This window comes from Tasmannia lanceolata, unplaced genomic scaffold, assembly GCF_043159265.1.
Source record: "Tasmannia lanceolata isolate RefF3 unplaced genomic scaffold, GAP_Taslan_0.1 ptg000020l, whole genome shotgun sequence".
Taxonomy (NCBI): Eukaryota; Viridiplantae; Streptophyta; class Magnoliopsida; order Canellales; family Winteraceae; genus Tasmannia; species Tasmannia lanceolata.
This window is the reverse complement of record NW_027518697.1, coordinates 18,346,881-18,464,248: the sequence shown is the minus strand read 5'-3', so window position 1 is coordinate 18,464,248 and position 117,368 is coordinate 18,346,881. Positions and strand designations below refer to the sequence as shown.

Sequence of the window (117,368 nt, the reverse complement as noted above, 5' to 3'; positions counted from 1 at the left end):
CGCGGTCGACCAGGCTACCCCGGTCGCCGGCCCACACCTTTCTGGAAATGGTCTCTGTTTCCAGAAACCAATCCGCCGTCGCCCGGGAACACCCAGTCGACCGGCCCTGTCTGAAATTTGTTTTTATCTTTAAAATATAACTTGATAAAATCACTTTAATTTTACAATACCATTTTGAAAATCTATAACATTAATAGTGTTAAGAATTAACAACGCGGCAGAATAATGATATACAAAAAATAAACGAAAATTCACATACACGCACGCGCGCGAGCACACACAGAGAACACACAGATTTACGTGGTTCACTCACCCAGTATGGTATGGGCTACGTCCACGGCAGATTGACAAGCCAACGATTCCACTATTCTGAAGAAGAGATTGCAAATCCCTCACAACTCTCTCAAGGGCAGCTCCTGATATCACACCCTACATATGGCGTTCTGAGACGCATTACAATAAAGGGAAAAACCCTAATTCATGAATGTACAAAACTACCCCTAGTATAAAAATACCTTAAAAAATTCAGGTCGGGAGCTACTGCCCCCGAACCCCCCGCCTTCAAGCAGGGGGCTGGAGCCCCCCCCTGCAACCCCCCCGGGCCACTCAGCAGCGAGCGGGACCACCACAGTTAGGGAAAAGTGTACTGTACTTTCCAGATTAGACTGAGATCAGGCTTCACCAATAACAATTAGCATGCCAGTTAATCTTCCATGCAAAAGGAGAGGAAAAGAAATAAATCCCCCAATATAAAAGGAAGGAAATCTTTTTCAATTTCTCTTCTTTGACTGAATCCATTTTGATATGATCTATTTATAACATAAAATCCATTTTTGATAGGATTTATTTATAGCTTGAAACAGGTTAGGAAAGAAATATGGTACAAAAGGAATGTATAGATATTTATAGATAGATAGAGATATCAATGTAGAAAATACCATTGCATCTGATTTTGCATAGACAATGTCAGCTGCCCAAAATAGGAAGCCTGTTCAGCGAGTTTTCCTAAAATATCTAAAAGAAAAAAGTAATTGTGGTAATATTTTTGTAATACTGGAGATTTTGGTTGAGAATTATGATTTCATGATATTTTTCAAAATAATTATTACAGAAAGGGAAATGTTACCAGTACTACTGTATTTTGATGAGGGCACTCCTCACTTTATTAAAAGTACGGTATGACCAGCACCATAGGATGATACAAACCGTCCATTAGATGGGCCACAGCCTAAATAGGTTGTACCCCAAAAATTATTTCTATAGGTTGATTCTAACCCTCCGATCTATTGAATCTTGAAATGGCTAAGGCTGGCAGATCGTTATGCGGTTTTTCACCTGGCCTACCGGACTGAATTTGGAAATGGCTAAGGATGGCAACAGACGACCGCAAATGCCTTTCTGCGAGAGTCCCTAGCAAATCCACTCATGCGCGCACACACTGATATTTGCACTACCACGTTTTAATAATTGCACAATCTTTTTTTTCTTTAATTTGATGGATTTTAGAAGGCAATTTTGATGATTTCATTGGTTGATAGATCAATTTTTTGCTCACCTCGTGTAAAATTTAGCTGAGCTCTCTGGCACCTAATGTCAAGTTGATCAATGGAATCCTGTTCACAAAATTTGATTCTAGTGATGACAATGCGTTTAATCACAGTCATGATGAGTTCATAACCATTTTCTTCTGAAGTGTTTTGAGTCTGTGTGGCATAGACCAAACCCCTATGCAGTTTCAAGCAGCAGTTTCCATGGTGAACATTTCTGTAGCACCAGTAATGTTTGTTGGCCGTGAACTGTCTTACACAGAACTCACAAGTTTAATGTGAAATCCATTCTTAGAACTCATCCTTAAATGAGAATGTGATTGGCTCGGAGGTGAATCAATTCTCCCACCACCACCCCCCAACACACACACCCACCCACCCACCAACCAAGGCACCTCATTACTGGACATCAGAGGTGAATCAATTGATTATGGTTGAAATTATAAAACAGAATATATGCTGTTCTCATTTAGATTGTCTTTGATTTTCTTCATATGGACATTAGCATTTTTATTGACCTTTTAAAAGGGGCTCTTGCTGTGGAAAGTGTTTCTTCCAATATGTCTCATGGGCAACAGGGAAAGGGGAATGGGCCTGGAAGCTTGCCTAGTACATATGATGGCATTATTGACTCATGTAGGCAAGAACTTTTGTTTGCATATTCCTAGAAGCGCCAATGACTAATCCAATCGCCTGACTTAGTCAAGTGCTTCCAGATATTTTTAGTATTCCAGCCTATCCTTGTCCTTTTTGTGTAATTTTAATCTTTTATTGTAATTAATCAGATATCTTTAAAAAATAATAATAATTTCTTAGTCTGAACTCTAGTAGTTACAATGAAGACGGAAGCACTCACCAAAACAAAAGGACATCCACTATATAGCATGTTTAAAGCATATCTATTGTTTGCATCACTGAACATTCTGCTGGTGATTTCCTTACAAAGCCTTCAGGTATTACTCCACTAGCTCCAGGAACAAGCTTGCTCTAGGATGGAGTCCAGCATCTTTGAGAGTCATCCCCATATTCTCTAAGCCATAAACTTTCCTTGGGAAGTTGGATATTAGTTGATAGCTTCCTATTCCAGGTAAGTCAAGCGAGTCGATGAATCTGTATAATGACTGGATCTTGTCGGAGCAAAGGAAGCTCCGTTCTTTCCTTGTCCCGTTCGGAAATCGTATCTGTATCTGCAAATCCATTGGTCATGCGTCAGATCTGTTTGTTGATAATTGCTTTTGAAGTTGATTTCCTCATCTAGACACATACCTGGAACTACAAACAATCTAGTGGATACTTAAGCTAGGGAATGAATTAACATAAAATGCAGTTTTTGCATAGGAGTGTCCTGTCCCTCTTTTATGCCTGAGTGATATTCGTAGTGTGTGTGTGTGTGTTTCTGTAATGTGACTTCGAGGTAGTGTGTGGCTGTTTTTCTATCTTTTGGTTTGGAGTGTTTTTGTAGTGTGTGGGTGTTTCTGTGATCCAACTCTTTCTTGCAGTGTGTGTGGCTGTTTTTGTATCTTTCAGTGTGGGGTCATCTCTACCTGGGTCTTATAGCTTAATGAATCAATTCTCCCAATACCTGTGTAATAGACAGATCCTTCTTGGGATTAGTGGTTTCCTTCTGCTGTGCTTCCTTTGCAGTGCTAATTGTTTTACCGCCTGATTGTTTTATGGTAGCGTGATTTCTCTTTGGCTTTTCGATATCAGCCTTCCATTCTTTGGCTGGCTTCTGAATTTGAACTGCTGTGGCTGTTTCCATCTCCCGGATTCTGTCTTTTTCCTAGAAACCATAAACTTCGTTAACACATTACTGTTATGTGATCTAATTAAGATTCCTTTTCTTGATAGCCATAAAATTTGGCATATCTCAGTGATATCAGATTGAGTTCTATCTGCAGGTATTGGCAGAGGTACCTTATCCATTTGAAGTGCAGCATGATATGCGGCATCTTGTTCCTGCCTTAGCTGATGGTATGTGCCTCTCATCTCACTTTCCGCTGCCGTTGCAGTCCTGAAAGCAAACCCTTGCTCCTCAATTGTCCTCTGTAACATCTCCACCAGTTCAGCAGGTGACACCGGCCCCTCTACCTGATTACAAGCAGGAAAATGAGAGCTTTATGTCATTTGTTGGAGAATGTTAAGAAGAGAAGGGAGTCATGAGGCAATTCACCTGCCGCAGGACTGCTATGCTATCACCGTCAGAAGGAACAATAATTGCGCAGAATGGGAAACTGGCTGCTCGCAGTGCCGCTGTCATCTGCCATCCTTCTCCTATGCTTGCAATAGCGCCCCAAGAAACAAAGTTTGCATCCAGAAACTGTACTACCAGCTCTGAGCAGATAGTCTTTCTACAGAATTGAGCCGTGTAGGGATGTTCTGGTGAGTGAAGATAGATAAACAAAAACTTTGATTCCTCTTTTGCTATATTCAGAGCTTTAACAAATGGGCAGGCATAGAAGAATGGATGGGAGAAACCATACTGCTGCTCAAAGCTTGTGAGGAAAACCCATTCCTCTGGAGCTAGTGGAGCTTCTCTGGACTGTTGGAACTGCACCTTTTGGTTTCTCCTTCCGACGCCAATTAGAGTCATTCCCTGACCCATTGCTCTTGAGACGCCATCTATTATGCTGGTTGGGAGATTTACAATCCTTCGAACGAACCTGTTTCGGGGAGAACCCTCTTCTGCTCTCATATTTTCTTGTGTTGTCATCTTTGGAAAGCTGGCTTGATGCTTGCAAACTTTTATAGCTCTGGTTTTATTTTATAAACCTTTGGAAGTCAGGAAGGTATGAAGATCACTCCATTTCAAGGCTTAGAGTATAGAGCATTGCCTAGACGTGGGCTTCTTTATAATCTTGCCTCCATCAAACGAGGAGTTGATTGCTGGAACATTGCCTTAACCAAGGATTTGTGGTACTGCTTTCTTAGTGGTCATGGGCCAAAACGAAAAGTTGGTGTCATTATGAAGCTTATGCTTTCCTTTTGAGAAAGATTGAACTGATATGGTATCTACCACTTTTGCTTTTGCTTTACCAGCAGTGATTTCTGCATTTCATTAGCAAGTGATGTGCCAGTTTATTCCTTGCATTGTTTTTTTAAGTTTCAAATTTAAGCTCTTTTTCTTCCACCATAGAAAATGAAAATCTATTCCCTTTCAATTTATTCCTTGCATTTCTTTTTTTAACTCAGTGCTTTCCTTAGTTTTTAGTATTCTTTTTTATTTTTGAAATTGCTCTGATATCATTTCTGAATCATTCTCAAATTTCTCCTTTTCCTATGTCGAATTTTATCCCAATCCAAACTTTGTAACTATATGGTGGGTATCAATGCTCATTCCCTAGACAAAAGATGAAAAGGGAGGTTTTATTTTATTTTTTTGTGGGTAGAAAGCAAAATAAGTGCATCCTTGGAGTAACCAAAGCAAAAAGAAGAAACAAAGAAAAAGAATAGATCTCTCTTTCTCTAGAAGTAGAGAAGCATCTCGTTCTGCAATTTGGATTCATTATCCTCTTTTCTTATTGGCACAGTAGAGTGTGGGAAGACAAAAAAATAAAATAAGACGTGCAATAATGCGTCGTGGGAATAAAGAAATTTCAAGCATAGTGTCACGTGGCCATTTCGTCCAGCGCTGTTCGCATGGCCTATGGCCCGTGACTTGGTCTATCAATGTAATATGTAAGGCTCATGCCTATGTACATTTTGTAGTGAGGACGTAGTTGGTATTAAAATCCATCTCGTCTCGTCTCGTTGCGTCTTGGAAATGCGTTGTTTATAGCACCTTTGGTCGCCACTGGTGGTAAAGGGGGTTGGTAGCTAAAGCTCTTTACCCTGAGATCTTGGTTGGCCATTGAGTGGTGCATTGCTAGTGCATATCCTAGCAGGGATTCCATTCTAGTCAACGGGTGATCGGGGACCCTCAGGAGTTGTAGACCTTTTGGCATGATCCTATTATAACTTGTCCTAGAATCATCAATAAAGCTTAACATTTTGCCTACGCGTGTGCCCTATTGCTTTGTGTGTGTTTGGAAACTTAGCACTCCATTTGTGTTTGTTTTGTAGGTTTGATCCTCATAACTTTGTTAGGCTTACTTGCTTGTTGTGAGGCAACGCAAGTGCCGCACGGACCTCAATCCCAAACCAAAGGTCCGTGACAGTTGGTATCAGAGCCGAAGTTCCTACCTACATTCAGAAATGGCGAAGAAGAATGCTACCCAAATACTCCCTCCGGAGTCTAGTCAGGTCCGTGATGATCAAGAACCAATACCGGTGCGAGGTACAAGAGAACGGATTGCTGGTGTTGAGGAAAGGGTGACAGCGGTAGAGCAACAACAGTTTAATCTTGCCGAGTTGACAGAAGGCCTTGGTGTGGAGACCAAGGGCATGATAGAAGAGGTGGAAGAGCGAGTCCATGCTCTTGCTGAGTTATTGAATCAGGCCGCGATGGAGGATCTTCGAAAGCAAGTTGAGACCCTCACTGGCCAAGTGAATTTACTCATGAGGACCATCGGTAATGGCATAGGTGGTCACAGTGATGGACAGGGTAGCAGGGTACGAGTGCCTGAGCCACGATGCTACGCCGGTGCCCGTGATGCTAAGGAGTTACAGAACTTCTTGTTCGATATGGAACAATTTTTTCGTGCAACACATCTTGATGAGGAGGCCAAAGTCACTACGGCCAGCATGTACCTCAGTGATGATGCCAAATTGTGGTGGCGAACCCGTTATGAAGAGATTGAAGCGGGACGATGTATTATTGACAGTTGGGAAGACATGAAGCGAGAACTTAAGGCACAATTCATGCCTGAGAATGTGGAGTTCATTGCTCGAAAGAACCTACGGCGCCTTCAACAAACCGGGTCGATTCGAGAATATGTGAAGAAATTTTCGGCTCTCATGCTTGATATAAAGAGCATGTCAGAGGAGGACAAGCTATTTCAATTCATGGAGGGACTAAAGCCTTGGTCCCAGACAGAGCTCCGAAGAAGAGGAGTTCAGAACCTTGCTACGGCAATGAGCGAAGCAGAAAAGTTGTTTGATCATGTGGGGGATGACGCAACAAACAGGAAGAAAGACTTCAACAACAAGCCATCTAGCAACTTCAACAGGCCTCCCAGCAACATGAATACCTCTAATCGGTCTTTTAGTAGCACAAAAGGAAGAATCCAGGGTTCAGGGGGTGATAGGAGAACCTATCCTAGAGAAGGGTCCAGACAATACAATGAGGCACCAACTCCTGCGTCACAGGGGCCGTGCTTCATATGCACCGGTCCACACTACACTCGGTTTTGCCCAAAGAAGGGGTCTGTCAATGCTTTGCTAGCTTCAACTTCCTCACCCCATGCTCAGAACGAAGAGGAAGAAGATGAGGAGGAACCCAAGATAACAGCTCTAAGCCTGTGCAGTGCTATCAAGGGACAAGGTGCCAAGAAAATTCTTTCTAAGGGAGTCCCATCCAAAGGCTTGATGTATATTGAAGCATGCATCAATGGAAAGATGACACGGGCCATGATCGATACAGGTGCTACACACAACTTTGTCTCGGAACAAGAGGCAAAACGTTTGGCGTTGAAGCTCAAAAAAGATGACTGGAAAATGAAGGCAGTAAACTCAGAGGCCCGCCCCGTCACTGGGAAAGCAAGGAGTGTACCAATCAAGATTGGGGAATGGTCTGGAACAACCAATCTCATGGCAGTACCCTTAGATGATTTTTGTGTCATCTTGGGGATAGAGTTCTTGAACCAGGCCAAAGCAGTTCCAATGCCCTACTTAAACTCCTTATGTATGTTTGGAGAAGAAGCACCTTGTATGATTCCTGCCAGTAGACAAGAGAGGAAGGACGTCGAACACTTGACGGCCCTTCAACTGAAGAAGGGTTTAAAGAAAGGGGAACCCACCTTCGTGGCAACCTTAAAGATGGGAGAGGCACTGGTGGGGGAGATCATCATTCCCCCGAGCATCAAAGATGTTATAGAAGAATTTAAAGACGTCATGCCTGAGAAGCTACCCAAGAAGCTGCCGCCAAGGAGGGCAGTGGACCATAAAATCGAGCTAGAGCCTAGCAGCATACCCCCAGCCCGTGCCCCTTACAGAATGGCCCCTCCAGAGTTAGCAGAGCTTAGGAGGCAACTCAATGAGCTACTAGAAGCAGGATTTCTTAGGCCTTCAAAGGCCCCCTTTGGTGCCCCAGTTCTATTCCAAAAGAAGCATGATGGGAGTCTACGATTGTGTATTGACTACAGGGCCCTCAACAAGCTGACTGTGAAGAATAAGTATCCTATCCCCCTAATTGCTGACTTGTTTGACCAACTGGGAGGAGCCAGATACTTCTCCAAGCTGGATTTGCGATCCGGCTATTACCAAGTGCGAATTGCAGAAGGAGATGAGGCCAAGACAACCTGCGTAACAAGGTATGGTGCATTTGAATTCTTGGTGATGCCATTTGGTCTTACTAATGCCCCTGCAACCTTTTGTACTTTGATGAATGGGTTGTTTCATGAGTTTCTAGATAAGTTTGTAGTGGTCTACCTCGATGACATTGTGGTATATAGCAACACTCTCGAAGAACACGGCGATCATTTAAAGAAGGTCCTTGGGGTACTCAGAAATAACCAACTCTATGTGAAGCTAGAGAAGTGCTCATTTGCTCAGGAGCGTATTATGTTCTTGGGTCACGAAGTGGGTGGAGGAGAAATTCGCATGGACAATGAGAAGGTTCGTGCCATCCAAGAGTGGCAAATTCCAACCAAGGTGGGAGAACTCCGGTCATTCCTCGGGCTTGTTAACTACTATCGGCGGTTCATATCAGGATACTCAAATCGAGCGGCTCCTTTGACAGACTTATTGAAGAAAGATCGCCCGTGGTTATGGTCCGAAAAATGTAATACTGCCTTTCAGAATCTCAAGGATGTTGTCATGGTGGAGCCAGTGCTACAGCTGCCAAACCATTCATTGCCATTTGAAGTTCAGACTGATGCCTCAGACTATGCTATTGGCGGTGTGCTTATGCAAGAAGGGCACCCGATTGCTTATGAGAGCCGCAAACTCAATGACACTGAACGAAGGTACACCGTGCAAGAAAAGGAGATGACCGCAATAGTACACTGCTTGCGAGTTTGGAGACATTACCTTCTTGGCTCCAAGTTTGTTGTCAAGACCGATAATGTAGCCACAAGCTATTTCCAAACCCAGAGAAAGTTGTCACCAAAACAAGCTCGATGGCAAGATTTCCTTGCAGAATTTGACATGGTTCTAGAATACAAGCCGGGCCGATCGAACCAAGTAGCCGACGCACTCAGTCGAAAGGCTGAGTTGGCCACCTTGAAATTGGATGAAAACGCCTCCATGTGTCAAATAAAGAGCAACCTTCAAGACCGTATTCGTGAAGGGCTTGAGAAAGATCCATTCGCCCAAACTATCATGCAGCTTGTGAAGGCAGGGAAATCACGACGGTTTTGGACCCAAAATGGTCTCCTACTGACCAAGCGGTGTCGAATATACATTCCGCAATCAGGTGACCTAAGGAAGGAGCTTTTGAGAGAGTGCCATGATACTCTGTGGGCAGGGCACCCTGGGATTCATCGCACTCTCGCCCTGGTTGAACGTAATTACTACTGGCCCCGAATGAGCGATGATGTGGAAGAGTATGTTCGGACGTGCCTCACTTGCCAGCAAGATAAGGTGGAAAGGGACAAGCCCCTGGGACTCTTAGACCCGTTACCAGTGCCGAAGGGACCTTGGGAGAGTATCTCCCTAGACTTTATTGTGAGCTTACCCAAAGTTGGGGAGTTTGGCTCTATCATAGTGGTTGTGGACAGGTTCTCAAAGTATGCAACCTTCATACCAGCGCCATTATATTGCAGTGCAGAAGAGGCAGCTAGACTATTCTTCCGCCATGTTGTGAAGTATTGGGGCCTTCCTCAGAATATTGTCAGTGACAGGGACCCAAGATTCACTGGCCGCTTGTGGACCGAATTGTTTAAGTTGTTGGGCACAAAGTTGAACTTCTCCTCGAGCCTACACCCCCAAGCTGACGGACAGACAGAAAGGATCAATGCCCTACTTGAAGAATACTTGAGGCACTTTGTTAGCGCCAACCAACGAAATTGGGTTCACCTGCTCGATGTAGCGCAGTTTTGCTACAACTTACAAAAGAGCTCTGCATCTAATCAAAGCCCCTTCGAGCTAGCGACTGGCCGGCAACCTTCCACCCCCCATTCCATCGCTGCTGGTTATATCGGCAATAGCCCCCCTGCTTACCATATGACAAAAGAGTGGCACACAAATGTAGACATCGCCAGAGCGTATCTGGAGAAAGCTTCAAGGAGGATGAAGAAGTGGGCAGATCAGGATAGAAGACCAGATGACTTCAAAGTTGGTGACTTGGTGTTAGTCAAATTGAACTCTAGCCAGCTCAAGTTTACCCGCAAAGTGCATAAAGGCTTGGTTCGAAAATACGAAGGACCCCTTCCCATCATTGAGCGTGTTGGTAACGTCTCCTTCCGGGTCCAACTCCCTTCATGGCTCAGAATCCATCCTGTCTTTCATGCCAGTTGCTTGAAGCCCTATCGAGCCGATAAGGAAGACGACACCAGAAACACATCAATTCGAGAGGAACCACACGCAACTTCCTTCACACCTGAAGTTGAGGGTATCATGGCTGAACGCACCAAGCCGCGAGGAACTTCTCGAAGACCGACACTAGAATACCTCATCAAGTGGAAAGGCCTACCAGACTCAGAAGCTAGCTGGGAACCAAGGGAAAAGCTCCACCTCACTGAAGATGAAATACGTACCTACACGGACGCAATGTCGATGAGGGCGTCGACATGATTGGGTGGGGGAGTGTCACGTGGCCATTTCGTCCAGCGCTGTTCGCATGGCCTATGGCCCGTGACTTGGTCTATCAATGTAATATGTAAGGCTCATGCCTATGTACATTTTGTAGTGAGGACGTAGTTGGTATTAAAATCCATCTCGTCTCGTCTCGTTGCGTCTTGGAAATGCGTTGTTTATAGCACCTTTGGTCGCCACTGGTGGTAAAGGGGGTTGGTAGCTAAAGCTCTTTACCCTGAGATCTTGGTTGGCCATTGAGTGGTGCATTGCTAGTGCATATCCTAGCAGGGATTCCATTCTAGTCAACGGGTGATCGGGGACCCTTAGGAGTTGTAGACCTTTTGGCATGATCCTATTGTAACTTGTCCTAGAATCATCAATAAAGCTTAACATTTTGCCTACGCGTGTGCCCTATTGCTTTGTGTGTGTTTGGAAACTTAGCACTCCATTTGTGTTTGTTTTGTAGGTTTGATCCTCATAACTTTGTTAGGCTTACTTGCTTGTTGTGAGGCAACGCAAGTGCCGCACGGACCTCAATCCCAAACCAAAGGTCCGTGACAGTAGGCTTGCAGCCTTGCGCTTGGAATGCTTCAACTGATCCAAGTAAAGCCAACACTGCCGTCAAATCACGTTATAAGGGGAGCGTGGGCAGCGTACTGGGAGTGAAAATATCATCTCCCAAATTTTATTATTAGCCTTTCTTTCATGGGTGATGTTCTCTTGTTCACAGAATTTGGATTGAGCACAACTTGGGTCTTTTTCAATCACAGTTTTTGTGAACTTTTTTGTTTTCATCAACCGTCAATTGGGTTAGACTGCTGATTTTGTAGCAAATCAACGGCATATATCACCCCATCAGCACTGGTGCCATGAACTTCATGCCATGGTGCACCCTACTACCAACCAAAGCAACATGGCTTTTGGTTGTGATGGCCAAAATGGGGAAAGAAAAAACACATTTCACGTTCGGTAATTCAGATACATAACAAAATAAAATGTAATTGCAGGTCAGATAATGCTTTCTAGGCAATGCATTTGCATCATAGGTAGAGAAAATGGTGGAGGAAAACTCTAACTCTGTGTAGATTAAACAGAGAAAGGATCCGCGAATAGGCTGTTATCGAATTGACAAATAAACAAGACTAAAATCAAACAAGAACATATGACAAGTTAAAAACATGAGACATCTTTTTTCACCTCTTAAGCTTTTTTCGTTCGGCAGAATCGTCCCAATTGAACTCTCTCTCCGTTCACTATATATAGGTGTTGGACATAAGAAATTAGGGTTTCTTTAGAAGCTAGGGTTTCGATTCTGAAATTACTCAAACGTCCCTGGTTTTTCTACCCTGAATAATGATACGAACACACGCTTGAATGTCCAAAACTTCCACCTAAATCATCCCACGTCTGCCAAGTAGCGATATAGAGACTCCATCATAATAGAGACTCCAACAGGGACTCACATCCAATTGGTGGAATATGATTGGAAGCCTTCGGCTGGTAAAAACTGCAGACTTTAGGCATGGGACCGATAAATGCAATTACATTTCTGATTCTCAGAACATTTCACATATCCCTCCAAGGCAAGTTTGGAAACCCAAGTCAATAGCCAATGATGTCCCAAGAATTCAGTTAGGAGGAGCTGGATTGTCTAATAATGGCTCTAATGAGGGGGTTGCCTCAGTTGCTCATCAGCCCAAGACCAATCCTCAGATCTTAAAGGATCTTGTTTCTTCCCAGAAGAAAGCCCAAATTGTCAGCAGCGAAATCACTAAGGAAAACGATGCGAAGCCAGCCCCCAAATCCGTTCTCATATCAACAAATTTTTGGCCCTGCAAGATTTGGATCTCTCTCCATCCACCTTTGATGATCTCCCTCAACCCGAGAAGTCTGGGATCCATGGCACGGCTTCTGATCCAGGACCCTGGCATTTTGTCCAAAAAAGGAAAACCAAGAGCCCCTCCTTGCTCCTCTTAGCATCTTCTTCTAGCAGGCTCCCCTTCTCTCCGAAGTGATCTTAGAGTCCTCTCTTTGATCCCCCGGGTTTCCATGGTCGGTCATTAGCTTTCGTTGGGATTGGTCCCTCTTGCTGCGAATTGTTGGTGCCTTTATTTTCTTTGGATGATTAGTTGTCTCTTTGGTTTTTGTTGTTTGGCTCATCTTTGAGTCTCTTCTCTTTTGTTGTTCCCCCTTCATATATGTTAGGGGTTGTTTTCCTTGCTCTTCATGTTGTATCTTTTTCTCTATTTTAATATATCTGGTAGGGGTCTGCCTAACCCCAGCTTACCCATCAAAAAGAAAAAGAAAAAGTAGCGATATATTTTTATGGGTTGGATTTTAGGGGTGCAGCTCGAGTCGACCCAATTTCCTACCCGATGAGGTCGACCCGACCCGAGGAACCCTTTTTCCAACTCAAACCCAACCCAACCCAACTTTTAAAGCCTAAAAAAAAGTTGATAAGAAAAAAGTAGGATTTCACTCGGTCGGGTTGCCCAAAGCCTCAACCCGAACCCAAACCGACTTTTTTTTTTTTTTTTTTTTTTCGGGTTGAACCCAACCCGAGTTGGACCCGCTCCGTTTGGTTGCCAGTAAAATTTTTGTCCTAGGAAGTTTTAGTAAAATTTTCGTCCAATCCCATGTTTAGTTGCTTTTTAGCACTAGAATTTCTTTAATCCCACTCTTGTAATGATTGCTTCTGTGGTGAATTTTTTTAATCCCACTCTTGTAATGATTGGCTTTTCATCCCATCCCAAAATAATCCCAGAAACCAAAAATAAGCTTGGGAAGAATTTGTTTTTCTTCCCAATAGTTCAAGCAACCAAACACAGTTTTTTTTTTTCCCACCTCAGTCTGGTCAACCAAACATGGGATTTTTATTTTACCGGAATACCTCTAGGACTTTTTTTTCCCCACCAATCTCCTTGAATTTTTTTTTCTCCCACATAAATCCCAGGAACCAAAAAAAACCTGGGTGGAGCCCACTTGTACTTCTACGAGCTTTTATTTTTCTTTGACCTTCCATCATTAAGCCTACTAATTTCCATCCAATCTCAAAAAACCAGGAGCGAGTGCACTCACCTCTACCTTTGGGGAATAAGCATTAAAATAGGAGTAAGCATAACTGAGATTTTATATGGTGTAAGCCCTTATAGTCCCTTATTTTTCAAAAAGTACGGTACGGACCACACTATAGGATGATCCAAACCGTCCATGTCATGGGCCATAACGTAAATAGGTTGTGCGCAAAAATCATTTCCATAAGATGATCCTAGCCCTCCGATCTATAGAGGTTTTCATAATATGCAGTTCCTATATAGATCGAGGGTTGGGATCATCCTATATAAATGATTTTTTTGGCACAACCTATTTACATATGGTTTGGATCAGTGGTCCGTACCGTACTTTTTGAAAAATAAAGGACTATAAGGACTTTCACCATATAAAATCTCAGCACAACTAAACACTTTTGTTAGGGGTAAATTCGGTATACCCGGTACCGACCATCACACCAAACCCTAGCACACAACCGGTTCAATGTAAAATATATGATGAATTATCGCTGCCGAGCCAACTGTGTCTCACCCAACCCACACTTCAACAAGCCATTCATACAATTTTCTCCAAGATCGGAACCGACTATCAAAGGGAATTAGACACAATCGCGGAAATCCCACCGTCAAATGGCTAATCCGGGTAACTGTTACGCCCTAGTTACGCCCAAGACACCCTGTACGAATTCAAAAGTTCTCGCCAAGACCACAACGCCCCATCTCCGCCCAGAATTCCAGGGAATCAAGTATCGACGATTATAACCGCCACCCATCACGCACCATTCCAGGGAATCACGTCTCCACGATTATAAAATCAAGGGCACAATTGGCGCCATGGACATCATGGGTCTCCTCCTGCACAGTCAAACAAAGTGATTGAATTCAATTCTCTCTCTCCCCCTCCGGTCTGGTAACTTGTCTTGGCCCTCGTCCCATTCATCGTCCATTGCGTGTGTTGCCCATCTCTGACTTGGGCGTCATAGTGGCCACCCGGAGCCACAACTCCGGGCCCACCGACTCTTTTTCTGTGAGCGCAGAGCACAGACTCAACTAGGCTACTAAGTGAAGTCGGATTTTGGGCACTTGATATGCAAGACTCCATATTATGTGCTGCTTTCGTTTTCATGTGGCGTCCGCACTTAAAATCTCCGTTTTTTGCGACCTTGCATCACTGACAGATTCATCTTTTATTCCTTGATGGTCACGCCAACGAAAGACCCCTTATCTTTTGTTAGGCACACCCCCTTTTACTTGTGGCCTTTTAGGATCTTAAGAACCGATTATGGCTCGAACCAATGACATCACCGCACACGTCTTACGATTTATGCCCGTATCTCTCTGCCTCTCTCTATATAAACTCATTTTCACCACCTCAAATTCATCGAGAGAGAGAAAAGGAGAGAGAGAGAGAGATGTGTCCTTCTGGCAGAGAGTCAATGCCGGAAACGGCCGGAATGTCAGATTTCCGGCAGGCATTCGAAGTCCTGGACACAGACCAAGATGGTAAGATAAGCGAGAAGGATCTCCGGAGTTTCTACTCTACCTTCTCCGGCTCCAACGCCACCCAAGAAGACATCGATGCCATGATCTCCATTGCTGACTCCAACAATGATGGTTTTGTCGAGTTCGATGAGTTTCAGAAAGTCTTGGGCTGTAGGCCCACAAATAGTTTGATCATGGAACAAGTCTTTGGGGTGATGGACAGAGATGGAGATGGCAAGGTTGGTTTTCATGATCTCAGGACTCATATGAATTGGGCTGGTGTTCCTACAACCGAGGAAGAAATTAGGGCTATGATTAGAATGGACGGTGGGGATGAAAAGGAGGGTGTCTGTTACGAGGGCATGATGAAGATCTTGGCTGTTGATTTTCTTGGAGGGACTCATCACCTCTAGATTTTTGTTGGGTAACTGGCACATGTTACCCACATATTTGGAATCCATAGCAGAATGACTTTGTATTTTTGTTTTTGGGTGGCTGAAAAAGATTCAAGATTCCAACAACTCTTTTTTTTATCTTCTTGTCTCGACTGTATTTATTTCTCATATAATGGGTATGGAAAAGGAGATATAACATTTTTCAAACCACACAGAAAAGGAAAATGATATTTCCACCCCTTGTGATTGTCTTTTCATGAAAATGTGTTAGTTTTTAATGAAAAGACAAACAAAAGGAGGTCAATCACATCTCAATTCTAACCAATTGAGTGGACAATTCTAACCATTAAACATTAAATGCTTTGTCATGTATCCATGTTTTAGGCTCTGCGTGGATCGAAAGAAAAACATTTCTCACAGAAATTGGAAAAATTTCTACTTTCCTCAATTTAGAGAGAACTAAGAGTTTTTATATGACGCCCGACGTGAGAATCACAAGGGCTAGGTGGTTGCTTTGACGGTTGGGCATCATATAAATTCTCGGGATATAATATGATTATGATTAATTTAAGGAAATGATTTCAGCAAAACTATGTTTTGATACAAGACGGTCATGTTTCTTGTCTTTTAGTATTTAATTGTCATGTAAGTGCTTTTTGGGAACCGTAAAACTAGGGCTGCAACTTGGGTCGGGTTTTACCCGACCCGAAAATAGCTTGGGTTGGGTTCATGTTTCTCGGGTTTCGGGTCGAGCTAGGTCTACGATCCAAAAGCCCGCATGAATCTCAGGTCGAGCCGGGTTTGAAGGGGCCCGACCCGACCCGAGTTACTTGAGTTATATAGTATGTATATTTTTTTTCTAAAACCTTGTTACTTTAAAAGTGGAAACTTAAAAGTAAAACTCACGCACGCACGCACAGGGACTCTTTCCATCTTATGTTCGTTTCCCCCATTTAGCTCTAGGATTTTAAGTTTCAACTAAATAGTTAACGCACTAAATAGTTTGTTATTTATCTCATATGAATATAATCATTTTCATTTGGTATAATGCATCAATTTATTATCTTTGGACTGGTTATTAGTTAATGCACTAAAGAGTTTGCCATGCTTGAGTTTTTCTACTTATATGAGTTGAGTTGCCTTGCCAAACAAGAGTTTTCCTTAAAAATTTACATCAACATAAAAAAACTTGACTGACCCGACTCGACCCGAGATTTATCATGGGTAGGGTCAAGTTTGGGAATCGTGGGTTTTCCGGAAAAAATCTTGACCCGACCCGAGATATTTGTTGTGTAGGGTTGGGTTCTTCAAAACCCGACCCGAGTCGCAGCCCTACGTAAAACCCGTTTACACCTCTTTAAATACAAAAAAGACAAGAAACATGAGCGTCTTGTATTAAAAATGTCTATGTTGAAATCATTTCCCTTAATTTAGAGGGATATTAACATAAATTGAAGGTCCCATTGCCTCTGAATAAAAATGGAATAGGGTTGGTCCCAGTTATGTTTTTTCTTCTGTTAAAAAAAAGTAGGAAATTTTAGAAATATTTTTCCTCTCCAAAATTTTACAAAAAATTCTTGCAATCCAAACAGGGTCTAAGAAAATTCTCTCTTTGATTCATGTTCAGGAACGAGGTTGGTCAATGTCGATCACCATATATGTATAGAACAGTTGGTGAAGTGGAGGGAGGTCAAATTTGTTGTTTTCTGTACCTCTCCAATTAAGCATATTCAACTTGTTTTCAGAATCTTCGAGGAAAGAACAGCCTTACATTTGAAAGACTTAAAGCACCATACAATCTCATAATTTGAAAAACATAAAGCACCATACAATCTAATGGAGAAAACGGCAATATCTGAGGCTTTCAACACAGATAAGCATGCATTGCACATGAAAGTGTATAATGCTAAGGCAACCAAGGAGGTGTTCGGATATCTTCTTCACCACCAATGAGACTGTGCCATGCTGCAGTGGTGACAAATAATCATGGCTGCAGCAAGTTAAACAAGGTCGATTCGCCCGTTTTCTAGCAGTCCTTTAATCGACTTATAACGGACGACATAGAGATCATCAGCAACTAGGTCCACGATCTCGGCACCGCTGCGAGGTGGCACAAAAATATTGGTATGAGAAAAAAAAAATGAAACTCCTAAAAAAAGAACATAGTGCTATAAAAAATTACACGTCGTCCAGCTGGAATGCTCCAACAGAGCCCTTGCTTTTGCAGAAGACAAAGGTGTCTAAATGAGGCTCTGGAACTGCAAGACCAAAGCAGGGGAAATCAAAGAGTGAAAATGTAAAGGAAAAAGACCATAAAATTTGGAGCACAGTAGACGTATGCACTGACTAAAACCAGGCAAACCTGAGCCACGAGATGCGATTCATGGGTTGAACAAATAGATTATAAATCACAGCTCAGATTATGATCAAAATTACAAAATCATAAGAATCTGGTCCAGAGGGGCAGTTTTATTTTGGCCAACTTTCATTTTGGAGTTCACCAACCCATGCTAGATTATGATCAAAATCTAGTTTCACCAGATTATTAGAAGCAATTTAACCCTCCCGACACGAATAAACAATGGATTCATGGGATATTTAATACCCTTTGATAGGTTGGGCACCAATTCATGCCAGATTATGACAGTTGAGTCTAGTTTTAATAGGTATTAACTGGCTTGTCATGAATAAATAATGGAGTCCTGGAACATTTAATAGCCTCCAAGGTTGTTGCATGAAGTGTGTGCACGCATGTGTCAGAAAAAAGTTGATCAGGATGCATTATAAATTTAAATACTTTGTTTTCCAATGCCGGTCTTACGAAAATTGAGAAACATACTGGTCTAACCAAAGCTTGAAAGATAATGGCACTTAAATCTTTTAAAGCTTTAACCTACGACCACTAATTATGAGTCTTTTACTAGTCTTTCATTTTTTTTCCTATCTTTTCTTTTTTCAAATAATATTGACTGATGGAAAGAGTTAAAAAAAAAAAAAGGTATAGCTCCAAGATGATACATCGGATTAGAAGAGAAGAAATACCAAATGTTAGAATCACCATTTTCATTTGCAACTGTGTACATATTGATAAGAGATGACATGGCAAGGAAGATCACAGGTTGCGTCAGTGTCCGAGTCCCCATAATAATGGTCTACCCAAGAAACCCATCTGATGAGCCGCCTTCGCAATTAAAGGTCGGCACGAAGATACGAAAAGATTTTAAGGCCCCTTGATGTAGGCTAGGAAGACAGAATAGGAAGAAGAAACGAAAATGAAGAAGAGAAGAAACATAAGTAGAAGAAAAGAAAGGAGAACTCAAATCTGTAATAAACTCGATTAATCATCCTAAGTAACAAAAATCTGTAAATTGGCCTATAAATAGACATCCAGCATTCATTAAAAGATTAAAATATCTCTATCCCTACAAACAATAAAAAGATCCCTACAGGGGCCCTGAGTGCGGCCCCACCTAGAATAAATCCGCAACGAACGGTCTACAATCCCCATCAACTCCCCCCGCTGAAAAGAACTCTCCTCCGGAGTCCAGAACGTGAAGAGTGGTATTGCTCCAAGATGACAGTGTCCAAACAGCGAAGCTCCTCCTCTGTAAGCCAAGTAGTGTCAGAATCTAGTCGATGACGCCACTTGACAAGATAATGTTGAAATTCACCCTTGCGTGATGTAACGATTTTATCGGCAACTATAGCATCGATCTGGTAGGCAGGAAGTGGAAGAACCGGTTGAACCATAGGCATTGGGGCTAGAACAAAAGAGCTGGCAGTTTGACTTGTAGAAATATTGTTGGCATAGTAGGAGGCTCGAACACACCTCTATATGGGATAAGATCTTTGATATTAAAGACGTGACTAATATTCATATCAGCAGATAAGTCTATTAAATATGCATTAGGGATGTACTGATAAAAAAGTCCAATGGCTCGAGCATATAACTTTTTGAATGAGTGACGAGGATAACGTTCAAGACGTAAACAAACCATAACATAATCTCCTTCATTAAATTCATGAATCCTACGATGTATAGCAGCAGCTAGTTTGTAGTCAACATTACTCATAGCAATCCTACGACGTATATCAGCATGTAGGTCACGGATGTGCTAGGCAAAGGAATTGGCTGACTCAGATGGACGGGCATCAGGGGATAATTGTATAAGAGGGCTGACGAGGGTTAATGCCATGAACACTCTCGAAGGGGATCTTTCTAGTAGTCCGATAAACAGAACTATTATACGCGAACTTGGCAGTCGATAACAAAAGATCCCACGTACCTGGACGGTCACCTACCAGACATCTCAACAAATCACCCAGGCTACGGTTAACGACCTTAGTCTGACCATTGATCTGTGGATGAACTGCTGAGGAAAACTTCAATTGGGTCCCAAAGAGCTTCCAAAGTGCCTTCCAAAAATAACTGACGAATTTGACATCTTAGATACAATGGAAAAAGGTAGCCTGTGAAGTTTGACGACCTCCTTAAATAACAGCTTAGCAACTTGTGTGGAGTCAGCTATCTTGCTACATGGAATAGAGAGAGCCATCCGTGAGAATCGATCTACCACTACCAAGATGAAGTTATGTCCTCTGGCAGTCCAAGGACAAAGTCCATGCTTACATCTTGCCATGGAGAGTGGGGAATAGGCAATGGCGTGTATAATCCAGTGTTTTGCTTCTTAGCCTTCCCCAATTAGCAAGTGCGACAATGTGACACAATGTCCACTGTCTTTCTTTAAGGATGACCAGTAAAATCAATCCTCGACTAACGCGATTGTCTTATCTCTGCCAAAATGTCTGAGAGAGGTGTGGTGCCTTGTTTGTCATCGTTTTTCATTACAAGTCAATACCTTCAACTTGAGGGGGAGTGTTGCCATATTTTCCTTAGAGTTATTATTTTCTCTTGATGCTCTCTTTTTCTTCGTATTCTCTTCTTGGGGGAGTGTTGTCATGTCGTTGTGTGTTCTTTTCTTGAGGGAGAGTGTTATTGTCTTCTCTTTATGATCTTCGTTTTCTAATTGACCACTCTTTTCCAGGCGATGGTGTTCCCATCATTGGTTCCCACTCTTACTGGCGACAACTTAATTTTCCCGTTGACCTTTCTTTTCCGGGCGATAGTGTCCCTATCGTTGGTCATCTCTCTAACAAGGACGGCTTTGTTTCCCGTCGACCTTCTTTTCTAGGCGATGGTGTCCCCATCATTAGTCGGTTCTCTTACTGGCGACGGCTTTGTTTTCCCGTCGACCTTCTTTCCGGGCGGTGGTTTCCCCACTGTTTGTCGGCTCTGTTCAGGCGACAGTTTCCCCCTTGACCTCTCTTTAGGCGACGATGTTCATGTCGTCGACCTTGTCACCAGACGATGGTTTCCCCATCATTGGTTGGTTATCTTTCTCCTTCTTGTCTTCTTCTCTCCAGGCGAATGTTTCCCCGTCGACCTTATCTCCGATGGTTTCCCCATCGGTGGTTATCTTCTATTGGCGTGGTGCTACTTAGCTGGTGTTCCTACTCATGGTGCTTCGCCATTGCTCATGTGCGCACTTATTTTGCTCGATGGATCGCTACTATTTCCCCGTCGAGGTGTCACCGTTTGATCCTTCGTGGTTTGCACATGTATTTGACGGGCTCTCATTAAGGAGAGAGGCCCTGTTTTTTATTGCTCTCGTCGTCATGCTGATTCAGGGGGAGCTGCTCTGTTTTTATGGCCGTTGATCTCGCTGTTGTACTCTTGGTTGTTGTCTTTTTGTTTGTTTTCATTATGAATTTACCACACCGGCTTGAGGATGAGTGTTATACCGTGAGTGTGTATGAGCTTATTGTACTTTTTGATGTATGGTCTTTTTTGTTGTATTTTTAGTTGTTTATTGTAGTTCTTTGTAGCAAGCTGGAGTTTCATAGTATATACACTCCAGCTTGAGGGGGAGTGTTGAATAACATGTAAGGGTAGTTTAGGTATTACTTATAATGTTAGGGGTATTGTAATAATGTATCTTATGCATGGGATGTTAGATCGGCATGGGACCCATAATACCTCATAACTCTATGTAGTATTGACATAGACTTGGGTCCTTAGAGGGGAAGATTGACCATTGTACTTTCTTATACTTCATTACATTGTCCTTCATTATTTACTTTACTGTTCCAGACATGTGCACATGTGCGGCAATGCAAGTCACTAGGTGTCCGATGTGATTAAGCCATTATGGATGGCTTTCTTGCTTAGGTGAAGATTTTTAAGTCTGCCTTTCACCAAAAAAAAGGTGAAGATTTCTAAGTACGTATTTGTGCTTATTCTAGTATTTCCCAAAGTTTCATCTTAAAATTTCATCATTTGCATATTTTTTTATGTTTTTTTTTTAAGATTAAAAAATTTCATCATTTACGTATGTTTCCATATGTTTCTGTGATTTTACAAGATTTACACCGAAACCGAAATGTTTCCATTTCCGTGCCGACCAAAACCAAGTTTTAAAACAATTTTCATGAAAAAGCAAATAACATCGAGGCGGATTGTAATTTTGTAAGAGGGAAAAAATAGAGGCAAAGAGTAATCTTTTCGCCATATGCTAAAACTCGAGACCAACCTGTTGGCAACCTTGCCAAAAAAATGGGAAGAATTAGACCTAGTGGTATTCATAGCAAGCTAACATGATTGACGTCTATGATCCAGGTTGAAGGGGGGAGTGTTGCAGAAGTGTAAACAAAAATAATGTTCATTTCATATTTTATTTGTAGAGAGAGTGGGTATTATTGTTTTTACATAGGGATATTTATGTCATTTTTGTAAAATTTCACCTAAGAGATCAGTAATAAAATAATGTAAGTGAATAGTAACTTGCTCTCATACGATTTCTTCTCCACCTTTTTTCATCCTATTCTCTTATTCTTCATTAATCTTTATCAGTCGCATGTGAGAGACCTGCTAAGGAGCTTGCAGGTTGAGTTATTATTGCACAGGGACCATGTCTCCTGAGAAATCCTTTCCAATGAAGCATCCTATCTCAATGGAAACTTCCGTAAGAACTCCCATATTAAGGGCCAATCACACAAATCTCCCCAAAAATGGGTTGATGCTGCAAGAATTATTCTCTTTCTAAAAAATCGAGTGACATCTGGATGCCCATCTTCTTATCAAATACTTTGAAGTTCAAAGGTAGAAACTTAGAAGCACGAAGCGGGTGAGAGGACGGGAGAGGGAGAGGGAGCAGGGGCGGGGAAGCGTGGGGTCTAGAAGTGTCTAAGTTTGGGAGCGCCATGAGAGCGTGTATGTAATATTTTCTTTATATATCGTTCAAAATTCAAGTACATAAAAAAATAATAGTTTCTAACCATTTTAATATGTATCTTTCAAATTTTAAGTACATCTAAAAGCTAATCTCTAACCAGCTTCACCATCTTCATTTGCGTGCACTCCTTCCTCGTGCCTTCTGAAGATGCACAAGCTTTCGTGTTTGCTCCAATGAAGTACTTTGAAGAGTTTGAGGAGTTTGATGTAAGGAGGTTGATGATGGTGGGACTTATAGAGTAATAGAAGCAGGTTGGGAGGGCCATGAGAACGGTTCCCGTCTCTTTGGGGTCGCGCTCCTTGGAAGCTCCTTCGTAAAGAGCGTCGAATCGAGGTTCCGAGGTGGGAGCGGCACCCTGAGGAAGATTCCTGCTTCTAAGGGTAGAAATAAGAAGAGCATATGTTATGATTGTGTGGATCAGTGTTTAAAAACGTGAGTGCGGCGCAGAACGTGGCCGAAGAAAATCCTAATCGACTCGGCACGACACGGTCGAGTACTCGGTTGACGCGGCAGACTACTAGATTGACGTGGTAATAATTCGAGAGAGTCGAGGTAGTTTTTATTGACTCCGTTGGGCAAAACACGGAACGCGGCCAAGGTAAAAGGGAATCAACTCAGGGGAATCGACGCGGATGCGGGGGAGTTTTAAAACTATGGTGGGGATAGCAAGCTTTGTTGGTATTTTCTCATGGTAATGTTGGCATCAATGTTTGCCTATGCGGGTCTGATGGGGACTTCAAATGCCACAGAAATATGGAAGCTAAGGTGATGGCTTGTCTGCAAGGGATTTAATTGCTCTTGGAGTTAGCCAATCAATGATTTGGATTGGTGTGAATTTCTTAATGGGAACAGATGGTCTCCTCCGCTGTATCATCTCATCCTAAGTTCCAAGAGATGAAGCATACACCATCAAATTATGATGGTGGCTGTATTCCTCAAACTTAGTCCAACATAACTCACTGGGAAATGAGACTGAAAATTATGGTGTTGATTGTTCTTCAATAAGTACCTAACACGGCATATTTGACTTGTAATTTGTTTACTTCAACCTTGTAGGGGTTTTCTTATTTTTTTTCTTTAAAAACTTTGAATATATAACTACTTTTATCACTTGTCTAAAAATCACAATAAGAGATGACCAATTAAGCATAATATAACCCTAATAGAAAAAACATAAAAGGTAGAAATAAAAAGGTACCCATGTCATCCTCTTCACTTGATATGGATTGCTTCAGAATGGACTGATAACCATAGGGGAGTCGTACTAGCACCGATTGCTCAAGATGCTTTTCCATAATATCAGTACACCTGCCTCAACCAAATCCATCTTTAGAATGTCTTAAGTTAACAAGCCATTTCAACATATACTTCTAAATAAAAAATATCAAGAATCATAGTTGTCACCTTTTAGCAAACTTCTGTTCTTGTTCAGAAAGGCGGTTCCAAAGTTGGGTTTTTGAGATGTGGATAACATACTTCTCAATCTGCACATTTAAGTTATTAAAAGACAATCACATGACCCTAATTTCATAATAAAAAGAAAAAGCAATGAGAACCTCAGCCAATGATCACCTTTTGGAGGCGGATCCGAAGATATGATCTCAATAGGAAGAGTGTTCTGTCCAAGTCCATCTGGTAAAGGGATACAATGAGCTCATCGCTGGCATTCCCTGAGAACTCCTCTACGGTCTCTTCCTATGAGATCACAAGCAACAAGTTCAACAAAACAAAGTTAAATGAAAAAACAGTGAGTACAAAACCCCAGTTCATCCAAAAATAAACAACAACTGTTTGATTACAGGCTGCAAAGGATTGCTGTACAGCTATCACAGTTTATCAGCAATCAGAATTCCACACTGTTTTAAGTTTTTCTCACGTGAATTCAATCAAGGAATGAGAGGAATGGACTGGCGAATGATCTTGTCACCACTCATTCAAACGAACCCATTTACTGAAAAATCTCAATTCGGAAAGGATAAGAAATATGAATTGATCTAGAGACCCAGATTTAACCAATTTGTCGGAAAAAATAAGAATAGAAAAAATTCAGCGGAATAGTTGCAGAATTGTTTGGCCTCAAACAATTACAACACCGAATTTTTACGATATTTCGCATTTTCCAAACGATCCCCAAGTACAACTCTAAACGCCTGTCTTTAGAGAAGGAAGAGAAAGATAAAGTATTATTATAAAACCTCATATCTGATACTAATATTTCTGCGAAATTCCAATCAGCCTACCAAATGCCTCTGAATCTTACAATTGGGACACCAATTTGTGATTTTCAGAAGATTATATATGGATCTCAACAACGTGTAGGTTTAGGGTTTGGAAGTTACCAGCAATTGGATCTGTTCCCTGGATCTCTGGACCAAACTCTGTTGGAAAGGAAGGATTTCAGGGGCGGCCTTCTCGTTCCGCCATGCCCGTTTCAAGAGCTCTACGTCTGTCGTCGCCGCAATCTCTTCTTCTTCGCTCCAAAACACATCTTCAGAACCAGACGCCATTTGATAATAAAGCACGAAGTTCACGAAGAACAGAGTAAAAAAACCCACTCCTGATATACAGAACTCAAGAAACAACAACTAAACTTAAGAACACAAAATCCAAGAAAAGGAAAAAATTGAATAGAGCAAAATCCAGGCAGATCTTATATTCGAGATAGGTAATATTTAAAAGAAATAACAGATTAAAACAAAACCCACTTTTGATGTGCAGGAAAAAAGGGAAAAAACCTAAAATGGAGAACAGAACACGAAATCCAGGAAGATCAGAAATTTTATACCTTGGTTGGGATCGGATCTGGAGAGAAGGTCGGAGATTTTCTACCTTGCTTCGCGAACAGTCTTACGGGTCGTATCTGCAAAGAAGAACAGAGTTACGTTTTCAACTTTCCTTTGGTAGGATCTGAAAGATTAGAGAGAGAGAGAGAGAGAGAGAGAGAGAGGGGGGGGGGGTCGAGAAGACTTCTGAAGCTGGATTGAGGGATCGAGACGAATGTCGAGGGTTCGTTCTGTTCGAGCCACTGTCTTGACAATTGGTGGGTAGAAGAAATTGCACATGTTAGTCAAAAGCCAAAGAAAGGCACGCTCCAACTGGAAGTTAGATGAGGTTATGTCACAGGTTCAGATATTGGACCCACCACATGATTTGGCATGATCTGAACTGTCCATTCGGGTAGGAGACTCTACCTGGATTGAAGTATCATGGACTAAAATCCCTCCAATCAATTAAAAACTTGAGAGGTGGTATATACTTATGTCATTGAACAGATGGTTGGGAACTTACAATCTATGCATAGCCTCTTCCATCGGTCTAATGAAATGACCAGAATACCTTAATTTAGAGGTGAAATTCTAAAGGAACGTGATATATTCACCTTCCTCGGGCCGACCAGCCTATCCGTCAGATAATACATAGCCATGGGACGGAAGTTCGGCTGGCAAAATGCTGGAGTGGTGCTGAAAAAAACTGAGGTCGGAGGTTCAATCCCAACTTACCTGAGGTCGGAGGTTCAATCCCAACTTACCTATAAATAAAATAAAATAAACTGTATCTGGATTTAAACTTTGGGCAAGTTTGGGCACGTTTGGCTACCATGGAATTTTTTGCATGATAAGTCCGCGTCTCCAAGTGTCGACGTGAGTGAAGTGGTTAAAAATCGAGAAACAAAAATTAGGAAACTATTATCTCCGAGTAGTGAGAAGTGGCAAAAAACCACGAAACACTCTAAATGAAACGAATTTAGAAGAGCCCAAGCTTCTTCATTATAAAGCTCATATACAAACTCCTAGAACTAAAATCATGCTCAAATATACACTCTATACCTAACCTCGGGTTTGCACTAATTAAATGATTGTCCTAAGAATTAAAGAACCAAGGATGAACTGAAACCGAGGACTGATCCCATCATTGCACTTCTCGAATGCCTACAAGACTCTCCTATGCTCATGGAGAATCAAAGCTAGTAGTAAAATACTACATAAAGATAGTATACTCTGCCCATGTACATCGTACTCTCCTTGGGATTGAGCTAAACTGGAGTGAGACCAAGACCTTATCACCCACGCTCAAGCAGAATAGGAAATACAAATAGGGTTCATATCAATAGCAAGAAAAAATGAGAATGGCTTTGATGGTTTACATTCTGACAGCCAACACCTTGTCCCTCCCAAAATTGTCAGATATCTCTCATGACTTCCATTGTAAATTACCATCAATTATATGACCTTAAGGTTTACAAGAATCCTAACAGAGATGGTTATACTTAAAAACATGTAATGAAGGCTCTTCTTATTGGAAATATTCACGGGAGAATCTAAATATCAGCAGATGACAAAATTCCAAGTCAAAATAATTGAAGTGCCATTGTTAGCACTTGAGCAGCATAAAGCTATTGAAATTCAGATCAAAGCTGATAAGCTATGAAAATAGTACTTGAGTAGCATGAGGAATTCAAATTTAATTATTCAAAACAAGTTGAAGTTCTTACAGAATAAGCTCAGAAAATCTTTGATAAATTTCTCGATGAATTCCTTTGACTATTCAGCCGTTTCGTCTCACCAAAACTTCACTTACAACTCAAGGTTTGCAACCATGAACCAAAACCTCAAATCATTATCTTTTCCCAAAAGGCTCTCCATGGTCTAAAACAATCTCTTAGAGCTTGGGTTCAACTGTTTAGTTATGCTACGATGAAAGTGAGGAATGTTCAAAATCAGACTGATCACACACTGTTTTTGAATGGCTAACGAAACTTTATTATGAAAAAAGGCCCACGACCAAGATGGTCGAGGCTACAAGGAGAAGGAAAATAACAACAAAAGAAAACACAATAAAGATGACACTACAGCTACTATTCTTGTTGTGTACATTGATGATATAGTCACTTTGTTGAAATACTTTTTTGGGATTTGAAGTGGCAAGATCAAAAGGTGTCTTCATTTCACAACGAAAATACATCTTGGATCTTCTCAAGAAAGCACGAAAGTTAGGTTGTATACCAGCTGATACACCTTTGAACAAAATCACCGATTTGATGATAAGGATGGGGAACACCTTATCGATGTGGAAAGATATCAGAGTTTGGTTAGCAAGTTAATATACTTATCTCTTACACGACCTGATATAGATGCTTTGAGCATTGTGAGGCAGTTTATGGTTGCTCTAATAACAATTCATTTGGAGGCACCACTCAGAATACTCAGGAGTCTCATGGTGTGTCTCAGAAGAGGATTACTATTCAAAGCACATGGTCACATGAGAGTGGAATCTTGGACTGATGCAGATTGTGCATGCTTAGTATCTGATAGATGGTCTACTTAAAGCTACTGTCCTTTGATGGGAGGAAATTTAGTAAATTGGCGAAGCAAGAAACAATCTGTTGTGGCAAGGTCTAGTTTAAAAGCAAAGTTTCAATCCATAGCTCATGGTGTATGTGAGCTACTGTGGTTAAGACAATTGTTACAGTTGTGGTGTCTAGTTCACGTTCCTATGGACTCGTATTGTGACAATGAAGCCACTATTCATGGTAGGGCCAAACATATTAAAGTGGAAAACACTTCATAAGTGAGAAGCTGGCCTCTAGAGTGATTTGTACTCCTTACGCTACACACATCAATAACTGACAGATATCTCAACTAAGTTGAGTATGAGTGGTACCTACTTACCAACTTCATGGCAGTGTTGAGATGATACATCGTAATAAGCTCGTTAGGCATACGGGTATTTTTGTCTATTTGTCTCATATATATAACACATAATAGGGATCATGGGACACACAAGAATCCCCTTTTCCCAGCTCTTTCTTCTCTTCTCCCGTCTCTTCTGTCTTCTTTTCTTTGTTTCTTCTCTTCCCTTCTCTACCCCCTCTCTATTCATTCTTATTATTTTCTACTCAGGAAGCAAGGAAAAGGATACATTAAAGTTTATTCATGAGTTCCATGTCAACATGATTCCATCTTAGTGATTCTGACGTGCCTATCTGGTATCTTAAAAAAAATTAAGCATCTTTGGTGCATCATGTCATTCTGTGATAGTTACTCTATTGTTTATGCGTTCAGGATGATGTATATTTTCTTTTTTTTTTAAATGATTGTATTTGCTTAAATGGTTTCCATAATGTGCTGCTTGCAGATGTATTGCAGTAACAACTACATTATCAGTGACGACTCTTCATCAGGCTGGTCCATCACTTATCAGAAAGGAAATAGGAAATGTTTCACTTACCGACATTCTTTCTGGCGGTAGTTCTGGTCCCCGTGGTATGTAGTTCTGAAAGTGATAGGCTCTGAAACTACAGTTTCTGCAAATATTTAAGGAACTGTCAGTAAGACTTGTTTGTGATTAACTTGTAATGGAATTCATAATTTTTTTTATCATGAAGTATTTCTTTCAGTCAAGATGAACTATTATACATCATTTCTAATGATTGAATCATTCCCATTTTTCTAGCTTAAGAGGGTTGCACCATGCCCATAATGACACTTTAGTTTTCTGCTGACTTTTCTTTGTTTGTAAAAAAGACAAGGGCATTTATTTTTCTCACAATGAGGTCAAATGAAGAGAAACTGTTGCAGATGAGAAGATGCAGGGGACCCACAACATTTCTTCTTTGGTACAAAGCCTTTTGGAGCTTCTCAATGAAAAAACAAATGGTAGATTAAATCAAGACATGCACTCCAACGAAAGGTTCTAACTTGCTGGAGGGTAAGATGGGTTCTACTAGGAAAACTTTGAAAGTATTGTGTCTATGCTATGCTGCTATTGTAAATACTTTATCTTATTATTATCCATAGCCCATGAATGGGAGACTTTTGTACGATTATCCTTCTTCTTAGTTTGGTCTGGATCATATATCTTGGCTGAAGGATAACTCATGCCACTTATTACTATTATCATTTCTCCACGGTCATGCTTTATAGTCTGGACTCTTGAGAGCTATTTTCTTTAAATGGGGAACTTTAAATAAGTACGAACAGTTTAAACAGAAAGTAGAACTTGGAATCAAAGAATTAGATTGTTATTAAGCAAACAGTAATCCTTATATTTTACATATAAACCTTTCTTTTTCTCTTGTACATGAATATATTTGACATATAAATCTTTATTTTTAACCACATGAATCATTGTGGATCAATACCACTTCCTCCCACATTCATGCAGCTTCTCTACTCTTCTCCTCCATTCAGTCATTAATTCATCATGGAATATAGATTTAACAAGAAGTCTGTAATTAAATTTTCTACCCTGTTAAAAATAATTCTGTAGAGAAGAAAAGCTGACGACAAGTATGCATATCAAGTGTTTGAACATGCTGTATGAGTTCTTATCAACTTACATAATTTACAATCTGATATGATTCGACCCCTATTACGATTCCACTCCGATTTTCAAAACATTGGTAAGGTCCATTCTAAACTGAAAATCCATGCAACACACACATATAGGCCATTGATATCCGCATGACCATGTTTCGATAATGGGACAGCTCACTTTGTTTTCCATTTCACTGATTGGCTGCAGACAGTTTTTTCTGGAAATGTAATAGCCTTTAATAGTTGGTTAAAAAATGTAAAACTAGGCGAGTTTGACCATTTATCAAAACATGGTCGTACAGTTTTATATATATATATATATATATATATATATATATATATAGAGAGAGAGAGAGAGAGAGAAAACGGTTCCTACACATGTGTAGATAAGTTATCTACACACTAGCTTAAAATACAGTGGCCCCCACTGTATATATATCATATATATGCATCAAAGAAACACAAAATGTAGCAAAAAAGCCACCACATTCATTAATCTCACAAATAAAATACAATATATGGAGTACAATATAATGATGCAAATTTAAGTGATTTTATAATTAAAAATATTAAATAAGTACTTACCTAGCAAAAATGTAAAGAACCGATTTCTCTATGGCCCTGTTTGGATTGCAAGATAAATTTTTTTTTTATTCCCACTATTTAGAGGAAATGTTATGATCAAAGTTTTAAATTTCGACCGAAATCTGAAATTTCGGGTTTCGGGGGAGAACGAAACCGAAATCGTGTAAACTCGAAACGTTACAAAATTTTGACCAAAATTTCGGTTTTAGGAAAATCCCAAAAAATCTGGAATTTTAATATTTTTTAATATTCTCCCAAAATTTTGGGCGAAATTTCGGGGACAAGATAAAATACTGATTTATTGGTTTCGTCTGATTTCGTCCGAAATTTCGGTTTCGATGAGGACCAAAACGCATTCCGAAACAGAAATTTAAAACCTTGGTTATGATTATGGTTAATTTGAGGTATACCATAGTAAATTGAAGGGTTTCTAAATAAAAATTAAATTGGGTTGGTTCAACTTATATTTTTCCTTTTTAAAATGAACGTAGTAAATTTTAGAAATATTTTTCCTTTCCAAACTTTTCGAGAAAAATTCTGCAATCCAAACAGGGCCTAAAGGCATGATATAATGATACAAATTTAAATTATTTTATAATAAAAATAATTATAATAATTACCTTTTGAATTGATTTTTTGACTCTGTATATAGTTTTCTTATTTTAAAGGATTTTCGAACAAAAATAAATAAAAGAACTAATTTTAAAGTTTAAAAATCAGTTTCCATCAGTTGGTAGATCGGTTTAGAATAACTCACATATAATAAAATCAGAAGCTAACTTGCATATATGATTAGTTTTTATTCGAAAATATACTTTTACCCAATTTGCAAAACCATAAATCCATGAAAAATAAATTCATGCACTAATCCTTGTGCAAATCAATAATTAGTTGATGCATTTGCACCATAATTAAAAAACACGTAAAAAAAATATTAATAAGCATTTTACCAAGTAAAAATGTAAAAACCCAAGTTTCTCTATGTACTTTGGTTGAAATTTCGACACGTAGACCGAATTTCTCTAATTATGTACTAAAGTGGTAGCATTTCGGTCGACATGACCGGAACGTTACTGAGTTCTATACATGTTGACCAAAGGATTTCATTTTGGTGGGGATGAAAACGGAAATGTCGGCTATTTCATGACAGATTTGGTCGACATTTAGAACCATGGTTTTATATTGCTTATGCTGATTCTTGGTTGTTGAATGTGTCATGTGCCCTTCTGTCTTCCAGCAATACTCTGCATTAATTGCTGCTGGTTCTTAGTTCTTCCCAACCGCATTGATATTTGAAGCAGTATCTCAAGAAATTTAGGCAAGTAGGCAATCCGTAGTTGGATTGCAGAAATAATTTATTGACAGGTTGCAGTGTTCTCAAAGAGATATTTTGAGATATGGAAGTTTGGGCGTTGCGATCTCCTGTTTCCTTTTCACAGTCACCAATTGGAAGGTATAACTGATGGAATGGAGGAAAACAAACTTAGAACTATACATTTGATGTATCTCAATTGAATCTTATTTAATCTTGTGATGGATCATATGCCCATTTCAATATAAAATCTTGGAAGCATATTTACTTACTTCGAACCTTTGATAAAACATTTTAATATTAGATTCACTATTTGGGTACTAGTTGAACTTGGAAGCCGATATGGTTCTGCAGGCAATGCAATATGCGTCTCCAAAAGGTTTCCTGCATATGCTACTTGGAGTCACCCAGCCTGTCCTTGAACAAAAGGATGGTATGGTATATTTTTGCAGGAACCTCGCTTTTCTTATTTCTATTTATTATTTTGAAGGGTGGTGGATGGTTGCAATGTTACTTTTCAAGTTCTCCCTCCATACGCTCTCACATAATTCATGTTTTATAGGAAATCCTATTTGACACCGTGCAGTTATGCAATTGAAACGGAAATCCTAACTAAGTTATAGGAAATCTAATTCAAGTTTTATAAATGCTTTGGAAACATCATGACATCACGTCATAGGATTCTGTAGGAAGTAACAATCATTTGTTAAATCATGAAGACAATTTTTGGAAGAGTTTGCCCTGCTAACCGGTTGACCATGAAGCAAACTGACATCTTATTGGAATTTCTATGTCCACAATGTTAACTTGGTGTTGTTTAAGTAATGGCAAAAGCGCTCAAGCTCGGGGTGGAAAGGTAAAATTGTGGTGCTTAATTACATTCTTACTCTTCCTTTGCTGTAGATCAGCATTTATTCACTTTCTTTACATGGTATGTGCTAATTTATGTAAGTATTAGTTGCATCTAAAATCAAAGAGTTGATAGCTGCGAGACTAAGTTTCCTTACATCCATCTTTGGGCAGTTACTCATGTAGTTCACTGAAGTGTTAGTGGTGGAAACCTCAGGGTAAGAAACCTCCATGTTGCTAACATTGGTCTGTTCTTTGTCAAGAGTTAATCCATCAGCGCATTGGTGTCCTTCCCAATGCTGGAGACTGCTGGTAGTGATGCCGCGAGCATAGACGACCAGGTGGTTCACTGAAAGCCCATCTTTCTGCAATTTCATGGAGGGAGGGTCCATGGACATTTTCAATTCGTCCAGTTTTAAATTTTGAGTCGAAATTCAATGGCAATAACCAAATGTTATTAAACCTATGTTATGAGAAGCATCAGGAAGCAGGAGTGGTAAGCGCTCATGAATAGTGTTAAAGTGTAAAAGATAAATAACGTCTTTCTCCAACAGCTTAAGCTTTTGGAGAAGTTGGTTAGTTAACATGGTATCAGAGCCAAAGGTCTCGAGTTCAAGCCTCCCGGATAGCAAAAAATCCACATGCGGTGGTCGGCCCAAAGTGGGACCACCTGTGCCACGTGTTTTCCAAGTGGGCCACACGTGAGGGGGAGTGTTAAAGTATAAAAGATAAATAACGCCTTTCTCCCACAGCCTAAGCTTTTGGAGAAGTTGGTAAGTTAACAAAAAGAATATGCTATTTAATTCATGAACCACCTAGGAATCACAACATTCCAACGTGGCACAATGGCTAAGTAATAACCCCTGCAATTATGAGTTAACTCACTATGGGTCATGTCTTTTTTGTAGTTCCTAAGGTGGATAGAGTCTTATCTCCAAGGGCAAGAGTTATGGGAAATAGTGAACGGTACAGAAACCACTTCTCCCATTGGAGGTTGCCGAAACATCAGACACTTTGAGAAAGTGGAAGATCAAAGCTGGTAAAGCTATGTTCGTGTTGAAGGCTATCATTCAGAGAGATGTTCTCGATTATATTAGAGATACCAAGACTCCAAAGGAAGCATGGGATGTCTTTGCCACTTTGTTCTCAAAGACAAATGACGCTAGACTCCAGATGCTTGAGAATGAGATAGGCTCCGTATCTCAAGGGAATATGACGATTCCCGAGTATTTCATGAAAGTGAAGAAGAGAGAACTAAAAACGTCAATAGAGTGGAGAATAGAGAAGTGGTGTACGGTGCAATTTTTAATAAAATATTCATAGTGAATTTTTTCTTTCTCTCTCCCTCCCTCTCTCTCTCTCCTTTGGTTTGTGTATGTGGGTTTGCTTCTTAATTTGTTATCTTTGTGAACAAGTGTATCAAAGCTAGATGCTTTTGATCTCTTGATTTTCTACAATATGTTTGATGATCTCTTGGAGGAGCTTATGATTGCTTGAAGGAACACTTGAAGGACAAATAAGTAGATTCACACACTGCTCCAGTATACTTTCATGGCCATGGTTTTAAATTTCCATTAAAACTGACACAAAATGACCGAAATGTTTCGGTTTCCATCCCCACCGAAATGGAAAAGACCGAAATGCATAAACCAAAATTGTAAGTATACTAGTGGTATACTATATCAGTATGTATTGCATAATTATATTATATGAATTGCATGAGAAATATGGTATATGTATTATGTATAAACATTTATATAAATTACATGTGAAATTTAGTATGTTCTAAATTATTAGACATGTGCGACAGTGCATGTCACTTGGTGTTGGACGTTTTTAAACCACTACAGATGGTTGTCTTGCTTATTTGATGGTTTCTAAGTAGGTATTTGTGCTTATTCTAGCATTTCTTGATGTTTCATCTTTAAATTCTATCATTTGTACGGTTCAAAAAAGAATTCAATCATTTGCATATGTTTCCATATGTTTCCGTGATTTTATAGGATTTCAACCGAAACCGAAACATTTCCGTTTCCATGGCTACAAAAACCAGAACTGAAATTTAAAACCTTGCTCGTGTCAAGCACAGTTCATGCTCGAAGGACTTCTTCTCCTCTTTGTTTTTCACCCTCATTGGTAACATTGTTGTGGTCATTTGCTTGAATCAATTTTTAGATGTGAATGAACTTTGGCATGTGGGGCTAGAGGATTTTAGCTACCCTATGAAAGATTCAAACTGGCTTTGATTTGTTTCAACATAGCATAGGAACCAAAATTGGGAGGTTGTCCAATGACTCCAGTGATGAGGTTGTCTAATGACCTTAGTAATTTTGAGTAGGGATTTGCTAGCATCCATCGCATAAGGCATTTGGCGGGATGGCCTGTTGCATGTGAGAGCGGCCACCTCGTGAATGAAGATAAAATCGGCTGAAAAGTGAGCCTCTGTGGCCGCTCTCACATGCAACAGGCCATCCGCGAAATGCCTTCTGCGATGGACGCTAGCAAAACCCTTTTGAGAATGTGCTTTAAGAAGTCAGCTTTGAGGCACATCTAAATCAAACCATGGAATGAAAATTGTCGGAGCTTTGAAGCATTCCTTGAAGCGAAAAATGGGATACACACTCAAGTGTAGCATATGAATGTCTGTTGTATTCTATATTTATGCATGATTCAATTTATTGCACATTGCTTGAACAATGCGCCTCTTTCATTCTGATGTGGACGGCATAAAGTTTACAATCTTAATTTTTAAAGTAGAAAAGATTAAATAACGCCTTCTCCAACGGCTTAAGCTTTTGGAGTAATTGGTTGTTTCACATGGTATCAGAGCCAATGGTCCCGAGTTCAAACCAAAAGAGGGGCCACATGTGCCACGTGTAGGCCAACCCTAGAAAGAGGGGCCACATGTGAGGGGGAGTGTTAAAGTACCAAAGATTAAATAACGCCTTCTCTAATGGCTGAAGCTTTTGGAGTAACTAATTGTTTAACATTAATAATTAAAATTTCACAATCTCAATCCAAACATGTGGACCATCAAATATTTTGAAACATGGTTACTGCATGACCAGTCTTCACAACCACTGGATTTTTGGCTTCAACTATTCTTAGAAGAAATGTTGTCTTAGATCTTCTAATACTTGTATGAGCCTAAATAGTTACGTAATAAGTTACCAACATTTTCATTGCCAATGATGATTGAACTGGTTTGTGATTTTACTTGTCTGTGTGGAGCCCGAGTCTTCAAACTTTTTGGGGAAGTGCTATATTATCACTGGATTTCTGGCTTCAACTATTCTTAGAAGAAATGTTGTCTTAGATCTTCTAATACTTGTATGAGTCTAAATAGTTACGTAATAAGTTACCAACATTTTCATTGCCAGTGATGATTGAACTGGTATGTGATTTTACTTGTCTGTGTGGAGCCCGAGTCTTGAAACTTTCTGGGGAAGTGCTATACTTTCAAAATTATTTGGATTTGTACGTGAAAGCCTTATCAAGGTATCCATTCCATCCAAACTCGTGGTCAGTCCTTTTAAGAATTTCTTGCGATATTCTAACTAATTAATTACTTGTTGCTAAGGAAACTGAAGCCCTAAGCAAAGTTGTAAAACTCTTACAAGTCGTACGAGTCAACTCTCGAGTCGAGTCGAGTCGATGGGCTTTCAAGTAGAGTCGCATGGGTGACTCACCTGTGTTAAAGACTCTTATGAGTCGTTTGGTGACTCTTACGAGTTGCTGCGAGTTGAGTAAAAAAAATAAGACTGTTACGAGTCAAAGTTGAGTCGGTAGGAGCTTTCTTTTTTTGATAGTTGAATACTTTGAAGTTGGAACTTAGAACTTAATTTTTATTTTTTTGGAAATGATAAATGCGCCCCTTTTCATTACTGCACTTTATCTATGACTGCAAAAGGCTTATGTACATCACATGCGATGGATTTAAGGGACCTGATTGCCATCGTACACTGCTGCTAGGTGTCCCAAGTATTGAAAAGGGGCACATTTATTATTTTCCATTTTTTTGAATGCTGGGCAATTGCATTAAATGCAAAAAAAACCAAGGAGGTCTATACAAATAAAGAGACAAGAAAAGAAAAAGAAAGACAAGAACAAGCCCTATTGTAAGGGTCAAGGAGGAACAAATTCAAATCGCTCAACTCTCTCCCTATAGACACCATCTCTAGCTAAACTGTCCGCCACACCATTAGTTGACCGCCTAACATTATGGAAATAAATTGACGCATGTACAACCCTGTCTTGGTTCTCATCGAAGAAAGAGGCAAATTTCCAAGGAAAGGAATGCGACACACTAAGCCACCATATCACATTGAGCGAGTCTCATTTTGTCACTACCTTATTCAAATCTTCATTCCCATGATACCTTATTCCTTGGTAGATAGCATGCACTTCAGCTTCATTAGCGTTTGTGACTTCAATGGGACCCACAAAAGCTCATTTCATACCTCCAAATTCATCCCTCAAGACTCCCCCAATTCCTGTAGGATCAGGGTTCCCTATGCTAGACCCGCCAAAGTTTAGCTTCAAAAAACCATGTGCGGGAGGCTCCCAGTCTTGGGCAATCTTGGATTCTTGGTCTAAACCACCACAAACCTCCTTCTAACCATACCATAAATCATGGGTGGTGTTAGAGAAGAAAGAGATGAGAGAAGAGAATGAGTTAGGGTCTTTCCCCTTCACTCATGTATTTATATTAAAGAGGGAAAAAGAGAAAAGACTACAATGTCCTTATGGCATTACATACACTCAAAACATATATCCAACACTCCCCCTCAAACTGGAATATGTGTATTACACATTCCTAGCTTGTTACAAATATCAATAAACTTAGCTTTGCTCAATGGTTTGGTGAAGGTGGGAAGGGTTACAGGGAGGCGGGAGCGGGAGAGGGAGGCGTGAGAGAGAGAGAGAGAGAGAGAGAGAGAGAGAGAGAGGCAAGAGTGGGGTTGGGTTTGGGGGAAGGGTTTTGGTCTAGGGTACATGGGACGTGGAGTGGAGGTGGAGTTAGGTCATGGGGTGGGGGAAGAAGAAGAAGAAGAAGAGGAAGAAGAAGGGAATGGGGAGAAGCTTCAATTTGGTCCTTTGGGCACACTAACCCTAGAGCTCTGATACTAGGTTAGAGAAGAGAATGAGTTAGGGTCTTTCCCCTTCACTCATGTATTTATATAAAATAGGGAAAAAGAGAAAAGACTACAATGCCCTTTATGGCATTACATACACTCAAAACATATATCCAACAGGCGGAAACAAATCTAAAGCAAGGAAGGGTTTTCACCCGTGATTAAGTTCCAACAAAAACTTAATTATTTATATTTTTGGTTTATTGCTTTATTTATGTGCTATTGGGTTATATTTTTTACATGCTTCGTCTTTTGATATATAACTATATTTTTTAACTAAATTTCTATTCTTGTTAAAAACTCTTACGAGTCACAAGTTGAGTCAAGTCACAAGTTGAGTCGAGTCACGGGTTGACATAGGGGCGGACATGGTTCGGTTCGGTTCGGTTTTGGGGCATACCCAAAACCGAACGATATATAATCGGTTCCTAAACTTGGAACCATAACCGAACCAAACCAGAGCCATATATAATTGGTTCGGTTCGGTTCGGTTATGGGTTTACCCAACCGAACTACAAACAACCAAACAGGTATATATGGACTACAAACAGGTCCTATCAAATAGGCCTTATCAAATTATATGTGAACAGGTATATATGGACTACAAAAATGTATATATATACCTGCATATCAAAGTTTTGGGCAATTCCTAATATACATTATCCAATGCATATCAAAGTTGGGATAACATTTATATATGGACTACAAACATGCCCTATCAAATTATATATGAAGTTATGAACTACAAATTTGGGCAATTCCTAATATCCATTATCAATCCATTATCAAATTTGGCATTACATTTTTATATGGACTACAAACTGGCTCTAATATCCATTATCCAATGCAAAAATCAAATTAAACCAATTCCTCAAGTAAGTAGGGTCGGTTCTAGGTTCCGGGATCCCAAACCCAGAACCGAACCGAATATCCACCGGTTCCAAATTTTTTGAACCGGAACCGAACCATATATAGCTGGAACTGAACCAAACCAAATGTGCCGGTTCGGTTCGGTTCCCCGGTTCGAACCTGAACTATGTCCACCCCTTGGTTGACAACTATGACTCTAAGAATAGTGCATGATATGTGCTAACATGGTGGTTCTGGGTCTCGTAAATTCCAAACTATGCCCCCCAGTATTTGCTTGTTGTTTCTTAATCTTTTGCTTACATTGCTTTTCATGTATTGAACTTTCCTAACATGGTTTTTCTGCCACTAAACTAGTTATTCTGAAGTTTATGATAACCCTGTTTCAGGCATTGGATACCTTCAACACGGCAATTGTTTCACCTAAATATTATGTATTGTTTACAACTTTAACTATAGTTGCGAGTGCAATAATGTTCAAGGCAAACATCAATTGATTAGATCTATATTCAAAGCTTTTTTGGGGTTTTCCTATAAGAGGAAGTGTGAGCTTACATCTTGTGGTTTTCTGACTCCCATGCATTATTGTTGAAGGATTGGTCTGGTCAAGATGTGAGCAGTATAGCTTCAGAGTTGTGCGGAATCATTACTGTTCTTTCTGGGACAATCATATTGCATTCCACGAGAGAACAGGAAGTAGCTCCTTCGGCAGGTACCCGCATGGGAATTTTTCATGTGTTTTAGTATCAAAACTAATATCTATCTAATTTTAAAGCTTCTCCATAATTTTGCCAAATTCAAAGATGCCCCTTATTTTATAGAAATATCAACGCCACTTCTATATGCAGTAGACCAAAATCTTCATAAGGCACTTGACCCTGTACTAGATACCCTGAAATGGCACATAAAAGTAGGCATGATTGGTATCATAAACTTTAGGTTGGTCCTTGTTTCCGTACCACAAATATTTGCAAGCAAATGTGCGACCTGTCTTGCATTCAGTTTGCGCTAAATCACATGGCAAATGAAATTAAAATATAAACTTGACATGGGAGCTCATTTCCAAGTTTTTGCGACAGGTCAGAAAGTTGATTAGGCTCTGGTTTGTTTTGGATTTTGAGAACCAATTATGACCCCAAAACTGATTATTAGACTAATTTTGAGTACAATAATCAGTTTTGGGCTCACAATCGGTACTCAAAATCCAAAACAGATAGGGCCTCAGAGATTATTCCAGAGAATCCAGGTGATTGGCCATCAACGCCATTATCATGTTTTGGGTCACTCCAAATTTTGATTGCCAGTTCGCTTAACTGTTCTAAATATATTATTCTCCATTGTTTTTGCAAACTAGTGACCTTGATATATTTAGGCGTCCAAAACCGATTATTGGACTCACTCAGTTGTCAAAATCTAAAACAAACAGGGCCTTACTATTGACTATATCATCTATGTTGATCTTATGTGTTTCTTTGCAACTCAATGCAGCGTCTATATCATGGTACATCTGTAGTGGCACTGGGGATTCAATGAAGAACATTGAAGACGATCATTTCATCAAGTTACACCATTCAGACTATTTCTCATAGTTTCTTAGCTGGATATAACTGTAGAACCAAGATCCCAAACAAAGAACACAGATACCCCAGTTCGGCCGGATGTGTAAGAGAGAGGCACCAATTTTGACATAATTTTACAGCTACGTCTGATTGGCTTGGAGTGTTAGTTTGAAGCAGTTCCATCTCATTCATTTTTCAGGCGTAAGCCGATGGTGCTGGACCAAGTTAGAAATGTGACAGAATACTAAAACAGCCAACTAAAGTTAGAAATGTGAGAGAATACTAAACAGCCAAGTAGGCAACCAATGTTTTTATGGCAATTTCATGATGTGGGACATGTTTTGTACATGTTATTTACACCTTGTGTATGTTCATTTTTTTTAAAAATGCGCACCTTGTGTATGTGAAATTTTATGGCATGCATATTTGAGTTGGTTAACTGATGATTTGGTTGACTTCATTTTGCCGAAGGCTCTGTTTCTTTTGACATAAAATGGGTGTAAAACATATTTTATGCATACTTTTCGGTGGAAAAATGGGCGTAAAATATGTTTTACACCCGTTTTACATTGAAAGAAACGGAGCTGAAATAAAATTTCTTAGCGAACTCGGCCAAATTTTTGTTGGCGTTCTCTCCAATGTAATAAAAAACTATGCTGCATTTGGGATTCCATAGTCTGGTAACATTATTTCCGTAGTGCGATAAGTGCGAGGGTGAGAGCAATGAAAATTTGCATTGATATGGAACTTATTAGATGATATCCATTGCAACTCTTACGCCTTGTTTGGCAACAATGATTCTTTTTTTTTCAGGGAATATTAGCTAGGGGGAGGAGGGGATTGAGAAGACATGAGTGAGGAGATGATAAGAAGTGGCAAAAAAAATTGGGGAAAAATACACTTACACCCCCTGTGGTTTCTGACACATTCAACTTAAAAGTTACCAGTAGACTCCTTGTTGTTTCAATTTGTGTAAGGTAGACCCCCACAGTTGACGGTTCGTCCACAGATTGAAGGGTTAGGATGATCCTATGGAGCTGATTTTTGGGCACACCCTATCTATGTCAGGGCCTATCAAATGAACGATTTGGATCATCCAAACAATGTGAGCCCACTACGTTCAGGGGGCCTACCTTATACAAATTGAAACCACAGGGGGTCTACTTGTAACTTTTTAAACATTAGGGGTTAAGTTGAATGTGTCAGAAACCACAGGGGGGTCTAAGTGTATTTTTTCCAAAAAAATAAAAATAAAAAGGAAAAATATGTCTTTTTTAATAGAGTTTTTCTTTTCCCTATTATTTTCAGCCACTTCTCGTCCTCTCTCTCCACTTATGCCCTCTCAAATCTCTCTGTCTCCACCCTCCTGTCCCTTGAGCTAAAACATTCCTCTAAAAATAACTTTAGATAGAACAAGATCCTCCGAGCCAGTGTCACTTATTCAATCAACAAAACAATACCAACCTACCAGAAAGAATAAAGTAAAAAAGTAACGAATATTGGTAGATCCTCCAAAAGGGATGATGATACAATAAGAAGCCCTTAACAACATGAAAGGTGCATCGTACACTTCATCTCGGCAGTGGGCCCACTAACGTCGTTTTTAAACCGTTGATTTTTACACGCTTCAATCTTACCAATAAGAAATATCTGAAAGTACAGTAAGGCCCACTTCTTTGGACGATCCAAACCGTTCAATTGATTGCCACAACGTAAATAGGCCATACCCATAAATCATCTCTATAAGATGAGATCCTAACCCTCTGATCTGAAAACGGACCATTTGTAGAAACCTCTACAAATCAGAGGGTTAGGATCATCTTATGGTGCCTATTTACGTTGTGGCCCATCAAATGAACGGTTTCGATCATCCTATGTACCTAAGATGATCCTAACCCTCCGATCTGTAGAAGTTTCTAGAAATGGTCATGGAGATGATTCACGGTTTGGATCATCCAAAGAGTTGGGCCCACTGTACTTTTCTAAGTTTCTAAAAATACCGGACATCAAGTGCAAAATTAGTAACATATATCTACGTTCATACACCTAATTAAAGTGTATACACCCAAGCGTTTCCATATATGTACCACCGTGTTTGTTCAGACACACACAGGGAAGAAAAATATGGCAACAGAGGTTTCGGCGTGGGCAAAACCAGGTTCATGGGCTCTCGATTCAGAACAGCAAGAACCCTTAGAAATTCTCCAAAAAGACAACGAACGATTCGACTCGGACTTGACTCAGCAGAAACCCCTTTCTGATTTCCCTTCTCTCTCTGCAGCCACCATCAAACCTACAAAAAAGAAGAAATCTCAACCGGTCTCTCTGGCCGAGTTCACTACAGGAAAAATCGTCACCCATGGCGGATCCAAAGCCCAGGCCCAAACCCGGCCCGTCGGACTCACCCAAGAGGAACTCACCTTCCTCCCAACGGGCCCACGCGAGCGCTCCGCGGAAGAGCTCGAACGCTCCTCCTCCCGTCTCGGCGGCGGATTCCGTAATTACGGCTCCGGGGAGGAGGCGAATTCGGCGCGCTGGGGTTCGTCTAGGGTTTCGGATGAGCCCCGGCGAAATGGAGGGTTAGGGTTTAATAGGGAGTCGGCGCCGTCTCGTGCTGATGAGATTGATGACTGGGGCGCCGGGAAGAAATCGGCCCCACCCGCGTTCGAGAGGAGAGATAGAGGGGAGAGAGGGGGTTTCTTTGATTCACAATCTAGGGCTGATGAATCTGAGAGTTGGGTTTCAAATAAGAGCTTTGTGACTTCTGAAACCCGAAGAGGCGGGTTAGGGTTTGATGGTTACAAGGAGAAGAGAGGTGGTGGGTTTGAGATGTTTCAGAAGGAGGGATTGAATGGTGGGGATTCGGATTCGTGGGGCAGGAAGAAGGAAGAAGGGAGTGGGAGGCCGCGGATTGTGTTGCAGCCTCGGACGGTGCCGGTGAGTAATGGGGAGGGGCTGGCGAGAGCGAAGGGTTCGAACCCGTTTGGGGAAGCTCGGCCGAGGGAGGAGGTTTTGGCGGAGAAAGGGCAGGATTGGAAGATGATCGATGAGAAGATTGAGTCGATGAAGATTAAGGAGCTGGGTTCTGGTGGATTGGATGGGCCGTCCTTTGGGAAGAAGAGTTTTGGGAGTGGGAATGGGCGGGGTGGTCTGTCTGAGGATCGGACGGAGATGAATTGGAGGAAGACTGATTCCGCTGATGTTAGTCCAAGGTCTGTTATTGTATTCTCTTCCCTCAGTTGACTGCTTTGATTGATCAAAACTGATTATTCGACTCAAAATTGGGTTTAATTTTAGTATGTTTTGAGTTTCTAAGTATGTTTGATTGAACTGTGTATAGTTTGAGTTTCTTAGTATGTTTAATTTTAGTATGTTTGAGTTTCTTAGTGTGTTTGATTGAATTGTGTATATAGTTTGATATGTTTGATTTAATTGTGTATAGTTTGAGTTTCTTAGTGTGTGTAATTTTAGAATGATTGAATTGTGATCACCTAAGGCCCTGTTCGTTTTGGATCATATCGTTTGTTTGAGTTTTTTATTCTATGCTGTGAAAACACTACTTTTATCTGCCAGACTTGTTTATGTCAGTGATTTCTCTTTTTCTTATTTGGACTGTAGAGATTATTGAACAATAATTCTACCATGTGATTGATTGAATTGTTTATAGTTAGGTTAATCAGCTAATGGGTTTTAGGAGAAATTTGTATGAATACTAGTAGGGCTGCAATAGGGTTGGGTTGGGTCGGGTTTTTCAAAACCCTAGCCCAACCCTGGATCCCATTATCTCAGCCCTGACCCGCCCTGACCCGCCCTGACCTATAGTTAGGTTAATCAGCTAATGGGTTTTAGGAGAAATTTGTATGAATACTAGTAGGGCTGCAATAGGGTCGGGTTGGGTCGGGTTTTTCAAAACCCTAGCCCAACCCTGGATCCCATTATCTCAGCCCTGACCCGCCCTGACCTTGAGTCAGGGCCGAAAAACCTCAACCCATTGCCCGCCCTACAGGGCTCAATGCTGGCCTTGGCCTAATTGACCCTAGTGCAAATACCTATTAAGAGTGCGAAAAATAAAGCAACCACTTATCATATAGAACAAAATGATCAATAAACAGAGAAAGGGAACAAAATAAGACAATATGAATTCAACAACATGACGGGCAACCGAGACAATTAATAATAATAATCTAAAGAAACATCAATCCAAGATAATAGAAAACATTAGCAAAAGAAACATGCACAGATGATTCAATTCTATAATAGAAAACTTAGGGTCGGGCCGGGTCAGGGTACCTGAGGCATTAACCTAGAACCCGACCCAACCTGAGTCAGGGTCTAAAAAAATGAACCCTGACCCGCCCTTAGGGTTGGAAAATCCAGCCCTGACCCTGTTCAGGCTCAGGGCGGGTCAGGGCTGCAGGGCCAAACTTGCACCCCTAAATACTAGTTCCCATGTATTATACTTTGTTCCAAAATATTGTTGTGTGGTACCTTTGATCCCAAAATGGTTAGTACGAGATGGTCTGTTTGTTAATGCTTATGATCAGTTAGTCTTACATGAAAATAATGAATTCTTTTTGTTACGAGATAATTATACATGGTTTTTTTTGTACAGGTGAACTGTTGCCTTGGGCTATTAATTTTATCTATAATCTTATATTGTTCAATCTATATGGCCTTCTGACTTCTACTTAAGTTTAGTTTATGAATTCACGATCTTGATATTTATAGTTGCAAAGCGGTCATCCCCCTCACCATATAATCACATTATTCCCCCTCTATCGGTCGCTAAAAGGTATAGGTTCGGAAATGCATGGAACAAAGACTACTCGCCTAACCAAAGATCTAGCCAAAATCTAGTTTCCTCCCCTCTCAAACTAACAAAGGTCTCATATACACCTAGGACCACGTATAGTTTTCAATGCACCCAATTCTTTTCCTATATGTGCGTTCCTACTCTCCCAATACCACTATCCCCTCCCGTATATAACCTAATGTTTAAATACTCGTTGACTCGACTTGGAACTCGCCCGAGACGACTCCCTTTTACCTTGGCCGTGTTCCACGTTGCACCGCATTCCGCATTCCACATTCCGCATTTTACCCTACAGAGTCAATACAAACTTCTTTGACTCTCCCGAGTTATGACCATGTCAACGACGTTCTTGGTCGCGTCCGCGCCAAGTTGACAAGGATTTTTCTTGGCCGAGTTCCGTGTCACATCCGCATTTTTAAACACTGATATAATCCCATTTATTTCGTGCCATACTGCATCTTTCTCTTTGCCATATCTCAATAGCCACTTATGTAGTAACATTTTTTACACATCCTTAATCTTCCAATACCAATGTTTCTATGTTTCTTTGATTTGCATACCTTCTTCCCGTTCATTAGGTGCTTCAACTTTTTATTGGATTCCTCTCTCTCTCTCTCTCTCTCTCGGCAAACTGAAGATGTGATACAGGGATCCATTCACAATGATTGAGAACATTGGCGGAGGCATACAAGCTATTATCCGCCACCATCTTTCCCCAAACCCAATTTTTTCTAATTAAATTTGACAAAATTCCACTTTTCGTTGTTAAAAGCTATCTCCATACCAATATTGCAAATGATGTGTTACATGCCAGCGCCAGCCCTTTTCCATATGTCAATAACTTCATTTGCAATGACTATACCATCCAATATTTTTCTGCCTTCGATGAAAGTTGCTTGGAATTGCGATATAACTCCCTCCATATCCTCTTTCATTCTTTTTTCAAGAACTTTGGCTGTGATTTTGTACGCGCTATGAACTAGACTGATCGTCTAAATTCCTTCGACCCAACTGCTCCTTTCGTTAGAATGAGTAATAATCTTGGTGTTGGATTCCTTTCCGAGCTTGCCTCTAGTATGAAATTCTGCTACAAACTCGGTTACATCCTCTTTGATCGTCTTCCAGTATCTTTGATATAATTCCATAGGAAAGCCCTCATTTCTAAGGCTGTCTTTCTTCATGTTAATTATAGATGATCTTGCTTCCATTTCTTCAAACTCTCTTTCCAGCCACCCGCTCTGATCCTGTTCAAACTTCAAAGTGCTTAAATTCTATCCTTCCCAGTTTAGGTTTCCAACATTGTTCCTTCGAATATACTTTTGCAAAGTACCGAACATTCATCTAAACGGACCCCCCCTCCCGACCCCTCCTAGCCTGGTTGGTTGATGCTAAAATAGTTACCGGATTCGCCAACTGCCCTCCGATCCGCGATCTGGGGTCGCACGATCCCAAACGTGGTTCGCTAGCGACCCGGATCGCCAAAAATGACGAACCGCGGCGACCCGCGAGAGAGAAAGAGAGATATGCATGTAGACTAACTAAGAGAGAGATGGAGAGAGAGCTACAAATTTTATATATTTTGGGTTGAATTGGAACTAGAGCTTTATTTTTGAAAAAAATATGTAGGGCATACATGAGGTTTTTTTATTTTTTTATAAAATGGATGTAGTATTGGACTATGGAAGGATATTCATATATTCCAACAGGAACTTTCCTTTTGAAAAAATATGTATGACATACATGAGGTTATTATATTTTGTGTATTAAATGTATGCAGTGTGTACTTGTAGACACCCCATTTTGACCGAACCCCTTTTACCCTTTTGTTTTGGTTAGAAACCCCATTAGACTAATGTTTTAGAGTCATAAATCTTGCCCTAGAGTAGGTTAGGGTCCCAGGTAGGTTCCTCTAAAATTTCGTCCGAATCCGTTGAGGTTTGCCCAATAAATGTGTGAAGTTCGTAGCATAGTGCAGTATAGGAATAAGGAGGGTGGAATATCTGATAGGAGAGTGTCAATATCATCTCTATGGGTAATAACAATAAGAGTCAATTGTTCTTCCCATGTTTTTTTATCTTGGTCACCCCCTGCTGAGTGAATAATAGTCATACATATATACATAAGGGAGCTGCCCAAGTGAGATTTGAGAGGGAGGGGGGGGGGGGGGGGGGGGTAAAATACCATATAATGTTGATCAAAAGCATGAAAGGGAGGTGAATTATCCCGTCTATGCCTCGGCCATTTTCGCGCGCCCACCATTTTGGTGGTGCGCCTATAAAAAAATGGTAGTGCTAATATTAGTCAATGCCTCTTTATATAAAAGCAGAAAATGAAAAATCAAGGGACTTCTCATTTTTCGTTCCAGCTGAGAGAGAGAGAGAGAGAGAGAGAGAGAGAGAGAGAGAGAGAGAGAGAGAGAGAGAGCCAAAAACCCAAACTCTAGATTCTTCTCCATTTTTCCGGCCAATCTCCGGCAAGTCCCGATTGAAATTCCGGCCGGTCTTGATCTTTTCTCTTTGTTGCATCTCCATCACAGCAACCATCATCTTCACAATTTGAAACCCAAATTCCAAAACCCTAACCCTGTTCGTCTTTGCCTTCTTCTCCTGCGGATCCGGTTGGATTCAGGCAAATCTCCGGTTGTTTAGTGTGCATTATATCTTCCAGCTATGTTTTCTTACATTCTATACTAGATAAGCTTCAAAACTCAAGATCTACCATACGCTAGTTTTATCCTCTAATTCCTTGAAACCCTAGATCCGAAGCTCCATAGCTTAGATCTGAACTATTCAAAGCTTTAACAGTGCTTGTATCGTAAGAGCAGACGAGAGGAGAAGGAGAATCAAATTACACTTGTTTTCTCGCCAATTTGATCAGGTAATTTCCTTTCTTTTCCTCAATTTGTCATTGCATGGATTCTGTGTTTAACTTGTCATAGTTATATTGAATTGGCCAGCATGTCTTGTTTGCTGTGGTGGTTTTGAACAAGTATTTATGAAGATAGTTGAGGCGTGGATGTTTGATACTAAGATTATCTTTTATTATGTCTGAATGGGAATGAATCCCTAAAAGATGGTTCCATCAGAATTTGATATAGGTATTGATTTTTTTTTTTAGGTCACGTTTTCTCTGATTATAGATCTTTGATATCATAGCTTCTTTAATAAATGGATAAGATCAGTGTGATGATTTGTCTTAATATTTTGCCCATTTTTAATTTTGAAATTTTTATGGTGATAAAGATCAGATCTGTAATTTTTCTTTGGATTGGATGTTGTCTCGAATGCTTAAGCTCATATCTGGAGTGGAATAAGTAGTTAGCTTGGCATAATCGTAACTGTAATGTCTTGTTTGAATTGATTTGCTGGGTTATATTCTTTTTGATTTTGGATTTTGATGTTGTAATGTTTTGAAAGAAAATGGAAGAACTCAAGGTGAGAATTTTCAGTTCACCTCACGTGCGCAGGGTTAAAATTTAAGGTCTTCCTGTTTAGTAGCTATTTCTGATTAAATTGTGTTTATTGTCTTTGCAAAACATGAGTTGTTGGTACTTGAAGTTAGATTCAAATTATTTTGTCTACATTTTATTTTATAATTTTTGGGTGAAATTGAGAAATGATTTGACTATTAATAGATGGTTCAATTAATCCTAGGTCAATCAGAGCAATGTTGTCATATTCACTTGAGTTCCATTCACCTACGCTTTCCTGTTAATGAGTAAAGATGGAAATAATACAATCATGGGTTGTCTTGCACAATGTTCTAACTTGCCAATGTTTAGTCATTCCTAAGTAATCTTAGCATAACCCTGTGCTTGTACCCATGTACCCACACTTGCACTTTGTTGACTTGTTCTTATTATGTTTAAGTAAGATTCTGAGAATCAAAGCTTTGTGACAGAAATATATTCGATGATTAATTTACTAATAGGAGCTTAGTCTCAAGAAATGGAAGTCATATAGAAGTCTAAAGATGTATTGGAGATGATACTGTTTCATAGTCACACTATTTCACATGCTTTACTGTTGCATAGTTAATTTTAAATTACATTTTGCTTCTTGTATGGATTATGCTTCTTTTACCTGTGTGATTTGTGGATGGTGTGATGAAGAACCTCCTGTTGTTTGAAGCTGAAATGAATAAGTGTAAGGGTCACATATGGTAACGGATATGCAATTTGCTTGTGCCATGTTTAGTGTGGTTTCCAAAGTAGTTATTCCATGATATGAATTATATTTTGCTACTATCAGGAGTTGTTTTCTGCACTGAACTTGGATATTCGTATTTAAAGGGATATTGAATATTCTGTCTCAAAAAAAATAAAAAATAAAAAAAATCTTAGAACAGGGCTCAGTCTCAAGAAATGGAAGTCATATAGAAGTCTAAAGATGTATTGGAGATGATAATGTTTCATAGTCACACTATTTCACATGCTTTACTGTTGCATAGTTAATTTTAAATTACATTTTGCTTCTTGTATGGATTATGCTTCTTTTACCTGTGTGATTTGTGGATGGTGTGAAGAAGAACCTCCTGTTGTTTGAAGCTGAAATGAATAAGTGTAAGGGTCACATATGGTAACGGATATGCAATTTGCTTGTGCCCGCCATGTTTAGTGTGGTTTCCAAAGTAGTTATTCCATGCTATGAATTATATTTTGCTACTATCAGGAGTTGTTTTCTGCACTGAACTTGGATATTCGTATTTAAAGGGATATTGAATATTCCGTCTCAAAAAAAAAAAAAAAAAAAAAAATCTTAGAACAGGGTTCAGTCTTTCTTCTTTTGTTAGATTTCAAAGTCTTATCCCAGCTAACCAGTTGTAATCGAAGTAGAGTGTATATATTGATTGTATCTTTTTCTTGATTCTTTTTGGAGTGAAATGATGATTATTTTTGTTGTCTGTATGATATATATTGATATGCCTTGTCTTTGATTCATTATTTTCATAAGCTCTACCTCCTCACATGCCGATGTTTTGACTAATTGCTTGAATGTGACTGGTGTGTATGATTATTCAGTGAGCTGAATGTGAATACCAGAAACAATGGAATGATATTATCTATTTACATTCAGTCTTCTCCAGGCTTGAATATGGCTAGCCTATACCTTATTAATGCATTTGTTTATAGGATGGAAAATATTTTGCCTTATTCTAAGTTGTTTTGGCAGTATATGTTTGGGTATATTGGTCCTACACAAATCAAATAGCATATACAGAGGGTTATGTATTTTATGATATGAGTTAGTCTCACATGAATCATGCCGTGTTCAGATTTGTGAGCCTTGATATGAAGATTAAAAAATGCGTGTGTTGTTTTCGTTATTATTTGTATGTAGGGTTATATGAGGATTTTTAATCTTATACATACAGGGGTAATATGATATTAGGCATATGTTGTTTCTCTTGATGTAATAAAAGATAATATTGGAATAATTATGTGGTAATATGTGTATCTAATTGCTTCTTCAGTCAGTTTGAATGGAATAACTCTGATTTCATGATTAGATGTTTGTGGATGAGGTCATCTTTACTTTTTCTGTTATTTCACAAATTTGATCATATTTCCTAAAGTTTCGGTTTAAAAAAAATATATTTGTTATTAACATCTGATAGTGTTTCCAGAGTAGTATGAGCATGTTACTTTATTACATTTTAGTAATAAGAATAGCTAATGACTTTATTAGATAAGGTTTAATGTTTCAGTTTTTCTTATACTTAGTGGTCACTTTCTTTTGTACTTCTTAATCATTTTATTATGTACTTTGGTTGTTTAGTTGTTCATTGGTATGAGCTAAATCTATTTGGCTCATGAAGGATGGATTAGCAGTAAATCTTTGGTTATACCTTGTTCCTTCCTTAGGATTTTGAGAGTTGTTTAGTTTCATTAATGATTAAGCCTTTTGAGTCATTCCTTTATTTCTCAGTGTAAGGGCGATGAAGGCAAGCCCATCCTTAGGTCACCTACCTGGTCCTAGTAGAAGTCCCTTCCTTTTTTCTTCTTTAGAAGACTTCTTTAGTCTATTGGACATATACCATAAACATTAGAACTCTTTCTTTGTTGCAAGGGCGATAAAGGCGTTAGCCCAAGCCCATCCTTAGGGGACTTGCTCAGTCCAAGTAGTGCTCCCCTCTTTATTTAGTAGACTAACACAGTCTTTTAGATATCTTTTAGATATTAGAACCCTTCTCATTGCAAGGGCAATGAAGGAGTAATCCTAAGCCCATCCTTAGGGGACTTGCTCTGTCTTAGTAGCTTGCTCAGTCCTAATAGCTTTCCCCTCTTTCATTTAGGAGGCTATCCCAGCCTTTTAGACATGTTTAGACATTAGACATTAGTAGCCCATTATTTAGAGGACTTGCCAAGTCTTGGTAGAATTTTTCCCTCTCTTTAGAGTCTTCTCTTTAGTCTTTTAGACACCTTTAAACCTTAGTAGCCCATTATTTAGAGGACTTGTCAAGTCCCAGTAGCATTTCCCATTCTCTTTTAGAAGATTTGTCTAGTCTTTTGGGTACCGTTAGATATTAGTTCCCCCTCATTGCAAGGGCAATGAAAGAGTTATCTAGAGCCCATATTAGGAGACACGCTCAGTCTCATTGAGACGATTTTCCTGTGGAGACAAGTCTCATTTAGAACCTACTCTTAGGGAGTTTACATTAGATGCATTAGAGAGTTTACTCATAGGAGGCATGCCTTGCCTCATTTATAGAATCCTGTATAAGTTGTACCCCAACTTGTACCCCCTGCTAGTTAGAGACCAATTTGGTTGTTTTGTTGCCTTGTCTCTATTTATCATTGCAGGAGCAATGATAGGGATACTTGGAGCCCCATAGGAGACGTGCTTTGTTTCATTAGTGTTAGATGTTTCCCCCATAGGAGACGTTTTGTCTTGTTAGTCCCTATTTTGGTAGCATTATTAGAGACTTTGACTCATTTATCGCTTTGGTAGCATTATTAGAGAGTCTTTGACTTATATGGACCATTTCTTAGTGTTTAATTAGGAGTTTATCCTTTAGAGTTGTTGCCGCTCTTCTTTATTAGAGACTAGCACAGTCTTATTAGAATCTTCTCTACTTGGGATCTTAGATCAGTTTCACTTTCCTTGGGATACTAGTTTACTCGTTTTGAGGTCATTTCACTTTTAGTGAGTTTGTTTGTTTGTGGTTTTCCCTTTGCCCTAGAATTTGGCCCTAGGGTGTTGCTTTATGTGTTTCCTTAGGTCTTTGACCAAAAGGGTGAAAACATCTTAAAATCTATAAACACCAGAAATTTAAAATTTAAAAACATTAAAACTTTTGAAAAATTTAAAAAGATTTTAGAAGCATAGGAGAGTTTGTTTCCGATCTACGTTGGCTTGATCATCTTTCACGAGGTACGTAGGCAGCTTGAGATCTTTATCCAAAGTCCAGTCAAACCTTTCAAAATAAGCATTTCAAACTTTGTAAATAAATCATTTAAACTCTTTAAAAAAAACATGAAAATGTTCTAAAACATTGTTTTCGAAAAGATCTTCCTCTAGAGCTAGGAGTTTGTCCTAGATAGAGAGTTTTAGGGTTAGGAGTTTGTCCTTGATCTGTTCTTTGATATGTTGTGTGTTTGGTTTGTGTTTGTGTTAGAGTTAGGAGTTTGTCCCAGCTAGGAACGCATCCGTCCGGTCAGTTGGCGATCAACATCGTCGACTGATGACTAGAATATGATGCGTTAGTTTGCCCATTGTTTTCCTTAGGACATACAGCCTAGTTACACATAGAATACAGGAACCACTTACATTAGTTTAAGGCTAACTTGCATTTAGTTAGGGCATATAGGAAGTCCTAAAATTCACAATTCACTTTAACCTAAATAATGTTCCAGAAGCTTTAAATAACTAGTCCGGTCTTTTAGGTCGAGTCTATGATAGATGTTTAGATGTCTTAGGCATTATAGTTTAGAATAGGCGCGAAGAACTATGTTGCTTTGATTCTCGTGGAGGTGGGGATACGTAGGCGGCTTTGGATGAATACCAGACCATCCAAAGAATCGGGTGAAATCGTTTAGAGTTTAGGGTTTGTTGTGTTGTGTCGTGTGTGGTATCGAGTTGTATTGTATGTTTTGTTGTGTTTTCTTACTTTCCTGTATAGACTTTATACCTTTAGCTGTAGCATGCATGCGTTTGCCCACCAGAACTTAGACACCCATTAGGCATGTCACTCATAACCTAGCAATGCTTAGGTGACACTCTTCTTTTATTATTTTGTGTATGCTTGTTATTTCTATCCTTGGGTCATGCATGTTTACGTAGACGTTCGCTTGGGGATATTTGTTCTCATTTCACATGATTTTCGTCCAAAACTCTTTAAAGTTAATAATAAATGGTATAAGAGACCAAGTGCTTGCACTCGGACGGGTTGAGATGCTCTTCGGACCTTCCTTATCAGTAATCAGGCACGGACTCATATATATTTCTGGTTATCTATTGCACAGAGGATTTGTTTTTGGGGTTCCATGGCCTATCTATGGATGGCGACTCTGAGTTATTTTAGGTACGTCTTGGTTTCGAGCTCTGGCTCCGGATCAAGAGGTATCTTTTTCATTTATCGCCACTCGTGCTATGCTGTGAGGGTGGCACCTGTTTCGAGAGTTTCTTGGTAGAACTTTCTTTCATGTGGATGATTCAAAAGGACCGACGGGGGACTCGTTTCTCTCTTCGCCTCCTCCGGACCGGGGTCCACAGTATTATGGACTGATATTCCTATATATATATATGCCCTCATCGTACCGCGTACCAGGCTACCATCGTACCCCGTTCCCGTACCACGTACCGGAACGATCCGCATTCCAAGTAACATTGTGCTAAACTTCAATGGTTCTAGTTAAGCAACCGGGGTCTGGCAGGTATTGAAGGTCTTCTCAAAGACAAAACTGGTTCGACCAATTGGACTTTCCCTGGTCCTATAGGAATCAAGGACTCTAATGAGGCGGAAGTGAGGGCTATTTGTCAGGGCATTAGATTGACGGTCAGAACAGATTTGGAAAATCTTATTGTGGAGGGCAACTCCCTCAATGGTTTTTTGGTAGGTTACTACACAAGATCTTGGATCGAGTGGAGGGTCACCCGGTTCAATTCTATCATATTCGATGATCGATTTATGGATAGTGGCGGACCTACTTGCTAGGACCAGAGTGGATCGGCCATCCCTTGAGATCTTCGATTTCTTACGTCATTGATGATTGTGATTGTTGTAATTTCTGATCCCCTTTGTGTTCTATGTTCTCATGACCTCCCCGGTCCTTGGCTCCTTTCTTTTTGTTAATAAAATTCCACCATTTCCAAAAAAAAGTACTGAACAATCAAGTTCTTAATGTGATTCTGTCTTCCACTAACTCCTTCCAATCTACTTAGCATTTAATACTGTTGATTTTCCTTCTTGCATCCACCATCCAATAGAAGAATTTGAATTCTTGAATTCTTGTCCCATTCCTTGAGTCATATATAACCCTCGACTTTGTCGTCAAACCCCGGAATCTCACACATCGCCATATCAAATTTAAAAAGTTCAGTTTTCCCTTCCAATCTTTCATTTCTAATAAGATTGGGCAGTGACATGATGTTGGGCCTGACAATGCTCTTTGCATTATAAGAGGAAGAACGCCATCCCATTCTCCATAGCTATCAATGGCCAATGGAAAATCATATAATTTTCAATGTTGGATGAATTTGGACAGTTTTTTCATAATTATATGCTTCGTTTGGTTGCACAAAAGCTCGGCAGCCGTCGGAACTTGGTTTGGATTTGGTATGCCATTCCACATTTGGTTGCCAAAAATGCATTGGACTCCCTTTGATTCCCTTGGATGTTTCTCATGTAATAATTGCTTGTCTCTTTCTTGTCCCCCTCTTTAAAAGCAAAGAATTATGGTTGAATTTTCTAGGGAATGATTCTCTCTCTCTCTCTCTCTCTCTTCCCTTTCTCTCCTCTCTCCCTATATTGGTAATGACACGCCATACTTTTTCTCCTACTCTCCGAGTATATGCCGCGCAACCACACACTACTGCACAATTTCCAAGGTAATTCTTGGCAAATCAAAATGCTTGTCTCCTCCATTTGACTTCCTATTCCATTACTCTCCGAGCCACCCCAAGCAACCAAACATAGAAGTGACTTCCTCAGATCTACTTTTCTCATGACAGTATCTATCTCTCTTAGTTCCTCCCATAATTTGTTTCAGTGTCTTTCCCTTGAAGTCCCATAAACCACCTTTGACATCCATCTGAAGTCGCTCCCCACCTTTGACATCCATCTGAAGTCGCTCCCCACCTTTGTTATCACAATAGATGTAGATTATTCCTTCTTTCTTGTGAGAATTTATCTTCATGCCAAATCACAATGATACCTCCCGCTGATCCTTTTGCATCAAGAGATGCCCATTCTATGTTCTACCCCATAAACAGTTAATTAGGGTTTAGTTCCCCCCCTCTATCTTCGATTCTGAAAGAACTATTCAACCAGTCCCAATCCTTGTTGCCAATTCTTTGACCGCATTCCGTTTTTCGGCTGCTCCTAGCCCCCTACTATTCCAAAAATTGATTTTCATATTCCACCCGAGTAGAATGTTTCCTAGTGCTTAAATTATTCCAACCCTTTCGGCTCCCACAACTCTTTTGCCTTGTTTTTTTAATGGTGTTGCTGTGCTTATCTCGATCTTCCATCTCCTTTAGCGTCTTCCCAGTTCCTTCCCCAACGTGTTAACAGGGAAACACTCAGGGTGGTGTGAGCCTTTTCTAAAGCATGATTTTCAAATTGAACATTGATTATTGCAAGGAGAAGCTTGTGGGCTGTGTGGTTAGGTGCTCCTACTATCTTGGACTCCTTTGAGATAGACGATATTCAATATCCTCAAATAAGATCTGATCCAAGGACACTTTGGGACTCGTTTGATGACACAAATTTGCCAATTTCTCTGTCTTCCAGGATCATGACTCTTAAAGCTGCAACTGTGACCTGCCTTTCTACTTTCTGTTAATCATCTGAATTCTCCACTATTTGCGTATAAAGTTGGAATAACATCAAAAGACTTTTTTATGTGTTCCGAGTCCAAAGTATCATTATGTGCATTTGGTTTTCTATAAGATGTTCTTTGTTTCATTGTATAAGACTTGCCCTTACAATATTATTTTTGAAAGGATAAATAACTTTATTAGATAAAATTAAAATTAAATGTCTACATCAGCGGGCAGCAACTTCCCATAGTACAAACTGAATGATTAATCCCTGATTTAATCATCCTTTTATTATTATTCTACTCCAAAGTCGATTTGTTCCTCCTGCTTATGCCAAGCTTCATGATAAGGTGAACTTTGATTCTTATGAACATTATGGAAGCTGTGTCTACCAGCTACATTGTAGACAATCTGGATGGAAATGAACGAGAGAAGACGGAAAATTACAGATATTAAGATATTAAAAAAGATCATCTATGAGAGTGCTTAGAGTGGGCTGTAATGACAAACTTTTTTTAAAGGAATGCAGGTTTTAATGGTGAGAAGGAAGTGAAACGCTTATTTAAAAAGTGCCTTTCCCAATCCCAAGTTTGTGATAGCACCTAGGTGGAAAACATCCCCATTGGTATGTATAAAGATGAACATTTCGATGGTGCAAGCAAAGTTAGGCCTGGACGTGCACAAATTATTAGGGACTGGAATGAAGATATTAGACTAACCTATTCTGGCTCTTCGGCAGGGTTTCAGGATTTAGATTCCGTTTTTTATGTGAGGAATCATATATTTAAGTAGATCCTCTTAAGCCCAGTTTGTTTTGTATTTTGAGAACTGATTGTGAGTCGAAAAAGAGGTAGGGGCAGACTGAAAACAACTTGGGTAGAAAATGTGAGGAAAGACTTGAGGGCTAGGAACATAACAGAGAACATGACCTTGGATAGGATAGAATGGAAGAAAATGATCCATGTAGACGAACCCAACTAGTGTCAGGATTAGATTTAGTTAACTTGAGCCGGGTATATCTTTTCACCTTCTTCATGAAATTTTTCTAAAGGATTCATTAGCCGACCCCAACTAGTTTGGGACAAAGGCTTAGTTGAGTTGAGTTGAGTATTGTGAGTCGAAAAACTGATTATTGGACTCAAATTTACCTTTCAGATGGTGCAAGGAGAGGCAAGGCTATCCATGGAAGTTAGCTGATATCTTTGAAACTCTTGAAGGAGGAGAGATCTATGAAATTCAGTTTTGGCGTGTGAAAGGAAAAGTTAACAGTGAGGCTGATAGATTAGCCAATGAAGGAGGGTCACACAATGATCTGATTTTTGAGACTTTATGATGGAGTAGAAGTTTATTAAACTGTTTAAAGTTTTTTGCATTCAGCCAATGAAATAGTATCATGCAATGTATCGGTTTATAAGAGACCTGTCAGAGTTGAAGTTTATTGCAGTATTTCAGGTTTTTTTTCCCTTGTAGAATTTTGGTCTGAGCACCGACCCACCCACCCACCCCCTCCCCCCCCCACACACACAAAATGTTGCTTCTCAAGAAGACCTTTTATAACCTGCTAGGTAATAGTGGTGCATTTGATGTTGGTACATCTCCTATAGAGTTCTCACCATACTCATTTGTTGGAGATGAAGGTATCCATCCTTCGTAAAGAAATTAATTTCTCTTCTGGATAGTGATCTCTGGTGTGAATCAGTTAAATTACACCCTAAGCGCTCAAACCTTCTCATTCGTTGTATGTTGCTATCTAATTATGGCTTTTCATCCTCATCAATGAGCTCCTTGTTATTGCTGGCCCCTTTCTCATTGAACTCTCCCTCCCTGCATAAATATTATCATCGATTGACCTGGTTTACTCAACACTCTACATACTTTAATTTCTGTTGGCTTTGACTGTTTATATTGGTGTAATTTTGTTATTTGAATGCAATCTTAATTGTCGCCCATCTTTGTTCTATTACTGGTATATTGGAGCTTATTACATCTCTTCAGAACGCAAATAATGTTCTCGCTGTCCCCATACTAGGGCTAATATGTAGCTACACTTGTTCTTAAAAAAATCCTCATACTAGGGCTAATGTAGCTACACTTGTTCTGAAAAAGAATCCCTTTACAAGCAGGTATTAACCTTTCTGAATCACCAAATGAGCATGTGCTTTTCATTCTCGAAACACTGATTTTTTCAGAAAATATAACATCCAGTTATGGTTTTCATTCTCGCATGTTTCAACTACAATATAGTCAAGCAATCAGATATATTTGCCTAATCTCCAACTAACTCTTTTTTGTTTGCTTCCTGTCATAATTATCGTCATTCAAATCATTTATACTGTTCTTGTGTGCTGTGTATTTGACTTCTTTTGGAAAACTGATATTGGAGTGTAGGGTGGAGAAAGTCGACGATGGAGTGGCCGATAACTGAAGAGAATGGGAGCGAGATTCTATTGAAATGATTCCAAATGTGTTCTAGTAATTATGGATTAGCAAATTGTTATGTTTCTTTATTTTTATTGTTATTTTCTTTCTCTTTCCTCCATTTTGGTTACTGTGGAAGGCAGGACAGAGACAGTTTTGGTAGTTTAAATGTGTGATTGTAGCCTAGAGGAGGCTGTTTGTATGGATATCACCACACTTCATATGGGTGTGTTTTTTTAAATCTTTTTTTTTTCATCTTTTTCGTGTCAACCGACATTCGGATTATCATAGAGGACAATTTTTCTTTGCCATTTCTTATTCTCTTAAATAGATTAAGACAGTTTTCTGTATGTTCTGGAAGTTGGTATAAATCTGCTGCCTAGTTAAGTAAGCAGAGGGTGAAAGACCTTGAGAGATTTTTGTTCTGCTGAAGAGAAACCTGATAGTTGTTTTGTGATATTTAACAAATGATCAGAGTTCTTTAATTGTTCTTATGCGCACCAAACATGCGGGTGGCACTAATGGTAGCAGGTTGGAGTATGTATCCAGCTATTTCTGCAGTTTGGAGTATGTTTTCCTTTTTTTTTTAATTGGGAGATGATGATCTGCATTTACTCCTTTTTTTAGTGCTTAGGCTTCTCTATTTCTCCATTTGGATGTTATTGGAGTTACAATTACCAAAAAGCTGTAACATTCAATGGAAAGTGTAAAATAACAAAGTGTGTCATATCAATACAAAGGGGTTTGAATATCTTGTTATATAGGTAGGCTTTGTTCTGAGAATCGAACTGTGAGCTGGACCAGTGAAGGTGCTGGTCTGGTCTGAACCGGTTCACCACCATATCTTAACGATTTTGGGTGATATGGCCAAATTGGTAGTTGCTACGGGTTTGATTGGATTGAGACTTGGTATGAAACTTACAAAGTGGTAACTTCCAAATTCAGAGAGAAACCTTGGAATTAAAAATCGGCAATCTAGAGCCAAAACTAGCTTAATCGGATTGAGCCTTGCTATGGAAACTTACCTAGTGGTAACTTCCAAATTCAAAAACCCCTAGAATTAAAGCAATCCAGAGCCAAATCCCCAGTTTATTTTGGATTTTGAGAACCGATTGTGAGTTAAAAACTGATTATTGGAGTAAAAAAAAAAAAAAAAAAACTGATTATGGGACACATAATTACATATAATGTTGACTCCAATAACCAGTCATGGGCACAATTGATTCTCAAAATCCAAATCAAACAAGGCTTGAAGAGATTTTGGCCCTTTTCATCAGGGCAAAACCCGGCCCGCATCAACCCGACCTGAAAAAAGTATGGGCTGGGCTTAGGAATCTCTAGTTTTTCAAATTATAAACCTACTCGACTTGAGATTTCTTCTAGGGTAGGGTAGGGTTTTGGAAAACCCGACTGCCCAAACTGAGTTGCATCTCCAGTTTTTTTCCTATCACTTCCATGAGGATGATCCTGTGAATTAACCATTATCACTCCATGCAACAACAATAATTTCTTGGGACTTAGCGATTCTTAACGCAAATAGGTTTAATATCGAAGATTAAATGTTATTTTAATGTGAGCGCCATGCATGTTTAGCCGACCCCAACTAGTTTGGGACAAAGGCTTTGTTGAGTTGAGTTGAGTTGAGTTGAGATAGGGCGAAGTCTTTTGAAAAAAAAAAAACTGTTTACCAAGATATGTTCTGAATATACAAGTTCAACCATTAGATTGGAATAGATCTTGCATCATAAATTCAACTATTAGAACATAAATTATGGTGTATGTATCGAGAATGTAGAAAAACCCGACTTGATCCAACCCGAGAAACTCTGTCGGAAAGGTTCGGGTTTAGGAATCTTGGGGCCTTTTTTTTAAAGGACCAACCCGGCCTGACCCGAGATAGTTTATCAGGTAGCGTAGGGTTTTGGAAAACCCGACCCGAGTTGCAACCCCACTGTTTGTTGTGACAACCGACGGTGAGGGCCCCAACCCGAGATAGTTTATCGGTTGGGGCCCTCACCGTCGGTTGTCATAATCTGAAACGAACAGGGACTTTGAGAGGTACAAAATCTTTGGAACTGTGATTCCTTGAACAGGACGAAATGGTGAGGATTAGAGCACAATGGCAATTCTGTTGGGGATCTCTATGTTATCATGTTAGATATTTTGTTTCCTACCTCATTTAATTGACAATGGGATCAAAATTCAAATGTCATGTCCAAATATAACGTAACTGATTATCATTATGCACTAGTGGGACGCCTGTACGATGCACGGGGGACCAACAAAAGAACGCATTATAACTTTTTTTTTTAAAGAAAGAAGGTACATTCGTAAGGAAGATTTAATTGTAAATGTAAAGATTAGAAATTATATTATTCATAAGGAAAGTAGATTATTCATAAGGAAAAAAGCGGGTTGTAATATAGGAGTGAGAGATATAATCCGTGTCAGATAACACTAAAAACAATTATTCAGTCGCTTTTGATAATGTACAGCAAAAACCAACAATATAAACTAGGGCTGCAACTCGGGTCGGGCGGGTCGGGTTTTGGAGAACCCAACCCTACCCGAGAAATATCTCGGGTCGGGTCGGGTCCGGTTTTTTTCCAGAAAACCCACGATTCCCAAACCCGGCCCTACCCATGATAAATCTCGGGTTTGGTCGGGTCGGGTCAGGTTTTTTCACCTTGACGCAATTTTTTAAGGAAAATTCTTATTTGGCAAGGCAACTCAACTCATAGAAGCAGAAATTACACTCACATTACACTTAAATCAAACAACGATGTAATTACACTCACATTACACTTGAATCAAACAATGCCGTAATCAAACAATGTTGTAATTACAATCAAACAATGCCGAATCAAACACTTGAATCAACTCAACTCATAGAAGTAGAAATTACACTCACATACAGTAACAGTGGGTGCGTGGGTTTTCACTTTTAACTTTTAACTAACAATAGAAAAAAAATGTACATACTATAACTTATGTAACTCAGGTCGGGTCGGGTCGGGCTCCTTCAAACCCGGCTCGACCCGAGATTCATGCGGGCTTTTGAATGCTCAACCCGGCTTGACCCGAAACCCATGAAACCTGAACCCAGCCCAGGTTATTTTCGGGTCGGGTCGATGCGGGTCGGGTAAAACCCGGCTCGAGTTGCAGCCCTAATATAAACTCTCAGACAAACTTCCAATCATCAATCATTCAATAGAAAAACCAACAAATATTGTTCTTCTCAAGCTTGGGAAAAAAACATGATAGAAGACCTCATCCAAGAGTAAGATGATCCTTTACACCTAAACAAACCTTCCATATATGGTACGAGGTATCTCAAATAACCGGGTTCAGGAAGCAAGGTTATCAAAAAGTAAGTGGTGGCAAGACACCTACACAACACATATACATAGTTTTAAGAATTAGCAGAGCTTCTACCAAGAGCAGAGATTTTACTTGGAAAGGCATAAAATGAGACATCAGATCTCTGCTTCCAACTCTCACTCTCTGGAGTCATTAAATGAGACATCGACGATCTCTGCACTGGTTCATATCTCAAAGGTGCAAAAGGTCCTATAAGTGATGGGAAATAAATTTACAGTAAACAAACAAATACGAATTGAGACATCATACAACAGGAACACATCACAATAGAAAATAGAGACATTTTGTTTTGATTGTCTATAAATGGGCATGCGAAAAAATGAATATGAAATCTCCTATATAAAATCACCATAAACGAAATAGAATTTAAAAATGCATAAAATTGAAAAAAGGGAAATTGAAAGCACGAAACAGAAAACCATCATACCGACCGGCCACAATTCAAGTCGCATTAATATATGATGTATCAAAATTGGGATCCATCAAACAAATCCTATAAACCTTAGAAATAAAAGAAATCCTAAGGGCCCATTTGGGTGCCGAGAAGATTTTGATTTGAAATTCTCACATTTGTAGCCCTTTTTGCATTGACATTTAGATCTCGATCAAATCCTTGAATTTCCAATTCAGCGATTGACAGTGAAAAAAATCAGATTTCCAAATAAGCTGTGGAAATAAGAAATTGGAAATCCACAGATGTGTCAGTTTCCTTCACTCTCTTGGCTCCTCAATCTCTCCCCTGCAGCAGGAATTACCCCCTTCCCTTTCTGTCTCCCTCAACCTGAGCTGGCAGATCTATTCATTTTGTACTGAAAACTCAATTCCAAATCCAAATACAAAATCTGAGGTATCCAAACGGCCCCTAACTGGTTTTTACATCCATCAAAAGATAATGCAGATAAGTGGATTTACAATCAGATAGCATTATCAAGTGATGGGGTGTGAAAACACCAGCCTCTCACAGGCTGCCACCTGTCCCAGAGTAGGTGAGCTGCAGCCTCTCACAGGCCGCCACCTGTCTCAGAGTAGGTGAGCTGCAGCCTCTCACAGGCCGCCACCTGTCCTGGACACCTCACCAGATTTTCCTATAAATAGAGGATCAAAGCTCAGACCAATGGGTAATGAAAAATCCCTTCTCTCCCTAAAAACTCTTAGACATCTCCCCTTCACTCCTGCTCATACTGACTTGAGTGTCGAAGGGCCTGTCCGGAGTAAAACCCGGTCTGGTCTTCTGACCTCGCTTGCCTTGTGCAGGACTCAGCCCTCATAGCAGGACTCGTTCTCGACCACCTCTCTCCTCGTTCACTCCGGTCCCTCAGGACTCAGCTCCCCTAGTCATCCAGCTCAGCTCTTACATCACTGCTGTACCTGTTACCGATTTTAGGTCTAACATCAAGAATTCCATAAAGATTGCTTGTGTTGGTAATATACATATAAGCTTATGACCTGGTTCCATTTAACCAGTTTTGGAATCACAACGGACTCACAATTGGTTCTGAAAATCCAAAACAAACATGACCTTAGTGCAGAAGAACATGAAAGCGTTATTCCAAGAAACAGCTAATATCATATTACTCAGTCAATCATGAATAAATTGAATTAAAAAAATAGTTCGTAATTATTTGACAAACCTTAGCTACATCCCAATTGAGAATGCTAACCAAATCCAGTGTTAGAGATACTCCTCTATAGATACATTAAAGTAACCAAAACATTTATGACTGAACATATTTTTTTAGTAACTGAACTTAAATGTATCAAAATGAATGCACTTACACCACCATCTGAAGACATGAAATTCTGAAGCGTGTAGAACTTAGGCATGGTTTTGTGTAGGGGTGGACATGGTTCCGGTTCGAACCTAGGAATCGAACCAAACCGGCACATATGGTTCGGTTCCGGTTCTGATATCCTGGAACCAGTGGAAATTCGGTTCGGTTCTGGGTTTAGGATCCCGGAACTGAAAACCGAACCGAGAACCGACCCTCACCTTAAAACCCAATGCCTCCTCATTTGATAAAATCACCCCACCCCCTTTTAATTCACCCCTCTTTAACGTGTTGCTTTGCCTTTAAAATCTTAATTCAAGCCCCCAAATTTGTGCATGATTATCCCAAATTTGTGCCTGTTAATGTTTGTAGTTCATATATAAACTGGACCGGACCGGACCGAACCGAACCGATTATAAACATGATTAAGCAAAATATCTACATTTGGTGAAGGTTGGGTAAACCTAGAACCGAACCGAACCGATTATATATGGTTCAGTTCTGGGACCCCAAAACCGAACCGAACCGAACCATGTCCACCCCTAGTTTTATGGTTGTTGGTTGGGCATGGAATTCAAAACATAAGTGGGACCCAATGTATGTGCAACACATTTCCCACAATAAAAATCTCGCATTTCGATTTTTCTGTTTAGTCAATTGAAGAGAAAATAATGAAGAACGATGATATTTTCAGCCCCCCGTTCACGTTATAAGTGGGGCGAATGCATACTGAGCGGGGGTGAAAATATTATCGTCCATAATGAAAACTAAATATCAAAACAAATATAAACAAAAAATGGAAATAGAGAATAGTGATTACATCAAATTCATCAGGTCTATCCATTCAAGTTACACTTTGGTTGTTCATGGAACTCAAAACATCAGTGGGACCCAATGTATGTGCAACACATTTCCCACAATAAAAAATCTCCCATTTCGATTTTTTTGTTCAGTCAAATGAAGAGAAAATAATGAAAACTGAATATCAAAACAAATATAAACAAAAATGGAAAGAGAGAATAGTGATTACACCAAGTTCATCAGGTCCATCCTCGCAAGTTACACTTCATGAAATTCATTGCAGCTAAAGACAACCATAATAAAGCAAAAGCCAATGTTAGAAAAGTACAAGGAAAAAAGAAAAAACTATTCAAGTTACAATAAACACCTGTTATGAGGGCACTAAGGTCAAGTTACACCAAATATACAAAAAAATGTATCCTTTTATTGTGAAAAACTAAAACTATTGTGAAAAACTATTTTTTGTAACTTGAATAAAGAATAAGATGTATCCTTTTATTGTGAAAAACTATTCAAGTTACACCTGTTCCAAATATACCCTTTCACAATAAAAGGATACATCTTATTCTTTTAACACTTAACTAACTAAAATGATCTCGGCCGTTGATCTTGCTAAGGCCACATCCACCGTTAGGATTAAATCCTAATACGCTGTTGGTGAATGGTGCCTGCAAGAAAAACCCGAGAGAGATGGTGGTGGTGGCTGAGAGAGAGAGAGAGAGAGAGAGAGAGAGAGAGAGAGAGAGAGAGAGAGAGAGAGACCATATGGCTGTTGATGGCTTGCCACGGGAAAATAGAGGATGAGAGACGATTTACATTCGAGAGGGTTTCACTCCACTTGATCTTTGTATTTTGGGACGGAATGGTAAGGCATTTTCTATCTTCACTAGCACCACCATTGTATCTTGAGTTCTTTCTTCACAATTGATTCTTTTTGAAGAAAAGACTACAAAAAAATAACGACAATCAATCAATAACAGATCACAGCAAAAGCAGATGCATAAAAAACCCTTTAAAAGGAAAGGAGGAGGAATTGAACCCCTTCACCAGTTCTTACAGACTGGATTTAACAGAGCTTTTCTGGTCATAGAAAGAGGGAGGTGAAAGGCTGTGTCTGCCTTTCGAAACCATCACTTCCCAGATTTATGAAGGACGGGCGGGAACAAATTGCAACATATGAAATTTTCCTTCTATTTTTTACCTTTTTCTATTCCCGTTCGTGAACTCAACCACACTCTGCAGTTTCTGATAATTTTCCCTTTTAGTGGTGCTGTTAATATTCTCAAGGCCCAGCTTCTACTTCTTTTGGTTGATGGTAAGATGAAAAGATACTTGCTTCAATGGTGATTTGATCCCTTTGGTCTTACTGAGGGTTTGGAATGATACCAGTGGTGATGGTTAGGTATAATTTCATGTGGATGGTGATGGTATACTTTACTCTAATCTGCAGGTTATGTCACGGATATTCATTGTACATGTTTTTCCAGTGTAGTGCTTCTTAATTTCTGATTTAATTTTTTGTTCCTGGACAACTTTGCTGTGTTATTTTTTTTTGGTATCTGGCTTTTTTTTAGTGTAAAAAAACAATGAATAGTGTTAAGCCTTCTGACCATTTTCTGGTTGTTTTTTAGATACTATGTTTTTTTCAAAGTTGAACAACTCATATGGAAAGAAGAAAGAAAATCCTCTTCTTAATCGGCAGGCAATGTCAAGGATATTCATTATACATGTTTTTCCAGTTTAGTACGCATGTTTCATTTGATTGATTACGATGAATTCTACTCCAGCATTGTTTGTTTGAAAATTTCTAAGTCATGGAATCCTCTTTAACTACTGAGAGCTTTCATACTTTATGCATTGAAGTGTTTTCCAGGTTGCAAAGTTTATTCTCTTAACTTTCCCTGGATAAAATTGCATACTTGGATGCTTTGCATGAGATAAGGTAAAGAACAATTTTCCAGTTCATATGCTCTATAATCGTTAGAGCATGTAATTTAATGTTCCATCAATGTCTTATAGATCAATTTGAAGCACTGACTTGGTTCCTCAAAGTCCCTATTCTGACTTATGCCATTCTCTGTTCTCCCTTTTATTTTACAAAACTGAATAGATTACCCAATCACAAATGTGTATTTTCTACAAACAATAATTGAGGACCACATCTTCTGGTGTTTGATTGACTTTAACTTTGATGGTTGCTTGTAATTTTCAGATTCAGTTGTCACACCAAGAGCATTGTTACGGTGAATGGGCAGTTTCCAGGGCCGACAGTCATTGCCAGGGAATGTGATAGAGTTGTTATTAAGGTGGTTAACCATGTTGAGAACAATGTCTCCCTGGATTCGTATGGAAAAGACTCACAGCCTTCTTAATCTCTCTATCGATAGCAAATTGGTGTTTTCACCAAAACATTGCTCTACTAGATAATGGAAAAAAGGATGGAAAGAACTGTAGAAGCCATACATGGTTGTTAGAAATTTTAAAGAATATAGAAGTCAAAAGTTACGTTTACTTTTGTGATTTAAAATTTTGGAGGGAAGATTCAAATTAAAGTTTCTCTCTTGTTTTGAAAGCAAGAGTCTTTTGCTTGTATGGGGACTTGAACCCAAGACCTTGGTGTGTGTGAAGTAAGCTCTCAACTCAAATTAAAAAAAAAAATAGCCCCACATTGCTCATGGATCTCATCTATATAAGATGGAGAGTTGGAGAAAGGCTTGAGCCTTCAAGGGGCTTTAGAATTTATTGGGTGCCTTGGTTTTATATGAACACAAGTTAATATTCAAAACACATGCACGAGCGCGCCTCGCCTCGCCGGTCCTTGCTGGTCCTCGGTCCGAGTTTGGGTTTGGGTTTAAAATAAAAAAAAAGGATCTTTTTATTGCACAAAACATTTTAAGTTTCCCACTCTGTTGGTCAGATTGGGGCCAGTCGGTCAAGAGGCTCGGTCAGATTGGGTTGCAGAGCTCAAAACCGACGAATGACCGAACGGTCGGCCCAGCTCGCTCCAACTGCTAGTTTTGAGCGGGTGTGTTCCGAAGCATTTCAAGTCTCAACGATCACAAATGTTTCAAGTCTCCAACAGTAAAAAAATGCCTTTGGAGCTTAAAATCTATGGAAATTTCATTCTATGCTTGGGGTTTTAAAAAATTCTAGTGCCTGGATCGCTGGCATGGAAACAATTAATCTAGCTGTTTCTTCTTTTCATTTTCATTTTATGTTTACTTCTAGAAATGAAGAGTTACTTTGTATTATGGAATCCTGAAAATCAAGTTCTTCTACTATTTATTTCTTAGCATGTGATGACCAAAAATATGGAAGTTAGAAAGGGAGCAAGCGATTTGTCAACCCAAAGTTATGCAAGGCAAATCATTTTAGGTATTTATTTGCTAAAACCAGTGCCCATGCAGAATTTTGTGAACGATGCCATTTATTTTGCATGGATTTCTAAAGGAGAAGTCTTGCTTGGTTTTTCAACATTTTAATTGGGAGAAACACGCCACATGTCGTTGAAAAATGGGATAGTGTTGGTAGTAGAAAACAAAAACTGTGTTGCTTCAAGGCGTGATATCACTTTCCTTAAGACAAGATTCGTCCCCACCAATAGTGTGCAAAGGGGATCCGCGAATTGCCTCCAAGACACAATGAAGCCTAGTAGGAAAATCTTACTAATATTTGACGACACTATGCACAAGTGGAGTCAAATCCGAAATGCCCTTCAGAATAACAAGCCTTAGAGAAATTTTCTTGATACCGTTTCTGCAGTATTACAATATCTAGAACAAAAAGATAAAAACAGCAATAAGAAAACGCCTTTTGGAGGATTTAAAAAAATGAGAAATGTTACTGGAAATCTCAGAATTGCACTGTGGGATTCCAAATTTGTTTTTCTGTGTTGAAATGACAGAGATCTGCTCTTTTTATAGAGCCTATGGTGTCTTTTACAGGGCAACTTTCTAGATTGGTTTGAATTTTGACCGTCAAATCGCACCTATTCGTGATTAATGGTCCAGATCGATCCTGGAGTGACTGTTGGTTTCAGTAAAACCTACCTACAACCCCGCAACCGCTAGATCAATCATCTACGGTGCGGATCGCAACCCTCTTTGGCTCTTGACCATTGGGAGGATGGGACACAACCCAACGGATCCCACCCGTTGACCGTTGGAGCGAACTGGGCTGATTGTTGGGCCTAACTCGAAGCCGATTGCCCACACCGCGGGTGTGCGTGTGCGAACAGTGCGTTGCACTGTCCCGCGGGTCTAACTCATGGGTTCAACCCAATGTGTAACCAAAAAAGTAGTAGAGAAGGGTAATACCTTATAAGTCCTTCTCTTTCCTTTTTGTCATCCGATGTGAGACTATTTTTCCCACTACACTTCTATATCCTTTGCAAAAAGCAACTTTTTTCAAGAAAACTTTTTCTTTTTACCAAACAACTTTGAAAAACATTTTCCAAAACCACTAAACTATAGAAAACATCAAGATTTTGAAAATACAAAATCACCAACACATGTTCCAGGTACATTTTTTCCCTACATGCCGCTTTTGCCTTCTCACTTCAATTTCCTCTTCTTATTTCATTAAATAATGATGCCCCTACTATGTGCTCTTAGACAATGTGCTTCTTCACTATTAAATTTTGTCATTAAAGGACCCCATCTAAATTGGGCTGGGCATTTGGAGCTTAAAATCATGGAAATTCTGTTCTTTGCTCGGGATTTCAAGCAAGGGTTATCAATTTTCTTGCTTGGTTTCTTTTTATCTGTTTCTTTTCTTTTCTTTTTTTAGTTCAACTTGATCATTTAGATGGCATTTTTCATATTATAATGTAAGAACCCGTTATCTACTTTAAATTCACTTTGTTGATGACTTTCTTCCTTTTTCGCTTTTGATGGAATTGAATTTATTGATTTTGGTCTCTCATTTAGCATCTTCGAAACACATAAAATTATTGATGTGTTTTGATATGATAAAAATTTGGTGTTGTGTTGATTCAGGAGAAAATGATTGACCTTATTATCACAAGTTTATCCTTATTCCACTTTATTTGTTTATTCTTCAGATTCGTTTGGATAAAAGCTAAAAAAAATCAGCCCAATTTACTATTTGGTCTATTAATTTCCAAAAATAAGGTATGTATTAGCAGCAAGCAGCAAGCAGCATGAACTTTTTGCTTTTTTTCATTTTGTCAATAGAACCCTAGATTTAATGGCAAGAGCTAAATTAAATCATTGTTTCCAATTGAGTTTTTCCACTTCTTCCTTTCTTTGGCAGGCTTGTTTAGACAAAAGCTCATAATATTAAAATCTGTGAGAAGTCAATTCCATCAGCCAATCAAAATAAGAATTTACTCTTTTCTCTTACTAGTAGCAAATTACTTTCCAATCCATTGATAGAGTTGTTTTCATTGACGTGATCATGTCTGTTATGTGGAAGTATAGTGTCCTTCTTAAATTTATACACCTGATGACATGAATTTAGAGATTTTTGGTAGGAAGATTTTTTTCCTACAATCTTTAAAATTAGTCACTATCCTATGCTAAAAAAATGAAAAACCAAGCCAACCCAACCCGAGAACTATCTTGTGTAGGGTCCAGTTTACGAATCTCAGGTTTTCCTGTAAAAAATTAGACCTGGCCCGATGATAATTCTCCAATTCTCGGGTAGGATAGGGTTTTGAAAAACCCGATCTGGGTTGCACCCATAGTTTTTATACACAAAGTGTCCGTGCGTGCAATACTTTATAATGAATAATGATATGGTAACCCTCATTATTATTCTATGATCCTGGCCATTCATTTGTTGGGCCTTACCTTAAATAGGCCGTATTCAGAAACAAAATTTCATATGATGATCCTAGCCGTTGGATTTGTAGAAGGAAGTCAAATATCTCTAAAGAATCAAATATACGAATTAAAACCAATATAAAATGGGGATTTGTAGACGGATTAGCATTCTGATTATTTCTTCAATAAATCCGTGTTTAAAACATCTTGCTGGAATTGCTAACATAAGCAATGAAACAGCAAACTATTAGACATGCTTCACTAGGGCAGGAGTGCAGGACCACATTGCAATACAATGACACGCATAGTGGTGCATCTTTGATGGATCCGAATTGTCCTCACAGGCCTTCTTTTGAATCTCTCATAAGCCACAAATACTCAACCGTGCAATCCTAAACAAAACCCATCAAGCATGGTTCAGATCAACCAAAGGTGGGACCCACAATGCTTAATGATATAAATAAAGGGAGCTGATATTTCCGCTCCACTTTTAGACTAATCCACTCCAACTTGGAGTGGATTGGTCTAAAAGTGGAGTGGAAATATCCAAAGCATAGGGGAGTTGATATTTAGGAAATATCAATTTCCTAAATAAATATGATCTTTGACATTATTTCGGGGTAAGAAAATATACTTTCAGCAGATTCTCTTTGGTCTAGAAGGGTAAATTGGCATATCCTAATAAATATCAAAGATTTGAAAGATCTATGGACCTCAAAATATGGAAACTTCTCTTGATAAAATCACTGACCCTTGTATTATGCATTGTCTATATAAACCTGGCTAGAGACAGAGATAGAGATAGTGTGAGATCTATAGAGAGAGGAAGAGATGGAGGGTAGATTAGCTTTGTTTGTTGTTTTGATACTATGTGTTTCTGCCATACCAGTACAATCCAATGGTGGAAAAGGCTTCCCAGTCTTAGGAAAGGAGAAGATGACTCATCTCCACTTCTATCTCAACGACATTCTAAGTGGAGAGAAACCAAGTGCAGTCTTGGTGGCTCAGGCTAACAAAACCTATGAAGGAGCGACGCCATTTGGAAGCGTCTATGTAGTCGATGACCCACTAACGGACGGTCCCGGACCAAATGCGAACGTTATTGGAAACGCGCAAGGGCTTTATGTCTCGTCCGGGCAGGACAAGTTGTCACTTGTCTTAACCATGGATTTTGGGTTCACCACAGGAGAGTATGAGGGAAGCTCTATCACAGTGTTCTCAAGGAATCCGGTAACAGAGAAAATGAGGGAGCTCTCCGTGGTCGGAGGGAGGGGTAAGTTTCGCCTTGCTCGGGGTTTTGCTATGCTCAGTACTTATTATTTGAACACCACTAATGGGGATGCCATTATTGAGTATAAAGTTACCATCTTACATTACTGATGTTGAAGCATGTGTGAAAAGTAATAAACTTGGATTGATAGATTCAATGTGAAGTCAAATTTTCGTTGTTAAGTTTTGGGTTCTTAGTTTATTAGGGTTTCTTTGGAAAAGGATTGTTCTATGGCTTATTCCTTGTTAAGTTTTGGGTTCTTAGTTTGTTAGAGTTTCTTTGGAAAAGGATTGTTCTATGGTTTACTGCTTTTTTTAGACGTTTCTTAATTTATTAGGGTTTCTTTGGAAAAGATTGTTCTATGGTTTATTCCTTGTTAAGTTTTGGGTTCTTAGTTTGTTAGGGTTTCTTTGGAAAAAGGATTGTTCTATGGTTTACTACTTTTTTTAGATTGTCCGCTACTACTCTAGTTTATCCTGTACATCTGATAGACCCTATGTTAGATCGGTGATGCCCCAAAGATCATGTCCATTGGGTTGATCTTAAACTGTATATATTGACAGATCAGAAAGTGGAAAAACAAATCTTGGCACGTGGGAGAGTTAGGATTTGTCCAGTGGAAGAGAATTTTGGTCTAGGATATATTCATAGTAGGGTAAGGCAGACAAATTGTTTGGAGATTTAGTGGAAAATGATATGTGATATGTCCACCCCTTTTCAGCATTTCTACCCTCTTCTCTTTGTCTTCTCCTAGAAATGACTGCATTATCAGCTCCTTTTGTTTATCTTTCCTTGAAAAGAAAGTCATTGAAGGAAAAAATAATCAAAAGGGGAATGGGGTGGAAATATCATTTTATTTTTCAATGGAAAAATATGGATATAATTTCTAAAAAAAAAGAGAGGGTGTGGTAAATTTCCACGGGTCCATGGGTCGGGTGGACCCATGGGTGCCCGTAAGAGGCACTAAATCATGACCCGTTGAAAATTTCACCTACCGGTGCCCGTAAGAACCCAAATGTTCGAGATTTTACATGGTGTAAGCCCTTATAGTACCATAATTTTTAGAGATGATCTAAACCGTCCATGTGATGGAACACACCGTAAATAGGTCACCCACCAAAAATCATTTTCATAGGGTGATCCTAGCCCTCCAATCTATAGATGTTTCCATAAATAGTAATATGAAATTCCTCCATAGATCAGAGGGCTAGGATCATCATATGGAAATGATTTTTTGGACACAACCTATTTACGTTATGGTGCATCACATGGATGGCTTGGATCATCCTATTAGAGTGTAAAAAAACGGGTGACCTGCGGGTCCATCCGGCCCGTAGGGTGGGGTCTGAGTTCACCAAATTGTGACCCGCAAAATTCCGGATCATTTTTTACCCCGCCCGTACGACCCAGACCCGTACGGGTTTGGGTGAAACCCGGCCCAGTCCACCCGTTTGCCAGGTCTACTTTGGACAATCTTAACATCCAAATGAAGAAAGATACGGGAAAATGGTTGAAAGAGGGGAAAAAATGTTCAGATGGGACCTCTATAGCTAGTTTACAAAAAATAAACTTGTTTGGTAAAGTTTTTTCCACATTTAAGTAGTACAACTTTTAGAGTCCATTTCATAAAAAAAAAAAAAAAACTTTTAGACTGAAAAACTAGGGATTTGCTTGGCAATTTCGCATAAAGCAATTCCGAGGCTGGTTTTTACACGTGAGAACAGCCACACAGGTTGACTTTTTGGCAGATTTTGTCTAATTCATTCAATTCATCTGAGGTGGCTGTTATATTAGGCAAAAGCTAGCTGCCATGTGTATTTTGGGGAAGGGAAATCAAGATAATTATACAAGGAAAGAATCCTAATCAAATCTACCTTCCTAATCTTCATTGCTTGCCTCTTGTAGTCCACTTGTCTAATTTACCCACTTCCCTCATTTAGCCAACTTACCCAATCTACCTCCAAGATGATCAACTGTGAGTTCTTAACACAATCAACTATCCAATCCCACATATTCTAACTTATAATCTACTTTTTACTTTTATCGCAAGAAGTTCGTGGGCTCATTTGTGTCCAAATGATTCAATGAACCAGTGTGGTGAGCCAACCTATGGCAGGGGCCAAGAATGAATTCGATCATGCAAATATGTGTGCCATCATGCGAATATGTCTGCCATGCTATACTTGCCTACTTTAGTCATTTTCCTTGAGATTAGAGTATTTTAGTTATTTTATATGAGATGGTCAATTTTGGGCATTTTTATGAAATAAGAGGATTTTGGTAATTTTCCGTGAGATATTGGATTTTTTCCTATTTAGGATTTTTCTATTATCTTATCTTCCATGAGATAAGTATTTTATGATCATTTTTCATGAGATAAGAGTATTTTGGATTCTATTTTTCTCTATTTTTTTTCCGGGTTGGTAATTGGTATTGAACCTTTGACCTCAAGGTTGTTCTATATTTTCTTTTTCTCATTTTTTCCATTACATAAGGGGCATTTTAGGTATTTTTCATGAAAGAAGAGCATTTTAATTATTTTCCATAACATAGGAGTATTTTAGGATTTTTTTTCCTGTCTTATAATTGTTTTTTCTCATTTTTCTTATTTTCCATGAGATAATGCCATTTTGTCATTTTCCAAGATACATATAGGTATTTCATGATTTTTTGACTTCTCTTTTATAAATTAACAGCCTCTAATTGGATCACATAAGTATTGTATGGCTAGAGAAATTATATGATGCCTGACCGTCAAAATGTAAAGGGCGGAAGGAGACAAAACCTGCTGCCTTGGTTTTTGAACCAAGGAAAAGTAAAAAACGGTGCTCTCCCTTGGATTAAAAATCAAGGGAGAGAGGTTTTCTCTCTCTCCGCCCTTTATTTTGAGGGTCGGGCATCATATAATTTCTCGTATGGCTATCTCATATTCCAGTATGGTAACATTTCGGACCTTAAAATATGGATCCACATCTTATTCTATATATCCAGAGGCTGAAATCCTGTCCAATTACGCAGGACTCTTACACGGGACCCTTTGGAACCATCGGACTGATTACTAGTAGGGGTGCAACTCGGGTCGGGTCGGGTTGAGCTTTTGTGAAAACATGAATAGGAATCAACCTTGACCCGACCCGATTTTAAGGTAAAAGCCCAACCCGAATTCCTAAAACTCAACCCGAGTTGCACCCCAGTAGTGATTAGGTCCATTGGCACGAAAGGGTGCCAAACCCTATTTTTAAGCGTGGCATTTATACAATTTTCCAAAATTGGGAAAAGATAAAAACAACTTTGGCACATTGACAGAAGAAACTTGTTAATTTCTGTTTTTATTAGGTCATCTATATGCTACATATCCAATGGTTAGGATCATCTAACAAATCTGATTTTCCTTAGATGTAGAGATTAATTAGGATCATCGTCCGATTTGTCGGTCCAAGACTCCAAGTCAAAATACAAAACCTTCCTAATCTTCCTTGCCTGCCTCTTCTAGTCCACTTGCCTAATTTACCCACTTCCCTCATTTAGCCAACTTACCCAATCTACCTTCAAGATGATCAACGGTGAGTTCTTAACCCAATCCAACTATCCAATCCCACATATTCTAACTTATATTCTACTTTTTACTTTTATCCCAAGAAGTTCGTACGTGGGCTCATTTGTGTCCAAATGATTCAATGAACCAGTGTGGTGAGCCAACCTATGGCAGGGGCCAAGAATGAATTAGATCATGCAAATATGTGGGCCATCATGCAAATATGTCTGCCATGCTATACTTGCCTACTTTAGTCATTTTCCTTGAGATAAGCGTATTTTAGTTATTTTATATGAGATAGTCTATTATGGGCATTTTTATGAAATAAGAGGATTTTGGTCGTTTTCCATGAGATATTGGGGTTTTTCCTATTTAGAAATTTTCTATTATCTTATCTTCCATGAGATAAGTATTTTATGATAATTTTTCATGAGATAAGAGTATTTTGGATTCTATTTTTCTCTATTTTTTTTTTCCGGGTTGGTAATTGGGATTGAACCTTTGACCTCAAGGTTGTTCTATTATTTTCTTTTTCTCATTTTTCGATTACATAAGGGCATTTCAGGCATTTTTCATGAAAGAATGACATTTTAATTATTTTCCATAACATAGGAGTATTTTAGGATTTTTTTTGGGAAAACTACTAAAAACCCCCTAGATTAAAACATATCTACCAGAATCCCCTCAAATTTTCATAATTACCGGTGATACAATTTTGAGCCTAAAATAGCTTTTTATTTTTTATTTTACCCATTATACCCTTCATTATATTACCCTTAGAAATCCGTAAAATCTCTCCATCACTAAAGCAAAATTAAATCCTTTGAAAATCTCTCTCTCTCTCTCTCTTATAAAGGCAAGATGGTGACATGGTGTAAGCTCAAACAGACCATTATTATTCAAAAAAAAAAAAAAAAAAAAAAAAAACAGTACGTACCACCATGGTTTAAAATTTCGACCGAAATTTCGGTAATTTCGGTCCAAAATTTCGGTTTAAAGACATTCTTTATTAAAAAAAGTGTTACAAAATTTCGGTTCGAAATTTTGAAATTTGGGTCCGGAATTTGGAACCAAATTACCAAATTTTGGACTGAAATTTCGATTTTTGGTGGGGTCTGAAACGGTTACCAAAACCGAAATTTTAAACCATGCGTACCACTACCGTTGGATGATCCAAACCGTCCATTTGATGGGCACACCATAGTATGATCTAACCGTCCATTTGATGGGCACACCGCTGTTTGATCCAGACCATCCATTTGATGAGCCACAACTTAAATAGATTGTGGCCCAAAAATCACTTCCATAGGATGATCCCAACCGTCAGATCTATAGCAGTTTCCATAATATGCAGTTCCTCAATAGATCGGAGGGTTGGGATTATCTTCTGGAAATGATTTTTGGCCACATCCTATTTACATCGTTGCCCATCAAATGGATGGTTGGATCATAGAACAGTGTGCCCATCAAATGAATGGATGGATCATACTACGGTGGGCCCATCAAATGGACGGTTCGCATCATCCCACAGTGTGACACGTACAATACTTTTTGAAAAATAATGGACTATGCGGGCTTACACCATATACAATCTTGCAAGAGATGTTGCCTTCGTAAGCGAGATTTTTAGGCTGTCAAATGAGAGATTTTAGGGATTTCTAAGTATCTAGAACTAAGGGTAAAATGGATAAATGAAAAAAATTTAAAAGGCATCAAGGTGCTATTGGTAATTAAGAAAAATTTGAGGGGATTCTTGTAGATACGTTTTTATCTAGGGGGTTTTTAGTAGTTTTCCCTTTTTTCTCCTGTCTTATAATTGTTTTTTCTCATTTTTCTTATTTTCCATGAGGAAGGATTTTCCATGAGATAATGCCATTTTCCAAGACACATATATATATATATATATATATAGAGTTAAGTGAAGCTACACATACGTGTAGCTAACTTAGCTACACCGACTGCTTAAAATACAGTGGGCCCACATTATTTGGGTGATCCAAACCATTCATTTGATAGGACCTCACATTGATAGGGTGTGCCCAAAAAATCAGCTCCATTGGATGATCTCAACTCTTCAAACTGTGGAGGCAAAAATGGACATATTTGTGAAGGTTTTTACACGTCCATTTTTACCTCCACAAATCGTAGGGTTGGGATGATCCTATGGAGCTGATTTTTTGGGCACACCCTATCTATGTGAGGGCCCATCAAATGAATGGTTTGCATCACCCAAACAATGTGGGGCCCACTGTATTTTAAGCCGTCGGTGTAGCTAAATTTGCTACACGTATGTGTAGCTACACTTTTCTCATATATATATATATATATATAGGTATTTCATGATTTTTTGACTTCTCTTTTATAAATTAACAGCCTCTAATTGGAAGCACATAAGTTTTGTATGGCTATCTCATATTTCAGTATGGTAACATTTCAGACCTTAAAATATGGAACCACATCTTATTCTATATATCCAGAGGCCGAAATCCTGTCCAATTACGCGGGACCTTTTGGAACCATCGGACTGATTACTACTAGGGGTGCAACTCGGGTCGGGTCGGGTCGGGTTGAGCTCTTGTGAAAAAATGAATAGGAATCAACCTTGACCCGACCTGATTTTAAGGTAAAAGCTCAACCCGAATTCCTAAATATCAACCCGAGTTGCACCCCAGTAGTGGTTAGGCCCACCCGTTTGCCAGGTCTACTTTGGACAATCTTAACATCCAAATCTTAACATCCAAATGAAGAAAGATAGAGGGAAAAGGTTGAAAGAGGGGGGAAAATGTTCAGATGGGACCTCTATAGCTAGTTTACAAAAAATAAACTCGTTTGGTAAAGTTTTTTCTACATTTAAGTAGTACAACTTTTAGACTGAAAAACTAGGGATTTTCTTGGCAATTTCGCAGAAAGCCATTCCGAGGCTGGCTTTTACACGTGAGAACAGCCACACAGGTTGACTTTTTGGCAGATTTTGTCTAATTCATTCAATTCATTTGAGGTGGCTGTTATATTAGGCAAAAGCTCGCTGCCATGTATATTTTGGGGAAGGGAAATCAAGATAATTATAGAAGGAAAGAATCCTAATCATATCTAGCTAATCAAATCTACCTTCCTAGTCTTCCTTGCTTGCCTCTTCTAGTCCACTTGCCTAATTTACCTACTTCCCTCATTCAGCCAACTTACCCAATCTACCTCCAAGAAGATCCAACGGTGAGTTCTTAACCCAATCCGACTCTCCAATCCCACATATTCTAACTTATATTCTACTTTTTACTTTTTACTTTTATCCCAAGAAGTTTGTGGGCTCATTTGCGAGTTGACGAGTTCTTCTTGTGCATAATGGCTTGTTAATTTCTGTTTTTAATAGGTCATCTAAATGCTACATATCCAATGGTTAGGATCATCTAACAAATCCGATTTTCCATAGATGGAGAGATTAATTAGGATCATCCATGTCCAATTTGTCGGTCCAAGTCAAAATACAAAACCGCCCAAATCAAACTTTTCAAAAATTGTCCCTAGAGAAAGGGTCAATCCTACAAACAAACAAAAAAACTTACTATAAACAAAATCTAACAACATTAACCAAATGCCCAAAATCACACATTAAAACCCACCCCTCCCTTTCTTCCCCACATTAAGGGTGTATCTTCATTTCTTCTCCTTTCTGATTCTCGGGAAGTTCTCTGTCAAGTGACTAAAATTGTTGCAGGAACTACCTAGAGAAAGGGAGAGATGAAGAAAGTAACTCTGGTTCTTTTGTTCTTCTCTTTGGTTATAGCAATGTACGCGGCTAGAACCGAAGGCGCCAATAAAAATTGGCGCAAGAGCCTCGGACTCGGACAAGAGAAGGTGACTCGGTTGCATTTCTACTTCCACGACACGCCGAGTGGGAAAAATCCGAGTGCAGTTAAGGTTGCTCAAGCCGCCGATACAATCAAGTCGGCTACGTTCTTCGGCTTACTGATGATGGCCGATGACCTCCTTACGGAAGGACCGGACCCTAAATCAAAGGAGGTGGGCCGGGCCCAAGGGCTTTATGGTTCGGCCGGCCAGAAGGAGCTGGGTCTGATCATGGCTTTGGACTATAGTTTCACCCAAGGCAAGTATAAGGGTAGCTCTATTAGCATTCTTGGAAGGAACCGGGCATTGAACCCGGTTCGAGAAATGGCGGTTGTGGGTGGGACCGGGTTGTTCCGGTTCGCACGTGGGGTGGCCCGCGCGAGGACTTATTGGTTCAATGCTACGTCTGGGGATGCCATTGTAGAGTATCATGTGACCATTGTACATTAATGGCATGAAATTAATATTGGGTATTAATTTTTATTTTATTTTTTTATCGTTTTCTCTTTGATTTTGTGGGTGAGATTAGTTTGTACCTGTGCTTTGGGTTGTGAGGAGGAGTTCGTTTTGGTTTCTGTTTTTTTCTTGTCATCTTTTTGTTGCCATTCCTTGGATATTTTCTATGATTGGGGTGACTGATTTTCCGAGGAAAGATTTGCCTAGATGAGCCCTATTTTTATTTGGGGTAATGAGAAAACAAGAATACAACCTCTAAATTCATTAGAAAAGCTTCCATAAATAAATTGGAGGAATAAATGGTTTGGTTTGAAGAACAATTGAGCCTCACTTACACTTATGCCTGCTCAATATAAATTTGTTCATAGCAATTTTGCGGAAAGCCATTTCCTCACTGGCTTTTGCATATGAGAACAGCCACAACTCAACTCAACTCAACTAGGCCTTTGTCCCAAACTAGTTGGGATCGGCTATATGAGAACAGCCACATAGATTGATTTTTGGCGTTCATCTTAGGTGGCTGTTCTCATATGTAAAACAATCATAAGATTTATTTTGTATAGAAGGGATCTTTAATCACCTAAAAACATGATAAACTCAATGTAGTGAATATACAACCAACAACAAAAAGGTAAGTGCATGACCAAAGTAAGAACTGGATGTAATATAAGACGGTTAAAGTTTATATATAGCTCTTAATAGACTTATAGATGAGATGCGGGCAGGGAAAGTTGCAAAAGTCCTCTTATAACCGAAATTTTGTAACATTTTAAAAATAAAAAATAAAAAATGGCATTTAATCAAAATTTCGGACCGAAATTACCGAAATTCCGAAATTCCGAAATTTCGGTTTCGGTCCCCATTGAAGACCGAAATTTAAAACCATGCTTATAACTTTATATATTCAAGTGTAGTAGTCACGAACTAGGATGCTATAATTCTAAAGTTCTTGTTTTAGGGTAAGTGCATGTTAGAGTACATAGTGGCCACAAGAATGATAACGCAAATAGGAAAAAAAAGCGAAAAAAGCCACAAATAAGAACACAGAGATTTTACGTAGTTCGGCAATATGCCTACTCCACGGGGCAGCGACGGAGACTTCTTCTTCACTAATCAGAGAGAAAATTACAGAGTACACACTCACCCTCTCAACAAGAAAAACAACTCAAACACAACCCTTCACAACAGAAGAACACCCCCCCTGAAGAGAAACTGTTCCTTCTCTCTCACACAAGGATCTCTCTCACTTTTTCTGTATCTCTCAAGGTACAAGGCAAAACCTTTTTTTTGGAGTTACGGTTTTTGGGTTTTCAAAACCAAGTGGTTTTTGGGTTTTCAAAACCAAGTGAAACTAGGACTTCACACGTCCCCACATTCACACGGTTTGTGAAAACCAGATAAGAGATAATTAGGACAGGAGAGTCAGTGAAGAGTTATCTCCGAATAGGAAACTAACTCTTTGCATAGTGCCGTACTCAACATTCTCCAACTTGAAGACTAGTTTCTTCTGCAGTGTGAAAAACATTCCCACTGAATCGTTGCCCAATGTCACCATTCATCATGTAACGACAAGCCCGAGAGAAGTCCTGCACCACACAAACTTCTCTCTAATGACAGGCTTCGTCAATATATCAGCAACATTGTCATTGGTGTGAATCTTTTGCAATGAGACCTTTCCATCTTCCACAACGTCACTAACAAAGTGATATTGAACATCAATGTGCTTGGTATGAGTGTGATAAATAGGATTTCTTTTCAAATGCAACGCGCTCTGACTGTCACAATGAATTATCACCTTCTTTAACTTGACCTTAAGATCTTCCAGTAACCTCCTCATCCATATAGTTTCTTTACATGCATGCGTAGCTGCCATATATTTTGCTTCTGTTGTAGACAAAGCCACTATAGATTGCAATCTCGACATCCAACCAACCACGCCATTAGCTAAAGAAAACGTGTAACTCGTGGTCGACCTTCTTCTATCACTGTCCCCTGCATAATCAACATCCACATAACCAACCAAATCTAAACTTTGGCCACTATAGCAAATAGAAGCCTCAGAAGTACCCTTCATGTAGCGAAGGATCCTCTTCCTAGCAGTCCAATCATCTCTCCCCGGATTTGCCATATACTTACTAATTGCTCCCACTGCTTGCGCAATGTCTGGTCTGGTGCAAACCATGGCCAACATAAGAGTCAATACTACAGTCGTATATGGTACTCGAGACATTTATTCCTTTTCCGCTTCAGTAACATGACACTGTTTGGAAGTTGATTTGTAACCAACAGGAATTGGAGTATGCACTGGTTTCGCATTCTACATATTGAAGCGGCACAGGACCCTTTCAACATAATTCTTTTGAGTTGTCCAGATTTTCCTATTCTTTCTGTCTCTAAGTACTGTCATATCAAGTATCTGATTTACTGCCCCCCAAGTCCTCCATATCAAACTCTTTGGCCAACTGACCTTTCAACATTGCAACATCAGCTTTGCTGATCCCTACAACTAACATGTCATCGACATAAAGTAACAAGATAATGAAACTACCATTATCCAACATACAAATATAAGCACAATGGTCAGCTTCACATCTAATGAATCCCAAGCTCAAAATAAAAGAGTCAAATCGCTTATACCAACACCTCAGCGCCTATTTTAAACAGTAAAGCGTTTTGGTCAACCGGCAAACGAGATTCTTTTTACTTTCTTCAATAAAGCTTTCGGGTTGAGTCATATAAATTTCTTCATTAAGATTTCTATGCAAAAGGCCGTTTTAACATCTAACTGCTGTAATTCCAAATCAAGTACTACCGACATACTCAAAGCAATACGAATAGTAGTGAAACGAACAACTAGAGAAGAGATTTTGTTGAAGTCAATACCTCATTTCTGAGAATACCCTTTCGCCACTAACCTGGCTTTGTATCTCTCGATGTTCCCATTAGCATTTTTCTTCAACTTGTACACCCATCTACAACCTATAGCCTTCCTCCCCTTTGGAAGTTTAACTATCTCTCAAGTCTGGTTTTTATGTAGAGCCTCAATTTCCTCTTCCATAGATACTCTCCACTGATTTGCATTTACAGACTCACAAGCTTCTTTAAAAGAAGAAGGTTCATGCTCCTCTGTAATGCAAACATAACGGTAACATAATCCTGTAGCCACGTAGGAGCTTTGTGGTCTCTTGCAGGATGACCTTGAACATGCTCACTATCACCTTCCTCCTCCTCAGTGTCTGGTACATTTGGAAGATTGAGTCGATTTTCCGAAGACTCCATATTAAACATCTCTGTTGTACCTTAGTTTGGCTGTAGCTTCTCTTTCTGCAATGAATCTTCTCTGAAGACAACATCTCGACTAATAACAATCTTCTGGGCAGTAGGATCCCACAACATGTACCCCTTTGTTCCTGATGCATAGCCAAGAAAAATACACTTTTTGGACCTTACGTCCATTTTAGTTCTATGCTCTTTAGGAATCTACACATAAGCATCACAACCAAAAGTACGTAAGAACGAGTAATTAACAGGTATTTTAGACCATACCTCTTTTGGAATTTTGCAAAAACGTGCAGTGGTTGGTGAATGATTTACCAAATAACAGGTTGTGCTAAAAGCTTCTGCCCAAAAACACTGCTCTAGCCTAGCTGAACTCAACATACTCTTAGCACGATCCATGAGTGTACGGTTCATGCATTCTACTATACCATTTTGCTGTGGAGTACCTGTAACTAAGGGTGTCAATTTTGGCTTGGGCTCGGAAGCTTGCTCGGGCTCGGCTCTATAAAAGCTCGGGTCGAATCCTTAACGAGCAGAGCCGAGCTGGCTGGTTAGGCTCGTTAATCTTAACGAGCCGAGCCCGAGCTAGGCCAGGCTCTGCTCGGCTCGGCTCGTTAAGGCTATCAAAACATAGCGGCACCAATATCATTTTTCTTTTCTTTTTAAGAAAATATAATAAAGAGAATATATTTCTTTTACTAAGACCACCCCTGATATCTAAAAGAGTGGTCATAAATTCATCAAAGGGGCTGTCCATGGAGTAGAAGGGGAAGTAAATATATGAATTTTTTAAGTTCCTTTTCACCTCAGACCACCCCCTGTGGTGTAAAAAAGAGTAGTCAAATATGATACTAGGGGGTGTAGACACCCCATTTCGACTGAACCCTTTATCCTTGTGTTTAAACAAAAACCCAACAAATCAGTTAATTAGGGCCTTAAATTTCACCTTAGGGTAGTTTAGGGTCTCGGCTAGGTTCCTGCAAAATTTTGTCAAAATCCGAACAAAATTGCCTAATAAGACGAGTCGAGTTAGAATGATAGTGTAAATAGGGGAGTGTATTAGCCATTAGCTTAGCTACCTTTTACACTAGAGTGAAAAGGGGGGTGATTTAGTTAATTAAACTAAGAAAACTTAGCTTAGGATGTAAGCTACCTTTAAAGGGGGTGAATTATTTCACTCTAATTTTTAACCTAATTTCTTCCGGAGACTACTCATTTTCAGCAAAATTAAATATAAAACACATATGAAGGGTGTCTTAGGGTAATAGAAGGGGATACAATTATGTTAATTTTTTACTTAAATTTTCTCCTTAGACCACTCTTTTGAGCAAATTTTTTGAAAAGGGGTTGTCCTATAAACTAATGGGGGACAAAAATTAAGGAAAAACTCTATAAATAGAGCATTTGGGCTCTCATTTGAGAAAAATTAGGGCTCTTAATATAATTTTAGAGAGAGGGAGAGAGAGAACTTTCTAGAGAGGGAGAGAGCTTTCTAGAGAGAGAAAGAGAGAAAGAGAGAATTGTAGAGAGAGAAAGAAGGAGATCTAGAGAGAGAGAACTCTAGAGAAAGAAGGAGATCTAGAGAGAGAAAGAAGGAGGAAAAGAAGATTTCAAGGAGAGATTCAAAAGAAGAGCACAAGGTTAGTAGATTTTGAGTTTTCTTTGAAAATCTAACATAAAATAGAAAATCTAAGTGAAAAATGTTTTAAAATGGTTAGATCTAGCAACCTAGGGCTAAAATCTACCAAAATATGTTTAAAAACATGTCTCATATAAGGATTTAAAGCAATTCACCTTAGATTTTGAGTTCTAATTGAATTTTGATGTGAAAATGGGAAAATAAAGTGCTGTCCAAGTTCATTTTTATCAATTTTTATCAATTTTTTGTTGAAATTCATAAAAATTTCTCGCGTAGAGCTCGATGAGATCTTCGACTTGGTCTATCATGGCATAAAATTGGCCAAGAAACAAAGAAGTTATCCCAATTTTAAGATTTCAGCTGAAAATTAGGGTTAAAATAGTGGATTCTTGGATGATTTTTGTGAAAATATTTAGATCTGATGTGTTGGGCTTTTGAATTCAAAAATTTCTGTGTTAATATGTGTGTGATGTGAATATCTAGTGAAATCATGATAGATCTAGGATTTTGATGTGAAATGCTCTTCTAAAATGTTGAAAAACTTCAAAAATATATGTTGTCCAGATTTAGTTTTTGAGTTTTTCACTAAAATTCGGTTAGAACTGACTGTTGTACTTCACATAAGAGTTGTAGATCTTGTCGAGATCTTTGATTTGGCATATTGTGGCCCAAATTTGGCTAAAGGATGAGAGAGTTATGTTCTTTGTAAGTTTCAGCCATTCAATGTGTTAATTTTTAAGTTTTTAGAAATTTATTGCGTCGAGTAACTTCTGGGCCACTTCTGGATGGATTCGACCGGAGCCGTAGAATAAAACGTTGTTCGTTATAAGATTTTCTAAAACTTTGTCATTACGTGCATTTTTCGAGAAATAATGTCTGGTGTGTCAAAAATCACTTTCAAAATTTCAGTTTTATGGAAAAACTGTTTGCTGTAACAACAGCTTATCGGTCATTTTTAAAGCACTTATGGCTGGATCTGGCCGAAGCCGAAGAAGAAATTTTTTTTCCTTGAATGATTTCCTAAGACTTTTTATTTGACCAAAGTTTCCAGAAACGATGTTTTGTGTGTCAAAACTGAGCGCGGACTTTCAACTGAAACACTAACGTCTTTTGATGGCGATGGATTGGAAGCGGCCATTTTCCAGCCACTTCTGGCCGGATCCAAACGAAGTGGTCAACTGAGAGAATGTCACTCATGTTAAGATCTACAATTTTTATCAGTAGGGTTTTTGATGGTTTTGATGTTTGAGGGGTCCGAAATTCAATGCAAAGTTGCATTTTTCACACTATATGACATAACTGTGCAATTTCTTAAAAATCATGGACAACATGAGCTCTAATCATTTTTAGTGGTTGTTTTTTGATGTTTTGAGCTTGGTAGCAGGTCATGAATTATATTTTGGATGTTTTTCATGATTTACTCGGTAATTTTGACATTTTTGTGAAAATTGCATGTTTAGTAGAAATTTCGTTGTTTTTTTTTAAAGATTTTTTTGAGCTTAGATTAATTTAAATGGATGCTTTTGATTATGTTGAGTATACTAGCAGATTATAAATCATATATGGAGTAATTCTTATGATTTATTTTGAAATTTGGGCATTTTTAGTGAAATTTGCATGTTGTGTTGTGTGCTTTCAATACCTTTTCAATGCTAAGTGACTAAAATCAATGATGTATGCAAACAAATGATTTAATCATGATCATTTAAGTGGTCTGTCCGAGGATCGGACGGAGGTGAATTGGAGGAAGACTAATTCCGCTGATGTTAGTCCAAGGTCTGTTGTTGTATTTTCTTCCCTCAGTTGACTGATTTGATTGATCAAAACTGATTATTCGACTCAAAATAGCATTTAATTTTAGTATGTTTTGAGTTCCTAAGTATGTTTGATTGAACTGTGTATAGTTTGAGTTTCTTAGTATGTTTAATTTTAGTATGTTTGAGTTTCTTAGTGTGTTTGATTGAATTGTGTATAGTTTGACATGTTTGATTTAATTGTGTATAGTTTGACATGTTTGATTTAATTGTGTATAGTTTGAGTTTCTTAATGTGTGCAATTTTAGAATGATAGAATTGTGATCACCTAAGGCCCTGTTCGTTTTGGATCATATCGTTTGTTTGAGTTTTTTTATTCTATGCTGTTAAAACATTACTCGTATCTGCCAGACCTGCTTATGTCAGTGATTTCTCTTTTTTCTTATTTGGACTGTAGAGATTACAGAACAATAATTCTACCATGTGATTGATTGAATTGTGTATAGTTAGGATCAATCAGCAATGGGTTTTAGGAGAAATTTGTATGAATACTAGTTCCCATGTATTATTCTTTCATCCGAAATATTGTTGTGTGGTACCTTTGATGATCCCAAAGTGGTTAGTACGAGATGGTCTGTTTGTTAATGCTTATGATAAGTTAGTCTTACATGAAAATAATGAATTCTTTTTGTTACGAGATAATAATACATGGTTTTTTGTACAGGTGAACTGTTGCCTTGGGCTATTAATTTTATCTATAATCTTATATTGTTCAATCTATATGGCCTTCTGACTTCTACTTAAGTTTAGTTTATGAACTCACGATCTTGATATTTATAGTTGCAAAGCGGTCATACCCCTCACCATATAATTACATTACCCCCCCTCTATCGGTCGCTAAAAGTTATAGGTTCGGAAATGCATGGCACAAAGACTACTTGCCTAACCAAAGATCTAGCCAAAATCTAGTTTCCTCTCCCCCTTCTCAATCTAACAGAGGTCTCATATACGCCTAGGACCACATATAATTTTCCATGAACCCAATTCTTTTCCTATATGTCAGTTCCTACTCTCCCAATACCACTATCCCCTCCCATATATAACCCACTGTTTAAATACTCGTTGATTCGACTTGGAACTCGCCCGAGACGACTCTCTTTTACCTCGGCCGTGTTCCATGTTGCACCGCATCCGCATTCCGCATTTTACCTTACAGAGTTAATAAAAACTTCTTTGACTCTCCCGAGTTATGACCATGTCAACCACGTTCTTGGTCGCGTCCGCGCCAAGTTGACAAGGATTTTTCTTGGCCGCGTTCTGCATCACATCCGCATTTTTAAACACTGATATAACCCCATTTATTTCGTGACATACTGCATCTTTCTCTTTGCCATATCTCAATAGTCACTGATGTAGTAACATTTTTTACACATCCTTAATCTTCCAATACCAATGTTTCTATGTTTCTTTGATTTGCATACCTTCTTTCCGTTCATTAGGTGCTTCAACTTTTTATTGGATTCCTCTCTCTCTCTCTCTCTCTCTCTCTCGACAAACTGAAGATGTGATACAGGGCAGCGCATTTCTGCTTGGTTCCAAACCATTGATAAAACCCCTTTCTCCTGCTCTGGTAATTAAGTTGCTCAGGGCTTATGCTACCAAAATGAAGAGGCAGGGAGAAAGGGGGGTCGCCTTGTTTGATCCCTCTCGTACATCCAAAGTGTTGCAAAAGAGATTAGAGAGAAAGTGTGTGAGTTGGGTCTCTCCCCCTCACCCTTTTATTAATATAATAAAAGTTGTACAATAACTACAATGACTAAAATGCCCATAGGCATATAGGCTTATTCTAACACTCCCCCTCAAGCTGGAATGTATAAATTGTACATTCCTAGCTTGTTACATATGACACTCAGTTTTGATTTATTTAATGGTTTGATAAACATGTCAGCCAACTGTTCTGCATAACGAGTAAATACAGCGCGTATCTCCCCTTTCTGGATTCTCTGACGAATGAAATGACAGTCAACTTCAATATGCTTTGTTCTATCATGAAAGACTTGATTCGTCGCAATATAGATAGCTGCTCTGTTGTCACAATACAATTGTGACGGTGAAGGAAACACAATACCAATCTCAGCTAGGAGTGATCTCAACCAAATAATCTCAGTCGTAGTATGCACCATGGCTCTGTATTCTGCCTCTGCACTTGATTTTGCAATGACATGCTGTTTCTTACTTTTCCATGAAACTAGGTTACCTCCAACAAAGGTACAATACCAGGTAGGCGATCTCCTATCCGCAGGGGATCCAGCCCAATCAGCATCTGAGAACCCCTCAATTCGTGTATGACCATGTCTTTTGAATAATAATCCATTTCCTGGTGCACCTTTCAGATATTTGAGTATTTGAACCACTACATTCCAATGCGAAGTACGAGGAGAGGTCATGTACTGGCTAACCACCCAACGGCATAGGATATATCAGGGCGAGTAACCGTAAGGTATATAAGTTTGCCCACAAGTCTTCTATACCTACCGGGATCCTTCAATAACTCACCCTCTTCTGGAACCAGCTTCACATTTGGATCCATGGGTGCAGCTACAGGTTTCACACCAAGATTTCTTGTCTCTTCTAACAAATCCAGAACGCACTTCCTCTGTGATAGAGACAAACCACTAGAAGAATATGCAACCTCTATCCCAAGAAAATATCTTAGACGTCCCAAGTCCTTTGTCATGAACTCTTTTTGTAGGAAGGCTTTCAGTTTCCGAATTCCCCCTGAGTCACTCCCTGTAATAATGATGTCATCGACATATTCAATTAACATAATGTATTCTGCTGAGGACTGATGGCTGAATACTGAGTGATCCACACCACACTGCTTGAGGCCAAACCTCATAACTGCCTCGCTAAATCTGCCAAACATGCACGCAGTGATTGCTTCAACCCATTTTTTTTTCCTGAGGAGACAGACTGATGAGGACAACCCTCCTGAGCAACATAACCTGGTGGTTGCTCCATATACACCTCTTCAAGGAGGTCGCCATGCAGAAAAGCATTTTTCACATCTAACTGGTGAATATGCCATCCATTATTGATTGCAAGGGAGAGGAGAACCCGAACAGAAGGAATCATCGGCACTGGGAAAACGTCTCATGATAGTCGACACCGAATGTCTGAGTGTAGCCCTTGGCCACCAGATGAGCCTTCAGTCGATCAACAGTGCTATCAGGTAGATATTTAATGGAGAACACCCAACGGCATCCTACAGGACGAGCACCAACAGGTAGAGAAACTAGATCCCATGTGTGATTAGAATGCAGAGCTCCCATTTCAAGATCCATTGCAGCTCGCCATCCTGGGTGATGAAGAGCCTCATCCAGAGACAGGGGTAACACAACAGAAGACACAGACAAGACAAAGCTTTTGAAAGGAAGAGTTGGACGATCATAAGAGACAAAATTAGAAATGGGGTGAGCAGTAGAATGAGAACAAGTACGTGGAGCAATAGGAGAGTCAGAAACAACTACAGGAGATGAAGGTACCTGATGAGAGGGTAAAGAGATCTCTGCCTGTGAAGACGATTTGTCGGTGTGAGGAAGTTGTGCTTGTTGTTGACGATGTTGATGTTGGACTTTAGTAGGGGGACGATCCACCTTAGGAGCACACGAATCAACTTGTCCAGTGGGGCAAGCAGGAGGAGGTGCTAAGGAAGTCAGAGGAAGAGGGGGAAGAACAGGAAGAGAAATGGTCACATCAGGTTCCGTTCTGACAACATGAGGAACAGAGGTAGAGCCAAAGAATGATTCTGATTCAAAAAAGGTCACATAAGCTGATACATACCAACGACGCAGACGCGGACTATAGCAACGATATCCTTTCTGGCTGCGAGAGTAACTCAGAAAAACACATTGTTCTGACTGAGGGTCAAGCTTGTCGCGGCCAGGTCCCAAATGATGGACAAAACAAACGCAGCCAAAGACACGGGGTGTAAGAGGAAATGAATCCTGATGTGGATAAACGATGTGAAATGGAGATCCCATGAAGCACCGAAGATGGAAGACGATTGGAAAGGAAACAAGCAGTGAGAATGGCGTCAAACCAGTAGGTTTTAGGAACATGCATCTGGAAGAGGAGAGTGCGAGCCACCTCAAGTAGATAGCGTAGTTTTCTTTCGGCGACACCATTTTGCTGTGAGGTATATGCACAAGAGGATTGATGGATAATGCCATGAGAGGAGAGATAATCCTGAAAGCCACTAGTACCAGAAAAAAACTCACGTGCATTATCAGTACACAGGCATTTAAGACTGCAACTAAACTGGTTTTTTATTTCATTATGAAAATTTTGAAATGCAGAAAAGACCTGGGAGCGGTCTTTCAATAGATACAACCAAGTCATTCGAGAGTAATCATCAATAAAAACAACAAAATACTGAAATCCATTATTCGACGCGACCCTAGAAGGTCCCCATACATCACAATGAACGAGCTGAAATAAACTATCTACTCTAGTGACAACTCGAGAAGGGAAAGACACTCTATGATGCTTCCCGAGTTCACAAGACTAACAATGATGGAGAGACAGAAGAGGGAACTAAGGATGTCCCCCGGAGGCGCTGAAGTGATGTGTGACCCAGTCGACAGTGCCACTGAAAGGCATCTACTGAACTGTGTAAAGCTGATGAAGAGGGGCTACAGTCAAGACAGTATAGGCCATCCACCTCACGACCCGATCCAATCGTCCTCCCAGTCGAAAGATCCTGAAAAAGACAGTAAGATGGAAAGAATGAGATAGAGCAAGAAAGATTTTCGTAATTTGGCTAACAGATAATAAACTAAAAGGAGATTTAGGTACACACAATACTGAAGATAGCGGAAGATTAAGTGAAGGACATGTGGTACCAATACCAGTGATAGGGGTAGTGGAACCATCAACTAAAGTAATGGATTGAAAAGCAGATGGAAAAGTGCGAAAAGAAGAGAGCTGTGATGAGTTACTGGTCATATGGTTCGAGGCTCCTGAGTCAATGATCCAGGACCCGGAGCTAGAAAGTAATGTAGTATGTGAACAACTTGGCTGGGCAAAGCCCGCATTGGCCTGTGAAGCACTCTGTCAAAGGCGCTGGAGCTCCTCATAGTCTGCCCGCGTAAAGGAGAATCAGTCATCAGCAGGTGGCAAGGCAGGGGCAAAGACGACTGAGTCAGATGGGACAAAATTGCTGAGGTGAGCTGATGGAGGTAGCTTGAGCTCGGGGTGCAATGTGTAACAAGTCTCAATGACATGGCCATCGTACTGGCAGTGGGTGAAATAAGGACGCCACATCCACTCCCAACACGACCACCACCACGGCTACCGCGGCCACGAGCTTGTGAAAAATAACCACCACCCCGAGAAGGACGAGTACCACCACCACCATCATATGCTGTAAGAGCCGAATGGTCAGAAGTAGGTTGGGAGGGAGTCTCGCTAACGCAGTGCTGAGCTCGGAAGTAAGTCTCGCGCAATGAAGGAATGTTCCCAGAACCAAGAATCTGATGGCGTAGATGGGTAAACTCTGCGCCTAGGCTCTCAAGATAGTGCACCACTTGAATCTATTCCCGTTGACGCCGGAGAACATTAATATCAGAAGTGAGTGGCAGAAAGACATCAAGCTGCTGACATAAAGAGATGAACTTCCCGTAATGAGTTTCAAGAGATATGTCGTCACGACGGAGCTGTATCCACTCAGAGTAAGTGGAGCATATACGAGTGATGTTCTCAACCCCAGAATACGTCACTGCAGTATGATCCCAGATCTCCTTCGCAGTAGGAAGAAGAATCAGAGTAGAATAAATATCAGGAGTCATACTCTGCCATAGAAGACTCCGTATCAATGCATCTTCCTGCACCCAACGAGTATACGTAGGATCCTTAGGCGAAGGAGGATCCTCACGAAGGAAACAGACTTTGCCTCGCCCAAGTAGGTAAGTCTCAATCGCAACATTCCACGGTAAATAGTTGGTTCCATCAAACTTGGCAATATTCAACTGTGGGTAAGAATTTTCCACAGGTGCCAAGTGAGAAGAAGAAGAAGAAGAAGGGGCCGAGGTTGTGGTAGAGGAACTGACGTCAGTGGTCATGCCAATGGAGGGATCAACAATGACAGGAGGATCCATAACGACAACGAATATAGACAAACAAAGAAACCACTACCAACGACAACAACAAATAGAAAGGAGAGAAAGATAGGCAAAACCAACTAATCAATAGAAAGAGTCATATGACGATGTCAAAGGTGCAGAACATGAGTATAGAGAAATCCATAAAGAACCAGGAAGATGCTGATCAGAACATTGAGCAAAGAAAAACAATGAAACGCAAGACCAGAAAATAGATTAGGGTGTAAAAGAGGATTTTAGAGGGTAGAATAGATTAGGGTTTAAAAGAGAGGAGAAGTAGCGGTACTGTAGTGATACTGTAGCGGCGCTATAGTGGCACTGTAGCACTACTCTAGAGGATTACGGTTAGGTTAGGGTTAGGGTTAGGGTTAGGTGAGAGAGAGGGAGAAGGGGGAGGGTTTAGGGTTAGGGTTGATGGAGAAGATGGAGGGTAAAAGTTTCCCTAGGGATCAGAAACCCTAGAGCTCTGATACCATGTTGAAAAAGAGATTAGAGAGAAAGTGTGTGAGTTGGGTATCTCCCCTCACCCTTTTATTAATATAATAAAAGCTGTACAATAACTACAATGACTAAAATGCCCATAGGCATATAGGCTTATTCTAACACAAAGAAACCAGCTGGGATCCATTCACAATGATTGAGAACATTGGCGGAGGTATACAAGCTATTATCCACCTCCATCTTTCCCCAAACCCAATTTTTTCTAAATAAATTTGACAAAATTCCACTCCGCGTTGTTAAAAGCTATCTCCATATCAATATTGCAAATGATGCGTTACATGCCAGCGTCAGCCCTTTTCCTTATGTTAATAACTTCATTTGCAATGACTATACCATCCAATATTTTTCTGCCTTTGATGAAAGTTGCTTGGAATTGCGATATAACTCTCTCCATATCCTCTTTCATTCTTTTTTCAAGAACTTTGGCTACGATTTTGTATGCTCTATGAACTAGATTGATCGTTCTAATTCCTTCAACCCAACTGCTCCTTTCTTTAGAATGAGTAATAATCTTGGTGTTGGATTCCTTTTTCGAGCTTGCCTCTAGTATGAAATTCTGCTACAAACTCGGTTACATCCTCTTTGATCGTCTCCCAGTATCTTTGATATAATTCCATAGGAAAGCTCTCATTTCTAAGGCATGTTAATTATAGATGATCTTGCTTCCATTTCTTCAAACTCTCTTTCCAGCCACCCGCTCTGATCCTGTTCAAACTTCAAAGTGCTTAAATTCTATCCTTCCCATTTTAGGTTTCCAACATTGTTCCTTCGAATATACTTTTGCAAAGTTCCGAACATTCATCTAAACAGACCCCCCCTCCCTACCCCTTCTAGCCTGGTTGGTTGATGCTAAACATCAACGGTTCTAGTTAAGCAACTCGGGTCTGGCAGGCATTGAAGGTCTTCTCAAAGACAAAACTGGTTCGACCAATTGGACTTTCCCTGGTCCTATAGGAATCAAGGACTCTAATGAGGCGGAAGTGAGGGCTATTTGTTAGGGCATTAGATTGACGGCCAGAACATATTTGGAAAATCTTATTGTGGAGGGCAACTCCCTCAATGGTTTTTTGGTAGGTTACTAGTTCAATGTTGTAATATGGTTGGCTGGGAGGCATCCTCACCCTTGGAGATTCTCAGAGCTGATAGACAAGATCTTGGATCGGGTGGAGGGTCACCCGGTTCAGTTCTATCATATTCGATGATCGATTTATGGATAGTGGCGGACCTACTTGCTAGGACCGGAGTGGATCGGCCATCCCTAGAGATCTTCTATTTCTTACGTCATTGATGATTATGATTGTTGTAGCTTTCTGATCCCCTTTGTGTTCTATGTTCTCATGATCTCCTCGGTCCTGGGCTCTTTTCTTTTTGTTGATAAAATTCCACCATTCCCAAAAGAAAGTACTGAACAATCAAGTTCTTAACGTGATTCTTTCTTCCACTAACTCCTTCCAAATGCATTTCAAAAAAAAAAAAAATCTCCTTCCAATCTACTTAGCAGTTAATATTGTTGATTTTCCTTCTTGCATTCGCCATCCAATAGAAAATTTTGAATTCTTGAATTCTTGTCCCATTCTTTGAGTCATATATAACCCTTGACTTTGTCATCAAACCCCGGAATCTCTCACATCGCCATTTTAAAAAGTCCAGTTTTCCCTTCCAATCTTTCATTTCCAATAAGATTGGGCAGTGATATGATGTTGGGCGTGACAATGCTCTTTCAATTATAAGAGGAAGAACGCCATCCCATTCTCCATAGCTCTCAATGGCCAATGGAAAATCATATAATTTTCAATGTTGAATGAATTTGGACAGTTTTTTATACTCATATGCTTCGTTTGGTTGCACAAAAGCTCGGCAGCCGTCGGAATTTGGTTTGGATTTGGCATGCCATTCCACATTTGGTTGCCAAAATGCATTGGACTCCCTTTGATTCCCTTGGATGTTTCTCATGTAATAATTCCTTGTCTCTTTCTTATCCCCTTCTTCCAAAAGGAAAGAATTATGGTTGAATTTTCTGGGGAATGATGCTCTCTCTCTCTCTCTCTTCCCTCTCTCTCTTCCCTCTCTCTCCTCTCTCCCTATATTGGTAATGACATGCCCTACTTTTTCTCCTACACTCCGAGTATATGCCACGCAACCACACACTACTGCACAATTTTTCAAGGTAATTCTTGGCAAATCAAAACGCTTGTCTCCTCCCTTTGACTTCCTATTCCATTACTATCCTAGCCACCCCAAGCAACCAAACATAGCAGTGGTGACTTCCTCAGATCTACTTTTCTCATGACAGTATCTCATGGTATTAAAATCTCCTCCAATGATCCATGGCCCGTCCATGTGTTAAGAGTCTTTCTGAGTTCCTCCCATAGCTTGTTTCAGTGTCTTTCCCTTGAAGGCCCATATACCAGCTTTGACATCCATCTGAAGTCGCTCCCCACCTTTGTTATCACAATAGATGTAGATTATTCCTTTTTTCTTGTGAGAATTTATCTTCCTGCCAAATCACAATGATACCTGCCGCTGATCCTTTTGCATCAAGAGATGCCCATTCTATGTTCTACCCCATAAAGGCATAAACAGTTAATTAGAGTTTAGTTCCCCCCTCTATCTTTGACTCTGAAAGAACTATTCAACCAGCCCCAATCCTTGCTGCCAATTCTTTGACCGCATTCCGTTTTACGGCTGCTCCTAGCCCCCTACTATTCCAAAAAGTGATTTTCATATTCCACCTGAGTAGAATGTTTCGTAGTGCTTAAATTAGGCCAACCCTTGTACCTCCCACAACTCTTTTGCCTTGTTCTTTTTTATGGTGTTGCTGTGCTTATCTCGATCTTCCATCTCCTTTAGCGTCTTCCCAGTTCCTTCCCCAACGTGTTAACAGGGAAACACTCAGGGTGGTGTGAGCCTTTTCTAAAGCATGCTTTTCAAATTGAACATTGATTATTGCAAGGAGAAGCTTGTGGGCAGTGTGGTTAGGTGCTCCTACTATCTTGGACTCCTTTGAGATAGACGATATTCAATGTCCTCAAATAAGATCTGATCCAAGGACACTTTGGGACTCATTTGATGACACAAATTTGCCAATTTCTCTGTCTTCGGGGATCATGACTATTGAAGCTGCAACTGTGACCTACCTTTCTACTTTATGTTAATCTTCTTAATTCTCCACTATTTGCGTATAAAGTTGGAATAACTTCAAAAGACTTTTTTATGTGTGCCGAGTCCAAGGTATCATTATGCGCATTTGATTTTCTATAAGATGTTCTTTGTTTCATTGTATAAGACTTGTCCTTATAATATTATTTTTGAAAGGATAAATAACTTTATTAGATAAAATTAAAATTATATGTCTACATCAGCAGGCAGCAACTTCCCATAGTACAAACTGAATGATTAATCCCTGATTTAATCATCCTTTTATTATTATTCTACTCCAAAGTCGATTTGTTCCTCTCGCTTATGCCCAGCTTCATGATAAGGTCAACTTTGATTCTTATGAACATTGTGGAAGCTGTGTTTACCAGCTACATTGTAGACAATCTGGATGGAAATGAACGAGAGAACTTTTAGACTGAAAATTACAGATATTAAGATATTACAAAGATCATCTGGGAGAGTGCTTAGTGTGGGCTGTAATGACAAACTGTTTTTAAAGGAATGCAGGTTTACTGGTGAGAAGGAAGTTAAACGCTTATTTAAAAAGTGCCTTTCCCAATCCTAAGTTTATGATAGCACCTAGGAGGAAAACATCCCCATTGGTATGTATAAAGATGAACATCTCGAAGGTGCAAGCTGTTGGAAAAGTTTTTGAGGGTATTGTTGATGATAGAAAACAGAAACTTGTTGCTTCAAGGCGTGATATCACTTTCCTTAAGACAAGATTCGCCCCCACTAGTAGTGTGCAAAGGGGATCCGCGAATTGCCTCCAAGATACAATGAAGCCTAGTAGGGAAGCCCTACTAATGTTTGATGACGCGTAGCACTAGCGGAATCAAACCCGAAATGCCCTTCCAAAATTTCAAGCCTTAGAGAAATCTCTAGATTCTGTTTCTGCAGAAAAACAGTATCTAGAACAGTAAACAAAAGAAAAACAGTATGTAGAAATACTTGGGGATTTTTGTAGGAGTGTAGAAGAGAGTGTAAAATCAGTCAGAATTGCCAATTCGATTTCTATCTTAAATGACTGAAGTTTGCACATTTTATAGACCATCTGGTGTCTTTTCAGTGTGAAAAACACCTCTACAGGGCACATTTCCCGAATGTTTGAAATCTGACCGTTAGATCGCACCCATTGATATTGAATGGTCCTGATCGATCCTAGATGTGACTGTTGGCTTGAGTAAAACCTCTCTCCAACCCAGTCATCGTTAGATCAACCATCTATGATGTGGATCGCACCCCCTTGGCACATGACCGTTGGGGAAAGGGACACAACCCATTTGATCACACCCTTTGACCGTTGGAGTCATGGGCCCGTTGGGCCCGAACCGAAACGGGCCCACCGTTAGGCCCGAACCGAAGCCCAACCCAACTGAACCATTCGGCTTGATGGGCCTGCGAACCATTTGACCCACCCATCTGACCGGTCCACCTTCATCTTGATCCAACGGTGCAGATCAAATCTGGAAAAATTAAAGGCTCCAATCGCTCCTCGCGACGTTGCGTACGTGCGAAGTGCAAAGTGCGCCTAAAAAAGCGCCAATAAAGCGCCACTATGCGCCCTATAGCCCATTGCCCACGCCGCGCGCGCGCGTGTGCGTGCGCGTGTGCGAACGGTGCGTTGCACCGTCCCGCGGGTCCAACCATGGGTTCAACCCAATGTGCAATCAACAAGAGTTAGAAAAGGTAGTGCTTTATAAGCCCTTCTCTTTCTTTTCTCTCATCCGATGTGGAACTATCTTTTTCAACTACACTTCTACATCCTTTTGTAAAAGCAAATATTTCCAAGAAAACATTTTCTTTTTCCCAAACGCTTTTGATAAAACATTTTCCAAAACACTAAAACATGTAATATACATGATTTTGAAAATGCAAAATCACTAACAATCCCCCACCATTTTCAAAATCAAAGAAAATTTTCTCATCAGGCTTGGAAATCTTATGCATAGATGAAGGTATCTATCGATTTGAACCTTCACTTAGTGAGGACATATCAAAGTTAACCAGAATTGCATAGTAGACGTATCTTTGAACTAGCTATTCTATATGATTAACCGGATATGTCTCACACACAAGATTTCACCTCTTTGGGCAATTTCTAAAACCGACACATGAACTGGCCTTGTGTCTATATCTTGGTTTCATGAGCGCTCTAGAGACTAGCCAGGTCTCATAGGAAGCGGCACCACTCCCACACTCACATAGGTAGGCTTATCAAGAGTGCCCCTATAACTAAGACACTCCAACACTATGTTATAAGCCTATTAAGAGTTTAAATACTCAGCCTTCTCCTTTTAAACATTACAGGTACCAAGCACTTTACCTTGGGATGGCAAATAATACAGATTATAGTGCTTGCAATCACTCCATATGATGTACTTGGACTCATTGAACTCAAGACTTGATGTTTATTCAAGTGTTGAGTTGATGTTCTATCATTGGTGACTATTGGTTAATGGCTTTAACCCCATCCCTAATGATGTTTTACACACCAGATCTCTTGCAAGAGCTTTAGTGAATGGATCGGCCAAGTTTTGGCTCGATCTCACAAAATCAATAGTTACTACTCCATTAGTAAGTAACTCTCTTATAGCACTATGTCTAAGTCCTATATGTCTGGACTTACCATTATAAACATGATTATATGCCCTTGATAGTGTGGCCTGACTATCACAATGGACATAAATCGATGGCATTGGTTTAGACCATAACGGAATTTCCAATAACAAATTTCGAAGCCATTCCGCCTCTTTACAGCATGCTGCCAGAGCTATAAACTCTGCTTCCATAGTTGAAGTTGTTATGCATGTCTGTTTCTTAGAGGCCCAGGAGACTGCTCCCCCACCAAGGGTGAAAATCCACCCACTGGTTGATAAATGGTCTATACGCTCAGTTATCCAACTAGCATCAGAGTATCCTTCTATTACAGTTGGATACCCACTATAACATAAACCATAGTCTATAGTTTTCTTTAAATATTTTAAAACTCTATAGACTGCATTCCAATGAGAAAAACTAGGATTACTGGTAAACCTACTAAGTTTACCTACAACATATGCTATGTCTGGCGTAGTACAAGTCATAGCATACATAAGACTACCAATTACACTAGCATACCCTAGTTGAGAGATAGTCCTGCCAGTATTAAGATACAACTTTATATTTGGGTCAAAAGGTGTTGAAATGGGTGAACATTCAAAATGGTTAAACTTTTTAAGAACTTTCTCAATATAATGTGATTGTGTTAGAATAAGACCATTATCCTGTCTTATGATTCTAATACCCAAAATCACATCAGCTTCACCCATATCTTTCATATCAAAGTTTTGAGAAAGATATGATTTAGTACTTTGAATGCTTTCAATATCGGTACTAAAAATTAACATGTCATCAACATATAAACAAATAACAACACCTTTGCCACCCTTAAATTTACTGTATATACATTTATCTGACTCATGTATCTTATAACCATTTGACACTAAGACTTTATCAAATCTTTCATGCCATTGTTTAGGGGCTTGCTTAAGCCCATACAAAGATTTGATAAGCTTACATACTTTATGCTCTTGGCCTGGCAGAATAAATCTCTCAGGTTGTTCCATATACACTTCTTCATCAAGTTCACCATTTAAGAATGCGGTTTTAACATCCATCTGGTGAATGTGAAGTTTGTATATGGAAGCAAGGGCAATCAACACTCTAATGGTAGAAATCCTAGCAACAGGTGCATAAGTGTCAAAGAAATCAATACCGGGTTTTTGAGTAAACCCTTTGGCAACTAACCTTGCCTTAAACTTTTCTATGGTCCCATCTACTTTGATCTTCTTCTTGAAGATCCATTTACATCCTATAGGTTTAGACCCAGGTGGTAGATCAACCAAAATCCAAGTTTTATTACCCATGATAGAATCCATTTCGTCATTAATTGTTTCTTTCCAAAAAGCAGCATCTTGTGACTTTATGGCTTCTCCATAGGTTTGAGGGTCACTTTCTATGCTAAAGTTTAACAAGACAGAACCTTGGAGTTTTTCCCTTGTCCCTTCTACCAGGTAGGTTATAAAGTCAGGGCCAAAACTCCTATCCCTTCTATCTCTTGAACTTCTTCTTATTTTACTAGGTTGTACACTAGGTTCACCAACTTCTGTTTGTGATTCTAAAGGATGATCTACAGAAGTTGTAGGTTCAAATTCTTTAGGAATTGAAGTGAACCTATTTTCATAGAAAAATGCATATCTAGATTCAATTATGGTATTGACATCTATGAAATCATTAGGTTCTATAACTAAGAACCTATAGGCCTTACTGTGACTAGCATATCCCAAAAAGATACACTTAATACCCTTTTCACCTAATTTTCTTAACTTAGGTTTAGGGACTTTAACTATAGATCTACAACCCCAAACTTTAAGGTAACTTAAGTTTGGTTTCCTTTTCTTCCACAATTCATAAGGGGTTATATCAGATTTCTTACTTGGTACCCTATTCAAAATGTGACAAGCTGTAAGTAAGGCTTCACCCCAAAAACTTTTATTTAAACCAGAATTAACAAGCATAGCATTAATCATTTCAGTAAGTGTCCTATTCTTCCTTTCTGCTACACCATTTTGTTGTGGTGTATAAGGGGCAGAAGTTTCATGGACTATGCCTACTGATTCACAGAAATGAGGAAAGTGATATTCACCACCTCTATCTGATCTGAGACATTTAATGCTTGTTATACATTGGTTTTCTACTTCAGTTTTATAAATCTTAAATTTTTCTAAAACCTCATCTTTATGACTAAGTAGATAAACATAACAGTACTTAGAATAATCATCAATAAATGTAACAAAGTACTTTTTACCTCCCTTTGTGGGAACACTATGTATGTCACATACATCACTATGAATTAAATCTAACAAGTTAGAAGTTCTATCTACTTTAGGAAATGACTTAGTGATTATCTTGGTTTGCATGCATGTTTTACATCTATCTACTAAGTCATTTTCATATTTAGGAATTAAGGTTAACTTAACCATATCATTCATTTTCCTAGTATTTACATATCCTAAACGATTATGCCATAAAGATAAAGAAGAATCCAAAACATAAGCAAAGACATTCACTTTATTGATATTAAGTTTGAACATCCCTTCATACATATATCCCTTCCCAACAAAAGTACCCCCCTTAGAAAGAATGAACTTGTCAGATTCAAATACAAGTTTGAAGCCATTCTTGTTGAGAATGCTTCCAGACACTAAGTTCTTTCTAACTTCTGGTACATGGTAGACACCGGTTAGAGTGAGTCGCGACGTTGCGTACGTGCGAAGTGCAAAGTGCGCCTAAAAAAGCGCCAATAAAGCGCCACTATGCGCCCTATAGCCCATTGCCCACGCCGCGCGCGCGCGTGTGCGTGCGCGTGTGCGAACGGTGCGTTGCACCGTCCCGCGGGTCCAACCATGGGTTCAACCCAATGTGCAATCAACAAGAGTTAGAAAAGGTAGTGCTCTATAAGCCCTTCTCTTTCTTTTCTCTCATCCGATGTGGAACTATCTTTTTCAACTACACTTCTACATCCTTTTGTAAAAGCAAATATTTCCAAGAAAACATTTTCTTTTTCCCAAACGCTTTTGATAAAACATTTTCCAAAACACTAAAACATGTAATATACATGATTTTGAAAATGCAAAATCACTAACACAAGCAAAGTTAGGCCTGGACGTGGACAAATTATTAGGGACTGGAATGAAGATATTAGACTCACCTATGCTGGCTCTTCGGCAGGGTTTCAGGATTTAGATTTCATTTTTTATGTAAGGAATCATATATTTAAGTAGATCCTCTTAAGCCCAGTTTGTTTTATTTGTTTTGTATTTTGAGAACTGATTGAGTCGCAAAAGAGGTAGGGGCAGACCGAAAACAACTTTGGTAGAAACAGTGGGGAAAGACTTGAGGACTAGGAACATAACAGAGAACATGACCTTGGATAGGATAGAATGGAAGAAAATGATCCATGTAGATGAACCCAACTAGTGTCAGGATTAGATTTAATTAACTTGAGCCGGGTAGATCCTTTCACTTTCTTCATAAAAATTTTCTATAGGATTCTTTAGCCGACCCCAACTAGTTTGGGACAAAGGCTTAGTTGAGTTGAGTTGAGTATTGTGAGTCGAAAAACTAATTATTGGACTCAAATTTACCTTTCAGATGGTGCAAGGAGAGGCAAGGCTATCCATGGGTTAGCACGTTAAGGGCCCACCACACACACACACACACAAACGTTGCTTCTCAAGAAGACCTTTTATAACCTGCTAGGTAATAGTGGTGCATTTGATGTTGGTACATCTCCTGTAGAGTTCTCACCATACTCATTTTTGTTGGAGATGAAGGTATCCATCCTTCCTAAAGAAAATAATTTCGCTTCTGGATAGTGATCTCTGGTGCGAATCAGTTAAATTACACCCTGAGCACTCGAACCTTCTCATCCATCCCCAGTCGTATGTTGCTATCTAATTATGGATTTTCATCCTCATCAATGAGCTCCTTGTTATTGCTGGCTCCTTTCTCATCAAACTCTCCCTCCCTGCATAAATATTATCATCAATCTGACCTGGTTTACTCAACACTCTACGTAACTTTAATTTCTGTTGGCTTTGACTGATTATATCGGTGTGATTTTGTTATTCGAATGCAATCTTAATCGTCGCCTATCTTTGTTCTATTACTGGTATATTTGAGCTTATTACATCTCTTCAGAACGCAAATAATGTTCTCGCTGTCCCCATACTAGGGCTAATGTAGCTACACTTGTTCTTAAAAAAATCCTCATACTAGGGCTAAAGTGGCTACACTTGTTCTGAAAAAGAACCCCTTTACAAGCAGGTATTAACCTTTCTGAATCACTAAATGAGCTTGTGCTTTTCATTCTCGAAACACTGATTGGTCAGAAAATATAACATCCAGTTATGGTTTTTCATTCTCGCATGTTTCATACAATATAGTCAAACTGAGTTGCATCTCCAATTTTTTTCCTATCACTTCCATGAGGATGATCCTGTGAATTAACCATTATCACTCCATGCAACAACAATAGTTTCTTGGGTCCTAGCGATTCTTAATGCAAATAGGTTTAATATCGAAGATTAAACGTCATTTTAATGTGAGCGCCGTGCATGTTTAGCCGACCCCAACTAGTTTGGGACAAAGGCTTTGTTGAGTTGAGATTGGGCGAAGTCTTTGGAAAAAAAAAATTGTTTACCAAGATATGTTCTGAATATACAAGTTGAACCGTTAGATTGGAATAGATCTTGCACCATAAATTCAACTATTAGAACCTAAATTATGGTGTATGTATCGAGAATGTAGAAAAACCCGACTTGATCCAACCCGAGAAACTCTGTTGGGTAGGTTCGGGTTTAGGAATCTTGGGGCCTTTTTTTATAAAGGACCAACCCGGCCTGACCTGAGATAGTTTATCAGGTAGGGTAGGATTTTGGAAAACCTGACCCGAGGTGCCACCCCACTGTTTGTTTCAGATTGTGACAACCAACGGTGAGGGCCCCAACCGATTATTCTGGCCCAATTAAGATGGTGAGGGCCCCAACCGATTATTGTGGCCCAACAATTGGGCCACAATAATCGGTTGGGGCCCTCACCATCAGTTGTCATAATCTGAATCGAACAGGGACTTTGAGATGTACAAAATCTTTGGAATTGTGATTCCTTGAACAGGATGAAATGGTGAGGATTAGCGCGCAATGGCAATTCTGTTGGAGATCTCTATGTTATCATGTTAGATATTTTGTTTCCTACCTCATTTAATTGACAATGGGATCAAAATTCAAATATAGCGTAATTGATTATCATTATGCACTAGTGGGACGCCCGTGGGATGCACGGGGCTACCAACAAAAGAACGCTTTATAACTTTTTTAAAAAAAGAAAGAAGGTACATTCGTAAGGAAGATTTAATTGTAAATGTAAAGATTAGAAATTATGTAATTCATAAGGAAAGTAAATTATTCATAAGTTAAAAAGGGGGTTGTAATACAGGAGTGAGAGATATAATCCTTGTCAAATAACACTAAAAACAATTATTCAGTCGCTTTTGATAATGTACAGAAAAAACCAACAATATAAACTCTCAGACAAACTTCCAATCATCAATCATTCACTAGAAAAACCAACAAATATTGTTCTTCTCAAGCTTGGGAAAAAAAGATGATAGAAGATCTGGTCCAAGAGAAAGATGATCCTTTACACCTAAACAAACCTTCCATATATGGTAAGAGGTATCTCAAATAACAGGGTTTAAAAAGTAAGGTTATCAAAAAGTAAGTGGTGGCAAGACACTTACACAACACATATACATAGTTTTATGAATTAGCAGAGCTTCTACCAAGAGCAGAGAATTTACTTGGAAAGGCAAAAAATGAGACATCAACGATCTCTGCTTCCAACTCTCACTCTCTGGAGTCATTAAATGAGACATCGACGATCTCTGCACTGGTTCATATTTCAGAGGTACAAAAGGTCCTCTAAGTGATGGGAAATAAATTTACAGTAAACAAACAAATATGAATTGAGACATCTTACAACAGGAAAAACATCGCAATAGAAAATAGAGATATTTTGTTTTGATAGTCTATAAATGGGCAGGTAAAAAAATGAATCTGAAATCTCCTATAAAAAATCACCAGAAACGAAATAGAATTTAAAAATGCATAACATCGAAAAAAGGAAAATTGAAAGCAAGAACCATCATACAGACCGGCCACAATTCAAGTCACATTAATATATGATGTCTCAAAATTGGGATCCATCAAACAAATCCTATAAACCTCAGAAATAAAAGAAATCCTAAGGGCCCGTTTGGATGCCGAGAAGATTTTGATTTGGAATTCTCACATTTGCAGCCCTTTTTGCGTTGACATTTAGATCCCGATCAAATCCTTGAATTTCCAATTCAGCGATTGACAGTGAAAAAAATCAGATTTCCAAATAAGCTGTGGAAATAAGAAATTGGAAATCCACAGATGTGGCATTTTCCTTCACTCTCTTGGTTCCTCAACCTCTCCCATGTAGCAGGAATTACCCCCTTTCCTCTCTGTCTCCCTCAACATGAGCTGGCAGATCTATTCATTTTGTAATGAAAACTCAATTCCAAATCCAAATACAAAATGTGAGGCATCCAAATGGGCCTTAATTGATTTTTACATCCATCAAAAGATAATGCAGATAAGTGGATTTACAATCAGATAGCATTATCAAGAATTCCATAAAGATTGCTTGTGTTGGTAATTTACATATAAGCTTATGACCTGGTTCCATTTAATCAGTTTTGGACTCACAATCGGTTCTCGAAAATCCAAAACAAGCATGACCTTAGTGTAGAAGAACATGAAAGAGTTATTCCAGGAAACGGCTAATATCATATTACTCAGTCAATCATGACTAAATTGAATTAAAAAAATAGTTTGTAATTATTTGACAAACCTTAGCTACATCCCAATTGAGAATGCTAACCAAAGGCAGTGTTAGAGATACTCCTCTATAGATATGTTAAAGAAACTAAAACATTTATGACTGAACATATTTTTTTAATAACTGAACATAAATGTATGAGAATTAATGCATTTACACTGCCATCTGAAGACATGAAATTCTGAAGCGTGTAGAACTTAGGCATTGTTTTATGTAGGGGTGGACATGGTTCCGGTTCCAACCGAGGAAACGAACCGAACCGGCACATATGGTTTGGTTCGGTTCGGTTCCATATCTATATGATTCGATTCTGGTTCTGATATCCTGGAACCGGTGGAAATTCGGTTCGGTTCTGGGTTTGGGATCCCGGAACCAAAAACTGAACTGAGAACCGACCCTCACCTTAAAACCCAATGCCTCTTCATTTGATAAATCCCCCCACCCCCTTTTAATTCACCCCTCTTTAACGTGTTGCTTTGCCTTTAATATTTTAATTCACGCCCCCAAATTTGTGCCTAATTATCCCAAATTCGTGCTTGATAGTGTTTGTAGTTCATATATTAACAGGACCGAACCGATTATAAACACGATTATGCAAAATATCTACATTTGGTGAAGGTTGGGTAAACCCAGAACCGAACCGATTATATATGGTTCTGGTTCGGTTCGGTTCCAAACATATATGGTTCGGTTCTGGTTCCAATTTCAGGGAACCAATTATATATGGTTCGGTTCTGGGTATACCCCAAAACCGAACCGAACCGACCCTAACCATGTCCACCCCTAGTTTTATGGTTGTTGGTTGGGCATGGAACTCAAAACATCAGTGGGACCCAATGTATGTTCAACACATTTCCCACAATAAAAAATCTCCCATTTCGATTTTTCTGTTCAGTCAAATGAAGACTAAATATCAAAACAAATATAAAAAAAAATGGAAAGAGAGAATAGTGATTACATCAAGTTCATCAGGTCCATCCTCACAAGTTACACTTCGTGAAATTCATTGCAGCTAAAGACAACCATAATAAAGCAAAAGCCAATGTCAGAAAAATAAGAAGAAAAAAGAAAACCAAAAATCTTTGGCAGGCTCTATCAAGTTCTTTCGACTTGAGCAATATAATACCTATCGTGGCATGCAAAGTGATTGGAGATGACCATTAAATGTCAAGTTGCCTAAGATTTGATTTGATATCAGACCAGAAGTATTCCCAAATGATGCATAATTAGAGATATACAGCAACATATACTCTTCCGTGCTACTCAGAGGGGTCAAAGTTCATTGAATGTTGACGTAGAAGGATTTCCCCGTTTGATGTCCTGCAACTGGATTGGACCCACCCAAGCTTTGCAAGTGGAGTGCAGTCTATCCAATTTGAAGAAAGTTCTGCATGTCGATGCCGGAATCTTGGAAGATAAGTAGTCTGTCATGATCGGAGGGTTTGCTCCTCAGCCCCGGGGAAAGAGAGATGGTATGCGCTCGTTGAAAAGCCAAAAAGGATGTAGGCCGTGTCAGTGTTCATCATAAAAGGAACACGGGCAACGGATCTTTGGTGGTTCAACTTTGAGAAAATCACAGTTAACCATATGGATGGAAATTGAAATATTAAAAGAACATACCAGAAGCCATGGATATTGTCCTGTTGTCTCTTGAAATGGTTCCACTCCAGTAGATCTTCTTGTTCCACAACAGACAGTGATGGGGATTGTTTTCCTCTTTCTTTTAGACGTGTATTCACAGAGAATGGAAAATATTAGTTGTGTACAAGCAGGGACCGGAGGCTTCTCTTATAGACGTTTGAGGGAAGGGATGCAACTCCTCATCACGCTGACCCTTCTCTCAAACTTCTATCAAATGTCTCTTTGTTTACACCTATTCCAAATATACCCTTTCACAATAAAGGGATCCATCTTATTCTTTAAACGCTTAACTTACTAAAATGATCTCGTCCGTTGATCTTGCTAAGGTCACATCCACAGGTAGGATTAAATCCTAATAGGCTGTTGGCGAATGGTGCCGGCAAGAAAAACTCGAGAGAGATGGTGGTGGTGGCTGGAGAGAGAGAGAGAGAGAGAGAGAGAGAGAGAGAGAGAGAGAGAGAGACCATATGGCTGTTGATGGATTGCCACGAGAAAATAGAGGAGGAGAGACGATTTACATTCGAGAGGGTTTCACTCCGCTTGATCTTTTTATTTTGGGATGGAATGGTAAGGCATTTTCTATCATCACTAGCACCACCATTGTATCTCGAGTTCTTTCTTCAGAATTGCTTCTTTTTGAAGAAATGACTAAAAAAAAAATAACGATAATCAATCAATAACAGATCACAACAAAAGGAGATGCATAAAAAACCCTTTCAAAGGAAAGGAGGAGGAATTGAACCCCTTCACCGGTTCTTACAGACTAGATTTAACAGAGATTTTCTGGGCATAGAAAAAGAGAGGGGAAAGGCCGTGTCTGCCTTTCGAAACCATCACTTCCCAGATTTATGATGGACGGGCGGGAACAAATTGCAACATATGAAATTTTCTTTCTGTTTTTTACTTTTTTCTATTCTAGTTCGTTAACTCAACCATACTCTGCAGTTTCTGATAATTTTCCCTTTTAGTGGTGCTGTTAATATTCTCAAGGCCCAACTTCTACTTCTTTTGGTTGATGGTAAGGTGAAATGATACTTGCTTCAATGGTGATTTGATCCCTTTGGTCTTACTGTAGGGTTTGGAATGATATCAGAGGTGATGGTTACGTATAATTTCATGAGGATGGTGATGGTCTACTTTACTATAATCTGCAGGTTATGTCACGGATATTCATTGTACATGTTTTTCCAGTGTAGTGCTTCTTAATTTCTGATTTAATTTTTTGTTCCTCGAGAACTTTGCTGTGTTATTTATTTATTTTTTTGGTTTCTGGCTTTTTTTAGTGTAAAAAAACAATGAAATGTGTTAAGCCTTCTGACCATTTTCTGGTTGTTTTTTAGATACTATGTTTTTTTCAAATTTGAAGAACTCATATGGAAAGAAGAAAGAAAATCCTCTTCTTAATCGGCAGGCAATGTCAAGGATATTCATTGTACATGTTTTTTCCAGTGTAGTACTCGTGTTGCATTTGATTTATTACGATGAATTCTACTCTTGAAAATTTCTATGTCACGGAACCCTCTTTAACTGCTGAGAGCTTTCATACTTTATGCATTGAAGTGCTTTCGAGGTTGCAAAGTTTATTCTCTTAACTTTCCCTGGATAAAATTGCATACTTGGATGCTTTCCATGAGATAAGGTAAAGAGCAATTTGCCAGTTCATATGCTCTATAACCGTTAGAGCATGTAATTTATGTTAGGAAATAATCCTAACGGTGGATATGGCTGTTGCAAAATCGACGGTCAAGATCATATGGTGTGAAAAGGTATAAACGTTTGAAAAAAAGAGAAAAGAGACGTTTGGGGAGAGGGATCGGCGCGATGAGGAGTCGCATCTCTTCCCACAAACGCTTATAAAAAGGAACTCTTGGGTCCTATTTGCACACAACAAATTCGTTTCAATCTTTGAGAATCCATGCTTGAAGAAAAAGAAACCGGTCCCCATCACCGACGGTTGTGTAGCGAAGAGAAACTCAGAGAGAAACAAAAACCCAATTCATGGCTTCCGGTATGTTTTTCTTTATTTCAATTCAATCCCTGTTGTTCTGTAATTTTCTCAATGTTGAATCGCCAAGATCTGTTGTCTCTTACATGTGGTATCAGAGCCACGGTTCTAGCGAGAAAACAGCGAGAAAATTTGATTGAAAATTTTATTTTTTTGGGAATTTTTGACATCGCCGGAAAACGGTTGCTCTGACGGTGATTTTCCGGCATGGATGTGAAGTTTGTCGAGAGACGAGTCTAGCGCCGCAAACGGCGCCTAAAATGGTTGAGAAATGAATTCCCTATGCTAAATCGAAATTTATTACAAATAAGGATTTTCGGATGAAAAATTTCCGATTTTGTCTTCTGTGGATTGGAGAAGACGATGAATAGATAATTATATTCACACTCCTTCTGTTTGATAGTGACACTCCACCTTCTTTATGATTAACTAATAAGGGCATATTTGGAATTGAATTATAAGAATGACTTTGTATGTGACATAACGTCATAGCACTGTTGTTTTTTATTAAAAACAAATTTTGACTTTGTATGTGACATAACGTCATAGCACTGTTGTTTTTTATTATAAAACAAAATTTGAATTTGCATGTGACATATGCATGTCGTGGCTTCTATGAGGCCCACCCGACCACCCATGGGACCAACCTGGCTGACCCGAACCGGTTCGGCCTAATTTTTGGGGAGTCTCTCCCAAGTAGGACCGGTTCTTGGGGTTTTTGACCCTCCTGAACCTATTTATGACATCGGTTTTGGGTTTAGAAACTTGGTTTTTAAAGTTACAGTATAATTTTCAAAACTTTGGATTTTTTTTTTTTAAACTTTGGTTTTGAGTCAAATATTTGGTGATTCTATATAACCATCTATGGGACCAAAATTTTGACTTGAAAACACATTGTTTTTGTCAAATGTACCTAAAACCTTTGTCTTTTGGTTATTGAACTGGTTGTGTATATCTTTCAAAAATCCTTATGCATTGATTTTGATATATTATGAAACTTGAGTCCGTCTAGGAAACGGAATCGCTTAGGATTAGTGGTTTAAATAAAGAACAGTGTCGCACAAAGTGACACATTATGAACTACAAAACCACTTAAAGTTGCGTCTATTTGTCCAAGAGCAACACTCAGCCCAACGGATGACTGTCGCTTTGCACAAATATGCGGTGTGAGAGGGCTAGGCCTGGATAACTTGGTTTGGGGTTGCGCTTCTGCCCAACGGTGATGTGTACCTTAAGTATAGAGTTATTTGGTCCTAGTTAGTCTCATGGATGAGAGCCAAATGTGTGTCGTGGCACGGCCTAACAGACAACCCATGATGATACGCTGGTGTCTTCCTAGAATCACATTTATGTGTTTCTGTGATTCTAGGCAATCCAACTAACTTCCCTAAAGATAAATTGACTTAAAAATGGAACCACTTGTGTATCGTGGCATGGCCCAACAGACATCCCACGGTGACACACCGGATGTTCCATCAAGAACACACTTATGTATTTTGTGTTTCTGTTTACTTTAGTCATTTATTTTTAAGTTGGATTATATTAAATCGTGGATTTTACTGAATAAACTCCTTTTGTGGATTTAAATGGTGTCTTAGATAGTGAGCAAAATTGTAACTGTCTGTCCTTTTCTTCTACAACATTGAACCCTAGTTCTATCTCTAGTTATTTGTTCGGGATCGAGGTTTTGAGTGGGACTAATTTTGGAAAATGGAAGGATCATATTCACATAGTCTTACGGTGTTTGGACCTAGATTATGCACTTAGGAACGACAAACTTGAAGTGCCTTCTAATGAAAGTACTGCTGGGGATTTGGCTAACTATGAAAAATGGGAACGGTCAAACCGCATGAGCCTTATGATTATGAAAAGCACGATCTCTACCTCTATCCGAGGAGGCATTCCTGACTCGGAGGAAAATGAGGAATTTACTGCTAGCGAGTACCTACAGGCAGTAGAGGACCAGTTTAAGGGATCGTCTAAGGTATGAAGAGTGGTGTGAGAGAGCACATTATGTGAATGAATGACATGGCCTCCCAGCTAAAGAAAATGAACATGGAGATCTCTGAGGGTTTTCTTGTTCATTTCATGATGACATCTCTTCCTGTGCAGTTTACTCCATTTAAAATTAATTACAATACGCAGAAAGAGAAGTGGGAAATGAGTGAACTCATAGCCATGTGTGTTCAAGAAGAAGAGAGGTTGAAGACCGACCAACCTGAAAGTGCTCATTACACCACAGAGGGAACATTGAAGGGTCACTTCAAGAAGAAAACCAAAGGAAAGGGCTTTGGGAAAGGCAAGAAGAAGGTAGCAGGTGGTTCAGCTCAGCAGGGCTTGACCGGTGGGATGAAAAGTCGCATTAGGTGCCATTTCTATAAGAAACTTGGTCACATAAAGAAAGAGTGCTCCAAGTATGAAGAGTGGCTGTAGAAGAAAGGTAATAATTCAGTCATGAATCTTTCCTTGTAGATGCACCTAGAAATACCTGGTATATAGATACAGGTTCAACTATTCACATTTCTAATTCCTTACAGGGATTTCAAGAGAGACGGAGACTCAGGAAAGGGGAGCGAACCATTAAGATGGGAAATGGAGTAGAAGCAGACGTCAAGGCTGTTGGCACTTTTCGTCTTGTATTAGATAGTGGCTTCATTATATATTTGGAAGACACATTTTATGTACCTGCCATGAGCAGAAACCTTATATCTGTATCCAGACTTGATTCCTCTGGATTTGAATTTAAGTTTGGGAATAAAGGTTTTAAATTACTCCATGATTCCAATGTTGTTGGTTCTGGTCCTCTTGTGGGCAATCTATATATGATTAATTTAGATAGCTCGTTTGCACATTCTCTGTTATCCATGCATGTGAATGAGGAAATCAGTTACCGTGGCAATAAACGGGGTCGAGTTGATGAAAACTCTTCCAGTTTGTGGCATAAGCATTTAGGCCACATTTCCATTAGTCGTATGGAAAGACTGGTGAAGGATGGAGTTCTTCCTCCTCTTGATTTTTCTGATTTCGGGATTTGTAGGCAGTGTCTTGAGGGTAAACAAACCAAAACTAGTAAGAAGGGCGCCACTAGGAGTACCGGCCTGTTAGAAGTTATTCACACTTATATATGTGGGCCATTTTCTACTCCTGCCCTAAGTGGCGAGAGATATTTCATTACCTTTATCGATGACTTTTCACGTTTTAGCTACGTCTATCTCATCAAAGAAAAGTCGGAAGCACTGGACACCTTTAAGATCTATAAGGCTGAGATTGAGTTACAACTTGACCGGAAGATTAAGGTTGTGAGGTCCGATAGAGGTGGGGAGTACTATGGCAGATATTCCGATACGGGCTGCAGTCCAGGTGCGTTCGCACTTTACCTACAGGAGAACGGTATTGTCGCTCAGTACACGATGCCAGGTACACCTGAGCAAAATGGTGTTGCTGAGAGACGAAACCATACTCTTATGGATATGGTGAGGAGCATGATTTGCAATTCACCATTGCCTGAGTCCTTGTGGGGAGAAGCATTGAAAACAGCCGTTCATATCCTAAACCGTGTACCGAGTAAAGCTGTGGCTAAGACCCCTTATGAGTTATGGGACGGTAAAAAGCCTAAGCTAGGATATTTGCATGTTTGGGGCTGTATGGCTGAAGCCAAAATATATAACCCACAGTTGAGAAAGTTAGACGCTAGGACCATCTCTTGTTAGTTCATAGGTTACCCTGAACGGTCTAAGGGTTATAGGTTCTATAGTTTTACTCATAGCACCCGGATTGTAGAGACTAGATACACTGTATTCTTAGAGGATGGTGACCTCAGTGGGAGTTCTGTGCCTAGGTCACTTACTTTTGAGGAGAACCGGATATTTGTTCCAATATCGGTAATCCAAGAAAGAGTAGTGTAGATTCCTCCACATGAGGATATTGATGCACCAGATGGCACATTGGAGGTTTTGCCCTACATTCCTGATGCTCCAGCAATGATTGTCGCTGAGCAATCTGTGCGTAGGTCACAGAGAGAGAGGAGGTCAGCCATCTCTGATGACTATGTTGTCTATCTAAACGAGTGTGACTACGACGGTGAAATGGATAATGATCCACTTTCATTTGGTCAGGCCATAAATAGCGACCGATCAACTCAGTGGCTTGAAGCCATGAATGATGAGTTGCTCTCGATGGAAAAGAACCGAGTCTGGGAACTCACCGAGTTACCTAAAGGGGTCAAGCCTGTAGGCTGTAAATGGGTCTTCAAGACCAAAAGAGACTCTAAGGGCGGTATTGAAAGATATAAGGCTAGACTAGTCGCTAAGGGGTTCACTCAGAAAGAGGGAATAGACTTCAAAGAGACTTTCTCTCCAGTATCAAGGAAAGACTCTTTGAGGATAGTCATGGCTTTGGTGACTCATTATAACTTAGAGTTACACTAGATGGATGTGAAGACTGCCTTTTTAAATGGTGATCTTCATGAGGATGTCTATATGATTCAGCCTGAAGGTTTTAAGGCTGAGAGCGAAGAGCACCTAGGCTGTAGGCTTAAAAAGTCCATTTACGGACTTAAGCAGGCTTCTAGGTAGTGGTATCTGAAATTTCAGGAGGTAGTGTCTAGTTTTGGGTTCAAGGAAAATGCTGTAGATCAATGCATATATCTTAAGGTTAGTGGGAGTCGATTCATCATCCTAGTGTTATATGTTGATGATATACTACTTGCCAGTAGTAACCTACGCATGCTGAAAGAAACAAAACAATTCCTCTCAAGGAATTTTGATATGAAAGATCTTGGTGAAGCTTCCTATGTTATAAGAATAGAGATTCATCGAGATAGGACTCAAGGATTGCTGGGATTGTCTCAGAAGACGTATATAGAAAAAGTCCTTAAGAGATTCAGCATGGAGAAGTGCTTCCCTAGTCTTGCCCCTATAGTTAAGGGCGATGTATTCAGTCAGTTACAATGTCCCAGGAACGCACTGGAACTGGATGAGATGAGACATATTCCTTATGCTTCCGCTGTTGGTAGTCTCATGTATGCTCAGGTCTGTACCCGTCCAGATATTTCATTTGCAGTTGGCATGCTTGGTAGATACCAAAGTGACCCAGGTCTGGATCACTGGAAGGCAGCCAAAAAGGTTATGTGTTACCTGCGAGGGACTTCAGATTATATGCTCACATTTAGGAGATCGGATAGCCTTGAGGTGATTGGCTATTCTGATTCCGACTTCGCTGGTTGTTGGGACACCCATCGGTCCACTTCTGGTTATATTTTTATGCTTTCAGGAGGACCTATTTCTTGGAGAAGCGTCAAGCAGAGAATGACGGCTTCATCCACTACGGAGGCAGAGTTTATTTCATGTTCGGAGGCTTCGGCTCACGCCTTATGGCTGCGAAATTTTCTTTCAGGGCTTAATTTGATTGATTCTATTGAGAGGCCGCTGAAACTTCTCTGTGATAATTCCGTTGCGGTTTTCTTTTCCAAGAACAACAAGTCTGGAGACGGCTCGAAGCATATAGATCTAAAGTATCTTGTTCCAAGGGAAAGAGTTCAGAATCAGCATGTATCTGTGGAATACATAAGCACCGCACTTATGTTGGCGGATCCCTTGACTAAAGGCTTGTCACCAAAGCTCTTCATAGAGCATGTAGCGCGCATGGGATTGGTTGACACTTTTGATAGCCTATGATAGTGGGAGTCTGCATTTGGAATTGAGATACACTGTTGTGATCACATTATATTTTATGATTCTGATATATATTATGATTATTTTCTACCGCTCCATTTCGTGCACATTTTGTAAATGGATTGTTAGTAAGAGGTAAAATGTGTCTGTATGACTGTTTTGGACCATGTTTACATCTTATGCATGTATGCTTTTACATTCATGTTAGTAAGAATTACTAATAATACAATCATGGGGTAGGCTATTGGGTAGAGTTGGTGACCCAATGGTTACATGGTTTATTGTTGGTAGTTTTTGCTAAACGGAATGTTGTGTTTATTATCTAACTAATTTAAAGTTATGATCCTTATGTTTGGCTCAAAGATCTTGCTAGCCAAGTGGGAGAATGTTAGGAAATAATCCTAACGGTGGATATGGCTGTTGCAAAATCGACGGTCAAGATCATATGGTGTGAAAAGGTATAAACGTTTGAAAAAAAGAGAAAAGAGACGTTTGGGGAGAGGGATCGGCGCGATGAGGAGTCGCATCTCTTCCCACAAACGCTTATAAAAAGGAACTCTTGGGTCCTATTTGCACAGAACAAATTCGTTTCAATCTTTGAGAATCCACGCTTGAAGAAAAAGAAACCGGTCCCCATCACCGACGGTTGTGTAGCGAAGAGAAACTCAGAGAGAAAGAAAAACCCAATTCATGGCTTCCGGTATGTTTTTCTTTATTTCAATTCAATCCCTGTTGTTCTGTAATTTTCTCAATGTTGAATCGCCAAGATCTGTTGCCTCTTACAATTTAATGTTCCATTAATGTCTTATAGATCAATTTGAAGCACTGACTTGGTTCCTCAAAGTCCCTATTCTGCCTTATGCCATTCTCTGTTCTCCCTTTTATTTTACAAAACTGAATAGATTACCCAATCACAGATGTGTATTTTCTACAAACAATAATTGAGGACCACATCTTTTGGTGTTTGATTGACTTTAACTCTGATGGTTGCTTGTAATTTTTAGATTCAGTTGTCACACCAAGAGCATTGTTACGGTGAACGGGCAGTTTCCAAGGCCGAGAGTCATTGCCAAGGAATGTGATAGAGTTGTTATTAAGGTGGTTAACCATGTTGAGAACAATGTCTCCCTGGATTCGTATGGAAAAGACTCACAGCCTTCTTAATCTCTCTATTGATAGCAAATTGGTGTTTTCACCAAAACATTGCTCTACAAGATAAAGGAAAAAAACGATGGAAAGAACTGTAGAAGCCATACATGGTTGTTAGAAATTTTAAAGAATATAAAAGTCAAAATTTACATTTACTTTTGTGATTTAAAAATTTGGAGGGAAGATTCAAATTAAAGTTTCCCTCTTGTTTTGAAAGCAAGAGTCTTTTAATTGTATGGGGACTTGAACCCAAGACCTTGTGTGTGTGAAGGGAGCTTTCAACTCAAATTCAAAAACAAAGAGCCCCACATTGCTCATGGATCTCATCCATATAAGATGGAGAGTTGGAGAAAGGCTTAGGCCTTCAAGGGGCTTTAGAATTTATTGGGTGCCTTAGTTTTATATGAACACAAGTTAATATTCAAAACACACGCACGAGCGCGCCTCGCCTCGCCAGTCCGAGATCCGAGTTTGGTTTTGGGTTTAAAATAAAAAAAGGATCTTTTTATTGAACAAAACATTTTAAGTTTCCCACTTGGTTGGTCGGATTGGGGTCAGTCGGTCAAGAGGCTCGGTCGGATTGGGTTGTAAAGCTCGGAATCGACGAATGACCGAACAGTCAGCCCAGCTCGCTCCAACTGCTAGTTTTGAGCGGGTGCGTTCCGAAGCGTTTCAAGTCTCAACGATCACAAATGTTTCAAGTCTCCAACGCTAAAAAAATGCCGCTAACCCCATCTAACTGGGGTTAGATGGGGTTGGGCCAATTGTTTGGCCTGACTCGAACCCCATTGCCCACGCCGCACATGTGCTTGTCCGAACAGTGCATTGCACCGTCCTGCGGGTCCAACTCATGGGTTCAACCCAATGTGTAACCAAAAAAGTAGTAGAGAAGGGTAATGCTTTATAAGTCCTTCTCTTTCCTGTTTGTCATCCGATGTGGGAGTATTTTTCCCACTACACTTCTATATCCTTTGCAAAAAGCAGCTTTTTCCAAGAAAGCTTTTTCCTTTTACCAAACAACCTTGAAAAACATTTTCCAAAACCACTAAACTATAGAAAAACATCAAGATTTTGGAAATACAAAATCACCAACACATGTTCCTTGTGCACTTTTTTCCTAAATGCCGCTTTTGCCTTCTCATTTCAATTTCCTCTTCTTATTTCATTAAATAATGATGCCCCCACTATGTGCTCTTAGACAATGTGCTTCTTCACTATTAAATTTTGTCATTAAAGGACCTGCCTCTAACCCCATCTAAATTGGGCCGGGCATTTGGAGCTTAAAATCAAGGGAATTCTGTTCCTTGCTCGGGGTTTCAAGCAAGGGTTATCAATTTTCTTGCTTGGTTTCTTTTTATCTGTTTCTTTTCTTTTCTTTTTTTTAGTTCAACTTGATCATTTAGATGGTATTTTTCATATTATACTGTAAGAATCCGATATCTACTTTAAATTCACTTTGTTGATGACTTTCTTCCTTTTTCGCTTTTGATGGAATTGAATTGATTGATTTGATCTCTCATTTAGCATCTTCGAAAAACATAAAATTATTGATGTGCCGATTCAGGAGAAAATGATTGACCCATTTTTATGATTAATGTCTAACATTGTTTTATTATCACAAGTTCATCCTTATCCCACTTTATTTGTTTATACTTCAGA

At 39.4% G+C, this 117,368-nt stretch overlaps 4 protein-coding genes and 2 pseudogenes across 6 annotated transcripts; 4 read left to right on the top strand and 2 right to left on the bottom strand.

Annotated features, from left to right (window-relative positions):
* Positions 1 to 2,333: 2,333 nt before the first annotated feature.
* Positions 2,334 to 4,595, bottom strand: LOC143854155 (plant UBX domain-containing protein 10-like). The gene is made up of 4 exons (XM_077363978.1): positions 3,721 to 4,595; positions 3,465 to 3,638; positions 3,130 to 3,330; positions 2,334 to 2,734 (listed from the first exon to the last, which is right to left on the bottom strand). The coding sequence occupies exons 1-4, from the start codon at positions 4,258 to 4,260 to the stop codon at positions 2,504 to 2,506; spliced, it is 1,146 nt and encodes a 381-aa protein (XP_077220093.1). The 5' UTR covers positions 4,261 to 4,595; the 3' UTR covers positions 2,334 to 2,503.
* A 10,130-nt stretch (positions 4,596 to 14,725) lies between these two features.
* LOC143854480 (calcium-binding protein CP1 pseudogene) lies at positions 14,726 to 15,453 on the top strand (annotated as a pseudogene).
* Positions 15,454 to 16,905: 1,452 nt separating this feature from the next.
* SLD5 (DNA replication protein-like protein) lies at positions 16,906 to 25,705 on the bottom strand. Of its 3 annotated transcripts, none has more exons than XM_077364469.1 (8): positions 25,569 to 25,705; positions 25,387 to 25,461; positions 24,941 to 25,171; positions 24,174 to 24,296; positions 24,006 to 24,085; positions 23,800 to 23,909; positions 17,492 to 17,567; positions 16,906 to 17,409 (listed from the first exon to the last, which is right to left on the bottom strand). In XM_077364469.1, exons 3-8 carry the CDS (start codon positions 25,106 to 25,108, stop codon positions 17,310 to 17,312), a joined length of 657 nt encoding a protein of 218 aa, XP_077220584.1. In that variant the 5' UTR covers positions 25,109 to 25,171; positions 25,387 to 25,461; positions 25,569 to 25,705; the 3' UTR covers positions 16,906 to 17,309. The 3 variants fall into 3 exon arrangements, with proteins under 3 accessions (XP_077220584.1, XP_077220582.1, XP_077220583.1); XM_077364467.1 differs by having other exon boundaries at positions 24,941 to 25,158; XM_077364468.1 differs by lacking the exon at positions 25,569 to 25,705 and having other exon boundaries at positions 25,387 to 25,562.
* Positions 25,706 to 42,311: 16,606 nt separating this feature from the next.
* On the top strand, positions 42,312 to 58,787 carry LOC143854543 (eukaryotic translation initiation factor 4B3-like). The gene is made up of 2 exons (XM_077364564.1): positions 42,312 to 43,436; positions 58,408 to 58,787. Exons 1-2 carry the CDS (start codon positions 42,349 to 42,351, stop codon positions 58,442 to 58,444), a joined length of 1,125 nt encoding a protein of 374 aa, XP_077220679.1. The 5' UTR covers positions 42,312 to 42,348; the 3' UTR covers positions 58,445 to 58,787.
* Positions 58,788 to 70,990: 12,203 nt separating this feature from the next.
* Positions 70,991 to 71,557, top strand: LOC143855202 (dirigent protein 4-like). The gene has a single exon (XM_077365422.1). The coding sequence runs from the start codon at positions 71,006 to 71,008 to the stop codon at positions 71,552 to 71,554; it is 549 nt and encodes a 182-aa protein (XP_077221537.1). The 5' UTR covers positions 70,991 to 71,005; the 3' UTR covers positions 71,555 to 71,557.
* A 7,008-nt stretch (positions 71,558 to 78,565) lies between these two features.
* LOC143854943 (dirigent protein 23 pseudogene) lies at positions 78,566 to 79,445 on the top strand (annotated as a pseudogene).
* The last annotated feature ends 37,923 nt before the right edge of the window (positions 79,446 to 117,368 follow it).

Bases quoted from the DNA above. Each gene is read 5' to 3' on its own strand.
- LOC143854155 (XM_077363978.1), bottom strand. From the start codon at position 4,260: ATGACAACACAAGAAAATATGAGAGCAGAAGAGGGTTCTCCCCGAAAC. The intron at 3,639-3,720 runs GTGAATTGCCTC...GCTTGTAATCAG, and splicing joins GCATAGCAGTCCTGCGGCAG to GTAGAGGGGCCGGTGTCACC. The intron at 3,331-3,464 runs GTACCTCTGCCA...TATGGTTTCTAG, and splicing joins CTGCACTTCAAATGGATAAG to GAAAAAGACAGAATCCGGGA.
- SLD5 (XM_077364469.1), bottom strand. From the start codon at position 25,108: ATGGCGTCTGGTTCTGAAGATGTGTTTTGGAGCGAAGAAGAAGAGATT. The intron at 24,086-24,173 runs GTGATCATTGGC...TTAAATGTGCAG, and splicing joins TTCGGATCCGCCTCCAAAAG to ATTGAGAAGTATGTTATCCA. The intron at 23,910-24,005 runs GTGACAACTATG...TGGTTGAGGCAG, and splicing joins GAACAGAAGTTTGCTAAAAG to GTGTACTGATATTATGGAAA.
- LOC143854543 (XM_077364564.1), top strand. From the start codon at position 42,349: ATGGCAACAGAGGTTTCGGCGTGGGCAAAACCAGGTTCATGGGCTCTC. The intron at 43,437-58,407 runs GTCTGTTATTGT...ATTGGAGTGTAG, and splicing joins TCCGCTGATGTTAGTCCAAG to GGTGGAGAAAGTCGACGATG.
- LOC143855202 (XM_077365422.1), top strand. From the start codon at position 71,006: ATGGAGGGTAGATTAGCTTTGTTTGTTGTTTTGATACTATGTGTTTCT.